Here is a 106,358-nt window from a genome sequence, read left to right as displayed (position 1 = left end):
ACCTACATGATGTGAGCACCATGGCTTGTTGGAAATAGCAACAGTGATGAAGGGGAGTGGGGGGGGGGGGGTCTTGTTGGATGTTCTCAATCTGGCAACCTGCGTGAGCGTAAATTCTGAGGAGGAGGCAGCGGGAGAAACAATGCTCTCCAATATTTTCTATTTGGACCCATTTCAACCACTAGCTGTCAATCATTCCGACCATAGCATAAACATGATGAGCAACATGGAAAAATGTAGGGTTAGTTAGGGGTTTGTTCAAATCACTGCTGAGCATGTGCTGCAGGGATCATGTATTTTTTAAGGCCAAAACATGGGAAGGTGTTCACATTTTAGCATTTCTGGTTCCATCATATTGAAACCAATGTTTAAATGCCTGCAATGAGGTCTGTAGTTAACATAAGCTCAAGATGTTTCCCATTTGATTCTACAACATAAAATACATCAGTAATAACCCCATCATGAGATAATGTTTCTTGTAAAAGGCAGTTGTTGACAAGTGGCTAAATGTGTCTACAGAGGTTGTCAGGGACGTTAAACGTCATCATAGCTTTCACAGCCTCGTTGTGTTTATAATCATACTCTTCAAACTCTCAGGGAAGATGTTTTTTTTTATATATATATATAAAAACTGAGAGAGTTTAGTTATGGAAAGGCTGAAGTCATGCCACTGTGTAGTTCCTTTGTAGCCTGCGTTTAGCTTTTACTTAGTGATTGTATTTAGGCTTAAAAAATTATAAAAAATGTATAAAAGAGATATTCATTTGTGAATATAATCATGATGAACAAAGATTTTTCACATTTGTATTGGTCAGAGAGTTTATTTTCTGGAATAATCCAAAAGCTAATAGATAAATGCTATAGGGTTAATATCGAGGGAACCAACGTGATATGTCATGATTAAAGATATGTCATGCTGTATAGTAGCCTATTAGGAATGCATGGCTTACAAAAACACTCATAATGATAGACTGTGTGTGCAATGCCAATAAATTTTTTTTTGCAATGCTACATACCTAAAAAATTGAAAAGAAATGTTCAGCCTTGCCATCAAGCCTGCCAGCTTTGCGGTCTCACGGCAGGCCATGGAGACCATTTATATGCAAATACATCTGACAGTTTCAGTCTGTTCACATAATAAAAGACAGACGTTTGATCAAGACAAATTTCAGATCAGAGAGTTGAGGTCTCCAGTTGCGTCTTTTCATCTGACACTCACCTATAAACGCTCAGATCCTCCTCTCTCCATTTCTGTCTCATTTCTTATGCTTCTCTCACTTCTTGAGCTTCATTTAGATTGTGCTCAAATTTACACATTTATGTGCATCTGAGATCAATGAAATAAATCATATTGATGCATGATATTTAAACAAGGTTGCATATACTTGATTAAACCTGATATCTCTTGAATTTTTCAGTGTTTCTCCTTGGGCTCACGTTATCTCCTGAAAAAAAAAAAAAAAAAAAAAAAAAAACAGAAAGAAAAACAAAGGAACAAACCTGAAAATCAAATGTGAACATCTCAATATGATTTTTTTTTTTTGCATCTAACTCTCCAAAGACCAAATAATCTGAGCCATATTTCTCACAAAACTCTCTGAAATACTACACATTTACTGGAAAATACTAAATTTCCCAGTTAGATATTTTAAAGCGCATTTCCTTTTGTCATTGAAATGAGTCACAATGTGACTTTGTAGCAAAAAAGTTTCAACCTCCAAAACAAGTCTAAAAACTTCTAAAAACCAGTTTTGTTACAAAATTAAAAAAATGGCATTTTGACGATTTCGAATGTGATGTAACACATCGCTAATGCAAACAGCAAAAGAGAGCCCGTGTGAAAGAATCAATCATGTTTTCTGTTAGCATGATATAAACATAAGAGTAGGCCTATATGTTAAGAATATGAAATACAACTTAGTGAAATATATGATCTTTGATGTAATCGCACAATCAGTGTTTCAATCACAGAAAATGATAATAAATCGGCTTGTGAACATGCCACTACACAGGAGACTCATTCAATGTCCATAGCTTGTTAGTTATAAAAGGTTAGATTGTTAAAATGGTTAAATATATGCATTAGATCATAAATGCATTGTATTTAATTGACCTTATTCAGAGTATTTGTAATGAATCCTGTCATTAAAAAGTAACTTGAACATTTTTTGCATTCTTTAGAGGCCATTTTTCTCAAAAGCAACATCAAATTAAATGATTATCTCCACAATGATTTGAAGTTGGCTAGAAATATATATAGAAAGCCAGAGACTTTTCCCCAAACTCATTGAGACGTGTTTCTGCCACAATGACTAATAATCGTGGATCAGGTCACATAAATGTTCATGTATGGCCTTACTGCAAAATCAGTTTGACAATATCTTTATTCATGAGTAAATAAACATATGAGATATAAATTCATGCTGAATGCTGTATTTCTGCGCTCCCTGAAAAATGTACAACAGAGATTTTACATTTAATAGCTAAAATGGCAGACCACATGTCACTGTGATATCTCGCACCTTTTTAAATATGAGATTGTGGACCCTAGGTGGCTCACACATTTTTTCAATTGAACCTGAGCCTGTGTGGAATTTCAATTGGATAAAATGGAATCAATTCACCAAGAGTTTTAATTTGCACATTTTGATTAGTCTCTTTTCTCAGAGCCGTTCCCAATGAATACAAACCACGTCTGATATGCTAAGCAATGCCATCACCTTTTCTCATTACCATGCCAAACAGACATGAGAGGAGGGCAAGGGGATTGTACACGTCGACCTGTAGCACTTAAGGGTTTTGTTAACTCTGAGGCATACCTTTTAGGTGAGCCAGTTCGATTAGGTTTTATCTTGGTCATCTGTTGTCAAGGCTCTGTTCCAAACGGTGTCCCAAAAACACACTAAATTCTAAAGGAAAAGTTCACAAAAAAAATAAAAAATTGCCCATCCAAGATCTAGAAAAGATCAGAAAGGTTTGGAGAAATGTACATCACTAGTACACCAATGGATCCTCTGCTGTAAATGGGTGCCGTCAAAATGAGAGTCCAAACAGGTGGTAAAAACATCACAATAATCCACATGACTCCAATCCTTTAATTAACATCTTGTGAAGTGAAATGCATGTTTGTAGGAAACAAATCCATCTTGTCCATCAAATCCATCAACAAACAATGCCTCCTCTAGTGAAGAAATCCATCCCCTATTGTCCAACAACATAGTTTTGTTTAGAAATGTTTTGGCTTGTAAATGGTGCTTCACCTTGCATATTTTCTCAGATTCAGACAAGATGAATTTTTCACTGGAGACAGCAATATTATGGCTAGAGGACTCGTGTTTTAGCTGTAAGCAATAATATGAAGTTAAAGATGATGCATTTGTTTGCTTTTCTCTTACTTATTGTGATGTTTTTATCAGCTGTTTGGATTCTGACGGTACCCATTCACTTCAGAAGATCCATTGGTCAACAACTGATGCAATGCTAAATTCAGATGAAGAAACAAACTCATCCATCTTGGGTGAGCCAATTTTCATCCATTTTTCATTTTTTGATGAACTATTCCTTAGAATACAAAGCGTACTTGATGCACTAATGCATGAAATCAAGATTGTGTAGCTAGAAGAATCAATGTGCACAAAGATTATGTTTTTAGGGCATACACATTTACATGTTTATGACTATTATGCAATTTCACATTATGGTGTCTCAATAAAGCACTGCATTTCTAATGTGACAGGGCCTTCCACGGTGAAATCTAAAATTGTTTCCTCTGAAAATTCCTGTGTGCCTTAGTGAGATCTAAATTCATTTAGACTCTGTATCAAGGGTGCAGTAGATCAATGGCAGAGAATAGCTTTGGGTCTGTGCAGCGAACGCCCCTTAATCACCTCACCCAGTTTAAATCAACTTAGCACCATGAAAGAGACTCAGGCCTTTGATGACTAGCCTTTGGTAACTGAGTCAACTCCTTCTTAATACAAGCCAATCAAGGCCTGCAGCAAACTACATGCAAGTAGTGAAATCAATTATTCCTGACTGCACATTGATCAGTTTAAATATCTGAGGGTCATGTTTATACGTTGATCGTGAGAAAAGAGTAATGATGTGTATTTTTCATTTCCTTTTGCTTATTTATGTAGAAGGGAAAGCGATAGGGTTATTTTTTTGTTGCAGAATATTTCAAATTGTATCAGTTAAATATATATATATATATATATATAACTAACAAAAATTAAAAGACGAGGAGAACCAATTTTGTCAAAGAATCCAGTTCAGTCAAAGGTTCATTACTTTCTTACCTTTTTATAATCTGAAAAACCTTCTTTTGCCACAAAGAAACAACCATCTTTATGGAACAATTTAGACAAAAAAAGGTTCTTCTATTGGCATCGTGAAGCACCAATATTTTTAAGAGTGAGGATCACCAGACCATTATTGGCCTACATAATTTTATCTCATTATTCTGTCTGTAAATTTATGCATTTGGCAGAGGCTTTTTATCCAAAGCATTTGAATACAGTGCATTCACAAGTATACCTTTTATGAGAACGTTTATCACACAAAACAGACTGTTTATACATATATTTACTATATATTCACTCGCTCATTGTTGTGACGACTCAGCTTTAAACCCCGCATTCGTTTAGTAACACAACACCGCCCTCTGCCAACCGCACAGCGCGCTGTCATTGGACTCCACTTCAGCCACGTCCTGTCAATCACCAGCTAAGCCCTTCCCACCGCCAGCCTCCCCATGCGGCCATTTCCTGTCAATCACCAACTAAGCACCGCCCGCCGCCAAATTTTGACTGTAAACATCCCGCCGAGAGCGCGCGCCATCTTTGTCGGATTCAATGAGAGGAAACGGTTGCTAACTTCTCTCGCAGAAGGGGAGAGAATAAACCAGCCGTAATCAACACGGATAACATATTTTGAATGGTACGTTCTGGAAAATGTGTGTTGTTGCAGATAAATGTGCTCGTGAAACAGAATATATTAGCGGGAGGGTGAAATTTGACGCTTGCGTTCCGTACATGCTGTTGCTCATCAACAGTTGGCTAATGCTAATTGCTAACGATAGCTTTAAAATCATTTGGCTTTACAGGAATTATAAAAAATAATAAGTATTATAGGTTTTTAACTCTTATTCGTTATTTGTGAACAAGAAAAATGCACTCTGTGATGTATATCTTAGAAGTGATAGATTTCGGCTATTTTAGAGTTTAAGTACGTTAACGTTAGCGCAGTCTGCTAATCTGCAATTTAGCCAAGCGCTTGTGGGAAATTAACTCAACTGTTTTGCAGCTTTATCAAATGCATTTTTCCTGTATTTTGCGTGTATTCAACTTTTTAAAGTTTTGCATTGGAATGCTAAATGTATAAGTTTAATTTGATAATACGGCGTTTTGTGGTGTGCAATTGTGTTTTTCCTCGCTTTAATGTTGGTGTAAAGGCGGGCAATGCTTGTAAATGCTGTTAATGTAATATATCTGACTATTGACTCCGATTAAGCGTACTATTTTTATGCAGATCTAAACCTGTATTTAGGTGTCTTGTGTACGATTAGATAATTTCCTGTTTGTGCAATTCATTGGCTGGCTATGGATTAATTTGCGTTAGAAATTATGCATTCTATGTTTATCATTTAACCTATTCTGTATCTCAAAACCTAGCGAGTTGCCTGTGATGCTTAAAATGCTGCCTAGGTAGGCATGTTCCAGTGCATAGTTTGAGACATTACTATATGCTGAAGTTTTGAATGAATACTCTTGTGTCTCCATCCAGGTGTAGCAGAGATCTCAAAGTTTTGACCAGACACCAGGGCAATGTTTTACGCCCACTTCGTCCTCAGTAAACGTGGGCCGCTAGCCAAGATCTGGCTGGCGGCCCATTGGGACAAAAAGCTGACCAAAGCACACGTCTTTGAATGCAACCTCGAGAGCAGCGTGGAAAGCATCATTTCACCAAAGGTGAGCCTGCAACACTGCTTCATCTTGAATGGTATGTTCATGCAGATGTTAATTCTGTTTTGTTAATGTTAAAACAGGTGAAAATGGCTCTGCGTACATCTGGCCATCTTCTCTTGGGTGTGGTGAGGATCTACCACAGAAAAGCCAAATATCTTCTGGCTGATTGTAATGAAGCGTTTATCAAGATCAAAATGGCTTTTCGACCAGGTAGTGAATCTAAACGTGTATTTTTGTGAAATCTAAAGATTTCAAAGTCACCTGGGTTTGACTGTCTGTATTTACTAGAATGCATTGTGTATTTTAGGTGTCGTTGATCTGCCTGAAGACAACCGCGAGGCTGCATACAACGCCATCACCTTACCAGAGGAGTTCCACGATTTTGACCAGCCCCTTCCTGATTTGGAGTAAGAAACACTTATTGGCTTAAACACAATATGTTTGATGTACATTAAGACACGTTCTATATATGATATACAGTGAGTTTATTTTGAATTTATGATTTATAAATCCTCTATTTCAGTGATATAGATGTAGCACAGCAGTTTACCCTGAACCAGAGTCGTGTTGAAGAGATCACTATGAGGGAGGAAGTAGGGAACATCAGCCTCATGGCCGACAATGACTTTGGTAAAAAAAAAAAAAAAAAGAACACATTTTTTATTTTTATAAGTGTTTCCCAACAGGTCTGAAATGTTCTTGTGTTGGATGATTTTTTTTTAGTGATCCTATAAATTATATTAAAATCTATGATGACAACTATTCACAGTTCTATTAAAATCTTATCACAAAGTTTTTTTAAATTCAAACCATTGCTATCGGCCCAAAATATGGGTCCCCTTTCCAAAATATTGCTTTCTTCAGTGAAAATGTTGCTTTGTTTGAGTTGGTAGAGAAATATGCAAGAAATATATCAAGCACCATTTTCAAGTGAAAAAAAAAAACATGTTGGTGGATTTTGATATTATTATTTATAATATTATTACTTTGGAAATCTTGCAAGCCTTTTATTTTTCATTGATGTTAATCAGATGTAATTATTTTTGTATGTCACAATTGTAAACATAAAATGTGAACCTTTAAAGCAGGGTCTAAAAATATATATGGTATTTTTATAAAATGCATAGTATACATTTACCTAAAAGATCCTGCAAGCACTTTCATTTTTTTCCTCCTAGACTCATATTGCACTAAAAGTGGTTTGATAATGTTGAATGTTACAGGGAGTGAATATTGCAAATGCAGATCCAACTGTGTTCTAGTTAAATTAATTTTATTTATTTGTTTGTTGCTAAGGTTTGCATATGGTGGTGTGTTCTTTACAACAGCTTTTCTAAAAATATATCCTTTTCCTAAAATAAGAAATATCCCAATATATCGCCTTGCTTACAGTATCTCAATGTATCACAACATATCATATTGCAACCCCTGTATCGTGATACGTATCGTATCGCCATATTCTTGCCAACACACTGCTATAATTTGATCCCTTACCACCCAGCAATAATTCTGGCTCCCACAGATTGGTTATGTTCCCATGTGGAACATAGATTAGTCCTGCCACTTTAATTTTTAAGTTACTCACATGTTACTTTATTCTGGTAATGTCATATCAGGTGACTTTGGCATGGATGATCGTGAGATGATGAGGGAGGAGAATGCTTTTGAGGTGGACATCATCCATGGATCCTCTGCCGCCACCCTGCTTCTGGAAGCTGAGCCCGGTCCCGCTCACCTCCCTGACAAATCCACCAACCTTGACTATGACGACTTCGGGGATAACAACCTGGAAAACACTGATGGTGGAATTCTGAGTGAGTTCCGATTTGATTTGACCTGTATATTGTTCATATGATGATGTGATTATAAACCTGGAGTCTGCTCACTTTTAGTGGATAAGATTCTGAGCAATGAGGATGGTGGTGGTATATTTGATGATCCTCCAGCTATCACTGACAGTGTGATGATGCCTCAAGACCGTGGCGATGATGACGACGACTTTGATGCTTTTTCACGTGAGTAAATCCTACAATTTCTAAGCAATGTGGAAAATAAAGTAAACATTTTTACTACTGAAATTTTCCCTGCCATGTCAAGTTTTTACAGAAATGTAAAAAACTAAAATAATCTTTGTATTCATGTTATTTCCTAAATAAAAAAATTATAATTTTTTGAAAACATTTGATATTGAGTTGTGTGAAGCAGTTTAACCAAATAAAACATTAACTATTTCATGACATCATCAATACATGACATAATCCTAAAATTTCTAGGTAGTAAACTATTTGGTTAAACTTGGTATAGGATTAGTGTTTGGTTTAGAGTTAGTTGAATGTAATTATTCATTATGTACTGCTACAACTATCAAACAAATAATTAGTTTTAGTATTGAGTCTATTTTATAATTAAAAACCCTGATGCACAATCATGAGGATATAAAGTAAGGGGTCTTTTCTGTAATAACATTTTCTGATGAACTTTTGAGCTAGAAATAAGCCTATATGAATTGCATTTTTTGCATTTTTAAACCAATCTGAACAGAATTAGTGTCAGGTAACATGTCTGCATTATTTCAGCCGCTGCTGGTCCTGACAGTCCAGACTCTGGACCAGTGGAGCCTCTTCCCAACACCACAGACCAGACAGAACAGACCACTCTGGTGCCCAATGAAGACGAAGCCTTCGCTCTTGAGCCTATCGACATTACTGGTAAAACTGTAAACAATAAATGAATGATTGAAATGAAATAATTACCAATATATTTACATTGAATTGATTGATCAGATGCATCTCAGCCTTGAAGCTTGTTTCGGTGAACTATATTAAGAATATTATGTCTTAAATATAGATTAGTAAAACACTTGTGGTGTGTCCTCAGTGAAAGAAACCAAGGCTAAGAGAAAGAGGAAGCTCATTGTCGACAGTTTGAAGGAGTTGGACAGTAAGACTATCCGTGCTCAGTTGAGCGACTACTCCGATATCGTCACCACACTGGATTTGGCTCCTCCTACTAAGAAGCTGATGATGTGGAAGGAGACTGGAGGCGTGGAGAAGCTGTTCTCATTGCCTGCTCAGCCTCTCTGGAACGGCCGACTGCTGAAGGTGATGCTTGATCTTACGTCACTGTGACATCCCTGTTTAAGCTCAGGGCTGAAATAACGGGAAATGTGTGTGTTGTAGATGTTTACTCGCTGCCTGACTCCAGTGGTGCCTGATGAGCTGAGGAAGAGGAGGAAGGGAGGAGAGGCTGACAGCCTGGAGGACTTCCTGAAGGAGCTGGAGAACCCAGAAGTGCCCAGAGAGGAGGTGCTGGGTCACAGGAGCGAAGTGATTGGTAAGCTCTTGACTTACTGTTGAGTAGCTACAGAAGATCTACTATTGCAGCTTAACACAGGTTTACAAACTGGTGTCCACAGGGACAACAAGTGAGTGATGTGAAACAAAAAACAAATAAAGAAAATAAGTAAAAAGGAATAAAAAATATTCAAATAAATAATACAAATCTATTTGAATAAATAGATCTAATAGTGCAGCACTATAGTCATTAGAAAACATCTTACAATACAAAATGAATTCCGAAGTGTTTTCAAATTGTAGATATAAAGATGAGAAAATTATAAAATAATAACAATGAATTGAAATATGTAAATAATAAAAAAAATATTTCAAATGCATCTGATAATACAGTACTCTGTGGAGTAAAAAACATAATTTATTTTCTACAATATAAATTGGTTCTTGGATGTTTTAGTATTTTATATGTTTTAGTGTTTCAACTTAAGTTAAACAAATAACTAGCTAAAAACAAATCTACAGTTAATGTAAAATTGTATTTGAAGTAACGAAAACTAGGTGTTTTTCATGGTTATAGTTAATGAGAATAACCTCAGTTTTTATAAATGTAAAAATATAGTTGCCTTTTAAGTTTTAGATTGGGGATCTCTTAAATGGGGAAGATCATAATTGGGGGTCCATGGCTAGAAGATCGAAAACACTGGTTTAACACCGTTGTGCCAGTCATTTGAAGCCTCGGGTGAAAGTCTCCTACTTGTGCCCTACAGATCAAACCATCATGGAGGAGCCCAGTCTGCTGCAGGCTTCCTCTATGGAGGGCAGCAGAACCGCTCTGGATGAGACCATGATGCCACCTCCATCCCGCCAGCGTGAAGTCAAGCGCAAGACACTTGAGAAAGAGGCCGCTTTGCCTGTAAGTCAACCAGATAATCATGCTGCCTCGTAAAGGTTTTGGAACAAAGCCTAACAGTGTACAATTGTTATTCCAGCAAATGGGAGTGTTGGATCAGACGCTTCAGCCTGTGGATCAGTCAGTCCTCTCCCAACAGCTCGACATGCCCCAGGTGGATCTTCCTCCTGAGGACAACAACGACCTCTCAAGACTGGTACCAGAGCTGGATCTGTTAGATGACAAGAACAAAGAGAAAGACAAGGAAGACAGCGATGAAGAGGTGAGATGTTTGTGGTTTACAAGTGGAAGAAAATTTTGACTTTGCCATTACTATGGAAGTCCATTCCCACAATTCCGAGAAATTCCAAGGAAAAAAAAAGTCTGGATGGTGAGATGAAAAAAATACCAGTTTCCCTTTTTTTGTGTTGGAAAAAAATGTTTTCAGAGAATGTCAGAATCTTGAGTGATTATTAACTCAATTGCAAATAAATATTTGCTACATTAATATGAAACTATGAACTTTTGAAAATTTGATATTTTTCTTAGAATTGCGAGTTTTTTGAAAAGTTGAGAAAAATGTAAAAATTCCAAAAGTTTGTCTTTTAACAAAACAAAACATAATTCTGACTTCACACTTCACAATTCTGAGTTTATCTCGCAATTCTGAGGGAGATAAAATGCTAGGAAAAGTAGAATTGAGTATCTTTATTTAGAACTGTGAGAGAAAGTCAAAATTCTTTTACTTTTTTTTATAATCCCATTGGGTAAACAAGCTTCCATATGTTACTGATAATTGTTCGCTGTGTTTTAATAAACAGGGCGAGGAGGGACAAGGAGACCAGGACCAAGAGGAGCGACGGTGGAACAAGAGAACTCAGCAGATGCTTCACGGTCTTCAGGTTTGTATTTGGACCAAATGTTCACCATAAAGACGTTTGAAACGGGTTTTCTCACATTCTTCTGTGTTTTGACAGCGCGTTATGGCTAAAACCGGAGCCCAGTCCATCAGCCTGCTGGAGCTGTGCAGAAACAACAACAAGAAACAGGCTGCGGCCAAGTTTTACAGCTTCCTGGTGCTGAAGAAACAGCAGGCCATCGAGCTGACGCAGACCGAGCCGTACAGCGACATCATCGCCACGCAAGGACCACGGTTCCATATTGTATAGATGCATACTCTCCATTTCTTTCTTTTTTTGTTTTTAGTAGTTGTATTTAACAGTTTTGTTTTGCTACTGTTGCTTTTTGTACCAGTTTTTGTCCTTTGGGGCCAATTTTAAAGGTTTTGAGTCAAATCCTATAGATCATGAAGACACTGTACTTACATAGGTGTTATTTGGTAGTACATGTTGGAACTCCATATTGTCAAAACCATTGGGATTTTCAGTTTCACTACTTTTTTTTTTCTTCCATTGTTCTATTGTTATTTTCCTTCATAAGCTTCACCACAGTAAGTTTTAAATTTGTAGTAGAGTTAGTTATGTGTACATTTTAACTTTTTAATAATGTCAGGATTGAGAGACCGGTTTATTTTTGGAGACCCAAGTGGATTTAATGACACAATAGTTCAGTGTTTTGTATCTCTCTTTTAATGGCAATTATGATTATTAAAGGTTTGTTAAACTCCTACATACAATTGGAATTTTTATGCACTTGTGATTAAATTTTGATATTGATTGGAAAAATGTTTCATATGTTCCTCTCATTTTACATTGCTTTTCAGTATTTTTTCTGAATTGGATCGATAGTATGCAGGCACTTTTTTTGACCAAACAGCCATATTGTTTATTTTTTAGTTTTTTATTTGTGGTTAATACATTTTTCTAAAAGTGCCACAGCAGAAAATGACTAATCTAACTTTTTATTTTTAATAATATTTCAACAATAACTTCATTAGGTCTCGGTATTTACACGTTAAAAAGTAAAAAAATAAAAATGAAACATTACAATTCAAACATTGTGAAAAAGTAAATTTTGTTGCCAATTAACTTACAGTGTGAGCAGCTACATTATTATGTGATTAATATCACAATGCACAATCGGTCATTTTAAATTTTCTAAATAGCGACTCTTATTTTGCCAATGCAACAGTCTTGACACAGGAAGTGATCGAATCGTTTCGGAAAAGCCTCTTTTCACGCGCTTTTGGGCCTTTTCGCTCTTCATCTGTCAATGGCCAGCCGCAAAGAATCAGCTGCTTCAGGTTCCAGTCCGCTGGACTCCCCGGTGAAACAGATCCAGATCGATGGGCTGGTGAGTGATTGTTGAAGCGTGGAGCGGCTGTTTGTCAGAGACTCGTGTGTTGTCGGAAGCGCGTGCATTAGAAATACTGGATATATGTTTTGTTATTTTTTTTGTGAACATGTAACATGGTAATACAAGAGGCCCTTATGTATAAACGTCACGCGTGCGTACGCAATTTTCCTCGCACATATCGGGATTTATAAAAGTTAACTAACGTTAGGCGTAAATATGTGCGCATCGTACGGAAACTAGGCCATGCGTTGCGTGCGCACTCTGGAGTGAGCGGAAGCAAACAGAATGGTTTTAAAGTTTGTTCACAAGTGTACAGCAGCCGAATGATAACCGTGCTCTTACCAATATCATGACAAACCAGTGGGGGACGAAATACACAAATCAAGTACTGGAGTAAAAGTACAGATCAGTATATTAAAATATTACTCCAGTAAAAGTACCCAGTTTGCAATTTTACTTGAGTAATTTTTTATTTTTATTTTATGTACTTAAGTCAAAAGTACTGACAGATTAATTTTTTATTTAGCAGTTTTATATAAGCTACTTTTAGCATTTAATGTCATATTATATATATATATATATATATATATATATATATATATATATATATATATATATATAACCATGTTCTGAACATAACATCCTTTATTTGTCTAGGTGGTTGAATAAAAATATTTGGTCCTATATTTTATTACCTCAATTTAGCACCAGCAAGCTTAACTAGACAGTTATCATCAGCTAACATTATTGAATTATTTTCAGCATTGTTATGAATAAACATTTATATGATCCAGTCAGATACATAGTAACTTAGGCTATGTGTGACAAAAACAGATGTCACACATGGCTAAAGGCATAGCATAGCATTTTAGTAAAACTGCTAGTGTTACAGCAGCGGGGAAGATATTTTATCTGTATTATTTGTACGTTTTGTTTTTTTATTTTTATTTTTTTTACCTAAAACATAGATACTCTGATGTTTGTGTGTTTGCATTCAGGAGGTTCTGGCGTGTGTATGTATATAGCCTACTCTTTAAGGCTGCATTTAATTAATCTAAAAAAACAAAAAATGTAAAATTATGGGATATTTTCTATTTGAATTTTTTTTTTTTTATGTAATTTATTCCAGTGATTAAAAGCTTATTATTATCAATGTTGAAAAGCGTTGTGCTGTTTTAAATTTTTTGTGGAAACTGATATTTGATAAATTGAGTGTTTAAAAGAACAGAACTCATTTGAAATAAATAAAAAAGTTTTAAAACATTATAGATGTCTTTACTAGGGCTGTTGCGGTAACCACAGTACCGTGCTATTGACGAGAAAACCGCAGAGGTATGCAAGAACCACAGCAACCAGGATTTTTTGAATGTGTTTTCTTTTTTCGCCCATCTCATTTTACACTTCATGCACGTGGACTGAATATTAAACAAGTGAGTAATGATAACATATGTGTACCATGATGCTGATTTGTAGAGAGGCTCAGGAGATTTGCTCCTAACAAGCCTAAACAAACAGTGAATGAGAGAGAGAGCGACTGAGCCTGTGTGATTACTTGCGTCTGTCCTAAGGCCAGAGTCATATATATTTGTGAAAATACGTTGTCCAAGGAAAGCAAAATCTTCATCATATAGCATCAATGCATTGCTGGTCAGCTGAGCCTTCTAAAGTGGTGCTCAAAGTTAAAATAATTTAAACAGCGCGTTTCATTTACGAATGAACTGGCGTCTTTAAACGTGTAGATGAATGACAGTCCCTTACGATCTTATTGCCGTGGACTGTTATTTTGTCATGCTCTTCTGTTTACTTCACTCCCTGTTTCAGCGCTCTTTGGTTTCGATTTCACTGTTTTCTGAATATGACTTCGTAAGTTATATCGTAACACATACACACGCAGATGGCGATAATACCGCATACCGTGCTATTGAGCCACTCCAAATGACCACAAGGTACCGCAACAGTCCTAGTCTTTACTGTCACTTTACTGTCACAATTTAATGCATCTTTGCTGAATAAAAGAATTTGTCTCATTGACCCCAAACATTTAAATGATAGTGTACTCTAGTTTTATATTATAATACATGCAAATTTGTATCTATCAATTGATTTTTATTGTAGTACAATTGTAGTGCAATCATATTCTATGAAGGACTTATTTTTAAGGGACGGTTCACTCAAAAATTCTGTTGTTCCAAACCTGTATGAATTCCTCTATTCTGCTGAACATTGAATATACGTTGCAGAATTAAAAAGCCAGTTTCTGTTTCCCTTTATATTTTCCATAGTATTCATAGAGTTTCTTTTCATATGGCAGTCAGTGGCTTCCATCAACTGTTTGGTTAACAACATTCTGCAAAATATTGAAAACGAATATGGTCCGAGACCATCACCAGCACAGTACTTCATTTATTGATTTCTGGCTCGCTTTGTCCTTCTGGCTGAATTGTATGAATATGAATATCTCAAGTGTTCTTGTGCACCGTAAATGACTTCTGAAGGTTAATGCAAGAGTTTAAGAGCTAGCTAAAGCGAACATTTATCAGAATTGCTGTTCTTTTCTTTAAATCTAAAACTTTTTCAGCGTGGAAAAGTTGCATATTGCTCTTTGACATCATGGCTGTTTTCTCATTTGTTTTTTTCTGTAGGGCTGCAACTTCTGCCCTCGTTTTTCACTCCACTTTAGGTGCCGTACATTATTTTCCTGGAATTGTTTTTCGAAATCATTAACCTGCGTTACCTTAAATGCACCAGTGATTCCCGTCAGATAAATGCTGCAGTTTGAGCACACAGTTTGCAGTTTGGCATTTGGTCTAAACCCTCCAGCCATCATCAGCGTAATGCATGTGGACGGTCTGCTGTTTATCGCCTGGTGTGCAGTAGATCTGAAGTGTTTGCTTAATTAAAGAGCTTGTCTGAGTTTGAGGTTGATGCAGTGCTGAAATGTCGTGCACTGCATTATATACCACTGCCAAAAGAGGGCGAAGTTGTCTCAAGGAAAAACACGTCCTATCATGATCTGGTGCAGTTACTGCATTTTGGAGGTAGATTGACCTTGATAGGACAGTTCTTTGCATCTCTCCATTATTTTTGTCCATCCTACGTTTAAATACCTGTCATAGTAGTTTCTTCTGTGAGCACAAAAGGAGATATTGGGTATTAGGCGCTTTTGTATATGAGAAGTCTGGATGATTCACATCTGGCTCACTCAAAAAGCTGCGTATTTAATTTTTTTTTACTTCATTTCAGATCTTCCTAAAACATAAAATAGCTTTGTAAGAGATGAAATACAAATGGCTATTTTACAATCATGTATTTCTCTCAACTGGAGTTCTCAAATCTCATTTGCACTTGTTAAATTAAAAACAGTGACTTCAGATGCATTATTGACTCCCTGTGCTGTTGGTCCTCGCTTGTCACATGATTCTTTTGAAGTTTAAAAAATGCCATTGAGATTTGCTGAGGCAGATGAGATTATCTGTGAGCAATATCAGTGAATTTAAGTTTTTTTCGCTAATATTTGTGCTAAGAATTGTGGTCATTGTTATTTTATTTCTCGAATCGTAAACATTTCACATTATCAAACTAATAAATTTTTTTTTATACATAAATGAAATCATATATATTTAATTTTGTAATTAGATTAAGAAATTGTTTCATTTTAGTTTAAATTAAATATTTTTTCTTTAGTTAAAATAAACAAAAAAAAAAAACAGTAGTTGGTTGATGTTATTAGTATTTTTATAATTTTTTAGGTCATTAACATTTCACATTATCTAAGCCATTTCTCTTATTTAAAGTGAACTATTAGGCCTTATTTCGAGCTTTTGAGTGCAGCTTTCCCCTCCAGCATGACAAATCTGACATACGAGCTCGTTTGTAAGCGTGGCATGAAACTGTTCAATTATGATATTGTCAAAGGCTGTTGATTTTGAGAGGCGTTTCTGCGTGCGGTTGTTGGAGATCTTGTTTCGTCATTGTTTTATGAAGATGGATCATAGGCCTCGTCGAAGCAGAACGACAGTCGTCAGGCTATGGCTGCGCGTCCTTGCTCAGTTAACTGACAGGGACAGACGTTAACGCCAGCGTGATCCGTGGGGAATGTGGTAACGCGTTTACCTGATTGCCTCGAGCTTGTGGATTGCATCACCCTTCAGCTGAGGCAAGTTTGAAAGCATGAAAGCCCATACTCGCAATGTGCCGCAGAGAGAATGCTAGTCATTGCAAAACGAAAGCGTCTATCAAAAATAGAACTGGCAAGCGTGCAATTCTCCCGAGTTCAGGGGGGATCATTAGATGGAGTGTTGAGGCTGTGTTGTGCTGCTTTGATGGGGCTGTGTAGTCTGCGCCGTCGCCGCCGCTGGAACGCATGCCGCATGCTCTCATTAAGTATTCTGTTACTGTCACCCAGCTGATGGAGAAGGAGAACAGGGGGGTGTGGAGCACCACTTTGAATCTGTGGTAAAAAGCCAGCCCCCTGAGTTCCCTCGCCCCCTCTGGCCCGCGCTGATGGCTCGTCTGACAGATGGGGTCAAAGACTATAGAATACCCAAGACATGTCACTCGTATAGTTTTGAACAAGTGTGGCGCAATAGTCCTCAAGAGTGAAGCCATCGCGTTTCGATCGTCCCCAGGTGGCTGGTCCCAGTAGAGGTCATAAACCCCGCCCTCTCCATGTTATCTAATTAGATGCTAGACAAACTAAATAATACAAATTCATTTTAAGTACTTTGTTTTCAAAAATGGTTTGTCATTTGATGTCGATTTTGTCATGTTGATATAAGTTAGTGTCGTCATTTTTTAAATTAGTTTGGCTTTAGCTAGTTATGCAATGCTATAAAAACCTGTGTGTGACGTCATGATTGACAGCTGAGACCGACTTTTTCGGGATCTTCAGGAAGAGATTGGAGTTGTATTTACACAATATTTATCGACCGATGATTAATGCGCATCTAGTCAGTATATCAGGTGCGGGATTTCAAAAAGAGTAGCTGTTACTACACGGAGCTGTTGTTAACTGACAAGCTGCGCAAATCCACGTTCATCATCAGCTTGGATTTGTGCAGCTAGTCAGTTAACAACGGCTGCATGTAGTATGTGAAATCACACATCTGATGGTATTTACAGCTGATTAGATAACCGGCTTTACTGAATAGATGTGCATTAATCATCGGCCGATATATATCGTGCACCCCTAGTATTTACCTTATTTTAACACCAGTCTCTTATATGAAAAATCTGTAGAAAAAAATTGGACCTGTCAGGCTAATTTAAAAAAGGGTCTGTTGCATGTGTCTGTGATTGGCCCTGTGGGAGTTTTGGACGGGACGTGACTCCACTTCAGTTCACTCGCAGGGTCTGGTCCCAAATCAGCGCAATATGGCTGCGTCCTATTGGGACAATGATGACTTCACTTGTCTTAAATGGAAGTGAATTAAAGTTGCATCGTCCATCTTTTTTTATTTTATTATTATTTTTTTTTACAGTCTAAAGCCCCTTTCACACTGAGATTCCGGATAATACATGAGTAATGTGTCCCGGAATTTAGATTTTAGTCTTTATGGCATTGGTACTGGCTTTTGTTCACACAGAGCTCATTCCGGTGCTGAACCTGGCTATGTTTCAGGGGAAGTCAGCGGTGGATCTTAGCTGATTGTGGCATCGATGTTGCTCTCTGATGGTTTTTATAGGATGCTTTTGCATAAAGCAGATGAGAGCTTTTATAATGTGTCAAAATATAAAAACTAGCTCCGCCTCAAATGACTTTCCTTTCAGCTAATGTCATCAAGGGCATGCAGACTATTGGTTAAACTAATAGCTGTTTTGCCTTTGTTATAGGCTTCATTTAGAAAAAGGAAAACCCACTTTTTCCATTAATATTAACAGATTTTTTTGACATACATAGCTTATAGTGACAATATATTAATATGTAGTTAATATTTAATTTATAAATATCTTAAGTAGGTTAAAATCATTTATTAAATTGCAGTGAAAATTCTATATTTAAACAAGTTAGAGATATTCAGAAATTTGCTTTTTAATTTTTAATTTGTAATATGTATATTTTTATTTTACTTAAATGAAATTTTAATGGAAATTGTATGTTAAAATAATTAATACATTCACATGATATATCCAAAATATTTAGGAACTTTTTCTAAACGATTATCTGTAATAGAACAGTTAATTTTTGAAGGCAGTATTTTTTTTATTAGTGTTTAATTTTATTAACTTTTTATTAAAAATAACAATCATTTTTATGCAAATTAAATAGTTAAATATATAAATTAGAGATATTTGGGGACTTTAGTATAACTTGGTGGTAATTTAGAATGTAGTAATGTTTGTCATTTTAATGTTTTTTTTTGTAATTAATAAATAAATAATGTCATTAATTAATCATTGCAAAAAGGTACACTTCATTTTCTCTTGTAAAATGTAAATGAGTGTAAATGTCAACGTCATGTGTCTAAACCTCAGTAGTTTGACACGCAGAAAATGAGCATCTTGTTGCACCTATATAGAATTTAGACTTTTATCCCTAAATATATTTTATTTTTAACTCAAATGTCTAGTGATATGAAGCTGTTTTTGTACTGCTTCCAAACTTAATTTAGAAAATAAAGAAAAAGATCTTTTGATTTGTGTCCAAGTTGTATAAAAAATAAAATGAGGTGGATGCATTTAATTAATTTAATTTACTTTATAGTATACTATACTAATATATATATATATATATATATATATAATATATGTGTGTGTGGTTTTGGTACAGCAGGGGGAAAAACGAAACGAAATTTTTATAAATACTTTTTGTTACGGATAAAAACTTCAGCTTTATGTTCTAAACTATAGGGACGGACACCTTTTTACATTACTATAAGGTTACAATTAACAACAAAGCCTAAACATACATTTTATTTCTATTTTTTTTTAAGTAGCAAAACACTCAACTTATGCAAAAATGTACATTAAACGTAATGCAGTTCGAATTAATTTCTATTTGTTGTTGAAATATATTTATTCACTCAGTGGCTGTCATAACTTGTTTCATAAGATTAAAAAAACATGTTAGAAGAAACAGGTAAAATATAAGAATATAGTGTAAAATTTCACAAATTTTCTTTTTAGACTTCATTTCTTTCTTAAGCTAACGAGCTGTGGACGCTGATGACTTGACTTAGTTAGTAAATGAAATGCTATGTGATGTTTTGTGTACAAGCTTATTGAAGTCATTTTGTGTTTGAAACTCTGAGTGATTACATCAGACATCGAATGTTCATTCATATTTATTTAGCATTAAAACTAGTGGTAAAGAGGAAGATCACGCCAAATCAAATGGTGTTAAAATGACAATTATTGTTTGAACTAGGGATGTCAAATTTCGATTATTTCCATAATCGATCGTCGTTTAAATTAACGATCAATTAATCGATTAATCGTTAACCATAATACTGCAAAATGCGTCTATTGCAGGCACGCAGTCAGCGGTATGACAGGATGTGCAAAAGCCACACACACACACAAAACGCTTTCTCACTTGAATTAAAGAGGTTTTAGTCTGAATAAAATGCTAGTAGCAGGATTATAAAATGAATAGATGCGATTATGATCATTTGATAAAATGAAGAGAGCGCGCCATACTTTTGAGGTCATTTTACTTTGTTGACAGTTTCCAATCCCGCACGGAGAACGCTGAACGCGCATCTTTAAATGGTTTTGTGGTGCTCGTTGTTGTATTTTAAAGCACAATTGCAATGTTTTCAACTGACATTATTGTATAAAATTATCCGAAATGTGGAGCGCGTGTGACTGCGCTGCACATTAAGTGAACTACATCGGCGCTGCTGCACCAAAACACAGTTGCTCACATTAATTTGATCCTGCTGGATTCTGTCCTAGAAAATGTCAGATTTTTAAAAATCCGGCATACAGCGCATTAGATCGTGACAGCGCATGCGTGCAGACGAGGATGAGCGAGCGCGGCTTTGGCTAGATTTATTTGGAGGTTATTGCTCATGTCTCATTCGGCACAAATCGAAATGTTTCCATATTCGCAATGTATTTGAATGTTAAACTATTATTTATAATGTAAACTAGGCTTGTACTTAACACGCATTCGCATTTAGACGGAAAAGATGATCCTCTTCATTTGAGCAAAAACGTCCTTGGCATAACAGCAGAGTGGACCGGTATACTACGGTCTATTTAAACTGACCAGTGTAACCTTTTAAATGTTTAGTTGACTATTTTATTTTGATAATGAACAGACTGCGATGTAAGTTTGAATCGCTAGAATATACGTGTGCAGCAGGCTCCAGCGCGATCGAAACAGCTGAGACAGAAGAAAAATATATATATATTCCGCAAAAGTGTTTACTTTCATTTGTGCACACTCACAATAAAAACAGAAGATTTGTGCTCTTGTAAAATAAAGCAAACAAACAGAATGCGTTGTCATCCTTTTTTTTTTTTTTGTGAACTTATGGAGCGCCCACACTTTTAAATCCGTTAATCTTAATTAGCCTATTTAAGTCGGATATATTTCGCATAGCCTATTAAAAAAAAAAAAAAAAACATGAAAACAAATTGTTATTTTTATGTTGGGCCTATTACTTAGTAGGCTATACATTTTCCTTAAAGCATCCCATTTTGTCCCAGGGCTTAGAACCTGTGCCCTAGTCAGGTCCATGCAGAAACTTGTGAACGATGCTCGGCGTCACCGTTTAGTGACAGCAGTGATAGCTCCAGGAATGTGTCGGTCACAGCGCCTATTAATCGCTGTTTTGAATCCAGCAATTATTTATTTAGAAATGATAAGATCTGATTATGACAAGTGTGGTATAAAAGCTTTGTTTATTAGAGGAATAATAGGTTAACTGGAAAATGTTAGATCGCGACTATGCTTTTGGACCCCATAGTCTTCATTTACGCGGCTTTGTTCTGGTTTGCCGGTTGGTCACGAATTTCCACAAATTCAGTATATTTAGGCATTGTTTCTTTTCATAAATCTTCATCGTCTAACCCTCTAATTTCCCAGGTTTATTTTATTATCTTTCGATTTTAATAACTGTTTTCGCATCTCTTACTGTGGTAAACATGGGAAGGGAAATTAAAGATTTCATGAATTAAGAATTCGTTCGATTTATTAATTTGTTCCCTTATTTCACTTAAATCATGGGTTATTTAGGGAACAAAATTAATGAAACATGGACAATTGCCACATTAATAATTCGTAGGAATGAATTAACAAGTTGTAGGAATGAACAGACTACCTGTCCTGTCACTGTGTCCCGCAGCCCTGCAAAGCGCACGATATAAAACAGTTATCTGATGAAATGATTAGTAACTACATTTCTATTGCATTTAATGTTGAAGAACTTTTATGTTGTTTCTATTTTAATGTACTTTAAAGTTTAAATCACATTAAAAGCTTAATTTGTACATTGTGAATGAATGATGATGCTTTTATATATCGTCACCGTCACTCACAGCCGCTCGCACGTGTTGAGTGCGCATGAGCCGCACGCAGCCCAACATTGAATCGGTTAACCGACCATCGATAGCCTTAATCGATTGCATCTCTTATCGACAATTAATCGATCATCGATTAATCGTTGACATCCCTAGTTTGAACTCTACACACACACACACACACACACACACACACTGTATATATATTCTCACAATGTAATTTTTTTTTTTACATTTTTTTGACTTTGAATATTTTTCATTTTGAAATTAATTCATGTCTGGTCTTAAACCTAAACTGAAAAAAATGCCGCATTGACAACAAAGGTTGGTGTCGAATTGCAAGAAACAAACACCAGTAAAGTATTTAACATCTGTTAGGAGTGGAGCGTTCTTAAACAGCATGTTTGGTCGTTTAATCAGCCGTTAATTGCTTGGAATCAAATGAGCGATGATTCAAACCCTAAGATTGGAACAATGGGAAATTGGATGCTGCTGTTTCCTGTTCTTTTATGCGTTACAACTGTTCAGGCAATTAGTGGCATTCGTATTCCCCCACATCTCGCAATCGTATTGAGCGTTTCACCGCGCTTCTGTTTTCGTAGCGCCGTCTTCTTTGCCGCTGGCTTTGGGTTGTTTTACCGCGGCGGTGTCGATTGTATTGCCCAACCAAGCACAGCTCAGTTCATTTGAGGAAGCAGGTGTGTGACTTCCCTCCTGAATGATTTAGGGGAACGGGCTTTTTCACAATTATTCCAGCACGACGCCTCGACTCGAAATGATCAGATTGGCAGGACTCAGCTCAGAGAGTATTGACTTTACCCCTTTTATTTTCCCGCTGACCTTAAAGCCTATTACAAACCCTCAAACAGGCAACAATAAGCTTTGGAAAGCAACATATAGAGCCTCTAGCTCATGTGGAAATGAGGTGCAATGGACGCCCACCATATGTCTGACCACCATCTGTGTGGTGTTTTTAAAGCCAGACAAAGGTTGTAACTTTGTTTACAGGGAGTCCATCTATAATTAATTCAACACGCCACCGTGAAATGCTTCATATATCTTTACAGCTGGGATGTGGGAGCGCTGTCAGGTCATTTGGGCTTGACATGTTACTCGCACCCAGAGAATTGTGTGCAATATTGCCTCTAGCACACTGTTTTATGAATGTTGTGGTAAATGATGGCAGATTTGTTCAGTGTGGCTCCAGGCTACAGGAGAGGAGCGATGGGAATCGTAAGGTGTTTAATGATTCTGATTCCACTTAATGATTTCGGTGCCTTTGCTGTTCCTTTAATGACTCTTAATGCAAAAAAATAATTGATCTAAACTATATTACTCCTTGTTACACCACCCCCTGGAATGCTCTTTTCTGATTGGTCAGTTGCAATGATTTGGAGTCATATTTTTGTGTAATGGCCGCTAAGCTGCTCGGCATGGGTGGTGTATTTTGTTATTGATCACTGTAAATTATCTTTATATATATATTACTCATTACTCAGGTCTTCCTTATCACATGATCCTTCAGAAATCTTTCTAATATGCTGATTTGCTGATCAAGAAACATTTATTATGTTCTGTAATGTAAAAAATTCAGGATTCTGTTCAGAAGTTCAAACGAACAGCATTTGAAACGGAAATTTTTTGTGACATCAGAAATGACTTCACTGTCACTCTTGAACAATTAAGTGCATTTTTTATTAAAGGGGGGGTGAAATGCTATTTCATGCATACTGAGTTTTTTACACTGTTAAAGAGTTGGATTCCCATGCTAACCATGGACAAAGTTCCAAAAATTAAGTTGTACGTTTGAAAGAGTATTTCTGTTCCAAAAAAACCTCTTCCAGTTTGTCACAAGTTTCGGAAAGTTTTTTTCGAGTATGGGTCTGTGTGACATTAGATGGAGCGGAATTTCCTTATATGGGTCCTGAGGCACTTCTCCCGGAAGAGCACGCGCTCCCGTATAGCAGAGCACTGAGAGCACAACAGACTTCACTGATCAGAGCGAGAGCGTCGCGAAAAGTCACAAAAGGAGTGTGTTTTTGGTTGCCAGGGCAAGACAACCCTGCACAGATTACCAAAGAAAAAACAGCATTAAGGGACCAGTGGATGGAGTTTATTTTTACAGAGCATCAACGGAGTTGTGCAAGTGCATTTCGGATTGCACATCGTTTATTTCTTAAGGATGATGCAATCCCAACGAAAAAGGGTCACGATCGTGTGTTGGAACCGCATGCGGTGAGTAAAACTGCTTCAAATATCTCTGTGTTGTTAACTTAGCTATCTGCGCGTAAGCACATCAAGTAAACAACATGCGATGTTGTCATCAAACTGCACTTTCCACATGTACAGCTTAAAAAAAAAAAAAAAAAAAGACGACATAAAGTGGAACTTAGTCATTTTCCAAAACCGCTAAGCAAATATGTACAGTTTCAGTACATACCACATAGAGACGCCTTTGCTGATGCTGCTCTTGTTAAATTCAGCCTCTGGATCTGTGTCACAGCTTCCAAACACTCTCAACACAAAAGCTTACTGGCGCTCGTGATTCTTTAGCTCCGCCCACACGTCACGCCTCTAGGCGCTCGTGTTTTTCCGGGAAAAATCGGTACAGACTATCTTTCTCTTATGAATATAATAAAACTAAAGACTTTTTGGAGTTATGAAGGATGCAGTACTACTCTATAGTTACTCAAGATTAACAGGATATTGAGTGAAAACGAGCATTTCACCCCCCCTTTAATTGTTTTTATATCTTTAAAAAATCTAAATCTACATTTATTTATAAAAAAAACTGACCCCAAATTTTGGAAAATATCAAACTTTTATAAATATAATTTTATGTAATTTAATGATAATTTTATATTAAAACTTCTATAGCGATAATATTTGTTTTTCATTAAGTTATTTTAAACGATTGTATATTTTGAGGTTCTCATTTTTGTGGTCATCTATACTAAGCAAAGTTTGCTCATGTATATTAATCACACCACATGACATTTACACAGCATGCATAACTTGCTGAATCACAGAATGATGTGAAGCATGTGCCAATCAGCTTTAGAATGAACAAATCCTACAGTTGTAAAGGTTTTGGCTCATAAATATTTAATGAGCTACCTGATTGGACACTTCCTCAAGCTTCTGAAGTGATTTCTGCATGAGCCAGTTAGTATTTACACACTAAACCTGTTAAATGACAAATACAGATTAGTTCTTGCATTAGAAAAATGAACAGAACAGATGCGTTTTTAAAAGAATCTGCATCATTTCCACTTTCAAATGCGAGTACTTGATTCCAGTCGGCTGATATTTTAGCAGGTCTACTGTCAACTTTGGTGAAACAATATAAGCATTCGAGAACCATTAATGGAACCTAATGTCATAAAACCATGTGTCCCAGTATATAGCCTACATTTTTTTTTAAATAGCACTTACAGCAGTGATTTGAGGTTGGAATTGGTTTGGCCCACTCTTATCTGCTGAAGTAACTGTAAATGTATGACTTCCGCCTCGTCTGTGCAGCGTCCATATGCTCTAAATGCATCTCCCGCCTCGACACTCTGTATGAAATTACAGATGTTCTGATGCACTTTAGTTCCCCATCAGATATTGGCGCTATGAAGTGCTGTGTCCCTTCTGAGAAAAACGAACGTATCCCATCAGGCCTTGGGCGGAGTGAACTGGCTCTCTCAATGGGGTTGAAGAAGAGTTCTTGCTTCTGTAGGACTTAGGAGAAGAAAAAAGCCTGAATGCATTGGTATTCAGAGAGGCTGTTCAGAAGGCGTAATTAGACAGTGAGTGTATTTGTTCTTCCATTAACCCCAGGTCTTTCTCCATCTTTTTCTGCTCTGAGTGGTCGCAAAGTACCATGTTAAGATGGAGGAACAATCTTCCATTTAGCTCTCCAACTTCAGCTCTGCACATTCATGGCTGATTTGAGCGCAGACTGATTGATATTTTCCCTCTCTGCCAATCTTGAAATCGAAGCTTACACATTAATATTCTCACGAGAGCCATCTAAAGCAACTTGAGCAGACATAAGCCTTGAATTAACATCTTTCTTAGGTCGTCCGATAACCAGTGGTCAGCTGAAATGGATTCTTGTTTACTGCATCTTAATTATACACAACTATGTACAGAACGTCTGAATATTATTGTTCTCCAATGTATTTTTTTATGTAGAAACATGCCTGATTGGGGTCAGGAAATTCAGAGCTTTTAAAAGGAATAGAAATTTGCTGAAAATGTACTCACGCTAAAGCCATCCCAGAGGAGGAGAGGAGTTTGTTTCTTCATGGGATTGGGAACAGATTTGGGGAAATTGCTCAGCAGTGATTGGGTGCCGTCAGAATGAGAGTCCAAACAGCTGATTAAAAACATCACAATAGTTCACAGGTATTCCTCACCAGTCCGGTAAATCAGTTATTATATTATGTGATGAAAAGCTTCATTTTTGTAGTAAACCTATCCATTGAGAAATCTTTAATGATTCAAGATCAAATTAAAACTATTGCTTCTGAAAAAAAAAAAAAAAAAATATTATCCATAATTGGTTTTCTCTAAAAAAGTTGTCTCATCTGAATTAGGAGAGAAATCTGCACAGAATTCTCTACTTCGGCAGAACTTACATACACCTTACTTACTAGCTTTATTCGGTAGCACTTTATTTTACAGTCTTGTTCCTCATGTAGATACTATATACTTATTATAGTAATTACAATAACTATGTAACAACTAGGTACTAACCCTGAACCACTATCAGTACATGTTAGTACACGTACTGTAAAATAAAGTGCAACCCTTTATTCTTATCTATATTCTGGAAGATTTTACAGATGTTAATATATAATTTTAATGATTTTTATGGCATTTTATTCCTAAAAACATGGTGAAAATGTATGTGTGTTCTCTGGATAATGACGGTGTTTTTCAATTTATGGAGTGACCAGAATCTCCTCTGTACAAACCTTTAACTCCAATGTCAACAAGAATTTTGAACCTGGCTTTATCCTATGTTCAGATTGTTCCAAATGTATGCAAATTAATGCATATTTAATAAGATGATGCCTCTTGCATATTTATACATTTGAGAAAACTTGTCTCAGTTAAACTTTTACCCTATTCACCTGTTGTGTCTTGCATTAAGATGTGTGTGTGTTTTTTGACAAAAACCTAAACCAGTTCACACAAGTGTGTGTGTGTATGCACATGAAATTGCGTACCTGGTTACACCTCGCAAATCTTCGTGCAATAAACCTATATAAATGTTATTTCTGCCCACTGTCGCTTCTGCAAAGGCGACACAAAGACACTTTAAATGCCTTTAGGGGGAGAAATTGCATCATATATTATTCAATTTGCTTCGGCAGGCCCAAATTTGGTTTGGCCAGAAATGTTTCCTCTTAGGTTCCTGATCAGGCTGTTGTTTGTGCGTCTGCAGGTGGTGTTGAAGATCATTAAGCACTACCAGGAGGAGGGCCAGGGTAGTGAGGTGGTTCAGGGTGTTCTGCTTGGACTGGTGGTTGAAGACCGTCTGGAGATCACAAACTGCTTCCCCTTCCCCCAGCACACCGAAGATGATGTCGAGTTCGATGAAGGTGAGGTGCACGCAATCTCCAGAGCTCCATTCTCTGGACGGTTAATCATTGATGATTGCGCTTGGCGCTCTGGGAAGCGGCGAGAGAGCGATTATTTGGATTTCAGGGTGAGAGAACTGTGAAAAGGGGAATTGCTTTTCGCTTGTATTTATTATTTTTTTTTATAGCATAATCACGATTCGTTTTGATGAATAGAGTTTACATTAAAATACCTGCTTTATGTGGGGCGACTGTATTTTATGTCTCTACACATCCGAAACAAGCTGCGAGCAGTGTTTCTGAATGAATTAATTGCTGTTTTATACATCATTAAATCAAGACAGTGACTAAATGGTCAACTCTGATCCTCTTAGCAGCATGAAAAAGAAAACTCTTCATATTTGGAAGAAATTACACGGAAAGCAAGCAGTGCAGCAATGCTAGAACACTCTCATTGTAATCACTAAAGCTGTCACTGCAAATTTACAGTTTAACGCAGCTCTTTGATTCCCACCAACACTCCCACTGCAATAAATGAAGCTGTCTAAACCACTTTTTTTTTTTAAACTGGAGCTCCAAGGGTTATTTGAGGTTCTGTGGTGTAATATATATATATATATATATATATATATATATATATATATATATATATATATATATATATATATATATACATGTGTATGTGTGTGTGTGTGTACATATATATATATTTATATATATATATATATATATATATATATATATATATATATATATATATATATATATATTTATATATATATATATATATGTGTGTATATGTATTTAAATTAAATATATTAGACTAATAAATAATAGCAAATAACAATTAATAATGATGATAATAATAATTATTATTATTAGTTGTAGGAGTATTAATAGGAGGAGGAGAAAAAGTAGCAGAATTCTATTAAAATAGTTATTATTATAAAATGTATAAAATATTAAAAAAAAATTATAATAATAATAAAAATAATAATAATAATAAATTATTAAACAATAAATATAAATATAATATAATATTTTAATGGTAAAAAGATGTTTCTTTTAAAATGTTTTAATAGTTTTTGTTCTATTCTAATAAAAATAGATTAATTTTGCTTCATCAAAACTGTTCAGCAATTATGAGATTAATCACAATCATCACAATTATTGTCAAAAGTCCTAGATTTTAAATGCATATTATTATTATTGATGTTGTTGTTGTTTTATTTTAATAAAATTTGTTTTATTTTGCTCTTCTAAGAGTGGACCTAAAAACAAAACCTCAATTATTTAAACACTTTACCTCGATTACAATTGTGTTGTGATATTTTTTTTTTTTGTGTTGTAGTGTAAAAATACTCTCTTATTAAATATGGTAATATGTTTGTTTGTTTTTTATGAAAGAGTGCATTTTTCATCTTTTAAAATTATTGATATATATTTGTTGAATATTTTGAACAATGGAAATCAAAGATTGTTTGAAATGAAGACATCTTATAAAAAAAGTCCCAATTCAGTTTTATAGTAATAAGTAAGTGTCCTAAAAAATAGAAAATAACTTTTTTTTTTACAAACAAAATAAATTAATACTTCCATGTCAAATGAAAATAAGCAGCGTCTCTTGCAAACAAAACACTTTTTAAATAGTGTCTTACGAAAAGTAGAAAATAACGTATATCTCCTGTAATCCGTCCGTATAGCGCTGACGTGGTAGTATGTTTTTAAGAGAAAAGTATTAATAGGATTAAAAAAAAAAGAAATGACCGAGAGGAAAATTAAATCAGTTTGAGGTTATAAATTTCAGTTTTGATTCTTTTTCGATTAATCGTCCAGCCCTATTACATGCTACTTTGTATTTGGCACAACATATAGTAAATCAAAATAATGCCAATCATTTTGTACGTTGTCATTTTTGCATTCTGGCTAATTTAAACACCTCTGCATTTAAACAGTTTATTAATTCACTCAATAGTCTTGATTGTTTTAAAGAGCCACACAGATGGCAAATCAAAAAGTACCTGTATTACAGTGTATGATGTAGCTGTCCATCAGTGTAAACAATGTGCAAAGTAATTAAACCAAAAAGTACACGATTTATAAAGTTATTGGCTTCTAAAGTAAGGAGTCGACTCTGAATCGCTGAAACGAGTCATTATAGATTTCAAATCTTTTGCCCATCTCTATGTACGTCACTAGAACACTTTGCATAATAATCTCCGCCTACCGTCTTGAGAGAAACTGGTTGGTGTGAGAGCATCATGTCGAGGAGACAGTGTGTTTTTAATTGTAAAGGCAAGTTTGTTTTATTTTCACTGCCAAAGAATGAAGATCAGAAGAACCAATGGCTAAAATTCATTTTTACCACAATACCAGATCAGTTCAACAAATCCTTGTAGTGTTCACAACATTTCACTGATGACTGCTTTTCTAATCTTGGTGAGTACAAGGAGGGATTTTCAAAGGATTTGGCCATAAAAGAGGGTTCATTACCAACTTTATTTAGAACGACGAGCATCTCCGAATCACAACGCGAAGTATGATTATGAAGTTATGTGTTTGTTTTCTCCCGAGCGTCTTATCAGTATGTGTGCTGTCTGCTGCCTGTCTGCGCTGATTGTCATGTACAAACACGTCATTAAAATGAAGTGTAACAAGTGCTGCTAACAGATATTCTGTGATAAAGTAATCCATATGAAAACAACGCGATGTCTGTTTTTCATGTCTCCCTTCTAATGTGACCACGCCCCCGCGTTGAACGCGCTATTCAGATTCAAACTGAAGCGCGCGGCTTGAATACACCCACACAGAAGAAAAAGCAGCGAGACTGTTCAAGTTTTTTATTTTACGGTTTGCTTCGCGATGAGAGGAATAAGACATAATTCATCCCATAAAGATGCTAACGCATTGTTTACCATGAAGTTGTGTGCGGAACATCCAATCAAAACTGACTATGTCAGTTGACCAATCAGAACACAGTATGCTACCGAAAGGTGGGGTTTGAGGAAACTGAATTTTTTGAACAGCTTCACGCGAACCGTTTGGGGATCTCTGAGAATTGAGGTAATTTTAAAATGATATTTTGACAAAATGACAATGTTTTTTTAACCTTGGATGGATTTAAACCTATTGTACAGGACTTATAAACAGTGATAGGAAGCTTAGAATTTTCATCTTACTGGCTCTTTAATTGATTGTGCATCTCTAATCTTACATTGATTTTCGTATCGTACACTAAGGGAGGGTTATACTGCAGTTATTTCCAGTTCGACTTGCCCTTATTGCCGTTTTCCCTCTCCAGCTGTAGCATTGCATCGTTCTCTCCATGGTAGGAAGTGTTTATTAGTTTTCTGCACTGGTCTGGTCCAGCGGTGGTTGTAATTATCTCCTGGACCTTTATCGGCCTGGCGTCAGGCGTCATGAAGAGGTCAACCCCCATCCTTGGCACTTTGACTGAGTGAATGACCTTGTCGTTAGAGGCTGCTTGTTAGCGGTGTTGAAGCGTTTGGCTGGGCAGAGCACTAACAAGCTGCAAGTCCAGATGCAGCTGGACCAGAGACCAAACCGGAGACTCTGCTTTATCTCTGCAGCCAGCGTAAGAAATATCGCTCCCTAATGCTGCCATGGCTTGAATCAATACAGCAATGTCTGTTATGTGGATACAGAGATACACTTGCCGTGATAAGAGCAGGCCTGAACTGAGGTACTGTACATCTGCTCATATATTTACCACAGGGATGCACTCTGTTATTTCAACGCAGCCAATAGATCAAGAGGCTGGTCTCTTGCTGTTCACTATCAACAGTACATGAAAGTAGATTAGTAATTCAAGTTTTTGCCACCAGTAAAATTTCTCTGTTCTCCATACTGATTTTTAAACTGCAATAAATTATGCTAGTGAACCCAGTCATTTAACAAATGAAAATTGTCACAACTATAGAAAGATTTAACAGAATAAATGAATTAAATGTACATTGAAATGATTAAATATTTAAATTAATGTTGCAATGAAGCACACTGAAATGCTAGCGTAAATGCATGTCATGCCCTATTCTTTTATTTATTCATACTTTCCCTTTTGATTTTTTAAAATATTTAATTCATGATTTTGTGGCATAAATGGCATTAAAATAACTTGCAGTTATTATTAGTTTTGATTACTGGAAATATATATATATATTATACAGTCAAACATGCTCTAGTTGCAGCTGTGATGCCTGATTACCAGATTACAAAAACATTACAAAATTACAAAACATGATTATATTTTCATGACAAAGGCTACGCGGAGCTAAACTTTCGAGATGAGACTTATGACTAAATAAAATAAAATATGTTACTAAATAAATACACGATTGTGATAGAGAATAAGCAGACGTCTGATTTCTTCAAGTAGTCGCATTTACCATGATTACTACCAGCTGGCCCGCTTTGGTCCAAGGTTTACGTTGGGCCAAAAAACCCAGGCCGTTGGCCCAAAGGAAGCACTAACTAGGAATGATCAAGCACCATAAGTGACAGTGGAAACGCAACTGGTACACACTAGCACGCCCAATTTTCGCCCGACAGTGGAAACGTGGCTGTTGGTGGTTTAAAGCACCATTTATAGCACTGCTGATTGATTGCCAGGTTTAAGATTGGTACATAAGACCAATTAAAACCCACTTTAAAGAATGTTTATAAATAGCACTACTATATTATATTCTAAATTCATATTTTGTATTGATGAAATGTTGTCATTTGTCAGTGCAAATGCATCACAAAAAGAGTTTGCCAATATTGTCCAAAAGCACACTTTGCTTATGGCGCTTCAGAACTTTACTTAAACTAACATAACCTTGCAATTGTTGTTAGAAGTAGTGATGTGAACTATTTTCACTGACGTTTAAATGGAAATTTTGTAACTTGCTTGTCAAAAGTAGGAAACCCTCAGAAAACATTGTGTGCAAATTATTAATTATAATAAAACAGCAGACAGGGTGAATGAAAATATCTCTGACAGCAGGTGGCACTTTTGAACAAGCAGAAATACATCATGGTTACTCCTGTAAACAAAGCAGCGCTGTGCATATACACACTATTTTATCAGGCACTATATGTCGATTTCATGAAAAATGTCAATAAAACCTTTCTGAAGAAGGTCAGTTCCCGACCCTTTCATTCCTAATGTTTCCCCCTTTAAACCGTTAAATACACCTCCTCACCTTACTCGTCTTCCTGCTAGACATTTCTCTGGTCCAGCAACAAGTGAACGAAGAAAACGTTGTCATGCAAAGACTGAGGTAAAATGAAATGATTTTGTTTTCTGCTCCAGATATTCGCTTTTCATAATAATGTATTATTTTCAGAAATAAATTTTAAAATTGCTACATTTCGACTAGCTGGCTAACTTAGCAGCTGCAGTTCTGTTTAGTTGACTAGCCTCGCACATCCCTAGTTAGAAGAGGCTTGAGTCTCCGTTTTCTTCTGTAGATGGTTTGTTGATCTATATTGATAGCTTTGGACCCTCATTCTTCTGATCTGACATGTTTTTGTAGTTCCTTATGAGGTTATCGGTCAACTACTGACTGCATGCAGGGAGTTGAAAGCAGCTGTCTGTCACTGAGTTGAGTCGGTGCTTTGTTGTAAAGATATTGTAGCTAGTGTCGTTGCATTTTATTGCTGATGTCTTAATTTTATATAGGCTAGACTTGATCCCAAAGTACAGGTAGTTTTGACATCCCTACATGAAAGAAAATTCTGCCTGTGTGGTAATGTAGTTTGGCTCAACGTGAGCTGCCTGGTAAGTCCTGTCTCAAAGACCACACTTGTAGCTCATCAGTCATTCCATCCTATCAAGCTCATGGTGTGTTTTTCCTGTCTGTCCGTGCATGATGAGTAATGGGATGTGTATAAGTAGAGCTTAAATTGCAGCAGATTGCCCGTCTATAGGACGCCGAAGGAAAGTTTCTTATGTTTGCTCCTGATATTCTGTTGGGTAGTCCCTAAAGTTTTTATCGGGTGACATTATTGGGTTTCTCTTTTATTGTGGTTCTTTTAAAAATGTAAGATAAGTTGGCATTCGGGACCAAAGGAAGGGCTGAGGGTTTTTTGGGAATGTTTAAGCCACTTTCCATGCTTTTTTGTGGGAACTGTTAGATAAGAGAAGCTACTATGTAACCCAAGTGTAGCATGAAATGTTAATTTATATTTGAAATATTTTTTTATGTAAATTTGAAACATATATTCATATTCTGTGTTTCCCTTCTTTGGAAAATCAATAGCTTTCTACGATGTCTGGCATTGAATCCTATGAATATTGTTGGCTCTGACAGGGTTCTTGTGATGTTTTTCATTCGTAAGGGTCTTTGGATAAATTAATAAAAGTGTAGATGAGGAAATGTGCATTTTCTGCAGGTTTACAATAGTGCTGCTGACACTATTTTTCAAGCTCAACCATTACCTAAGTTATTGTAAGTGAAAGTTATCAAACAAGTGGGGTTTTCTTTTCTGCAATTTGTGAAGTAAAAGTTTATTAAGAAGTACAGTCAAACATTTTTAGGTAAACTTTACTGAGTGACCATATCATTCAGAATTAATTTGAATTAATTTTGACATTTATGTAGTTGTTAGACCATTACAAAAATGTGTTTTTAACACTTGACATTCAAATTGCATAAAATACTGGTTAAACTAATTATTTCTTTTGGAAATTTAAATAGTTCTAAGTAATATGCATACAAAGTTTCAGTGTGTTTTGAAAGGTGAAATTGACCCCTTTGGTTTACATGCAATTTGAAAGAATCAACCCTTAGAAAAAAATGTCAAAGAGTCCGGTGGAAAGCAGTTTATGTGAAACTGAAGACTCAGCCTCTGAATCATAATGGAGCATTTACTGTTTCTATATTTAAGTTTCACAGTCAGAAGATCTGTCAAAGGTTGATTTTGGTGGTTAGTGTTTATATATATATATATATATATCAGTTAGACTAGACTGTTGCAGCACTGAAAAGGAGTGTGAGAAATCCATTTTACCCAAGAGTTTGAGAACCAGACCTAACAAAAAGGCAGAGAAAGTACAAATAGCATTTTTATACTTGTAATTATACTAGTCATGACAAGTAAAAAGCACAATTTGTTTTAAATAAAATATAAAAACGAGTCAAACTGACCACTAAGACAACAGAATTTCCCACATATTCTATATTTAGTCTCATAATCTAGTGTAGACAGGGCTCCAAACTGCGACTGAAACGGTCGATTAAAATGCGAGTGAAGTCTTTGCTGAGGTTGCCACTGGCAACTATGCCTATGTATTTACATGTTATCTCTTAAAAATTGCATGTAATGCCTTTTTTCCTGATTGTTTTGCATTCACACATTTTGTTATGTTCGCGCATTGAGAGAATGCGCATCGAAGTGGGAAGAAGAGTTTTAAACAGTCCTCATCTGCCGCGCAGCAGCGCTGACACACACCTGACAAACGCGCGAGAGAGAGAGAAATGATGGAGACTTGAAGAGAAAGTGCAGAAAAACAGGGCCTATTTCGTTCATAACTTGAACAAACTACAACAGGTAAAGCTGTCATCTGTGTGGATATTGGCAATATCGTTAACAGTTCTCGTTTATAATCATAAGGCTTCTTCTTAACAAGATCTTAGTCCATGCTGTGTTCTGTTAATGCATGAACTTCATTATTTGAAGTGCACTTGCCGTTCAGTAATCGCTTTGTGCTTTGTTACTTTTTAATTTACAAAGTATGAGCTTTAAAATTATTCCAAATTCATAACAAAATTCAAACAATAAATACATTTTTGGTGCTCTTTAAGGTGCCGTTCACATATCGCGACTAAAAACGCGTGGAAAATGCTAGGCGCGCCGCTTTCTCCTTTTCAAAGCGCTCGGACAGAAGAGCTCCTGAGGCGTCTGCCTTTGCTAAGCAACCATGACGTGCTCTCTCCATGAAGACGCGTAAATTTCAGCAAAGGATAAATGGATTTGCCGAAATAAAAATCGCTTGCAGTAGCTCTGTTACAAAATTTATTTAAAAATGGCTATCCATATACAGCTATGATCAGCTGTTCCTTCATCTTAGCTGAGCTTTCAACTTTGGTCCTGGAAAGGATGAAGCTGATTGGTTGGTTCTTGTCACATGATCTGCGGTGCGCTTGCGGGATTCTGAAAAGTTGAGATGTTTTTAACTCGATGACTACTAGAGTACATAATGAACATGAATTAACATCAAAAGGTAGGCTATTTTATAAGATATTCTACAGTACAACACTTTCAAACTGTGGAAAACGTGTATAGCTTGTAAACATTGCAACGTAATATTAACCTCAGTAACCTTTCGGTGTCCATAAGCTCATCAGTCAGCTAGAAAAATAACTATAAAGAGGAGCATTTTGCTATATTTATGAGCTATTGAATTTTTATATTTTTACTTAACCTGTTGTCTACATGATTCATCTCCTCCTATAAAATTTTATTTTACTAATTAAGAAAAACAGACTGAAAGTGTGAAAGACATGCACTCCTAAAAATAAAGGAGCTTAAAAGGTTCTTCACAGAACAATTTTGGTTACCTTTTCATAATCTGTTATTGTCTTCAAATGTTAAAGGTTCTTTATGAAACCATTTAGACAGGAAAAAAAGGTTCTACTATGGTATCATGAAGCACCTTTATTTTTTAAGATAGTATGACAACATTTACAGGATGCATTGAGGAGGACCCCAAACTATACTCAGGGGCCAAGTGATGCTTATGGTCCATGATATTGAAACAGATTTTGTGTAATAAACATCGCATGACTGTATATTTCAAGTTGGAAAAGACATTTAGCTCCCACTTTAAGTGAACCTTCATTCCCAGGTCATCTACAAGATGGATTAAAATGCTGATAAAGTCAAGAAAAGATGAGACATAAACACATCAGTATGATTAAAAAGTTAAAATGTAAAATAAATAAATTTAAATAAAACACGTAAAACATGTTTATTCTGTGGCACCTAAAAAAATCATTTGGCACCTAAGTTTTTTTCTTATAGGAGCCTATAGCTCCTAAGTCGATTTTTTTGTTTGGAGCCCTGGTAGAGGTGTTCTATTTTTACGTGAATCTTTAATTTTTTCATAATGACGATTTTTGGCAAAATTGCATTAATAAACCAATGTGGGTGAATTTTGTCCCATAACACAAAGTTGTACCCAGTTTTTTTCTAACACTCAACGATAGATAAACTCTCTTTAGATGTCCCAAATTTTGATAACAGGCTTTCCAACCTTTGAAAGTATGAGTCTAGGGTTTATATGCCCTGTTTTGTACCGTGTTTGTGAGTGGAGGTGGGCTGGCGTTTGGCTGGCGGTCTGGCAAGCTGACGTGGAAACAGTCAGAGAGCAGATTGATTACGGTGGAGCTCATCCCAGCACCAGCGTGAGCGCCGGGAAGAATAGATGCGGTGCGCTTGATTATTGGTTGAATATCTGCACACATCGCTGAAAGCAGCGACCCTGAACTTGATTCAAGTTTCCGGGGATCTTCTGACATCTGCTGATTCATTGAGCTCATGCAAAGGGAGGTGAGAGATGACATTGGGGCTTCACGACGAGGGAACTGGGCGAGACGTGGGCGAGACAGGCTGAAAGCTTTAGGTGTGCGGCGGTTATCGATTAAGCGGACCCTACAGGGACAAGCACTGCCAGCCATGTGCGCTGCTCTAAGATTAGACCCACAATGTGGCCCTTAGATAAGCTTATCTAGCCCACCGCACCCCTCTGCATTGAATCTAACAAACTTTCTATCTGGCCTGTGCTGTTCACATGTACGACAGGTCAGGACGGGTGTTTTCACCCCTTTGTAACGAACTTGAGCTACTAAAATCCATTGACATTGTCTTTTGTCAGATCAGCTGACTTCTTATAATGTTAAATTACTTGCCTGAAGTACCTCCTGAGATTTCATACATGTGTTTTTTGAACTGTAGGACTAAAACCTTAAATCACATTATGAGTAGTTTTACATGAAGTAAATGGTATGTGTAAGAAATTAATGATGGAGTGTTGAATAATGAATAATTTAAGTTATTAAGGTGGTAATGCAGCCATGGCATTGAAACTTTAAGTGGCATAAATTATCTAGTTTAAGCTTATACTTTTTACTTTTACTGGAGTTACCATATTATAGTAGCTTTTTCTTAATGCTCTTTCTTGGAACTTGGATTTGGATCTTACTTAGAAACGGCTTAAAGGATTAGTTCACCCAAAAAATAAAATTAGGCTGTTTACTTCACCCCCGAGGCATTTCAGATGAATCCAATCGGAGATGTATTAAAAATTGTCCTGGCTATTCCAAGCTCTATCGTTGCAATCAGTTTGTGTTGCAGTGCTTCAGTCCAAAAGAAGTAAAATAAAAAGTGCCCTTCCATAAATAAAAGTATCTCACATGACACGGGGGGTGAACAAAGGCCTCCTGTAGCAAATCAATCCGGTTATGGTGAGAAATATCCATATTCAAAATTGAATAATTTAATATATAATTAAAATAAATAATCTAGCTTGTAATCACTGTTGTAAATGGAAGCACTTCTGGACAGATGTTGTATGTTGTCAGCTGTTGTCAGGATTTAAAGTAATTTTTTTGGTACTTCAGGGTTAGTTGCAATGAATAAGGTTAGGTGATATTAATTATATTTTAGATCACCTTTATTTAAATTAGTGAAAATTTGCTGCTTGGCAGTTAAATATACAATTGGTTGTAAATTTAAGTGGCATTCCCATTTCTTTCTAATCGAGTCACATCTTGTCATATCTGACTTTAGTTTTTTCAAATTGAGTTGAATTTGGCATCGACACTTCAACCATGATCTGGCAGAACTAATACAGTTTCACTGTAAACCTCTAGAGGTTTCATGAAGCACCTGGCAGGAAACCTTGAGAACTATCAGACACCTGAACCTCTGGATTCTAATGTGCACCTTAAGGGTAAGTTAATCAGTGAGGAATCACGATCCATTTCCCGTTTGGTTTCTCAGGGGACGTGCCCCGCCATCATGACCCTGGCAGTGTTCCCATCTTCTACTTAAATGGCCTGATTTATTAATGGTCCCTGATGCCACCACTGAATGTGTCCTGTCCAGGGTTTTAGTAGATTGCTCTGCACCTCTCCCAAGGCATAATTAATCACAAGATCAGCCACAGTGACTAGCACGTATCTTCCGGGAATCACGCCACTGTGACTCCACAGTCGGATGAAGGGAAGCATTTGAAGGTATGAAGTCACGTCCCTGGGTGCCACTGATGTCTTTATTTTCTATCGCTCTCTGCATATACAGCAAACCTGGCTTGGAGAAATGTTTTTTTTTTGTTTGTTTGTTTTGGCCTGGAAGAATCATGAATAATTTCTATGAATTTTCTAGATTTGCTCAGATCTAACCCCATCAGGTAGAAATTGTTTTTTGCAAGGATAGTCTTTTAGTCGGGTTTCAAAACTCAGTGTTCTGCAGAGTTGAGCTCCAACCCCAATCAGACACACCTGAACCAGCCAATCAAGCTATTACTAGGCAGACTAGAAACTTCCCAGCAGGTGTGTTGAGGCAAGTTGGAGCTAAACTCTGCAGGACACCGACCCAGCAGGACTGAGTCTGGGCACCCCTGTTCTAGACATTTGACTTATAATAAGAACTAGTCAATAGTATTTACACAAAAAGAATAATAGCTGAAATTGGACTGGAATCCAGATGCAGTCAGTAATTTTATGTAAAAAAACTAACAAACAAAAAAACTACAAAATAATGTAAATTGCTCTACTCTCCACACTGACATGTTTTGAAAACTGTGATTCATATTGTTGTAAAATGGCATGTATTTTTCAAATTAGCATTACAGCTGAACAGCAGCAGAGCTCTTCAAGTTGCACTTTGCCAGCACGTCAACAGAATTAAGAGCCATCTGTCAGATTATGAAAGGCTGTGAACTGACATGTCACAATCATATTACATTGGATAATTAATCTACAAACTAGATGTGCATTTCCACAAGGAAATGGCAGCACTTGCATGGTAGCAGAAGAACAGTGTTAAAGTTTTGGGAAGTTTGATTTTAGGCTTTGGTTTTGGCTAAAATAAAGTGACATTCAGCATGTGTCATAAATGAAAACAGAACTTGATGCATCTATGCAGTGTAAAGGTAAAGTGTTTAAATAGACCAACTGTAATTCAATATTAAGTAGGAATACGTTATTCAAATATTTTGATGCTGTCATTACTGTCAGTTACATTTTGAATTTAAAACAAAGTTTTTACGTTTGTTTTGTTAAATGCAATTTTATTTGTATTATTAATGTTTAAGTTTGTGTTTTCATTTAAGCGGTTCCGATTTTCAGGTAGGTTAACATTATTTTTCATCAGAAATCTATGAAGGATTATAAGATTTGTGTAGTTTTATTGTAGTTTTCAACGAAGCCTGTTTGTGTCTATTTACCTTGCAATGAAAATGGTCATTATTCATTTAATTTTATATTCATTAAATGTGATTAACAAACATTATGTAACCATGCATATTTAATGAATGTTGTAAAAATTAGTTATTAATTCTTGATGCCTACACATTAACAAAATAAACCTTGGAAATTGTTACAAACATTTTATCCTATTCAACCATCATCCAGTTCATTGAAGTTAATTTGGCTAAATCCAGTCAACTGCAATTTTATGGCGCTTTTCCACTGCATGTTACGACAGTACGACACGGCTTGACTTGGCTCAGTCGGTTTGCATTTCCACTGCAGTTTAATACCACTTTAGAGTGGGCGGGATTATTCACATATCATTATTGTTGCGCTATCTCTTCTGCCGCCTTTTTGACAACAAAACCTTGTCAAAACTGGATTTCTGTCCATAGCATGCTTTAACATGCTACTAAACATTGGATTTTGCATAAACTTATTGTAAACTTCAGCCAAAATGTTCATAGACATCGCCGGTTTCTAGGAGTAAAGATGCCAAACACAAACCTAATAATAATATAAGAATGTAAAACAATGACGGTAGCTATTATAATGGCTGTTGGCTAATGCTTGTTATAATCTGCTTCTCCGAAGGGCCATATTTCATCCAGCAGGCAGCAATAAGGCACTACTGCGTAAAATACTTAGTGTTTTTCACCTCCCTAGAGGGTTCCCGCTTAATTGACTACTTGAAATATTGCGTTCAGGTTGAACCACGTGATTCATTGTTGTGTTTGTCCTCATGTAGAGTCCATATAAGATGCAGTCTTTCTGCAGATGTGAAAAGAGGCCCTTGTTTTGCCTGTTGTTGCATCAAACAACGAGGGACGAGCAAATCCCTTTCCGTCCTAGCATGCCAGAGCACTCGTCCTTGTTATTCTGATGTTGTGCCAATGTAAGTCGTACTGAATCTTCTCGTAGCGGCACTTGAAATCCCCTACCGGTAATTAGAGGCTCGCCATCCGTGTTTTCTGCAGAACAAGTGTGAAATATGAAATCATGCACCATTTGCAGATGTGCACCAGGATGGGGTTCAGAGGGAGCGAGCGCATGCATTTCCTTCTGTCCTTCTTTCTCAGCCAGCGGGAGGGATGGGGATTGCGTGAAATGCAGAGGGAGTGTCATGGTGACATGCCACCGCACGTGTTTTCTTGCTGTCTTACTGACAGATGCATGTGTGACTGGAAGCATACAACACATCGAGCTCCCACGTCTCGTCCGGTGTCGGCGAGGCAAGCTAGCTAATTTTCTCCTCGCGAGCAGCTGCATAATAGGATCTGAGGCTCTCTTTGTTCCGTGTTCCACCGGGCATCGCAGATTAGCTGCAATTAATCTTAGTTAAGAGAGTGTGTGCCTGACACCCTTCTACGCCGGGAGGAATGCATCGCTGCCACTGCTGCAGAAAAGCAGAGGGGAACATAAACATCAGGCTGCTTTATACAAGTCAATATCTTATGCTCTAATGGGACGGGAGTCGACCAAAGCAACCCTTCATTTGACAAATACATTCCATCATTCAAGCTGTTGTGCTTTGCCCACCCTTTTACTTCTCTTTCTTTGCACCGTGCTCTTCACTAGTCCCATGGGATTCTCCTCATGGACCATTTTCGGGCACGGGCACCAGCACCGGCTTACTCTCTTTCTGAGATTTCCCATGCCTTCCGGTTGGCTTCTCATGAAGAATGTGCTTTTATTATCTTCCCATCGACTGTTGCATCCACAATGAGCTTGACATGCAGCATCTGCTAGGGAGCTTGGTTGGGGTGGATGCCATTTTTCTTGAGTCTTAATTAAGATGTGCAAAACTACTTTTTTAATCAACTCATTGGTCTTTAGGCTGGTTGCGGATTCATGTCTTGTTTGGACATGTGACATTTCTGTAAGATGCATTGGAGATTTGGAGAACTTGGGACTGAATTATGAATGAACTTGGACTCGATGGACTGTAGTGGACTTGTCGGGTCATTAAAAGCCTTAGGTATGAGGCAGCCAGGGTTGTTGAGCCATTGCACCATTCAAAATTAAACTGAAAATGACTTTAAAATTCAAATTCAGTCCCGGAATTTGTATTGAATTTATTTGAATGCTGTTTGTCCTTGAATGTAACAAGGTGCAATTAAAACAAATTTCAAAAACCTTAACAAATTAACAGAATGGTAATACTGATTTTACTTTTTCTGTAAAGCTGCTTTGAAATAATATCTTGTGAAAAGTGTTATACAAATAAAATTGAATTGAAAAAGCAATGTTTGTCAAGACAGACTTAAGATATTGTCTTTGAATGTTTAGATTTTTAAAAAAAAAAAAAAGGTCTTAGGATTCAGGCTGCTAGATATTGAATTTGGAAATGTCATCTGTTGAAATGTGTACTTAGTTTATGCATTTCATCATATTTAATGAGTTAGCTTGTTCACTGAGGTGGAAAAACTTTACCGAATGCATTACCTGTCAGTTGTTTGAATTGTAGTTCCATAAATTCCTATTCCTGTCGATTTCTAACAGAATGTCCTGCTGCCAGTTCGATTCATATTCACACTGATGAATTGAGCAGGAGCCAATTCTCCAATTGAATTGTGCACAACTCAACCAGAGAACAATTCTAGATGAATAGATTTTTTGTTGTCTAAATGGTTGACACCAAAATCTTTCCCTCACAGCCTCATTTTCATTTGCGTTAAATTAAATGTGGCGTTTACCCTGACTAATGCCCACAATGCTCTAGAGTGAGGTAATGCTGTTGGCCTGCTGTCTCTGTATTAATTCTCGCTGTGGTTTGTACTTAATGAACCAGGATCCTTTTTTTCCATACTGCAGCCTCATCTGGTGTTGGCAGACCTTGCAGAGTGGAAGCAGTGACGCAGTAGATTGCCACAACGGGAGGGATCTTGTTATTTCAAATGGAAGAATGGTGGGTGTCAGAGGGCCCGGTGTTGACCTTTGTTGGTTGAATGTGCACAGCGGTGGTTTCAAATCATCTGGTTTAATCTTTTTTTGGGGATTAAGCTGGCGCTTCAGATTGCCCATTTTGCAGTAGCATCACGCAGGCCGCACAGCCATATCAAATTAAAGAATTGCAGCTTTGGAAGGCTGAGACGCATGCATAATGCAGATCTCTGTCCATTTGATTGTCACCGCTGTGGCCTGAAGGAGCCATGGCATTGTCTTTTGGTATGGTCGTAGCTTATTTTTAAGGTACATTAGGAGGAAAATGAAGTTGAAATCCAGGTTGATTATCCTTGGAGGTTCTGGTTCTGAATATGGTTGTAATCTGCCTAATCGTTAGTGTGGGTCTGATGGTTATTTGAGGCATGAATCTTTGGCTGTGCAATTTAGATGACATGTAGATGAAGCTGTAAATCGTGGTTGTTAGTCTTAGGTGCACCATTATGAATAGATAACTTTCATATGTTGCAATAAATGCAATAACATCAAACCTTTATATAATACAGTTCCACCTTAAATTAGGTTTTGTGCATAGTTATCTTTTTTCAGATTTGAACTATAAAATTTAGTTTCTCAGAAATATGCTTAAAATGCTTTTTAAAATGCTTTTTTTATATATAATTTTTTAGTTGTTCTCCATTAGTTGTTTCAAGTCATTTATTTTTAAAATTCCAATCTTATTCATTTTTAAAGTCATACTTTTCAAGTCACTGTCAAATCATATTTTTTCTATTTTAAGTCTCTTTTTTTCAAATTTTGACCAATATAATTGAACCCTAAAAAGATGAAATATTCTTTACAAAAAATCTTGCATTTACTCTGCATTAGTGCTGCATTTCAATAGTCATTTTCTTTTTATATTCCAATCTTTGCATTCTTTTTCCAAGTCCCTCCCCCCCCACACACACACAGACACATTTTTTAACCATTGGTCAATATTATTGAACTCAAACATGTTATTGCTGTTGGGAGTGCCTACCATCGACCATCTATGTAAATTCTCCAAGGAATTCAGTGTTCAGCTACTCCTATCTGACATGATCAAGAACATCCTCGCTGCAGCTCCTCGGCCAGTTCTTGCACTACGGCGAATTGGTCGTAAATCCGATGCGTGTCGTGAGTATTGGAAACGTGGGAGAACACATTACAGATGGACCTGTGGTGCGAAACATGTCCTTGATGTTTGATTTCGTATGCTACTTCTGTTTGGTGGTGCCATGCTGCTAATGGACGTGCAGAAAAAGAGAGTCGAAAGAAATTGCACTGGCATTATACTTCATGTCTTCTAGCCTACGGCTCAGTCTATCAGCCCTGGCCAATAATAAGCAATCCATTTGGAACTCCAAGCCTTGATGAATTACAATGTGTGCCTGAGCGGTACATGACCCGAGAAGTGGTGGATGTGAAAGCGTGCAATTCCAGACACCAGTTATTGCTCTCATGTTTGACGGGCCTGTTTGCCAAACGGAATTCATGGTTTCACTGACACTAAGAAATCAGGCCCCATGAAAGGCAATAAATTATTCTCCAGCCTGACACCAGCTCTTATTACCTGTGTCATTCTACATAGAAAGCCGTGTTGGCCTAATGGCAGATTTCGTCAGGGGAAGAATTTTCCGGCACAGTCGCTGACAAATCAAATGTCAGCCCTCGTCCAGGTAATGACGTTTTTGCCTCCCACTCGACTTGTGTTTCACACTCGAGGCTTGACAGCAGAACCCAGCGTATCATGAAATTAATGGTCCTTCCCGTGGTGGCGTAACAGAGTCTAAGTAATTCGGCTCGGGTGGGGTTCGACCCTCAAGTCCCGGGTGCGCACAAAAGCCTTTGAATTATACAGCCACAATGAGAACCTTTAGCCACCGCAACAATGGGACGCAATGCATTGCAATCCCAGCTTTCGGCCGTAAATGAGACTTGGGCTTTATGTGAAGATCAAGGGAGAGAGTTATCGCCGTGAAATACCCCTGTTCAAAAGTAATTTATGCGAAGGGAGAACCCTTGCTCTGAAGTGTTTTCCTTTTTTGTTTTGAAACCGATGACTAATGCATTTGCATCCCATGTTAGATGGTGGATTTTTGCCCTAAAAAACATAGCGCGCACTACTGGAGGTTTAAAAGCCATTGTGCTCATTGTTGCGACATAAAGTCGGTATTTCATGCTTTACCTTTCCTTTGGTGACTATTGTAAAAGTTGCGTAAACGTCCTCTCATCCGTGCCTCATTTAGCATGGGTATTTTTAGAGGGTTTCATATGAGGAAAGTGTCATTGTGAGGCTTCCATGGGAATGCAAATTGCATCTCGAGCTGAATGTATTGCCTCATACCTATCAGCTTTTACAGCACTGTAGGGATTGTTTACTGTGGCAGAGCTGTCTTTCCACTGGAAGCGGGGCCGTGAGAGTGTTTATTTTGAGGCTTGAAGATTTGAATCGCTTGTTTGGCTTCAATTTAGTTCTTTAAAACGTCGCCCCCTTGTGCATTCGCTTGGAGGAAGCCAACCAAGAGTTTCGGAACAAATTACATCTCAGCGTCTCATTCATATTCAGCGTCGCCTGTCAGGACCTAGCAGTGATGAATTTAGTTGTTAGGCCTGGTGGGCACGCTCGTATTTGCCAAAGCAAACGCTTGCGCTGAATTTATTCTGCGCACGCAGCTCCGGGACCGACCGCTGGATATGTAGGCTGTCAGTCACCTGCCTTCAGAGAAGTGGAATGGGATGGACGTGGAATAGCAAAAGGAAGAGTTTTGCCGGCGCGCTGTTCCGCACGATTGGTAGAAGTGCTCTTCTCGGAGGAATATCACCTGCTGCTGAGACCCGAGAGTGCTGCTTGAAGCATGGAACGGAAATGAAGAATAGTTCTTCCACTGTATTGTGCTTTGATCAAGCTGGCTCTGTGACACAAGAGCGGCTGTGCTTTTAAGGCAAGCTAATGTTTTGCATTATGTTGGTGTTTTGTCCATGTTTTCCCGCACGGAGTTGTGTAGGCAACCGTTTCCGTCTCCGCTGGGAAATATTATGCTTAAGGGCTCTCATCTGATATGGTTTTTCTTAAGCCAACACCAATTTTAGACTTGAGTTTGTCTTTTGTACACATGCGAACTCTGAGGCATAATCCTCTTGATATTTGAGGAGATTTTTTTTGTTTGGTGAAATATTGTGTCCGTGCAGATTTGCTGCATCTTGTGGCTGTAGTGATGGTGGGCCTCAGAAACACCTGTTGAGTGTTTGCCAGTCCACATACAGATGCAGTCAGTCTGGAGTAATTGTTGTGTGTTTTTAGATTTATCTTGTTTTGTTTCCAAATGCCCTTCTTCCAACTTGAGACTGTAATGTTGGGAAGGCACAGAATATACTCTGTGCAAGTCGAGTGAAATACTTCTAGTCGTATGCAAGCAACTTCTTTGTTATTATTGTGTTTTGAACGGTGTCAGAGTATTTCAAGTGCCCACTGCTTTCTCACCATATAAGTTAGATTTAATGCAGATATACTGTCTATTTAACCAATGTTTGGTTGTTGTTTTCTTAATATTTATTCTCTAAATAAGTGATTACAAAAACAATAGTGCCCAAAACATTGCTCACTGGTAAAGGCACAAAATTAATAATGTATTGCCTGAATTATTATTTAATATCTGGATGATAATAATAATAATAATAATAATAATAATAATAATAATAATAATAATAATAATAAAAACTATTTTGATGTGCATCTTAACCATTTGACAAAGCCTAAAACAACATTATTTTATAAATATAATAATAATAATAATAATAATATATTTCTAAGTTGTCTACTATAAATAGTGCCTATTTTTGTTAGTTGTTATTATTAATTAAATAGTTACATAATTTATAATAGCAGTTATTGTTTTAAATTAAATTATTTTAGATTAAAATTAAATTTTTTATATTTATAATACTTAATACCATAATTTATTGTAAGAATAATAATGTTGTGTTCTTAAATTCTTCTAAAAATTCTTATTCTTTTTATTATTTTCATCATCACTAGTATTATTATTATTATTATTATTATCATTATTATTTCTAATAATACTTCTAATAAATATAAATGGTATACATTTTGTTGTTGTTGTGAATGAAGTAGTAAATAAAATAAAGCAGTAGCAGTCAGTCTCTAGTCTAAATAGTCTTGTATGTCCAGTTTTTTTTTTTTTTTTCAGGTCAACTACTGTATTAGCAGATCAAACACTTAAAGAAAATGTGCTCAACAAGTCGACTTGTTTATATCTAGCTGCCAGAGTAACGCATCAGGTTTACTGACCCTGGCTATTGAGGTTAACTCTATTGCTCCCTTGAGTACTTGAGAGGTTTGTTACCACCACGAAATACACTAGCACACATAATTATGTTCAACAAGACTTGCAACATGTTGCCCAAGAATTGCATGAGCAGATCTGTGTTTGAGTAGATAACTGTCAGTCCCGTCCTGTGTCTGGAGAAAAACACGGTACTTCAACAACTTTAGACAGGTGCTTCTTTCTTCAAGGCAATTTCCTTTCTTTTGCTTTCATCCAGTGGTGCTTGAATCCCATAAAGTCACAGAGTGGTGACAGCATGTCAGGATCCTGCTCTTCAACAGGAGGCGACCCAACCATTCCTCATCCCACGGTTCTCTATCCTGCTTCTCCAATTGCCTGGAAAAGCTGGCACAGGCAATTAAACTTTCCCCAGTGCATGGATTTGAATCGACTTGAATTCAACTCTCTTTAACGCTGTCTCCTGGAGTGTGCGTGGCACATTTGCTTGCCTCCCAGTAGGGTTTATTTATAAGCAGCTACATCTGAGTCAAGGTGTGGAGTCTGCCTCGTTTGTTCAGAGCGATTCATCTGCCTCCCTCCTCTCCTGCAGATGTCTCCTCTAGCCGAAAGTGAGCTGTCCCTGTGTAAATCCTTGTTAAAGTTCACCGCTGTCCCCTCTTCACCCGGCATTCTGAAGAGCTGACATCTCTCCCCATAATCTGCTGCCCTTCTTCTCTCTTTTCTCCTGTCTGGCTGTGCCAGATCACTCGAGCAAACTTGCAGAGGCTTGCAGTTTTTTACAGAGAGTGCACCTAAAATTTGTATTGAGACTTATCGGATTAGGATGTAGTATTCCTAGGAGGTGTGCTGCTGGGGTTTATTAGCGCTGTTTGCTAAGGCAAGCATCTGCATAACTAAAGTTCATCTGCCTGGAAATGTAGTCCGACTGCTGAAAGCATGATTTTGACAACTTTACAGCTCAAGTAGCACTTGTTTGGAAGAAAGAATTAATGTAAGCGCTTTATCTGAGATAAACGCTTCATGTTTCTGCTTTTAAACTCCGGAATAGCATGCATTATAAGAGTGTAACTGTAAACACAGTTTTACTTTTTAAATATTATTTGTTCCTGTTTTTGTTTGTTTTTTTTTGTTTTTTTCATGTAGTCTGTTAGTTTTTCATATGATTTTCTTTTTCTTATTATTAAATTAACATTTTTAAACTTAAAATTATTTTTAAATAGAATAATTATAATTGTTAGATAGTATTTATATTTTAATATGTTTTTAATGTTTTTTAAGCTTTAAAATTTGTATTTAAATATTTAAATTAAGTAATATTTAAAGTAAATAATAGTAAATAATTATTTAAAATGTGTATTTTTTATTTTTTTGTTGAACATAACTGTGTGCTACTGTATTTCGTGGTGTTAACAAACCTCTCAAGTACTCTTTATTTACTACTATTTTCACAACAACAACAGAGAATGCATATCATTTATATTTATTAAAAGTAATATTAGAAATATAATAATGATAATAATAATGATAGTGATGATGATGATGATGAGGATAATAATAATAATAATAATTTAATCTACTTATTTGAAGAATTTAAGAACACAGCATTATTATTCTTACAATAAATTAAGTGTTAGAAATATAAAAATGTAAATTTATCTTATTGTAAAGTGACCTTTGGCTTGGGAAAAGTGCTAAACAAAGAAAACTTCTTCTCTTTTTTTTTTTCTGTGGCATTGTACAGCTGATTTGAACATGTCTAATCTCTTTTAGTTGCATTTTTTTCATATCTGTACAATAACTGGATGTAGGCGAGTTATAATGAAGAATGTTAGATGAAACCGTGTCTAATCCATCACACACCGTTATGAAGGCACTGCATTAGTATTATGCGTGGTTGAATTGAATGTGCACTGGGGAAATTTGATATTGGGAATCTACCCAGCCATTGTTCTTCCAGCTCCTCACTCTGATGCTCTCCCATGATGCACTAGCTTGATGTCTTTGACTAATGAACGGCCCTGGAAATGTCAGACTTTCTTTACCCAGCTCAATCATTTCTCATATAGCAGATAGAAACTCATCTTCTCTCTCTTGTGCTCTCTCTCTTCATCTTTTCCAGTTCAATACCAGATGGAGATGATGAGGAGTCTCCGGCATGTGAACATCGACCATCTCCACGTCGGCTGGTATCAGTCCACGTACTATGGCTCTTTTGTCAGCCGAGCCCTGCTGGACTCACAGTTCAGCTACCAGCATGCAATCGAAGAGTCTGTGGTGCTTATTTATGGTGAGTCTCATTAGTTATTAACACAAGATGCCCACGGTGCATTCACAGCCGCACGTTCAGCATTCAACCTTCCTTTGGATGTTAGAATATGCAAATATAAATGCTCTTCAAGGTTTATTATTATTGTTAAATACATTTACTCTGCTTAGTTATTTCAATACTAGCAATTTTCACTCAGAAATTGATAGGACATTCAACAAAAATTAGATACATTTAATTAAATGAGAATTTTAAGTAGAAAGACTAAAATATTATTGTTGTAAACATTTATTGTAATTCAAAAAAAAATCCTTAAACACACTGAATTATGAATTTTACCTTGACACCACCTAATAGATTAGCAAAGAATAGTTAGAATGGAAGACAAGATGTTTTTCTGTTTAAACAAGTGCCAGAGAAATTAGACTTCACCTTAAAATACAAGACTGCATTTTAAAATGCATTTTAAGCAGTTGAATAAGGTACTTGTGTTACGCATCATATCCACCACATCTGCGTGTTTTTTTTAAAACAGTCAGTGTCATAAAATACATAGTTCTTATTTAATTTTAGTTTTATTTTTGACCCACAGACATATTAATGGTCGTAATAATAACATTTTAAATGTCTTTAGAATCAGAGTTAGAATCAACTATTTCTATCAGGTATAAAAAAAAGTTTGGTAGTTTTCCATGCTCCCACTTTACTTTTGCAATGTTGCAGATTAATTGCTTTTTTAAAGCTGCATTAGGTAACTTTTGTAAAAATATATTTTTTACATATTTGTTAAACCTGTCATTATGTCCTGACAGTAGAATATGAAACAGATAATCTGTGAAAAAATCAGGCTCCTCTGGCTCCTCCCAGAAACTCCATCGCTCCTGGTTAAGAAACAACCAATCAGAGCTGCGGTCCGTAACTTTGTTTGTGTTCAAAATGTAGAAAAATGTATATAATAAGCGAGTACACCATGAATCCATTTTCCAAACCGTGTTTTTAGCTTGTCCTGAATCACTAGGGTACATCTATAATAAGTGTTTATATTCGGACTATTTTAGATTGCTTCAGGGGTACCGCGCGGAGTAACCCAGTACCTTTGTGATTCTTCATAGACATAAACAGAGAGAAGTAGTTCCGGCTACGATGTTCTTCCGCAAGACGCAAGCAGTTCTGTTTATTAACCGCTAGAGCGTTAAAAGTTACCGACTGCAGCTTTAAATGGACCGCTTTCTTGTTGTTTCGGTGAACTTATATTATATATAAGTTGTTGCTGTCTTGAGGATTAAAGTATCTTGTGGTTGTTGTTGAGCTGGTAAAGCATATTGCAAGGTCAAGTGTATGATACACAAACTTGCAAAATGTATGCCTTGAATGCAATGCAAGTGGCTTCAGATGAAAGCCTCTGTCAAATGCATAAGTGTAAATTGCACGAGGACAATGTTGGGTGAAGGGTGTACTCAGGAACCCGAGTATTTTCTGCCCTGAATTCAACACACGGTTCACAGCTTCGACTGCCACACTGCCGTGCCGTCCTTTATATTTAATCATGCCCCCTTTAAACCCATCAATAATGCAAGCTGATATATTAAAGGCTAAATAAAAATCTGCTCACATCTCTCTGCATACCAAGGAAAGAAGTCCTGCAGTTTTAGTTGTAGCCAATCTGACCCTTATTGAGAAAACTGTTTTGAGTGGAAATGCACTGCGACATTGTGAAAGACATTGTGAAATCTCACCTGACTTTAAGGCGATTTATGCACTTAGGCAGTTTTTTTTTTTAACAGTTGTGCATTTAACATGTGCTTTTATGTTAATATTTATATGAAGTGACTCGCATTGCATTTATCACTTTGAGTGAAAATTCTAATACTTTACAAGACGTGGCATAAAGGGGATTTCATGCACTTTAATAGAATATTTAAACGTATGCTTTTATGCATTTAGCAGATGTTTTAACTTTTATATTTATATAAACTGACGAACATTGCATTCATCAGTTTGAACCCATGAACTCCACATTTAGGTTTTTATTTGTTTCAAGGATTTTTTTAATTGCTAATGTAAGCTGACAAATTAGCAGATCTGATTCTTGAGGAAACTGTGTTTTGAGTAAAAATGCATTCTAGTACTTTACAAGACATTACTTTAAGGTTGTGGATTTTTTTTAAATACATTTTATGCATCTGGCAGACATATCCTCATTTAAATAAATTGATTTAGATTGCCTTCACTTGTTAATGCTTTCCCTGTGATTCAAACCTTTGACCCATATTTTGGTTTTTAGTTCGATTCGAGGAATTTTTTCTAGATTTCTTTTAATGCAAGCTGATAATATATCATATGCAATCCTTATTAAATTAAGTGCATTTTGAAGGAATATGCATTTGAGTACATTAAAAAACTCTGCAAAATATCTTGTGACATTGAGGCGATGTAATGCACTGTGACAATTCAGAAGACATAAAAGCAATGTTATGCACAATTGTGTAATATTTGCCCATTTTTATAGTGTTTATGCATTTAGCAAAAACATTATAAAAAGCAACTTTCATTGCATAGAGTTCATGCATTGCCTATGATTTAAACCCATGACCTCTATGTAGTTTTGTGTTGGATCCTTTTAAGTTTTTTTTTAATTATTATTTTAACGTTTTCCATTATAATGCAAGCTCATACATTTAAAGGCTGAATAAAAATCTGCTCACATCTGTCTGCATTTAGAGGAAAGATGTCTTGCAGTTTTAGACCGTTTCAATGTCAGTTTATCAGATCTTACAGTTTTTAGTGAAAATGCATTGTGTTATCTTGTGTGACTTTAATGCACTTAAAATGCACTTAGCAGATGCTTATTAATCGAGATGAATTACATTAATCAGTTAATGCATTCCCTGTGTTTCAAACCCATGACCTTGGCGTTGCAAGTGCCATGCTCTATATTTTAAGCTAGGTTTTGGAAACGATGTGAACATTAGATTAGGTTTAAAAAACACTTAAAATCCAAAATCTTGACGTTTGTTTGCATTGGCTTCAGTTTTATTATGTATTATTATTTAAACTGGCCACCCTTGACTCAAGATGGACTTACCTTTGGCAAAGGAAGGACATTTTTAAAGTACGCAGGACCCCTCTGCGGGCTGGATGTGAGTGACAGCTCTGATAAAGGCCCGTGTGAACACTTCAAAGCCTTTGACAACTCTTTGACAAGCACATTAATTCAATACAACTCTCTTACTAAAAGCAATGGCGAGCTTTTGTGGTTGGCGCAGCTTGATTATGAAAACTGACAGCACCTGCAGTCGATGATTTCTTTATGAAAGAGGGGGAAAAAGGCTTCTCTGCGTGACCTCCTGCCCCTCGTGCCTGAGATTGGTTATCTGCCCAGTGAATATAAATGTCTTGAAGGTGCGGGACGGAAGCGGTTGTTTAATGGCGCTTAACTCTGTGACCTTTCTCTTATTGTTATACACCTTGTTCCCATTGCAGATCAACCATTAAAGGCATGTATTGCTTATCTAAGCTTTTTCCTCTTCTCAAAGACACTATTTAAAGATCATCTGCTTCTCATGTTTCATAATTATAATAATCTCTAAACCTAACCAGTTTCTGTTTTGGTGGTTTAAAATGCACCAGAGTAATTATTAAAGCTGGATGATGTAGTGAATATTCACAGTGTGTTTGTGATTTTGCTTGATACATTTAAGCACATTGTGAATATTATAATTATTTTAATGCATGTTTTATTTGGCTTTATAAATAGACGAGTTGTATTACTAGATTCGACTAGTTTAAATAGTTTCCTTATGCATTTCTAATGGTAAAGTGAATATTTAAAATAAATGCTGTATTCTTTAAACATTACTTTGATTTTAAGATGTGCAGTGTTTATGCAAAAAAATAAAATCTGTAACTTTTTTTTTTTTTTACATGAACCGTTCTGGTAAAATTAATACAATTATTATTTATTCTTTCAAATATATATACATTTAAATTATCAAATATTTCATTATAAAAAAAATGTTTAGTATCATTTAGCTTCATTTTATATGTCGTATTTAAATTAATAATGTCAATTTGAATATTTATTGATTTAATTTATTAATTAGGCTACTTAATATAAATTATCCTCAATTGTATTTCTATAGTTACAATTACAATATTAATTTCTTAAGCATTAACTTCATTTGATATGACATAAATTATATAAATATAAATTATAAAATGTTTTTTGTTGTTGTTTATTTCCCCAAAATAATACATGTCTCTCTCTTTATTTTTTCTATGGATGGATGTTGCTGTTGCTTCTAGAGGAAATGTACTTTCAAATAAGCGTTGTATTTCCCACAACCTGTGATTTCTGCCGTCTTTCTAGCAAAATAGCACTATTGGCCAGTGTTTACATTAAATACAATTGAACCTGGATCATTGTGCGTGCATGCTGCTTCTCTCCATCCTTTTTTCACGGAAAATTGCACCCCTGATGTCCAGGTGATGTTTCATCTAATGGTTTCTGTGGCGCTTCTGGTAGCTGTAATTGGCTTGTAGGGCATTTCTTGCTTCTATTCTGTGTTCTATCTTTGTATCTATCTATCTAAAGCCTTTTTTAACCTTCTTGTTAGCTTGAAACTCCTAAAAGGGCTGCAGCGTCTCTCGAGTCTTCACGTCTATAGATCAAGTGGATGATGTTTAGCGTGTTGTTCAGTCAAACTTCCAGCCGAGGAGCTGGGATGCATGTTTCCCAAACAACAAACTCTGATCTACATGTGGTTATTGTTGTGCATCTCTCTGTCCTGGTTAGAGACGGCGGATGCACGCTTGCATATGCAGACAACCAAAGCAGTTTCTTTTTGATACCAAGATTGTACATGGAGTAAAAAAAAAAGAAAGTGTACTTAATATTTCAACATCTGAAAAAAGACATTGTATTGCCATTTCCACACTTCATTAGATCACAGAACCATTTCGAACAGAGCTGAGGTAATAAGAAATGTTTCTGTAGTAGCAGATTAGCAGTCATTTTGTAAGGATGAGGTGTCACAGTGGTTTCTGAGAAGACTGGAATGATGCCACATGCAGGTTAAGACTGAATAAAACGCCATTATTTCGAACAGTAATTATAATTTTCAGCTTTAGCATTGTTTTGGGTCAATTCAATGCTTCCTCTGTTAGGAGAAGTAAAAGAGAGACCCCATTCAAAATGTGATTCCTAACTTTTGAATGGAAGTGGTTTATTGAATATCTTCAAAGGATTAAAGTATAATGGTGTATAATTATCAGTATCAGCCAATGATGAAGTCATCAGTCTGTGTTGCTGGAGAAATTACTCCTTTGTGCTGTTCAACCATGCAAAATTATATTTGGGATTTAATGCTACTGAAAACACTTCCTAATGATATTGTGATGTACTGCTGCTCTATATAAGCTCAGTTGTTTCATAGATCTAACTTCATTCATGCCATGTTCATTCAGCAGTGATTTTTATCACACCTTTCATTATGTGCAACAGATGCATATCTTGAATATGTACATGTTGCACTAAAGTTTGTTTTTTTCCCTGATTGAAGAGGCATGAAGCTCACCTTGACTTACCAGATACATTCTTTTGTGCAGGCAAACCAGAATGCATTGAAAAACATTCCATCCAGTATTGCAGATAAAGCAAAAGAAATGTTGATTAGAAGCATGTTTTTCATTAAATACCGAATTGTTTCCTTCCTTCATTTAAATTTGTATCCCATTTTTTCCCTAACTAGACTTAAGTTTTAATGATTTAGAAATAAAAAGAAGAAATGTCTTAATTAATTTATCTTCAAACATATGCAATTTAACAACATTTAGTTTATAAAAGCAAAAAAACAAAAAAAAAAACAAAATGAAAGTAGTGGCCTATAAAATGTTTTAATTTACCTCAAATTATTTTTTTCTTTTCTTTTTTTTCTTCAAATTTTGTGTTTTCAGTTTTCTGAATTGCATTTTAATGGTTTCTTTAAATTTAATTAAATAATTTTGCATTATTGAGACACTGTTTTCCAAATGAATGTTGTTCAGTGCTTTGACGCAATGTATTTTGTTTAAAGCGTTATATAAATAAAGGTGATTGATTGATTGATATTAAAAAGCATGTCCAATTCACTGAATTCATAAATACAATTTATTTATTTCCCCCAAAATTTTCAAATAAACATGTAAAAAATGTACAGGTGAATTAATCTTTTAATTTGTAAATAAGTGGGAATTTCCCCCCCCAAATGCTGCACAACAGAGGTTATAATTAAATCACAAAAATTGTGCATTATTATATTATTATTATTCAAGTTAATTTAAGCCATATTATTCTAGTTAAACTGAACTTTTATTTTGACAGGTTGTCCTTTTTGGTGAAGTGACATGACATTTCACGTTATGGAATAGATTTAATTTTTATGTCTGGATTCTGCAGGTCACTCTGTATTTTCTGCATTTTCTCCAATGGCAAACTTGTATGCACAATATGCACACGTGTGAATCTAGCTTACATCTGTGCTGTTTTTTGCTTCATAGATCCCATCAAGACCGCGCAAGGCTCTCTCTGTCTAAAGGCCTACAGGTTGACCCCCAAACTAATGGAGATCTGCAAGGAGAAAGACTTCTCTCCGGAGGGGTAAGACACACTTCCATTGCCTTTTGTCACTTCCTTTTCCTGTTTCCATTAATCTGTCACTAATAAGAACATTCTTCAACTCGTCCCTGCTCAGAAGGAGCATCAGTGAGGGGCTTTTATTCGTCACGATGGGGCGTCTTTGAAGGAGTAGTCAGCGCTGTCTGCCAAACAAACAAATGTACAAAGTTTACAACCTAACTGGCTTCTCGGCAGATGGTAATTGATTTTAAATTGCTGCTAGACATAAGCCTAATGGGGGAATGTATCAGCAAAGCAGTGACTTGTGAGAAAAACAGCGGCGTGAAGTCTTTCGCTCGGGGACTGGAGCGCTGTAGGGTTAGCTGCGGGTAAAGAGCCTACACCCATGCATTAAAGTCAACACCAAATCAAAGTCAATCCTATTTGCTTTATTAATGTGTGTTACAGAGCTTCTGCTTCTCGTCTTTCTTTGAACCTTTTTCCAAATCATTTTAATCTTTTCATCAAAACGGCTGCCCTTTTCACATCAGCAATCTGTCTATATCCTCAATGTATTTTCTGATATTTTTCTGGTCATTTGAAAATTGCTTTTTGCATTTATTTTTCAATTAATCAGTCTGTAATCTGCTCGAGGATAAAAAAACAAATTACTTGAAATAAAATAAACACATGATGAAAATATTAAAAACGTATTTCAGCTGGATACCAAGGCAACATTTATCAATTTAATGTAGTAATAATAACAATAGTAATAATAATAACAAACAAACAAACAAACAAACAGTAATAAAATAAATATTGATTTAAAATAACAAACTAATAATTCATAAAAACGTTATGCATTTGTTTTCTTTTTATTTAATTTTGTATTAAAAATTTAATTAATAAAAACCTTTAAAATATGAAGAACAACTAGTTGCCAAATCAACATTTCTCATTTAAATTGAGTTTAACATCACGTACTAAAATAACAAACTAACAATGAATAAAAACTATAAAGATAAAAAAGGAAAACCATTAAAACTTACAAAACGTAAATAAAAAACGAAAAAATTATAAACATAAAAACATTTGAAATATTATAAACACAGATTTTATAGAATTATATTATACATATACTTATTATATTTCTTAAATTAATATATAAAAAAATGTATATGTAAATTAAATTAATTATTTTTATACATTTTTTTATGAAATTTAACATCATTTAATTGTATTTCCATGCTCTTGTTTTTTTTTTTTTATTATAAATATATATATATATATATATATATATATATATATATATATATATATATATATATATATATATATATATATAATTTTTTTTTTTTTTTTTTTTTTTTTTAAACTGACATCTGAGAATATCTGTATTCAGTTGAGGAAATATTAAAGATGTAATGTGGTTAACACTGTTTTATGTTGACATCAGAACTGTTCCAGAGGCCTGTTGTGACCTTGTCATCTGCCAGCGCCCTCGGATTGGTGCTCATCATTCGAGGCTGCTTCTTGAATATTCAGCTAGTTAAGGAGAGCAACACTATTGATTATGAAAATAAGCCTCTATTTGTCTAGTGAACATACGGGTGGGTCATTGTGAATGATGCATACAGATCGCTTGTCAGATTCATAGAGAATATCAATCTGTGCTCAGGGTCTCCGAGGCAGCGCTATATTGATATTCCTCAAACATTCTTCTTGCTCCTCCATCATTTTCTGCAATTCAGCTTGAAATGCAGAACATACGACTCACTGAAATGACAGATCGTGGCCTGGGCCAGCGGGTCCAGTGCCCTTCTAACTGCTCTGGAGATGAGATGACACGAGTGCTCATCTAAAAGACAGATCACCATTTACATCTGGTAATAACGTGCGTCTCATTGAATTGCATTGATTGAATTGAGGGGGGGTCTCGGTGTTCATGTCATCTCATTGCATCAGTGTATGTTGCATGTTGAGAGAGCATAAAAAGTATGCACACTGCTTCTCAAATAGTAATCTCTATGCACACATGATGCTTCCAACACCATCATTTCAAATGTTTTTGATGTGAATCATTATTTTCTTTGTAAAGATTAAAACCCTTATTTAAGTGCACTGGATGATTGACATGTGAGTAGGCAGAGTTTGTTTGGGATGCATCAATGTGCATTAGCATTTAAAAAGAAATCAGAAGTACTTTAAAAGTGCTCCGTATTCGTTCCGTGTTTTGAATGATTGGATCATAAAAAACTTTTAGGACTCTGTTTACTCTTGTATTTATTGCTGGCCGCTCAGTCACCAGAGATGGATGTTAATTGCAAAGTAAAAGGAAATGAATGGTAAATTAAAATTGTAGATTTAAACACTTTTTATTTTTGTATTTTCTTTTTTTTTTTATCTTTGATCACTCAGTATTCAGAATGCAACCAGTGGTGATGATGGTCATTTTAATATTTTCAAACTGAATTGTGATTTGTTGTCTTAGTTATTTAGCTATTTATAATATGTATGAGTGTGTGTGTGTGTGTGTGTGTGTTAATTAACACATATTAATTTATACTTTAGTTTATCAAGATGGAAAGTGGTATCAAGGGCACAGACCTTACATTATATTTCTTTTTTCTTTTTTTTTAAATGATTAACAAGATGGCAAGTGGCATTGAGGACAAAAACTAAACATTTATTATTTTTATATTTAATTATTATTTTAAAAAAGATTAACACGATGCAAAGTGGTATTAGGGACACAGAAACTGTACATACATGCATGCATTATACATATTATACATACATTTTATTTATTTAAAAAGAAAGACAAGATGGGAAGTCATAATGAGGACACACACAAAAACATTACACTTCAAATGTTTGGGGTCTGCAGGTTTTTTTTTTTTTAATGTATTTAAAAGTCTCTTCTGCTCACCGAGGCTGCATTTATTTGACCAAAAATACAGTCAAAATGTTATTAATCTTAAAATAAATGTTTTGTTTATATTTATTTAAAAAATCTATTTATTTATTTGCTGCTCAAGAAATTTTTCTTATTATTATTAATGCTGAAAACAGAAAGTTCAAAAGAACAGCATTTATTTGAAATAGAAGTCTTTGTAACCTTATACATGTCTGTTTTTGATCAATACATCTTTGCTGAATAAAAGTGTTAATATCTTTTTAGATAATATTAGCAGTTAAAACACTGTTGTCTTCATATTTAGCTGTTGATACACAAGGCTTTTTGTAACTCTGCGTGTCTTGTTTTTCTCAGGCTGAAGAAGGCTTGCATTGGCTACGAGCACATGTTCGAGGAAGTCCCCATCGTCATCAAGAACTCTCATCTCATAAACGTGCTCCTGTTGGATCTGCAAGAGAAGAGTACGGTGGCTGACAAGCACGAGCTGCTCAATCTGTCAAGCAGGTCAGAATCACCCTGCCCTGACCTCTGTGTCCATTTTGGGAAAAAGATTTGTCATTTGCTGATTCATCTGGTCAAGCCGTGTCTTTTAAGCCTCTCTGCCTCGGCTCTGTTTCGCCCAGGAAGTTGACCGAGGAAATGCAATACACGCTGACAAGCCCTGACGGCACAGTTTAATCTTGACACTCCAAATAGGTCTTGCGTGTTGCCTGAACCAAACCGTTATAAAACCAGCCTTCTGGGAGCAAAGAAATGCTGCAAACAGTGATTTTTATTCAATTTGAATTCAGTTGCTTTCAGGCAAATACAAATACAAACATTACAGCTATGTCTTTTGCATCTAGTATATCATCATTTGCCAGAATAACCAAAAGCTGGCTCTTAATTGGTTTTGCATTTAATATTGTGTTAGTATTAACTATATAACCAAACCATAGCTGAATCTGTGCCAAAATACTGGGGGGTTTGACCGGATGTCAAGAATCACTGATAGGGATGCCTTTGAAAAGTTTAGAAACCTCTTTATTGTGCACAATGAAATGGTTAGTTTCATTTTATTTGCATTTAACATCATTTTTACCCAGTGGCTCACCAGATAAGAGCCGCTGACCTAAAATGCAGTTTTCGGGGGTCCATCATTATGCTCCTAGCTGGAGCTGGATGTTTTATTCTCCTGCAAATAGTCTTCTCGTCTAAATTAATTTGGCTTATCCAGTTAGATTCAACGGAATTTTATTACAGATTGAGTCGAGTCCGTTTCCAGGAGAGCAGTTCCCAGAAATGAGCCTCATTACATTCAGAATGAATTTTCTTTTCTTTTCTTTTTCTTTCTTTCTTTTTTATTGAACTAATATGACCAGTAGTTTAGAGACTGTATATTAAACGGAAAGATTAGAGTCTATAACAGAGACACATTCTACAGAATTCATTTTTTCTCTCTCTCTTTCTCTTCAAGTCCAGGGATTCTTGCACTAAAAATGATGCAGTTTTGTTTAGCGTGTATAGTTTTGTTTAGCGTGTATAGTTTTGTTTAGCGTGTATAGTTTTGCTACTGTACCTTTAAGACTTCTGTATGTAAATTATACCACTTTAATAGTTAATGATACTGGTTTTGATCATCTGAAAAATATGTAATGTTCCTGATTTAAGATTTGTTTGATTTTATTGTTCTGAACTGGTCCAAACTGTCAGTTTCAGTCTTTTTTTTATTTTATTAATTCATTTAAAAAACATGTTAATAGAGGTTATGTAAAAAAAAACTAATTAATTGTAGATAAGTACTGTTGTTATTTTTTTGCTTGTTATATTAGGGCATATAAATTAAAAATGAAAATGTTAATATTTTTATTTAGCAAGGATGCATTAAAAATGTTTTAAAAAGGTGAGATTTATAATGTTACAAAAGAGTTGAAACAGTTATTTAAGCATTTAAACTGTAGTGTTTTTGTGCACATTTACTGAAAAAAAATGGAGTGGAAAACATGCAGTTATTTTTAAACTAGATTTTAAAAGAAGTTTAGTTTGTGTCTTAGACATATTGAGGCTACAATGGCTGTTTGGCTTTTCTGATTGAAAAGAAATCACCCTTTCAAGCCTTTTCGGAGCATACAGATAAATACCAAGATATATATATATATATATATATATATATATATATATATATAGAATAGCATTAAAAGGATGGAAAAAAAATATTTTTTATTTTATTTTTTTAGCTATATCTCCCATCTCTGATCTACATAGCACATTGAGCTCTCTTTATTTTAAAATGGAAAATGAATTCTTTAATGAACGTAGGAACTGGAAATGTCATTTCTTCTGACTGTTCATGCTCCCCCAGAAGCCACAGCTGTTCAGGCCCCTCTTCTGAATCAGACTAATTGATAGACCAAATACTTGGGATGTGAGCAGGTGTTTTGGTCTTTATAGTTAATGCTTTATGAGTCGGCACAATCTTTGCCATTTTGAGTATGTCTTTCATTTGTAATTCAGAACATCCCAGGAGTTAGTGTGTTTAATAGGCCCTGCTGGTGAAATCATTCAGCCTTCCCATCAGCACGCAGATAATGATAATGTATTCAGCATGTAATTTCGGTCTTCCTGTGTACAGAGATGCCCTTTCCTTTCTTGGCAAATACCAAAAGGTCTATAGAGCAGATGTGTCACTCCAAAAACACAGAGACTTGAAAGCATGTAATGATGAATGGTAAAGGAATGAAAATTGTCCTCATTTGCTTGGCCATCATGTCGTTCCAAAGTACTGCTTTTTCCTGTGAAACGCAGGAAGACTCTGCTGGTCACTTTTTTTTTTTCAGCCAATTACGATGAAATGTGGGCTAAAGGGTGCAAAAGCGCTCCATACACTCGTGCATTAGATTCCGAGTCGACTGAAGACATACGATAGCTTACAATTAAATCTATCTCCTTGGCAGATTTAGTGAAAGAAGTTTTGTGAACCAAACGTTGCTTGATTGTTGGATATTTCCATAGAGTTGGCTGATTCCGCTCGCTCTGAATGATTGAGATGATTTGGTCACAATGAATAACGGCTCTCTACAGGGGCAAGCAGTGATCTAATGGTTTAAATTGTGGTCTTCTGGTCACACAAAGCTTCCGTAGATCTTCAGAAGAGTTGAAATGTAGTACATGAGTCATTTAAAGCATTATTATGATATTTGGCATTTTTGCATGCTTTTAGAAGCATCTTCAATAACAGTTACTTAGTTTGAAAGAGCGGCTAAGATAATGTTTCAAAGAAGAAAGTCAAAGAAAGGTTTGGAATGAAATGAGGAATGTATAGAGACAGATTTTTTTATTCTTTGTTGACTTTAAAATTAGTTTCTAAAACGAGCATTGCTTGATCTCTAGATCTTAATTTGTTTTATTCTATAAAAAACATATCTGTGAAATTTATGGTAAAAAGAAAATTGTGTAGAGATATATACTTATACTTATGCTTTACAGAATTAAATTTCACTAACTTAATGTTAAAATACCAAATGACGTTAATCAGTTTTTTTACTTTTTATTAATACACTGACAATCACAATAAAAACATAGGCGGTAAGGAGAAAGTCACTCGATGGAATCGCAGTTAATCAAAACAGCTCTTCTAAAAGCTGATGTAAATGAAAAGATGCATGGTGTCTAACAAATAAACACCATCATGGTAATGTGATGATAAAATAATGTAATACATATTCAGTTTACATCATATGTAAGAAACTAGGAATGTAACGATTCGCTCAACTCACAATTCGATTCAATTCACTGTTTTTTAACAAAATTAGATTTGAGACAAATTCTATATTAAATGTGTCCTTTTATTATTGCTTGGACATAATACTGCACGTGTCTTTGTGAATTTGAAATGTGTTCACTATAATTATATACTATATATAATATAGAACTTGCATATTATTGCTCTTTTGATAGATTTGGTTGCTGCTATTATTCTCATTTGTAAAATCGCTTTGGATAAAAGACTCTGCTAAATGACAATTTAAATACAGTGCACAAATAAAAGAAATCTCTTAGGCTTTGTCTGTGCTCTTTCCATTTAAAATTAGAGGCAACCACTGCATTTTAATCATGATCCAAACAAAGATGCTGCATACATGCAACGTGAGCAGTTTTGTATCTAAATTAAATTAATTTAGAAATTTGAAGCAAAAACAGAATGGTTTGACTTTAACAGAATGAAACCATACATAAAAAATATCTGCATGAAACAGAAACAGCAGATGAGCTGAGCGAGACGCAGATTCACTATCTGCCAGCAGTTGGCGCTTAAAGCGTTTCCTTGTTTCCCGCTGTAAACAAAGCAGCACTGCACTTATGAACTTTAATATGCATTATACAGAGGCAAGATGGAAAGAAAAAATACCATCTAAACTTTTTTAAAGACTGTAAGTTCCCCTCAGACATACATTCATATAAACTCCTACTCCTAACAAAATTTTTTTTTTTAGCTTCTCAACAGATTTGAATCACACATTTGAATCGATTTTCAACTGGCTTGCGGCTAATCGTTACATCCCTATAAGAAACAAAAATCCTCGTGAGCTGTCACAACTATGTCTGGGAACGTCAATTTAAGGTGTTTCACTATAAATTATAAGATGGCTTGTTCTTTTTAAACTCCCAAGGACTACATTTAACAGTGTTTTACTGTAAAATGACATTGAATATCTTCTTAGATCTATTACTGCTATAGTAATATTTCCCAATATTGTAAGCGAACTTACCGTTGACCAGTTACCGTGGTATTATTACAGTCTGTTACCATTAAAATGACAATCATATTTACAGTGTATCAATTAAACTTGTTAAATCCAGTTTGCAACTGCGTGCTACTATCTTTAAAGTGTGTTTAGTAGTGTCAGTGGTGTCATCTTTTACCTAACGCTCCAAAATGTTCTCGGGAGGGCTTTGTGATTGCACGTTGTCACCAGATAAAAATGGAAATGACTGTGTCTTCGGAAGCCTAATCTTGATTAATAAAGTGATTCACCTGGCTTTCGGGGAATTACAGTACGAAGTAGAATGGCTCCGTTCCAAACCCTAGCGAGCCAACTTGCTGCATACTGCCTACATAGATACCATTCTTTCTGAAATTGCATCACTACAAGCTCTAACTTTGAATGACATACAAATAATGATTTTCACTTGAAGAGCTTGGCAGACTTGACTCTGGTTTGGTGGTAAAACAACTAATGCATTATGGGATTGCTTTGTTGATGAAGCATGCATGCAATTGTTTAGAATTTGTCTGAAAGCAACATATGTAGCACTTGGAACAGATTCAGCATTGGCACAGCCTTCTAATATGCTGCCTACATAGGGTTTGGAACGGAGACGATCTACCAGGAGAAGGTTATATTTGGTGGCCACTTGTAAGTCAGCAAATGCAAACTTTGTTTGACTAAACTATCTGTCAATCTGTTGCCATAGTAACCACCTGGAAAAGAGCCTTCAGCTGCTGATGGACCGCATGGACGACATGAGCCAAGATATCGGCAAGTACAATACGTACTGTCGCAACCTCAGCAAACAGCAGCAGCAGAAGCAGCAGGTACATTTGCTTTTTCCCATCTGTTTCTTCCTCTGTGGCCGCTGATCTGATACGCCGTCGCTCTCTCTTGAATTGGCTTTTTAACGCATGCACTGCAGTGTGGTTTCATCCAGAGCTGTCGTTTAGAGTGGCTGAAATGTGTAATTACAGAATAAGAGCGCAGGTCCAGAAGAGGTTGATTGGATGCACGTGTACTCTTGAAGAAAATGCAGAGGCTTTTATATTAATGCATTCAGTGTTCAAAATCTGCTTTTCATAATCAATACTTTTGAAAGTAAAACCAACAAGGAGTGAGAATAGAGCTAGTGAAAGATGAAGTGTTCATCATGCATATGGAGTAATTGAAGTTATGCAATTTAAGGACTTTCAGAAATATGGTCTGGTCAAGCTCAGATGCATAAACTTTATAATTGATAATGAATATACATACAAATTTACAAGCGTTAGTAAATGGTAATAGTTTTTTTTTTCCTTCCAAAATGATGTCACTTCCTGGAGGATGATGATGTTACAATGATAATAGATTTTTGTTTTTTTTTTAACCTGTTAAATGTCCCCCCGTCCCGTATACGGGACGCCTACATTGACTATACTATATTACAATCAAATCTAATCTAATCTTGACAAACTATATATCGTTGGAAAGGTCTAAGGCTCCCAAATATATATTTTACCAATATTTTTTGTAAAAAATTATGTAGGAAAAGTAATAGATTAATTTATGACAAGAGTACACCGACAGAAATCTACATTACAAAAAGAGTTTTGACCTTTGTTTAAAAAAAAGACTTCCTCGTTGCCTTTTTCTCTATCACATTTTAGAAATCATCAGAAGTTATATATCACTTGAAAACATCAAATCTCAAAATTCATCCTTTAAAACCCATTTTAAAATCAGACATTGCATTACCATGTAAATGGCACATCAAAATCATGTTACAAAATGTTTTCAGTCATGAATTATAAAAATTTAGGTTTGTATCATGCACATTCAAGTCTATCTTCAAAAACGTGAGTGACATTCAACAGGTTAAATAAAACTGAAGCAAAATATAATTATGAATAAATTACAAATGTTGCCTCAATAGCTAACTGAAACAAAATACGTTTTTATAAACACTAAAATGAATAAAAATAAAACCTAAATCTAAATAGAAATGTTGAAAAAAGTAAATAAAAAAAACATAATAGTATAATTACTAAAACTTAAATTCAAATGATGGATATTTAGTGTTTAGAGGAGGGCCATTTAATTTTCAATACTTACCTGCTTCAGAATCATAATTTTATCATTTCGCAAGGCTGACAAATCGGCCAAAATGCCCTTGACATTGTCAGGTTTTTGCTTTGCAGGCATTCTGTAAACATGAGTTCTGAGCACCACCTGACAACAGAAAGAGGAGCGTGAAATAGTACTGGACTCTTCTGGGTTCATTTTGTATGGAGTTGTGTTATATCTGACCTTATTTAAGTACAACGGGATCATTTGAAGAGAGGCCACCCTTGAAATCAGATAATGCCGAACCCTATTTTTCAAGTCGCTCCATGACAACATATCATCAAGCTATGACTATGATAGAATCGGCTGGAATGGTTGCACATTTGTCAAAGTTTGTTTCTGTTTTTGTTCTCTACCCTGGAGAGTTGCTCTTCCCAGGTGGAAATGCTCTAGCTATAGGAAATCAGAAAAATCAGTGATGGTCTTCAGCAGTGAACAAAGCCTACAGTTAATTAAAGAGAAAGTAGCTCAATGGAAAATGTTAATTAGTTAGTAAAAAAAAAAATTATAATTAAAACTTGAACTAAAATGAAACCTGGAAAAAAAAATAAATAAGTTAATAAAAATGCATAATGATAAAATAACACTGATCTCACTATAAAATAATTGTTTAAAACTATATTCCCAGGAAAATATACAAGTGTCTTTATGGTACTTTTGTTATGCTTTGTCATTTTTGTAGCTGGACCGCATTAGAAATGTTTCCTTGACAGTTAAAATAAAAATTTTATGTGCAGAAAATAAATAAATAAATAATGAAGCTCAAGATGAGGAATAAATCTAAATTGAAATGTTTTATAAAAAAAAAGACCAGTAAAAATGAGAAAAGCACACAAAAATACTAAACAAAAATGAAACATGAAAATATACAAATAAAAGTGAATTAAAAATATCAATAAATATAAAAATAGTATATTCTTAATAATAAAATAAGACTGCTGTTACATGATCTGTTTTCCTTTCTCTAATAGAATTGTGAAGAGAAACAACCATTTTTCACTTTTATTATATGAAAAAGAGCAACTGAGACAATCTACTAAACTTCTTCTTTTGAATTAAATCGTGGTTGGTTTTGAAATGGCTTTTATTTTTGTGAAATATGGAATTTATTTTCTCTACGCCTTTTGCCTGATGCACTTGCCTCATTAGCACTTTGAAAAACATTGCTTTCTTCCAGAACAAAATGCACTCTGCAATCAGGGGGATGTTTCTCCAGTGAGACTTCAGTGTTTATTAGACCGTTAGCACTTCCTGTTTGACAGGATGGTTGATCCTTTCAAAGAAATTTAAAGGGTGCCCTCAAAAGTGCCGTAAATGAGGCCAGACCCCAGCGGCTTGGTCACGATCAGGTCACCACAACGGCTCCTATATCAAGCACGCTGAAATCTGCCGTAATTACTGTTGTCATCGATCATATCCTTCCTGTCTCCGCCTCCACACAGCCCTGTGCGCGCCGGTCCCCCGGTGAACCATATAAACCAAATGACCCGCATCCATCACCATTTAATATCAAAGAGAATTGCCGCTGTGTTGGCAGTTTGCATTCCTAAATCATATGCCTAATTTCAACAGAAATGGCCGCTATCCTCAACGGTTACATAAGTCGCACCAACTCAGATAGGATACGAGTTCCACTCGTCATTTTTTCTATGAATATAACATATATTAAAGTGTGATTTACTGCACAAAGAAAAACCCTGAATGGTTGAGCTTGAAAAAACTAGGGCAGATGGAGGACTTGTGCTGAGATATGTCAGATCAACCTGTACATTGAAGTACTGTCAGCAGTGGGTGGTATGTCACCTTAACACTGTGGATATAGTCTATTTTTCTACTTCTTTTTTTTCAGTAATGCAGATTTTGAATTAACCTGTGGATTAAACACAAAGCTGCTTCATATCATTTATGTGTTTATATATTTGTTTTGCTTTTTATTTTTCAGTTGTTGTTATTCTCTTTGGGTCTCATTCATGAAACATTCGTAAATATACGAGTAAATACCTGAGTGATTTGCGCGTAAAGAGAACTTCCCGAAAACTCTTCTCCTGATTCACAAAAACTTCGTAAACATCAGATGTGATAGTGAAGTGTGTGTGTGTGTGTTAATGAATTCCAATCAGTCGTAAATGGGACGCGCGTGCACGCTCACTCTCAATTACCATAAATCCCGCCTATTAAATCCGACTGACAACTATATATGAGCATCATATTATGACACCAAACGAAGGATTTCAACATGTCTTCTCAAAAGCGACTGAAAAAGAAACATTTCTCAGCTGCATAAATTGAAGTTTTATTATCAGAAGTTCATTCAAAACGCCACATTTTATTTTCAAGCGTACTAGTGGCGTATCAGGTCCTAAAAAATTAAGAAGTACTAAGAAGTTTGGCAGCATATTACAGATCCTATTACTGGGTCTCATAATAAAAGTTAAAAGAAAAACCGTATGTAATTACTATATATAATATTTTTTTCAAAATGCTGTGTAAATATGTACCAGATTAAGGTGAATTATAAGCAGCCGTATTAATGAGCAAAACGTTCAGACGTTAAACGCACTATTTACGCGTGGCTGGGAGCAGGTGTAGATTTCTTTCGTACCAACTAATATTTGGAAAATACGTTTTAATGAATCCGAAAATTTACGCCAAAACCACTTTACACGCGATTTACACAAAAATTCTTTCTGCTCGTGTTTCATGAATGAGACCCTTTGTATTTTTTATTATCCTTTTTAATCTCCACTTTTATTTCTCATTTATAGTTCTTTTTCTCACTTTATTCTTTATATTTCCTTATTCTATTATTTATTTTTAATTTCTTATTTTTCTCTGTATTTCTTTTTTATTTTAATTTATACATTTCTGTTTTTATTTATTGATTCCTTTAATTTGGTTGAATCATTTTAATTCTTTTATTCTACTATAAAAAAAATTATATCTGTACCTTTATAATCTGTAGTTAATTGTCCTTTTAATTTCTCCTTTTATTTATCTTCATTTTATTTCTTTAAATCTCTCTTTTTTATTTTTTCCGTTTTTATTTTTCTATCCACATTTCTCTAATTTTTTGGTTTTTGCTTTCTTTACCTCCTCTTTCTCTTCTATTTATTTTATCTGTTTAATTATTTCTATTTATTCTTTCTTTTCTTCATTTCTCTCCTGTTCTCATATTTCTTTTCTATGCAGTTGATTTTTTATTTATTTCTCTTATTTATGAATATTTATTTTGAATATTCTTTATTTCTTTTTATTTACTTATTGCTCTTTATTTTTATTTTTTAGTTTCTTGCTTGTTTATTCCTTATTTTTCAATAACTGTTTTTTTTTTTTTTTTTTTTTTTTTTGGTCTACACATATTTTAAGACTTAAAATGTAGTCACAAGTTGTCATAAGGTCATGTAAATGTCTTGGTCAAATAGATGTGATTTCTGACCATTGCACAGCATCACAGCATGCAGTTATCCTCAAGTGTCCTCAAGCCAGAAATGCATCTGTTGTTTGGAATTGCAGTCCTTCTTTATTCCATTTTGGTTCAGTTTTCATCTTTGAAAACCTTTTGTCTTGTTGATGCTGCTTGGGTCACGCCAAGTTCTTCCATGAAAAGTTTCTAGTTTCTCCTCGACTCATTCTCTCCTCTTTTCCACTCTCTTTTCCTCTAGTATCTCCAAAGGAGGCAGCAGGAAAACGCCCAGCGGCAGAGTCGTGGAGAGCCTCCGTTGCCGGAAGAAGACATCAGTAAGATGTTCAAACCTCCGCAGGCGCCTGCTCGCATGGACACACTCCTCATCGCAGGTACCTTCAGTTAAATGGCTTTTTCTTCCAGCATATTCTGCAGGGCATTGGAAATTTATAGTCCTCTGTCTAAAAGAATTGATCAATCCAGCAATGAATGGATCTGTTTAAATGGGAATGGGAATAACTGCAGGTCTTAAATCTTCACACCATGTTTTTAATCACGATGGAGTCGCAGCTAGATTTGGCCTTTTCTATTGGACAACCATCATCTCTGAAGAGGATGATTAAGTACTAAGCTTGTCAATAGTCCCCCATCAACATGATTCATTTTATTTAATTAAGTTTAATTTTGCCCATTTCTACATGTAGTCAGGGCTCAATAATATTTTTTTTTTTTTTTTCTTTCTTCTTTGCTGTCCCAGTTGAGCCAGTACCTAGTTGGACACGCACTTTGGGAAAAGGGGAGAAAGTTCCCTGTCAAAAAAAAAAAAAAAAAAAAAACTTGCTGGCAACTTTTTACATATATATTTTTGGTAAATGTTTGTTTGTACAAAAACACATTTATTAATGATCATAAATATGACTATTTATAGTATTTTATTTTTACATTTTTTATTAAGATCTGGAAATTTTACAGCTATGAAACTCCATGACATAATGACTCCATGAAACATTATGGATTTTTTTTGTGTGTGTGTGTGTGTGCAATTTTCAGCCCTAAGCCCTGATGCACTAAGGCCATTACAAGTCAATTATCACAAAACCACATCTGTTAGCCAATTAAATACCATTACCATGACATTTTAGAATTTGCAAAAACAATGTATAAATAGAGAAACCTTGGATGTACTCCTCAGTCCACACACCTGATTTATATGGTATAAATTTTAATTTCATTTTGAGCTCTGAGACCTGAGCCAGGTGTGTCAGATTTAACCCTCTGGTGCTGCTCATGAGGCAGTCAAAAATTACCTTTATTTTGATTAAACGAAATGTACTATATTAGTTTAATAGTGTTTTTATGTAATATTTTGTATGCTGCCATTATAATCCATTTATCATCTGTTAGCCACTTTTTTGAGACTAAACCTAAACTGTTGAATGCTTTGAAACACACACTTGAAAGGGTCCCTATTATGTTCTTTTTCAATTTTAAATAAATCCCATATTTTCCGAAAACGCAAGAAAACCAAAGTCATAAATCTGAACATAATCTGTTCCAAGTTTGAGGTTGTCATCTTAAAAATTAATTTTGTTTTAAAAATCATGTCGATGTCTGTTTTGTGTGTGTGTGCTCTTGTTTTTGTGACATATCAGGACACAACTCTGTATAATGACATGGGTATGACACAGGTATTACAAGGAGAGGGTGACTTATGAGAACATAACCCATGACCCCATTTTTCAAAACACTTATAAATGATACAGAATTAGTTTTTTTGAGAAAGTAAAAATGCACAAAGTTTCCTGTGAGGGTTAGGGTTAAGTGTAGGGTTGGTGTAGGGCCATAGAATATACAGTTTGTACAGTATAAAAACCATTACACCTATAGATTGTCCCCACTTTTCACAAAAACAAACGTGTGTGTGTGTGTGTGTGTGTGTGTGTTCACATAAGTGCCAAAACCTTTACAAAGTTTCATAGCATTCTGAAGTACTGAAGAAAAAAAAATGAAACTGAATTTTTAGTCCAAACTGACCAAAGAGCACCAGAGGGTTAAAATGTGCAGTGCAGGATTGGGAACTGCTGTCAAACGCCAAGTCCTTGACATCAAACTCAGATTTTCTTGTGGTTTGTCTGGCTTCTCCAGACCATTGCTGTTCACTCCTGGCTGTAAATAGTCGCTCCAGTTGAATAATCAATATTGCTTGGTCTTGTTGTATATAATTAATTTGTTTCCTTCTGCTTCTTCACAAGGACAAATCAACAACTACTGTCAGAACATTAAGGAGTTCACCTCGCAGAACCTCGGAAAACTCTTCATGGCAGAGGCGCTGCAGGGCCACAACAGCTAAAGAGACAAAACAGTGATGCATCTTCCTTTCTCCATCTCTAACCTCCAACAGAAACCATTATAATGAGCTTAAGAGATGATCTCTTTGTAATTGGTACAATAAAGATATATGCATCTCTCATTGCCGCCTTTTTGATGCTTATTCATTATCCAGCTTGCAGCATATGTGCCGAAGAATCCTGCTGTCTGATTACTTGGCAAAGCTGGAAATAAACTGGTAATACATTGAAGTTTTTCCGCTTTCAGACTTGCTTTCACACTGGGTTTGTGCACTAAATGACTCTGGTTTGGGGTGTTTTAATGAGGCTGTCGGATCGGTTTTAATCAGAGGTGGGTAGAGTACCCAAAAACTTTACTCAAGTAAAAGTTAAAGTAATTCTAGAAATATTTACTCAAGTAAAAGTAAAAGTACTAGTCTTGAATAGTTACTTGAGTAAGAGTAAAAGAGTATCGGATAAAAAATCTACTCAAGTAGTTAGTTACTAGTTACTTTGGGTCATATATACGGAGCCTTTTTTTATATAGATATATAGACAAAAAATGTATGTAATGTATGTGTGTGTGTATAAATGTATATATTTCATCAGCCTTTAATCCAATTTATGTAATTTATTATAAAACCCTGTCTGTTTATTTAAGTAACAAATATAGGTATCATGCCATAACATATTTTTAATACGACTGACTTTATTTTAAATGTGAATTTAACATTGAAAATTAATGTGATATAAATATTGCTACTAATCTTTCATTGTTCAGAAAGAGAGCAAATAACATTTACATTATTAAACATAATTTTCACTGACAGTCTAGATTTCATTCACTCTCAGAAACTACCATTAAAATCACTGAAACTGTTAACACTGTGAAATCAATATCTTAATTATAGATTCGGACACACATCTGCACTTTGTTGTTTCTGACGAGAGAATTCGGCAGAAAGAGGTATTCAGTAAGTGAGCGAGTGAAGGAAGCACCGGCATTTCAGCGATGACTCATCGGAACACCTCTGATTGGCCATTGCATTCAAAAGCTCAACAGAACCGTGTGTGATTGGTTAATGCGCAGCGCTGTAAAAACGCGTCTGTCTCTGGCTCAGCACCAGCAAGCGATCACAGATCTGAATTTAGCAGCTGATGATATGACTTGCTGAACGTACTCGCACTGGTGTGATTGTATTAAAATTAATAAAATCTTAATCGGCTATTCTTTGTCTTTTGGAAGCTGCATTCAACCTGTTATAAGCCACACACGTACAACAAACTAATGTCACAGTGGTATCGTGTACTGTAATCGAATGTAGCCCAAGTTATTACCTGTTAAACAGTAGACAGCACACGCGTTCATCTAATAAGGATCTCCATCGCAAGCAAATAATAGCCTTTGCAGATTAGCTTTCAATTCAGTGCAGTTCCATAGCCACGTTTTCAACGCTGCTAATATTCTTAAACGTTACAACTCTGAGTGAACCGCTTCAGAGCTCAGCGCGTGCAGCATGGAACTGAACGACTCAATCAAACTGATTCATGAACCAATTCACTCGTTTGCCAATTGGTTTGATCAAGCCTTTGAACAGAGTTGACTCAAAAGAATGAATCATTCGCGAATGGGCATCGCTCATTGTCCAGAGAAAAGTAGACGGCGCGTTTGGAATAAACTGAAGCATTTATTGCATTAAGATAAAGTAACGAGAGGGGCGTCGCCCACAGTAACGAAGTAAAAGTACAGATTTTTCCCAAAAAATGTACTCAAGTAAGAGTATAAAGTACCCATCTGTAAATATACTCCGAAAAGTATTCGTTACCCCGAAAAATTACTCAAGTAAATGTAACGAAGTAAATGTAACTCGTTACTACCCACCTCTGGTTTTAATCACAAATAATTATGTGTGGTATGAACAGCAGTGCATTTCTTGCTCATGTACTTCCACAGCAGGTTATCGGCGCTGCAGAATGCTGTCTTTGGTATGTAAAGATCTTCATGCGACTTCCAACAAAGCAAGAGTGATTGCGTGTGATCGGAGGTCGCTGTAAAGAAGATACATCTGCTGTCTATTTAAATCGTAGTTATAAAAACACTTTCAGTTAGTTGGCAAGCAGCAGTTCGTTTCAGGTCATTTTAAAGCATCATAGGTGGGCTCCTGACATGAAAGGTAGGTTTGCAACATTATGCTGCTTTATAGATTGCTTCATGCAAAACAGCATGTATACTTCACAGAAGCCAATGCCAGAACGGATTACGATGAGCTTGTTAAAAAAGCACCAAGATGCAAAAAAGTTGATTATACTGTATGTTTCCTATCAATAAGCTAAATGACTCTCTAAGCTTAGCAACATAACTATGTACATAATTGGTTGCTGCCACTGTAAAACATCCTAAAACAGACGCTTGTGCAGTTAATGCTGTTACAGCAGATGTGGTAGAACTATACAGTCTCGCTAAAAGAAGCTTTCTCTATTGAAATTCAAAATCATTTTCAGACAAACTAAAAGTTTTTGGTTTTTAATGCATGAACATGATTAAGACATAAATGTATTACTATTTTAAATATCATAAATGTATTCTAAAATTAATATAACTAATTAAAAAAAGTGACGTGAGCTGTAGTGACGTGGCATAAAAAGTAAGAATGCTAAGAAGGCTAACTAGACCTAATAAGTATCCTCCCAGCATCACGTAGTCGTCGACACTAAGGATGTGCTGTTCTTTTTCCTTTGAAAACGAGTTGTATAAGCAAAACTAACTTCGAGACTCTGAATGCACTCGATATTTTGTGAGGAATACGGCAGAACTCCGTGTTCCCGGTTTGTCATTCATCCTTCAGATGTTTACGCAGGTCTGCGTCGCTCCGTCAGCTCGGTGCCCTCGCGAGGATCTCTGTGTGCAACGCAAGGCTCGCGCTGCCTCGACCTATAGAAATATGTCGCGAAGATGAAAAACAGCAGCTGTTCAGAATCAGCGTGTCAGTAATGATGGACAATGCCTCGGCTTAATAAAATGAAACGAGTTATCTCACTGTTAAGTCATGACTCTCATCCTCTCTGAAATTGCCATGGAAACTGCAGATTCTCTGAGCACAGCGATAGGAGCCGAGAAGAGTTCTCCCCACCCTTCCAAAAGTAATCTTGTAAATCCTCAAAACCTAAAGAAAATATTGATTTAGCAAAGGTGTGGGTGGGAGAGATGAATGAAGGATTTACGTGATGAGGAGAAATACGAAAGATTGCCGATTAAGACAAGAAAATACAGTGGGCTGGGAGATACAGGCCGTGTGTTTTAAACGGTTTCATAACGATACCGTATCCATCACAGCGCTTAAATCCGCCACGCGCTCATCCCGCTCGTGACGCGTTAGAACGGTCTTCCGCGGTCTGTCAGGATCCTTCAGGGAATTAAGCCATTTTTTATGGTATTTTTTTTACTCGCATGTTGTGGGATGCTTCATCATGAAGCACAAGCCGCTTAATACAGACTGATCTACACTTACTGCTAAACTGTCTGGAATAATTATGACGTGACACGTCCCGAGAGAAGCTTCTGTCAGCTGCGAGTGGCTGATGGAGAGGATAAACCAATGACTGACTTGGCTTTGTAGCTGACCCCACTTTACAGCATCTGCTTTTCTTTTCTTTTTCTACATACAGCGCAGAATTCATGCACTCGTTCAACTCCACTCTAGAATTCAGAATATCCGACTTCCTAATAGTGCGATAGAATGCTGCTGATTTCTGAAACTCTCCTACTGTAGAGTCATTGATGTGTTGCTCGTCAGTCATAGTTTTATATTAATTTAAATGATATTAATGTATGAAGATATAGCCTGCCTATTTTATTCATGTTTTGATGTATTATTTGATATTTTGCTTTATAGGCTATTACTATTCTTTGAACTTATTTGATGCTGCATTCCACTCACAAATTCGGAATTTCCAACTTCCTTTTTGGAACCATGCGATAGAAAGCTGCCATTTAAAAAAAAAAAAAAAAAAAAAAACATTCCATATATCAATTTCATTTTATATGTTTTTATATATTGTTATAAATATGATTATTCCTTGAACTTGTTTGGTGTTGCATTTCATTCCATTCATTTATTCGCAATTCGCTTTGTTTTGGAATATCCTATAGTGCAATAGCGATAGAATGCTGCCAATTTCTGAACGTTCCAAAAATGAAGGCTATTTTCATTGATTTGTTAACCTACATCTATAGTGCTTTATTGATATTATACATTGGCTATATTGGTACAAATAAATATGATTATTCCTTGAACTTATTTGATGCTGCATTCTGTTCATCTCTGGAAGTCGGAATCATTTCTAAACATATAATATCTGAACCGTTCCCAATGCTGCTTCATTGTTTTGTTTGATCACTTGGTGTTTTTTACATGAATTACAATGCTTTAGTGTATGTTTGTAGATAAATATTAGATGTTCACTTCATTAATAAATTTAATTTTCATTCATTTGTTTTCATGTAGCTTATGTATAATATTCTCTCATGAACTGAAAAGCTGTTAAGAAGGTCTTAACTATTTTAACTAGAGTTTCACATAGTAGTTTTTGTATTTAAACATTTTAATCTACTTTGCTAGTTGCAGTAATTACTGTTTAGATAAAATAATGTTCTTGTTAAAAAGTAGTTCAATAATGAAACAATAAGTATAATAATAACACTTGAAACTATTATTATATTGCGTAATTTTGTACCTATATATTTTCAGCCCTAATTCAGAGGTGAATTTGGGTTGCAAATTTGATTTCAACATGTAATATAATGATTTAATCTTCATTTTGCTGCATGACAAAACAAAGTTAATTCATATTGTCTTTTCTGACTATCATAAATGATTTTTTTTTTTTTTTTAATGGCGAAGATAGCGAAAAAATAGACAAGTTACAATAGATGCTGAAATATTCCATTAAAAGTATAAGAATTGTCCATTATGATTTCACGGTGGCTAATTTTCTTTCCCTTCAGTGACACCCTGGGGCTTCCCAGTGGCACTGGTGTCACGCTGCATTCCAAGCGGCCATTGTTAACAAATTGGCCAGTAACAGTATCCAGGAAACCCCAGAATGAGCTGTGACACTAAAAGCTTGATATGTTCTTTACATTTTGAGCAGACAGTCCAAGACCACTTACGCTCTCTTCCTGTCAGAGAGGCAGCGGATGACCCAGACTGGCTTTTGCAGACACCTGCAGGTGATTTAGACAAATGCTTTCTGTGCGGGTTAACCTTGATTTTCAGAAACTCGTTCAAGGTTTGGAGGCCGGTAAATTCTCCCGAAGTGTCAGCGTTTTCACATTGCTTACCTCAGGAACTGAGGAATAAATTCTCACCCAATTTTCAGAGCTGAAATCGCTGCCTTTTTCCACTCTCTTGGCCTTCAAGTGAGAGCTCTGAGCTGTTCTTCATGATAGCATAAATGACTTTGCACATGTGCGTATGGGAAGAAATCTCCGCTTTCCAAAAAGACGAGCAGCATCTAGATGGTCTTTCACATATTTGTTTGCTATCGCACCTCATAAATAAGTTGTTTGCTGCAAAAACCTTGTCACACTGTAAACAAATTATCTGTCAAAATCTGATCGTTGTGCCAGTAGGAATATTTAATGCCCAATGAGTGAACCATATGGCTCTCACTCACAAATGAGCTGCCAAACAAGTCTTTATGAAGTTCAGCACAAACAAATGATCTGATTACAAAGAGCCCAAATATACTGATATTCTCTAATGGACATATTTATAGTGGTATTTAATCACTTTTAACATGACCTCAAATCATTCAGTGTATTGAGGAGGAGTGTGCCTTTTACTTTTCAGAGCAATCAAGCTTATGATTTGTGTCTAGTGGATGATAAAACAGGCAAAAATATCTTTGTTTTGACAAGTGTTCAGAAAATGTTTTAGGGATTCCGTTTGGTGACGCAAGACGTAGAAACAACATTTCAGCTTTAAGAAAATTTGACAATGCACACGTAATGAGATGTTTGTTGATGCAAATACGTGTCTAATCCAGGACTACAAATTGAATCCTTGTTTGAAACCATCTGTGATCAAAACGTGTACTGTGACACATGGGAGAAGTATTAAGACATCCATTAACTAAACACATGAACGAGTTATATATGCAAAGAAACACTACAGCTCTGACAGCCCATGAAGGAAAAAGTTACAAACCATTAGGTCTCATTATAAAGCTTTAGCAAGATAATTAAGCTTTTTCATTTCTAATGCGTTCCTTAATGTTAAATTAAATTGTCACTATAGTAGCTAATGTCACCAGATGAAACCTGTTTTCTGAACACTTATATTTAGTAGTGTCATTGATTTAACTGTACTGACACTTTGGGATGAGAATAAAATCTGAATTGAATTTCGCTGGATAATGACACTGTTATTGAACTGAATTGAATCTACACTGAGCTGAGTAATGATGCTGTGGATTTACACTGAAAAAGTGATGGAGAAATTGGCACAACTGTAAAAATGTCAGCATTTAATTTATTGGGAAATTTTCTTGTATAATCTGTTTTGTTTACAACTTTAAGAAATCATATTTTCCCCCAACATTTCCACCCTAAACCCGTTCTAAAGGTTGAATCATCGCTGCTTTGGCCTGGTCATCAAATCAGGATGGACAGCCTTCATATAATATCTGCATATTAAACTGGAAAGGTATTTGAACACTGAAAAAATAACCTGTTTTCATCTTCTTTAAATTTTTCTAACCATTCCACTCCACAGATCTTCCGCACGTCCCTCTGCAGCATGACGCTGCTCTACCAATGGCTGTAGCATGAGGTGAATTTCAAACTGTCCAGCAAAAGCACAGTGGTGTCAGTTGGCTAAGATGCTTGTTCCAAAATCTATTGAGCTCCCTAAGTAGACTGCATTTTAATGTAAACGTGTGGCCTAGATACAAGAGCTGTTAGAAAGGCAATCTCACTATGTACTGAAACACTCAGTGGGAATATAGCAAAGCTAGAAAATTGCTGCATACGAATACAATTTGTAATTGTCTAAAAGTACAGAAAACAGACTGTATTACAAGGTTTATTACGTGTGCTGGGTATTTTTGTTAATTAGAGTACTATGCAGCCTAGCAACATAGTGAGTCAGTCTGCTTGAGGAGTTCATATAGACAGCAGACAGCAATGTTGCCTATAAGATTTTGGAACAAAAAAAATGGAAAGAAATGTGCTCAATGCTGCAATTAATTGATCAGAAATACAGCAGAATTGGAAAATAACTTTTTTTTCTATTTGAATACATTTTAAAATGTTATTTCTGTGATGCAAAGCTGAATTGTTAGCATCATTACTCTTCAGAGTCACACGATCCTTCAAAAATCATTCTAATATACTGAATTGCTGATGAAAAACATCTGACCTGACAAATAACATTTGTGCCTCTTCATATTTCTGTGAAAAACGTGATGACTATTTTTCATTATTCTTTGATGAATAGAAAGTTCAAAAGTTCATAATTTATTCAAAATAATGTTTCAAGGACTTTTGAAACATGAAAAATATATGTACTTTTGTTTTGATCTATTTGATGTGTCCAGTATTTTGATTCCGTAATAAGCATTACTATTAGTGTAACTTGTTACCCCAACACTAGCGGTCTGTCATAGCAAGCATTTTATTAAATGGCCTTTTGTGATCATCGTTGTCAGCTGAAATCGGCTATTCATTCGGCTTTGACTGTATAAAAGGATCAAACGAGCTGAAAACCACACTGGAATGATTTGCCCTTTTTCCCCAGCTCACGTAGAGATTCATGAGCTATTTAGGGTTTGGAGAATATTAATAATGGCCAGACATGACACAAAGTTCACTGGCATCATTTTGCAGCATGTTTTTTTGCCTCCATCAACGTGATTTCATTAAGAGGTTGCCATAGTGATTAAAGACAGAGCTCAATATTTGATGGTTTTGACCATTTCCAGGCCAGATTTCAGATGGTTTTCATGCTGTTAATGGCGGTGCTGCTTATCTTGGGTAATGCTAAAGTTCTTAAACTCCTCAGAAGAGATTTTGCAACGTATTTCCTTAAAGGCAAATTAAAAATGTTTGTCATTGGAACACATTGGAGAAATGAAGCATCACTTACCAGTGGATCGTCTGCAGTGAATGGGTGTTAATGATGTCGTTTTAATCGTTTTGCGTCAGTTTAAATTTAAAAATGCCTTGATCATTTTTTTTCTTAAGTAATTAATTAATGGAGTGGAGTGGTGTGGATTACGGTTGGGTTTGGATTACGTGTGGGTTATTGTGATGTTTTTCTCAGCTGTTTGGACTCTCATTCTGACGGCACCCATTCACTGCAGAGGAATGCTACATTTCTCCAAATCTATTCCCATGAAGAAACAAACTCTTGGAAACAAAATCTTTGATGGCCTGAGGATTTCATTTTTAGGTGAACTATTACTTTAATGACATTTAATATTACTGGAAAATCAGTTCCTAAGAACCAATGAAATTCAAATATAGAGTTTGGTTTGAGCTCATTCATTTGTTAACATGCAGAGGGTTGACGAAATTCACTTTTATGATCTGAGATGCGCTAACAGTAATTTCACAAACTATTTAATGACATTTTGGGATAAGGTCTTTGAGTCGTGCTTTGGGACTTTGTCACGTCTCTGTTGGGCAGTTGAAATCAAGGTTGACAAAGCATGACTGATGGCTTGATCAGCTCACTGGGACAGCCAGTGCCAGGGTTCAATATAAGCAAGATTTGGATGGCACAAGGTGGAATAAAACAGCTCTTGGAGGTTTTTGTGGCATTGACATGAGTTGAATGACCATAAACCCGCGGTAATGTATGGTGCTCTCTCCATTGTGTGACTGATAGAGATGGCAGACACTCATTTCCACTGCACTGCAGGCGTCCAGCTGCCTGTGTGAATCCTGTCCTGGCGTATCTGTAGTTTTATAGCTCGCTGCATGTGTATGATTAGTGTTACTGCAGTCCGGACAACAGCATATGAATAATGGAGAGGTCACACGCGGTCAAAAGATCCAATTCCTTCTGTGAGCGCTGCTGTCGGATCTGCTGAGCTTTGTTTTCAAATGAGGGAAACCCTTAGGCTTCAAGACAACCTGCTGTTTTGAATGACCTTCCTGTATACATGTGTGTGTGTGTGTGTGTGTGTATATATGTGATCATACTGTAGCATTGGGTTGGACTCTGTTGTCACAGTATGAGTCATTTTTACAAAAAAAATAAATAAAATAGAAATATCCAATAACAGCATCAGTATAGCACAACCCTGAAATTTTCATTTAAATTTGTTTTATATTATAATATAATTCTTTAGAAAGGAATCCTTAGAAAAAAAATATTTTAACCTTTTTGAAAGTTTAACACACACACACACACGTATAAGCTATATTCATAATATAATGTAGTATATAATATAGTTACACTACTTTTGAAAAGTTTAATGTCAGAGGTCAAAATTTATGTATTTAATCAGCAAGAAGACATTAAATTGATGTCACAGTTGAAACAATTTTTAAAAATATTCTAAAACAAATAGTTATTTTCAAACTTCTATTCATCAAAAAGGCTGAAAGTTTGTTATGGTTTCCACAAAAGTGCATTAATATTAGACTCAAGTAATGCTGAAAATTGAGCTTTGCCATCACAGGAATAAAATACAATTTAAAATGTATTTAAATTGGAAAGTTCTTTTAAAATATTGTAATAATTTACAGTATTTTTGATAAGTAAATTCAAGTGTTCATAAGAGACTTTCAAATATTTGAACAATTGCTATATAAATAGTTAATAATATAATAGTTTTTACTTGAAAAGCAAAGAGAAAATTACATTTTAATAGCCATGTGTTTATGCCTACTTTTGGATAACCCAGTGAATTAAATACATACATAATTAAATATGTAAATAATCACGCTGACAGCAATTTGCATTAACAAAGCAACAGAATTCATTCATTTTCAATGAGATTTAACAACATGAACAAAAAGCGACATTTGGCGATACCATGTGGGGCATGTAGAGCGTCACAATAAAGTTGAGAAATGTTTAATTTTATGCAAATGAGCACTGAAGCAAGAGGTGCAGAAACTGGTGTGATCTGTCTCCTTTCTCACTGTTACATGATTTTCCTCTGCCCACATACAGAGATATAATAAAAGACCCGTGGAAAGCCGGGTGAGAAATTGTCTGCCGTCTGAGTGAGTTTGATTCATGCATTCGTAATCGTTCGTCTTGTTCATGATGTGATGTATTTCACACTGCTGCAATTTATATTCAAACATTTCCCCCTCCAGAATGTTACATTTTAGCCATGAGAAAGGTGATTGCTTGTAGAAAGATGTCTTATTTTTACTCGCAATGCATCTCATTTGTGATCAGGTTTCAAAAACAATGGCCAGTTTTGCAGCCAAACAATCACTACGACCAACAGGCTCTCTGCAATGTCCATGTGACATTAAATAAAGCATAATACACATCCAGCCGGTTGATATAGCAAAATAAATCATGACAAGGTGATCAGGGCCTGCTTATTACATGGCAAACAAACTAGTTTCAATTAGACCAACATTTCAGGAATAATGTATAGTCATATGACTTGAGCACTTTTTCATCACATAAATAATCAGCGACATTAAATTATGATTTGAGAAGGAAATCTCCCTTAATTTTTTTTAAATATTAATTCATGAACCTTTAAAAACAGACCCATTGAGTTACGAAATATGTTATTCAATGGTATAAGATTTCATTGAAGTCATCGGTTTGTATTAATTTAACTTAGGCTACATTAAAAAAAAAAAAAAGGTTTAAAATCTAAATTCATGGTGAAAAACAACATTACCCATGATGCTGTACAGCAGTGGTTTTCAACCTGTTGGCCGCAGGTGGTATTGCAGGTAGGCCGCCAATTACTATTAAAAGAAACAATAATATTGTTAATATATGTAAAAATGTCTAAGTCATAACATAATAACATAATTTCATATATATATATATATAATTAAATAACAAAAAAATAAATATTAAACTGTTACCATGCTTTTACTATTTGAGCTCTCTGGATGGTTTAAGAATAAACCACCAATTTATCTTAGATATTTTTGCTGCATATGCTACAGAACAACAAATTCAAACATGCATAAATGGCTTTCAACATGTTTCCTCCTGACTGCTTCCTCTGCTCCCTGTCTACCCGCTGCCGAGCTCTGTCTGGATCTGTTTTTCCCGCATTATTAGTTATTTTCTATTCGTTGCCAGCTCATTCTAGGGCTGTGCAATTAATCGAAATCATCATAAAATCTCGATTTGAGTGAGCACGATTTCTAAATTGCTTTATAACACGGTTTTCCGTGGCCGTGACCTCCCGCATTATGCTTTCCGATCCAATCAGAATGCAGCGCCTAGCGCGAGAACAGAACAGACTGGACATATGCCTAACTCAAGGTTCACACACTGTCTGTGATGTGCCTTTTTTCCGAGCGCATGTTAACGGATCAGAGCATTCACACTGCACGTGGTAAAAGGCTAGAAATAAAAATTAGTAAAAATAATTAATATCTAGCATATGAGCACAAAGAGAGTTGTGAGTGCACAGGACGCAGTTTAAGAGGAGACATGTTTTTAGTGCGTGCACTCTCTGCGGGCGAGAGCAGCGTGTAAGTGAAGCACGCACGTCTGCAAAGGAAATCCGCATGCAAGCGGAGAGATTCGCGCTCGTGCATTATTTTAATGTGCTTTTACGTTACAATAATGCGATCTCGCTGCTGCTTTTGAACCGCATATACATACTGTATACGCACTGCAAAGGGAGTACATGTGAACCTGTATAATGTGTAACAAATCTATTTCAACACCTGAGGCACCGCTACAATTAATGAGCTCTATGAACAATGCATGGCAAAAATAAAGAAGAAAAAGTCCCTGGACACGGGATATATTATATATTTTTTGCAATAGGTCTAGAAATTTTGTTACACCTTTACTTAGTGATCATTTTGGCTTATGTCTGTTCTAGAGACGTTACAACTTTCTGATAAAGATCTAATTGGTTAACTTTTAGAAAAATATGTTTCAAATTCATCCTGAATGTATTTATGACTGTAAAGCATCTGTGTGTGTCAAAATCGTGATTAAAATTGAAATCACAAAATTGATCAAAGAAATCGCGATAGTTTTTTTTTTTTTTTTGTCCATATCTCACAGCCCTAGAGCATTCAAAAAATACAGTTAACAATCTAGCTTCTGAGTAGGTACTAAGTTATTAACCCAACAATAACGGGGTCAGTTAATATTTTTGCAGTGGGTTGCGCAAACATGTGTTTGATTGTGTGGGCCGCCAGTTGAAAAAGGTTGGGAACCACTGCTGTACAGAAAATTTCACCAATCAGAGAGTTGCATCTAAGCAAAGCTCCACCCACTGGATCAAGCATTAATCAAGTTGGTCTCCCCATGCAATCAAAAAAAAGAAATATTTGTATTTATGTGCATATTTTGTAATATACTTAAAAACATTTTTTTCTATAAATCCACCACTTGAAATATTAATAATTTGAGAATTTTAATTCTTTCATTCATAAAGCTGCTAAGTACACAGTCTTGTACCTGCCCTTTTTGTATATTAAAATACTTTTTTTCAAATCAAATTTTGTAATGTTGGGATTTACTTGATAGCTGGTTGGTTAGGTTCACGACTTAGTGTATATGAAACTTATTTATTTATTTTTTGTTTGTTTTTACCCCTATGGAAAAACTTATTGGAAAAAATACATTGCATAACTGACTTCGGATTGTTGCAACAGACCAATCAGAATCAAACATTGCCTTGTAATAAGTAACAGTACATTTGATTTCATCTTGACAGCATTGTGTAAAGCCGTGACTAACCCTGGATAATTTCCACAACTTCTAACCGAAGTGGAACGGAGTGTGTTAAAAGTTTGTGTAAGATGAGGAAGAGCGCTTCTCCTGAATGTGGCTTATCGTGATGCAGACAAGCGTTTTGAATGCCAGACATGAAAGGAGATGAGCTACCCAGATAAACTCTCTAAAGTCTGAGCTCTGGGCCAGACGTGCATCGCAAGATACATTTCTCCATAACCCACACAGATATTTGCAGTAAAATGAAGAAGTCGTCTGAGCAGGACGTTTAATCTCTCCATTAAAATCTTTATCGTTGTATCTGTATCATTCCATCGCTTTCGCGTACGAGCTGGGAATATAATCATTTTCCCTGGCATTAGCACAGAAGAGCTAGATCTGCATCTCCAGACCTAGTTGGCTGAGAGTTGATGAAGACGATTAACTCAATTTTATCATTCACAGAGTTAATTGAAAATGAACTGTGTCATGTTTTGGATTCAGAAGAGGTGTTAAAGGTGGTTACAAAGCTGTTATTTATTTCAATAATTCCTCCATCTGTCCATTTAGCTCTCAAACTTTATTTGGGAAGTGGAGTTGTGAGATGACCCAGAATGCGTCGGCTACAGCAGTTTTGTGCTTTTAAATAATGAAGTAGAAAAATTTTAATTGGGCACATGAGTGAGAAAGAGATTGTCAGTTTCATTTCAACTTTTAATTTGGTTGTCAAACCAAACTCTTAAACGATTAAAGGAAATTCCTCTTGTCATCTGGATGCTAATTTCGCAAAATGTCATGACCGGTTATGCCGTTTTTGTAGCATTTGTTCCTCTGGATGTGAGCTTGCTCTGGTTTTTCTTTAGCATGCAAAGACTGCACTCCTCATCTCCCTGTGCTGTAGTGAAGGACTCGTATCATGAAGCATCAAATTATCCTTGATCTTTGTGATAACAATTCATTGTACTATGAAAACACTTATTGCAACTTTCAGAATTAAAAACTTCATCCTTAGGCCAGAAAGAGACTTTATTAACGCAAAGCTGCAAAAACAGCATGATCCATATTTCCTAGTGGCAGGCAGATGGATGTGTTTGAGTACAAATAACCACTTTTACATGTCAAAGACTCATATTCTGTGTTCAGAAACATGGTCTGTGATGCAAAGAGAGAGGATAAAAAAAATTATTTGTTAAATTGATATGATAAAATTATTTGTATATACTACTATTACAAAGTCTGGAGTTAAGATATTTTAATGAATTTAAAATAAATCTTATGTTCATCAAGGCTGTATTTATTTAATTAAAAATGCAATAAATACAGGAACGTTGTGAAATATTATTACAATTTAAGATGGCTTTTCTAATTTAATATATTTTTCAATGTAATTTTACTTTGATGCCAAAGCTTTTTAGCAGCGATTACTCATGATAATATAATATGATATGATATGATATGATATATGATATAATATGATATAATATGATATGATATGAATTTTCCTCTGTTTATACAGTAGGTGATATATGTTTTAGGTTTGTTTACACACACACACACACATCTGTTTTTGTGAAAAGTGGGGACATCCCATAGGCGTAATGGTTTTTATACTGTAGAAACTGTATATTCTATGGCCCTACACCAACCCTACACCTAAACCTAACCCTCACAGGAAACTTTGTGCATTTTTACTTTCTCAAAAAAAACTCTTCTGTTCTGTATGGTTTATAAGCGTTTTGAAAAATGGGGACATGGGTTATGTCCTCATAAGTCACCCTCTCCTTGTAATACCTGTGTCATACCCATCTCATTATACAGAGTTGTGTCCTGAAATGTCACAAAAACAGACCTCCCCCCGCCCCTAAACACACAAATATTTTATCTGTCTATGCATCCTAAGCTGCTGTTTTTTTTTTGTTTTTTTTTGTAGCAACAAAATAATCTTAGATGTATTTTGAGTATGTTCTGGCCAGTGACAGGTTTTTTTTGGAGGCTCCTGAAAGTGTGAGATGGCCTCTTTTCTCTGTCTAATGTCTTTGAAATCACTGCTCATGATCGCTACTGAAGAGTTTGGGACAGTCAGTTCTTTTAGGGCCATCAGCCAAACAGCTTCATGATGTCATGTTCCTTCAGGACGTAATTTATGGCTCAGGTGATTGGCGCTTGTGTCCAGAACTGAGGAAAAATGACAGATTTAATATGCTTAAGATGGATGTGTATGCTAATGGCTGGCTTTCTCAAGGTATGATAGCGATGACTCATTTAAAGTCTAGTTTTAGCATGTAACTTCAAAGATCTGTCAGCCTCACAGCAAATCGAAACTACACTGCAGTAACAAGGAGACATTTGTGAGTAAAGCAATAGTATTAGGGAAACTAGATGATGTTTGCAAGTGAGAAACTAGAGGATTTACTTTTAGCGTGCGCCGTGGGGTGTTTATGTCCTGAGCTCGACTTAAACCCTCAACATCCTCAGAACTGAAGCTTTGCTCAAACTCATTTCCCCTTCTTTTCTACAGCAGGTTTGCTCTATTGCTGTTGGCTTCATGTGTCTTTAAATGTTTAATTCGAAGGCAAACATGCTATAACAGTCCTAGCCAAACCAGAGCAATCTTGCAGCCCAGTTCCTGGAAAAAAAACATGTTGGTTTAGTGTCAACTGGCTGAATTGTGTTGAATAAATGATATGCGTGTACACACGATTCAGCAAACACACACAACGAGTGCAAGATCCTCTCTTGAACTCTCGACAAAGTGTAGTGTCAGAGCCGCTGGAGAAGACAAGGGTAGAGTAAACAGATAAACAAGTGCAAGCGGCTTCGTCAACCAGAGCTGTCAACACACGCAAAGTCACATCAAAGATGATTTACCAAAAGATCATGCAGCTTATAAATCTGTGATTGAATGTGAAACCACAAAATATGATGGGCACAGGTCACAGCGTGAGCGAACGACTTCAAAGCGTGGAGGCTAATGCATTGTAATTTACAAGCTAATGCAATGTTGTGCATGCATTGCATCCCTTGCTTTCCCATCTGTGGCATTTTGCACACAAAAAGCACTTTCTCTTTCTGCCAAGCTGTAGTTTTATTGGCAGTCCACCAAGTCATGTTTTCAACAAACTAACACTAAGCCATAATGAAGGATAATGAAGTTTGCAAGGTTCGTAGGGTCGAATCTCTGTTTGAATCACTTAGTTTTACGTATATTTTCACAAGCAGAAATGAATATTCCGGTTGTTTTTGATGATAGTCTATAAAATGATCACAAATCTGAACATTTTCCTGAAATGTTTTGATGTTTCCATTGCAGCTATTTGTGGAGAATAATGCTCCATTATTTGCATTGCATTACTCAGGTATTCAGGTTACGGTCACAAAAAAAAAAAAAGAAATATCAGGGAAAATTACAGAAATTTCTATTCTAAAAGTGATATTTTGAAGTTTTACTCTGTCAGTATGTATTTTAAGAGTCTTACTGAAGGCATTCATACACTGACAGTTAAAATAATTTATTTAAAATCTTAAATATTGGCACCTTATATAGAAATTTAATTATCTAGTAGTCTCTGTTAAACTATTTCCAACAAAAGGTCATGGAAAACTCATCAGAATTCATTAGTCAGTGTGGGCTAATGAATACCTACACACAGTGTAGGTATTTGCTATCAGAAAAAAAGAAAATGATCTGAATGATGATCTACACCACGGTCTCAAAAATCAACACTAAGCTTTAACTACTGCAATTACTTCAAATCTACAAGTTTGAGTCAGTTTGCAAGAGTGTGAGTATAAAAGCAATAAAGATGCCAAAGTGGACTTGTTAGTAGAAGGGTTTACCTTTTTAGGCTGGATAACGTTTAATGTCCCAGACAACCTCTATAGCCTCATTTAGCCATTTATTAGTAACTGCCCTTTTAAAGACAAATAAAATGTTTAGAAAAACTGATACTGATAGTGCATAGTAAAACGTGAAAACTCAGTACAATGCTTGTTTCTACACTCTATAAACTGCATTATGGACCTGAGCTGTCAAGATTTTGCTGGTCTCATTAACCATTAATGCTAACCAGCCTAATCTGATGCTTTAGCTACATAGCTACATGTTCTGCAGGCAAAAAGCTATTTTCTCCACTAGCGGCCATTTAAAAAAAGTATGGAAGTATATAGTGTGTATTCAGAGTTTGTGTCGTTTGAGAAACTGTTGCTGATATGAACCAACCTGATATCCCAGTAAAATGTAACAATGGTGGTGACTTTCTTATGATTTTGTAAGATTTTTAGAAAAAAGTAGTATGAGGGTTTACGACCAATCATATCCAACACAAAACATAAATGAGTTTGACTACAAAATACATTTACATTTAGTCGTTTTTCAGACGCTTTTTTCCAAAGCGACTTGGGGGATACATGAAGTGATTCTTCTTAAAGAGGCAAACAGACACAGGAAGTGCTTGTTATACCAAGTTTTAGACATTTCGTTTTTTTATGATGAAGCCAAGTAGTTTCGAAAGAGATGAGTTTTCAGCTGTAGCTTGAAAATTGTTAGGGATTCAGCATTCCGGATAGGGATGGGAAGATCATTCCACCAGCCAGGAATGGTGAATGAGAATGTTCTGGAAAGTGATTTTGAGCCTCTCTGTGATGGTACCACGAGGCATCGCTCACTAGCAGATCTCAGACTTCTGGAAGGGATGTAGATCCGTAATGGTGAGTGGAAGTAGGCTGGTGCTGAGCCTATGGCTGTTTTATATGCAAGCATCAATGTCTTGATGCGAGCCCCAACCAGTAGCTAGTGCAAGGAGAAGAAGAGAGGTGTAATATGGGCTCTTTTGGGTTCGTTGAAGACCAGTCATGCCGCTGCATTCTGAATCAAATACACTACCAATTCAACAAGTGCTAAATTATTACCATTTTCAATTAGGCTGATATTTCTCCATTTCTTACAGACCTCCTATATGCCAGACTTTATGCCAAAAGTCAAAAGTCTTGTTATGCTAGACTACCCCAACTCCAACCGAAAACATTCTGCTGCCAGCTTTTCTAGATTAGCCGAGGCATGACTTTATTTTCCTGTCTGAACGGTGGTGCTTACTGAGGAGAGACCACGGGTGAATTACTGTTCTAGCTCAAAAGTCAACTCAAACGCCAAATGTGATCAGTCAATACCAACCCTAAAGGCAACGGCCCAAAGGAGGCTTGTCAGGAAATATCAATTGTTACAAATCACTGGACACCTACTACAGCACGGGGGGTGTAAAGTACCTCGGGACGATTCCCTTAGCTAAAGGATTTAATGACTGCAGTGAAACCGTGTTTCAGTAGTGACAAGCCCAGATAAAACTTATTCCGGAGCTTCTTTTGTTGCTTTTGTGTGACGGCGATGTGCATTGAGGTCCGAATTGGCAAGCTTGCTGACCTCACGCTCTCGGTCGGATTCACAGCTGCAACTTTTTCTCTCCTCCTATCACATCTTTTATCATTGCCAGCCAGATGGATGTGGCCAGATTGAAACTTTCAGTCTGCTGTGCGAGTTTGTAGAAGGGAAGTAAATAAGTGAGCATTGATATCCTCTGCGATGCATTATGGCTGGCCACTTATCTCAGTCTCTCATCTGTGCCACTGCGGTTCAGCCAGACACCAGGGAAACTTTCTCTAGTCATGGACCTCAGTTTTGAGGCATGCTGGAGTTTGGCTTAAGAGTTTTATACCTGTGTCTTAGAATCAAAACCCCCTGTATTGATTTATGTGAAGTGACATTACCAAATAGGACTAGGTGTATTCAGGACTGAGTAAAATAAAGGTACTTTTACTGGCTTTGATGGCTCCATGAAGTTCCTTTACAGTGGAAAAATGTTCTTTAAATTATTTAAATGTTCTTGATTAACAATGGCTTAAGAACTTTTAAGAACTGTTCTGTGGAGCTGTTCAATGGAAGGTCCTTCCAAGAACTTAAAAATAATTATTGTATGGCATCAGTACCAAAAAATAGTAAAAATTTTGAGTGTAATTTCTGTATGGATGTCAAATTGTTATAAATTGGAGAGAAAAAAAAATCACTACACAAATTAACATTACAACTACATTTACATTAATTGGTAAGAACTATATAGCAAAAAAAAAAAAAAAAAAAAACTACATCTAGCTCTTCCTGTAAATTTGGATATGTAAATTTTAAACTTACTGTATTTATTATATCCACATATACATCCAAATATACATGCATAACCACTATATGGAGTCAAGATATATTTTTGTTGTTTATATGGACTACGCTGACGAGAGTAATGTTCACTGTGAAGCTTACACTGTGATGTACCTGAGAGAAAACAGAGATGACCATCTGATTTTCACCAGTAAGAACAAAGTATTTTAAAGTTTGTTTTACAGAACACCACAGTTATATATGACATGATAATAAGGCCTGAAGATTTTAAGGAAAATATAATTATATTTTCATAATGATTTTTTTCCTTCTCAATCCTTGTCTGTGGTGTAAAAACACCCCTGGCCAAACGAGGTGCATCTCTTCCCCTCTTTGATAATTACTGTAGTAACCATGTTCTGAACATCACATCCTTTCTTTTCTCCCCAGATGTAATCTCTCTCTCTCTCTCTCTCTCTCTCTCTCTCTCTCTGTGTGTGTGTGTGTGTGTGTGTGGTTGATTAAAAATATTTGGACATTATTTATAAAAATTACCTCAAGTTAGCACCAGCCAGCAGTTAGCATCAGCTAACAATATTTACTTATTTTCGTATTTTTGCTTATATCGTCCTTAATAACAATGGATGAAAAGTTTAGAGCTCTACTGATGATTAAGTCTAGAGTGTGTCCACCTTTGTGTGTGGGTCAATGTACATGCTGAAGTCCAAATATTCATTTATCTCCAATTAACTGTTTGACAAACACTTCCTGCTTCGATGTCCAGATCTGAATTAAAAAAAAATCTCAAACATGCTCCGAAGTCCCGATCTGAATCAACCGAGTCGCGAACATGCTCCGAAGTCCCGATCTGAATCAACCGAGTCGCGAAAATGCTCCGAAGTCCCGATCTGAATCAACCGAGTCGCGAACAGGCTCCGAAGTGCCGATCTGAATCAACCGAGTCGCGAACATGCTCCGAAGTGCCGATCTGAATCAACCGAGTCGCGAACAGGCTCCGAAGTGCCAATCTGAATCAACCGAGTCGCGAACAGGCTCCGAAGTGCCGATCTGGATCAACCGAGTCGCGAAAATGCTCCGAAGTCCCGATCTGAATCAACCGAGTCGCGAACATGCACCGAAGTCCCGATCTGAATCAACCGAGTCGCGAACAGGCTCCGAAGTGCCGATCTGAATCAACCGAGTCGCGAACATGCTCCGAAGTGCCGATCTGAATCAACCGAGTCGCCAACAGGCTCCGAAGTCCCGATCTGAATCAACCGAGTCGCCAACAGGCTCCGAAGTCCCAATCTGAATCAACCGAGTCGCGAACAGGCTCCGAAGTGCCGATCTGAATCAACCGAGTCGCGAACAGGGTCCGAAGTGCCGATCTGAATCAACAGAGTCGCGAACAGGCTCCGAAGTGCCGATCTGAAAACTTAATAATAAAAGGAGTGAAGTTTCCTACCGTTCTGCTGTGTTTGGTCCTCACGCGCGTCTGACGCTCCACGCGCGTTTACAGCGCTAAATTAATCATCTTTGCTAATTATTATACATTTACTTCATTGTCAGCTTCAGGTACTTCATTTATTATTGTTCAATGAACTGTTTGAAACAAAAAAGGTTGTATTTGAGTAATAATTCTAAATTATCAAAATAAAATAGCTATATAAAATAATGGTATCTATTTTAATATCCTTTCAAAATATAATCTATTTCTGTGATGTGCAGCTGTATTTTCAGCATTATTCCTCCAGTCTTCAGTGTCACATGATCTTTAGAAATCATGAAAATATGATGATTTATTATTAGAACTATTAATAGTTGTGCTACCAAATATTATTATTGATTGGAACCAGATACAGATTGGAATACAGATTGGAATCTGTGATACTTTTTTCAGGATTCTTTGATGAATAAAAAGTTCAAATTAAATAAATAAACTAGAGTAAAAGTACAGATACGTATAATAAAATATTACTCCAGTAAAAGTAAAAGTACTCCTTTTTCAATTTTACTCAAGTGAAAATACAAAAGTACTCAATTTGTTATGTACTTAAGTAAAAAAGTACTGAAAGATAGATGTTTGCAATTTTATATAGGTTAATTTAGTTTTATATTAGCACATTTTTTTATTTATTTTTTTATAATCCTACTGCTCAAAATACCTGGGATTTTTTTCCAAAATAACCACTATATGGAGTCAAGTAGTATTTTTTTTTAGAAGTATTTTTGTTGTTGATATGGACTTTTGTTTTAAAGTGTTTTAAGTTTTGTGGTTTTACAGAACAGTTATATATGACATGATAATAAGGCCTGAAGTTAGGAAGAACATTTCAAGGAAAATATAATTATATTTTCATAATGATTTTTTCCTTCTCAAACCTTGTCTGTGGTGTAAAAACACCCCTTGCCAAACGGGGTGCATCACATCCTTTCTTTTGTCCCTAGATGTAATATATATATATATATATATATATATATATATATATATATATATATATATATATATATATATATATATATATATATATATATATAGCCTAGGTGGTTGAATAAAAATCTTTGGACATTATTTATTAAAATTACCTCAATTTAGCACCAGCAAGCTTGTTAGCTAGACATTTAGCATCAGCTACAATATTTACTTATTTTCAGTACGGTTATGAATAAACATTCATGTCTGTCTAACGTTACTCGTCTAGTTAATCCAATATAAATACAGTTGATACAATGTTGATACACAATATAAAAACAGACGTCATATGGTAGCATTTTAATAAAACTGTTAATATTACGGTAGCGGGGAATTTAGAAATGCCTGAGTTATTTTATTTAATCTGTGTTAGTTTAAGGTTATTTTTTTTTTTTTTTTTTACCTAAAACACAGAGACGCTGACTGATGTGTCTGCATCGTCTGCACTGGAGCATTTCAGTGGGCTTAAACAGATCACTCTTTAAGGCGGATTTAGTTCCCAAACAACTGACAATTTTAACCTAAATATGATTTTCAGTTACAATAATTAATCCTAAATTTCGACATTAATAACTTACTTTTAGCAATATCAGACGCACGCACGCTCACAAGATCTCCCGGTTCTTACTTCTGGAGACTCGCACTAAACGGTTCATTTGAATCAGTGAACGGTCGACTCCACAACAGCTGCAATAGAGCTGAAGATCTTTGCCCGAACCCGATGGGACCCGTCGGGACCCGACGGGTTCGGTTGGGTTCGGGCTTAATTTCTATCATCTTACGCGTTTGCGAGGTAAACGAGCTCCGGTTTGCGAGGTGAACGAGCGGTCATGTGATGTGTTTCGATTAGCGCGAGAAAGATGCGAAAATGAATGCTGAGCAGGTGTAACGGAGGCTTGCCTCTGGTGATTACGTTTTGGTTGCACCAGCAACTAAAGCAAACTCTGAGGTGTGGAGAAGTTTTGACCATGCTTATAATGAGAATAATGAGTGAATAATGACGCACCATCAGTGAGCGCAGGAGCGCGCTGAAGACATCTACAGTGGATTCAATCATTTTCCTCCACAAAAAACATGTAGACCGAGCCTAATCTCTGTGAGTAAAGGTTTTTCAAATGATAACTAAATATTCATTGAGTCTTAAATGCATAATGTTGACAGAGTATTTTACGCTAATGTTGGCATTATTCTTTTATTAAATAAAGCAAATCCGGCGGAGCCTTTATCTTAATTTCGTTATTGCCAAATACCCATCTTAATTTAAATTCTATCTTAATTATTATTATTTTTTTAAATTGCTAGTTTTTATTGGTGCGTTGGTCTATTTATAGGTTAAATGAGCCTATGTCTAGAATGCTGAGATGTTATGATGTGACACAGGACTTATTTTATTTCTTTATTCCAACTTCCAAGTGGTCTAGTCTAAGTTAGTTATGAGTAAATTATGTTAAAACATGAATAAATTACTCATTGTTGACAAAAGGCAAAAGAGCTGTGTGCGTGCGCACATTTGAATAATGTCGGGCTGTAAACGGGTTCGTGCTTTAAAAAAGCTGTCAATCAAAATGTACTTGTCGGGCTCGGGTCCTGTCGGGCCTAACTTTTAAGGCCCGATTACAGCTTTGAGCTGCAATCGGATCATTCTAATTCGTAAACGAATCGTTTGGTGCGATTCGAGATCCGATTAAAGTTTATTTTGAAAAGACTCAGTTCGTTCATGATGAATCAGACACCGCTTCTGTGTAGCCTACGTGATATATTATAGGGAGTAACGATATGTTTTGTAAAATGTAGTGCAGTTAAATGTACGATCTTATGCTTTGGAATGTAGTGAAGTAAAAGTAAAAGTTACTCAAAATAAAACTACTTCAGTAAAGTACAGATACTTGAAAAATGTACTTAAGTATAGTAACGAAGTAAAGCTACTCCGTTACTGTCCACCACTGGTACTTATAAAGCATATATTAATGCCTTATTCTGCATGACTATACCTAAACTTACCTTATTAACTATTAATAAGTAGCAAATTAGTAGTTTGTTGAGGCAAAAGTTGTAGTTAATAATAGTTAATGGTGAGAATTGGACCCCAAACTAAAGTTTGAACAATGCAACTAAGGCAAGAAAATTAAGATATTACAAACTGTAGTGTTATACAAATAAATATGACTCCACATTCTTTTCTGTCAAAGGAACGGAATGTTCTTTGTTAACGCTTTGATTTTCTCTTCCATACTTTTGGTCCAGGCACCTTCTTTCTTTCTTTCCTCTGAGAAAATATGCTTGTTTTCCCAATATCAACAAAAGAAAACTGTACTTAGCAAAATCATAGTCGCTGTTTTTTTCAGCCGTAATTCACAGTGAACGGCATCGATTGAACTTGTTGATTTGGTGTAATTTGTTTCTTAGCCATCAACAGTTTAACACCTTCTGCTGGTTCTTTTATATCCAACCAAGTTGCAGATAAAGAACTGTTAGACATGCTTTCTTAATTGGGCTGCTGGAATTCTCACATGACTCAGGAAAGAGCAGAAACAGCTGGACTCATTGTCTTAACACTTTATCTGTATTCTTGGCAAGCCCCACAGTGTTTGGCTTTGAAATGAGGCATGAGTAATTTTGTCCTCTGATTGCTGATGGAATGTTGCAATAAAAAACTATTGATTGAGTAATGTATCATTATTTTGGAGCCCACTCTCTGTCACCATTCACTTTTTAATGTGCATTATTTTCATGTTAGCTTCAAAAACTTGAGGTGGAACAGTGGCTCATTTTGTCTTAAATTGATTTGGGTTGTGTTCTGAAAACTAATGTATTTCTTATAGATTATACAGATTTATCACCTACTATTTTTTTGTTGTTGTTGTATATACTACTACTACTACTACTATTTTATTTAAGCTAGTTTCCAAAGCAACATTTCCCATTTTCATTTAGTTTAACTTGATGCACTAAAATATCTAAAACTTACATAAAATAACATTTTAATAAAGTTGAATAAAATGCGGTAGGTTACAAAAAAAAAAAAAAAAAAATAATACTAAAAGTTTAGTAAATTTGAAACTATTTAAATTAAATTTAAAAATGAAAAATAATTAAGAATGTTAAAAACTGTAGAATAATATTATCAATATTAGCATACATTTGCACAGAATATTTGATTCAGTTTTTGCACAAGTTGCAAAACATGTAAAGGTATATCAGATGTATTTTACATATTCTGCAATCAGTGATTTTAGTTGTGAGGTGAGTGAGCCTCTTTCATGACTTTCTGAACACAGCCTGTGTTTGCTGTTCACAGATGCTGTATCCACACAACCAGGCTAGCAGAAAATCAGACATCTGCCTTGTTTTGAGTGAATGCATGGCTGAAAACACAATATAGGCAAAGATGCTGCATGTTTCAATGCTGTCATTCCTAATAATGCAACACGGTTACTAGTCGTGAGTCTTTATGAAGTGTTGACTTGGTTATGTGTGCTAGAGACTCACTACTGTGGGTGAAGGTAGTGTGATGCAGCTTTACGGTTTTGCTGCTTTTATAGCTCACTCTATTGCAGATGCAGCCGAGGGAACCAAAGCAATAATCAAACCGAAGCATGAATAATGAATAAGGTTGTATGTTTTCACCGTTTGCCAGTTTTATTTACTCTGTTGTTGATTTTGTCATGTTTAGTATCTTCTAGAGTTATTCAATGCCTTCATTAGTTTACAGAAAATGTTTACCGAAAGTGTTTAAATGACCTGTTGATGAGAAGTCAGTGTGTATAGCAGCTGTACATTTGCTCAGCATTGTTGCAAAATTATGTGTCTACTAGATAAGAAAATCGGTTTCAAAATGCATGCATGCATGTTAGTTTATTTTTTATTATGCGTGCATGAATGCATGCCATTGTAGTATTCAGTAAATATTAAGTGAAAACAAAATAAAGGAAATGAATTGGCTGAATCAGAATTTTTCACATATACTTTTGATACAATACCATTAATTGAGGTCCTCTTTTAGTGCCATTAAAATGTATGTTTGTGTGTTTATTTATTTTAGTTTTTTTTATATTTATTTTAATTAATTTTTATTCGTTCATGTATTCATTTATTTTAATTCGTTTATAAGTAAATTTTAATGACAAAGTAGAAATTAAAGTCAGTAAATTTCAATGTTATTCACACCTTGCTTTATGTAATGTTGTTGCAAGTTCAGGGTTAATTTGATGCATATAAAATGTGACCCAAATATGAAAACTGGAATACATTTCCAACTTAGTTTTTCACATTTACATTTTATTTTTTCAGACACTGGCCTTCAATTTAAATAGAATAATTAGTTCAAAAACTGGTCTGTTGCAGCTTTTGCAGTCAAATATTGTGTGTGTGATACATGGATGGGTGGATGGATGAATGGATAGATATAAAAAACACACACAATCTAAATAAAGAGAAATATGTTTTGTGTATATGTTTGCCGGCGACAGATTTCCATAGCTGTGGTAGTAATGCAAATCAATATTTGATAATACACCGTCAGATGGCCATTACAGCAAAATGAACCCCTTGAAGGTGATCCAAGACCCCAACAACAAACTTTACTTTGAGATGATAAAGCCTGTTCTCTTTCTTTAATAATGAATAGCTTGTAGCTTTCCAGCCCTGGTGTGAATACAGCGAGATGGCAGAAAGTCCTCCGAGACCCACTGGAGCTCCCAAAGCCAAACTGAACTCATCAGGTCTGCGCTGAGCTTTGACTCTAATGTGAAGCCGAGCCGGAGTCAGGAGGGAGAGCAGTACAAAGCAGCGGCACGTCGTGGGCTGCTCTTTAAAGATGACATATCTCAGTGCTAATTGTGGGGATCAAAGCTCAACAGAACTCACTCCGACAAGGAAATCTGAGAGCTGTGATAAACCGCTTTCAATTACTGCGGCACTTCATCTCAAATTTATTTACTCACCCGCATGGATATTTGGCTCTCCGTTCTGGCAATCAAGTCCAAAGAAGCCCAAATAATTGCACATTGTTAATAATCATCAATCTGACGAACCAAAATGAGACCAAAAAGAATCCGAATGACACACTTAATCACGTAAGATCATATTGCATGACACTTAGAGCTGATTTTTGTCCTTTCCTTTATTGTCTTTTCTGTTTCCTCATTGTCAAACGGGGCTTGTCAGGTCATACAATATCTGATTGAATCAACACTTAACTGACTTGAGCTGAATAATGACACTATTGTCTTTTTTTAGAGTTGCTTTACAGCCGAATTTTAATTTGTTTCATTTTCAAAGAAGCTTGCATCAGTGATTTTCCCAGTATTTTCCTTTTTATTATTGTGAAGCTGCTTTGAAACCATCTGTATTATATAAATGGTTATATAAATAAAGGTCACTCCGCTTGATGGTATGACCTAAGTGGTTATAGTGGCTATATATTTTTTGCATATATAATATATAGGCCAGTTGCAAATTTGTTCATGATTTGAAAATATTGCCTGGCCATTTTACAATCATTTTGTCGACCATTTAATGATCTGACATCTACATTGACAAGCACAATTTAAAAGAAACCATTTTTTGCAATGTCATATTCTTTTCAGTTTATTTTTTTGTTAATTTATTATTAATAATTGTTTATAATTGTTTATTATTCCTAATAATAATTTTTTTTTTTTATTGTCCCAAATTATTTATATTATTATTAACACTATCTGTCATTAAAATTAATTCAAATTCTAAAATAGAAATAAGTAAAAACATTTAAAAAGTAAAGTCAGTAAATTCAAAAGTTTTTATTATTATTTTTTTTTTTTCTGCAAGGTTACTGTGAGTTTGATGTTTATGCAATGCACTCAGTTTTTGCCTAAATGCATTTCATAAATCACTGTGTTCTTATTGGTTCTTTATTAGATGCTCACCATAAGAGAAGTCATGCTGCAGGACTGCTGACCCAAACTGTCAGAACTTTTGGACGGTGAGATTCATCACGAAGGCAATTAATCAGCTGTCAGTGAACATGTCACAGTAAGACTGCCAGTGGGGAAGAAAAAAAAAAAGTTTTTCTGATTCCTGAAATTTGTCTTACATGGCAAAATGGAGTGCCCAGTGTGCACCAGGCTTAACTCGACTTGAGAAGGGAAAAGGGAAGAAATATTAACTCCGAGGCCAACAAACTCAGCTCTCTATATGCATTACAGATGAACAGCAGAAGAAAGGAGAGGCGGTCTGCATTGTCCCGGTAAACTGCTGACTCCATCCTGCCCTACATAGGCCTAAATGGTCCAGATTAGTCAGGAATACGAAGTGCAGCTTTAGAGTTATCATTGACACTGTAATGAAAAAGTTTTTCCTACTCTCACTCCAGTTAGAGTGGAAGAAAAATAATTAGTCACAAGGCTGTATCAAAATCATATATAATGGTGTGAGTAATGCTATTTTGCTTCAGTGCTTTACATTATTAATGGATAATTTTTTTTTAATTCTCTTAAATGCTTTCCAAGGCTGCATTTCTTTGATAGAAAACACAGTAAAAGCAGTAATACTGTTGAAATATAATTAAAATTAAAAATAAGTGTTTTCTATTTTAATATATTGTAAAATGTAATTTATTCCTGCGATCCAAAGCTGAATTTTCAGCATCATTACTCCAATCTTCACTCACATGATCCTTCAGAAGTCATTTTAATATACTGATATGCTGCTCAAAAAAAAAAATAATAATAATAATAATAATAAAAATAAAATAAAAAATAAATAAGAATAATAATAATTATTATTATTATATTAATGGTGAAAATGGTGTTCTGTTCAAAAGAACAGTTTAAAAGAATGTAATTTATTGTCACTTTAATCAATCAATTTAATGCATCCTTTATGAATAAAAGTTTTAGGTTTTTTTCCAACAGATCTGAACCAAAATTTTATATAATATTTATAAAATGTAAATTAGAAATAATTTTATATTTAGAAAGTTAAAAAGACTTTATATGTAATTCATATATACATATATTCATTATATTTAATTCATGTTTAATTCAATATTACTTTGAAATTATTTACACAATTTTCTAGCAAAATCTGAGTGAAGATTGTTTCAAATAATTTTTTTCAGTGTATTTTACAAATGAAATATTTTTATTTGGAATAAACTCAAACTCTATCAGACTGAGTCTAGAATTAGAGTGCAAAACCGCTTAAAACACTTATGTTTCGAAAACTTATGACTCAAATATTAGAAGAAAAATTTACCCTAATCTAGCTTTGTGAGTGGTTGAGCCACATTTGAAGCAGTTGTAAATGAGCCAATATAAACAAGATTATAAACCTAATTCTTTTTTTATCAAGGAAAGTTAGGACATTGTTCAGCAGCTGTAAACATATTAAAACAATCTTTCCACTTATAGCTGGACAAATACATCTAGGACAGTATAGCAAAATCTCAACTGAGGGATATTTAAGCAAAATCCTTCGGTGCAAGTCAAGTCAAATGCAGTCTAACTCCACATGCGAGTGTTAATGAGTGTTTCCATGAGAATGAAGGCACTGCACATTAATTCATTACCTAGTAAGCCTTTATAAAAAAGCTAAGTGTTGCTTCGTTGCCATGTTCTCAGACTGTCACTGGCACAGATAATGGTGCCTTCACCTGTCAGGAAAACTTGATCCCTAAAAGCACAGACTGCAGTCTTTTCTACCTGAATAAATGGTGCGTTTAGTGGCGTCACATTTACTGTGGGCATGATGGAAAGTAAACCAAGCTCTCTTGTTTGCAAGTTGTGCTTTCTTTGTGTCTGTCTAAAGTTGTTAGAGCTGATTGCAAGGGGATTGTGGGATTTTTCCTCTCCCTTGATTAAAAAAATAAATAAATAAAAATTCTAAACGTTTATTGAGTGTTTTTACTTTGACATTGTGCTAACAGAGCCCGCTGAGCACCACAGCACTGCTTTAGTCCCACATAGACTTGCTTTTGACAAACCTGCCGCATTTGTTTCAAGCGCTTACAAAAATTATGACAATGCCATGGCACAGTGATACCAATACTATGGGACTTTGAAAAACTCCATGGTTTTTTCATTCTAAAGACAGCCTACCATTGTAGCACCCAGGGTCTGAAATTAACAGGGCTTGTGGCAACAATGCCACCAAAATAAATAGAAACACTCCACAAATTCAAGATAAGGGGGCAAATATTGCCCCTGCGCTATTCAATTAATTTTAAAGTAGGTAGCACACATCCCACCATCCGGCGATTTGGAGCATAACACGAATGACGAGTTACATGAACACTAGTCTCAACATCAGAAGTCACCCCCATGGACAGTTGGCTAAATGTCTGATGCATATGGGACACAAAAGTGGAAACACTTCAGGAGTATCATGAAAGAAGAAAGCTGTAGTGTGACGACGAGTGCTTATCTGGATCAACTTAACACTGAAGTTTCAAAAGTATGTGAAATATTTAAAGTTGGAGGCATAGAATCTTTAAAATATGTCCGAAAGTGTCCGAAAGTTTTACACACTAGTCTGCTTTGTGAACACATGAACACTAATCTTACTGTGGTAGCCAGTGTCTGCTCTGCTCCATACAGCTAGGGCTGCCAGGTCTGAGGGACAAAAATATCCCAACAATCAAAACTCCAAATATGTCATTTCCATACCTAAAACACATGTTTTACAGTGTGCATGTTGATCATGATAGCCAAGGCTTCCAGTGGTCCTCCTTCACAAAACATAACATTTAGGGCAGTTTTATTATATGTAGAATGCAAAATATTTTACTACAAGCAATTCAGTCAAATGTAATTTATACAGTATTTGTTAAACCTTTAACCAATGTCTTGGCTTGCATGCGCAGTTTTGGCGTACATATAATACGCAAATACCCCACACCAATAACCATTGCGTATCATATGCACGCCAAAGTCAATTTCTGCGTAATAAACAGCGCGCCAAATAGAAACTTGTTGTATTTATACACACTTTCATGAGATCAATTAGCCCATAGCCTCTTGATAGAGGCTCCCTGGTGCGTGAAAATAGAAATTATATATAATAAATTATATACGATTTCAGAATGTTTGCGGGAGTTAACACAAAAATCGCGGGAGTGGAACACGTGCTGTGGGAGTGGGTTTAAAGCTGCGGTAGGTAACTTTTGACGCTCTAGCGGTTAATAAACAGAACTGCTTGCGTCTTGCGGAAGAACATCGTAGCCGGAACTACTTCTCTCTGTTTATGTCTATGAAGAATCACAAAGGTACTGGGTTACTCCGCCCAGAAGCAATCTAAAATAGTCCGAATATAAACACTTATTACAGGTGCACCCTAGTGATTCAGGACAAGCTAAAAACACGGTTTGGAAAATGGATTCATGGTGTACTCGCTTATTATATACATTTTCTACATTTTGAACACAAACAAAGTTACGGACCGCAGCTCTGATTGGTTGTTTTCTTACCAGGAGCGATGGATTTCTGCAAATGGCAATAGGACACTGGAAGGAGCCAGAGGAGCTTGATTTTTTTCACAGATTATCTGTCTCATATTCTACTGTCAGGACATAATGACAGGTTTAACAAATATGTAAAAAATATATTTTTTTTTTTACAAAAGTTACCTACTGCAGCTTTAATCGTTTTTTTATATGTAATCTGTTAATCGACATTAATAATTACTATCAACAAAAAATGTGTGGGACTCTCAGCTGTATTATTCCTGTCTAGTGTACAGTGCGCATTATGTTTTCTGTTAAACAGGTGTTGTGCCCAATTCTGACACCCTGTCAAATTAGGAGTAGGTTTGGGGGAGGGGTTAGGATTAGGGGTGGGGATAGGATTAGGCAATCAAGTAGCGATTTTAACGAGGGGGTTGTAATTTGGAAGGGGGTCAAAATTGGGCACAACACGAACACGGGCTTTAGTTTTAAGTAAGTGTCGTGTAAAAGAGGCGGTTTAAGAGCGTGGCGTTTCCTCTAATACCCGCCGTGGCTGGCGAGCCCTGCATTTTGTCACTCATACTGTGTTCAGTCTCAGCAGGAACATCTGCTTGTGCAGCAGCAGTAATTGTAGAGTTCAGGGCCAGTCGACTGAATGAATTGACAGTGTTGCCATGGCGCCAGAGCCGCTGCGCTGTACCTGCTGAACGCGCGTCTGTGCTGGTGCTCGGGCGAGATTCGCTCGGCTTCGACGAGGTGGAGAAAACAGGTAAAAAAAAAAACACAAGGGGTGAAAAATCTAATCGCCTGTCGAGCTCCCCGTGAGCCCCAGTCTTGCCTGTGGGGCGGCCCGCCGCGCCGTGCGGTAAAGGGACCTGCGGGTCTCCATGGAGATGAGTAATACGATTGTGCCGCCACATATTTGAGAATGAGCCGGCGGTCACGGCCTCTGCTCGCTCACGGCTCAGCGGAGAGAGAGGCCTGTTGTCTTTCTGTTAGATTTTAGGAGAGTGATGAAACTCACACTTGCATCTTCAGGATACAGAACAGTGTGACCATGTTCAACATCTGTACCATGGTTTTCTTCGAGGTACAAAACGATTACTGTGGTACTATAATGGTGTCAGTTATAAAAAAATAAAAAAAATAAATGCATGTAGGCATACCATTGTGTTTCCATGGTAAAAGAACTTGGTAAAAAATACACTTCAGACTTGTTGGACTTGTACCATAGTACTATTTTATTTTTGAAAGGCCTTATGTGAAATACCATGGTATATGGCCATGGTGCATTAAAGATAATACTTGTGTACTACTTTAGTATATACAGTAAAAAAAAAACATGTTATGTGAATTTCAGTTCCATGGTATTTATGTAGTTAAACAAAAATTAACGTTATTCTTGAAAAAAACTTTGATGTACCATGCAAATGCAATACAAATTAATTTTGGAAACATTGTGTTTATCAAAAAAACCATGGTACCATCAATGTACCATGGTAGGAACAGTTTATATTTTATTACTGCATTTTACTACACTAAAAGATACCATGGTAAACAATTGAATGTCTTTCAATTTTTAAGACATTTACCATAGTATTTTTTGAAACACTTCAGTAACATGGTATATGACAAAAGGTACTGACACTACCATGGTACTTTACAGGTATTATATATCATAGTATTTACATGGTAATCATGGTTACTACTTACTCTTGATGGTTAAAAACATTGAGATGTAAGGTTTCCATAATATTTGTAAAATGATAATTGAACATTTCCTTAATGCATTTTCTAACATTCACATAACAAAGAAAAAAAAAAGCCTTTAAAATGTAAAAAAGCATACAAGCATATATTAATTCCAGTCACACGGTATGTTTTACAGTACCATAGTATTACCATTTACACTCTTAAAAAATAAAGGTTCTTTATTGGCATAAATGGTTCCACAAAGAACCTTAACCGTCCATGGAGCCTTTTTAATTCAAGGTTGTTTACAGAGGAACAAGGGTTCTCTAGATTATTAAAATGTTCTTCAAACTGAGAAAAAAATGGTTCTTTTTGAGAACTGTTCACTGAAATGTTCTTTGAGGACAGTGTAAGACCATATTTTGTTGTAAAGGATGAATACAATAACCTTACAAAAAGTACTGTGACAGCACCAAGGTGCCATCATATAATCATGGTACTTTAATATCACTGACTGGTAGTACAATGGTACTTACATCACTTAACAAAAAAGTACCATGGTATTCTTGGAGCTACTTTGGAGTACCATGCATAAACTGTGGTATATCAAAAGTACCACACTTACTGTCTGATAGCATCGTTGTACTATGGTATGACTTCTGCTAAGGCATGTATCTCCATTACTGTTGCTTGTACAGTGTGTTAGGGCTCAAACAAATCCTTTCTCTCCTCCCTGCCAGCGCTGTGTTCCAGACAGATTCCTCATGTCTGTTTTCCCCAGTAAATACCAGAGAAAGTAAGAAAAGGAAGGTTATTGGGTTCTTTGTGCTTTAGCACCCTCTTGGCAATCTCGCGCTGAATGCCCTGCCCAAGGGTACAAAAGCGCTGTCCACTATCTGGGGATTGAATTGGCATTCTGCCACTCACCCCCATCCCGCCCCCATTGCCACCTGGGAGCGCAGCGCTGAATCCTGTAGCTTCTGCGTAAAATTGATTGAACTATATTGTGATTCATTTCTCCCACTGAAATTACCGACTGGCTCCCCTTGTTTCCATAATTAATATGCTGCCCATGCTTTAATCTGATGTTATTATTTATCTTGAAGCTCCTTTAGTAAAATTATTAGCACGCTGATTTACTTTAAGCCACGGTATAGATCATTTGATTATACCTGTTATTTTCACATCCATCCTGCCGTGTGGAATGCATAGCAGTGCTGAACATTGTCGCTCATATATAAGGTTGCTAGCATATATAGGAAGCTTTCATCGCAGGCAGAGGCAGCGAGATTAGAAAGCAATAATAATGAGGTCATGCAATAGCAGGCATAATATCTCATAGCTTGTTGTGGACATTCACGTCACTGGATTGGCTCATTACCATCAGTATGATAATGCATGACTCTTTTTATGTTCTCTTTATCACTATGATTGGCTGATTACACTGTGCAAATGGTAAAATTTGCGAAAAGTGGATGAAATAATTGTATGTAAATCTTTTTAAATGTAATTTATGAATTTTTGTATGAATTAAATTAATATTGTAATTAACTAAGACTATTAATTGTTTTAAAGGAATTGTTATTGTACGTCCAGGTTAACTAATGTAGTAGCATAAATGGAACCTTAATATACTGTATATACTGTATAGGTTGTCTAGTGATAGTGCAAGTGAAATGGTTTTCCATGAGCCTTCAACTCGGAGACTGTTTAGCATCAAATGGAGCTGGAACATTAATTTACTTTGGACTAAAACATCCAAACGGACTTTGGCACTGGTCCAGGGGATAAGTAAAGTTCAAATGTGCTCCTGCAGTCTATATTCACAGTGCAGATAGACCATTAGGCAGACAGATGCTCACACTGAAGCTCCCTCTGAAGCAACAGCTTTCCTTCTGGACTGGAGTTCTGTCACAGTGGCTGCACACAGGTAAATTACAGTAGTCCGACTGATACCTCACTAATGCCAGCAGCCCAGGGGACCGGAGCCCCGCGCCCCGCTTCTTAATTACCTTGCTTTAAGTACGCATTTCACATGCCCTCAAGACACAAAATCACAGCCGCAATTCCAATGACAGTCATTTTACATTGGGGACTGGAAGGAATGTAATGATTCTGATTCTGATTTCACTTAATTATTCTTTTTGTACTTAAGGAATCAAGGACATTGGAATATAAAGATGCATTGTCTATTCATATTTTTGCATTGG

The 106,358-nt window shown here is 35.8% G+C and overlaps 2 protein-coding genes across 2 annotated transcripts; both read left to right on the top strand.

Moving 5' to 3' along the window:
* The first annotated feature begins 4,773 nt into the window (after positions 1 to 4,773).
* On the top strand, positions 4,774 to 11,833 carry LOC127974683 (double-strand-break repair protein rad21 homolog A). The gene is made up of 14 exons (XM_052578136.1): positions 4,774 to 4,938; positions 5,785 to 5,969; positions 6,047 to 6,176; positions 6,274 to 6,373; positions 6,490 to 6,596; positions 7,583 to 7,780; positions 7,859 to 7,981; positions 8,543 to 8,674; positions 8,844 to 9,067; positions 9,146 to 9,299; positions 10,027 to 10,172; positions 10,249 to 10,431; positions 10,970 to 11,050; positions 11,126 to 11,833. Exons 2-14 carry the CDS (start codon positions 5,826 to 5,828, stop codon positions 11,315 to 11,317), a joined length of 1,914 nt encoding a protein of 637 aa, XP_052434096.1. The 5' UTR covers positions 4,774 to 4,938; positions 5,785 to 5,825; the 3' UTR covers positions 11,318 to 11,833.
* Positions 11,834 to 12,232: 399 nt separating this feature from the next.
* Positions 12,233 to 71,664, top strand: LOC127974684 (eukaryotic translation initiation factor 3 subunit H-A). Its single transcript, XM_052578137.1, has 8 exons — positions 12,233 to 12,401; positions 27,313 to 27,469; positions 49,279 to 49,446; positions 55,963 to 56,062; positions 59,292 to 59,441; positions 64,392 to 64,512; positions 69,454 to 69,586; positions 71,447 to 71,664. The coding sequence occupies exons 1-8, from the start codon at positions 12,321 to 12,323 to the stop codon at positions 71,542 to 71,544; spliced, it is 1,008 nt and encodes a 335-aa protein (XP_052434097.1). The 5' UTR covers positions 12,233 to 12,320; the 3' UTR covers positions 71,545 to 71,664.
* The last annotated feature ends 34,694 nt before the right edge of the window (positions 71,665 to 106,358 follow it).

The sequence above is a fragment of the Carassius gibelio genome, chromosome B16, assembly GCF_023724105.1.
Source record: "Carassius gibelio isolate Cgi1373 ecotype wild population from Czech Republic chromosome B16, carGib1.2-hapl.c, whole genome shotgun sequence".
Classification (NCBI taxonomy): Eukaryota; Metazoa; Chordata; class Actinopteri; order Cypriniformes; family Cyprinidae; genus Carassius; species Carassius gibelio.
Note: the sequence above shows the minus strand (reverse complement) of the source record. Positions and strands in the feature narration are given on the sequence as shown.

What these genes read in the sequence shown, in the direction of transcription:
- LOC127974683 (XM_052578136.1), top strand. Translation starts at nt 5,826, where the DNA reads ATGTTTTACGCCCACTTCGTCCTCAGTAAACGTGGGCCGCTAGCCAAG. An exon ending in CAAAATGGCTTTTCGACCAG is followed by an intron (nt 6,177 to 6,273) that starts GTAGTGAATCTA and finishes TGTGTATTTTAG; the next exon opens with GTGTCGTTGATCTGCCTGAA. An exon ending in TCACAGGAGCGAAGTGATTG is followed by an intron (nt 9,300 to 10,026) that starts GTAAGCTCTTGA and finishes TGTGCCCTACAG; the next exon opens with ATCAAACCATCATGGAGGAG.
- LOC127974684 (XM_052578137.1), top strand. Translation starts at nt 12,321, where the DNA reads ATGGCCAGCCGCAAAGAATCAGCTGCTTCAGGTTCCAGTCCGCTGGAC. An exon ending in TGATGTCGAGTTCGATGAAG is followed by an intron (nt 27,470 to 49,278) that starts GTGAGGTGCACG and finishes CATCTTTTCCAG; the next exon opens with TTCAATACCAGATGGAGATG. An exon ending in GGACACACTCCTCATCGCAG is followed by an intron (nt 69,587 to 71,446) that starts GTACCTTCAGTT and finishes CTTCTTCACAAG; the next exon opens with GACAAATCAACAACTACTGT.